Raw genomic sequence first — 132,469 nt, 5'->3', positions numbered from 1 at the left:
GTTTCAGAGAGTGTCACAGAGTGTCAGAGCTTTTCAGAGAGATTCAGAGAGTGTCAGAGAGTGTCACATAGTGTCATAGAGTTGCAGAGTGTGTCAGAGAGTGTCCGAGAGTTTCAAAAAGAGTCAGATAGTGTCAGAGAGTTTCAGAGATCTTCAGAGAATGTCTGAGAGTGTCTGAGAGTGCCAGAGATTGTCAGAGAGTTTCAGAGAGTGTCAGAGAGTGTCAGAGAGTGTCCGAGAGTTTCAGAGAGTTTCAGAGAGTGTCAGAGATTGTCAGAGAGTTTCAGAGAGTTTCAGAGAGCTTCAGAGAGTTTCAGAGGGTGTCAGAAAGTTTCAGAGAGTGTCAGAGAGTTTCAGAGAGTGTCACAGAGTGTCCGAGTGATTCAGCGAGATTCAGAGAGTGTCAGAGATTGTCAGAGAGTGTCAGACAGTTTCAGAGAGTTTCAGAGAGTGTCAGAGAGTTTCAGAGAGAGTCAGTGAGTGTCAGAGAGTTTCAGAGAGAGTCAGAGAGTGTCAGGGACTTTCAGAGAGTTTCAGAGAGTGTCACAGAGTGTCAGAGCTTTTCAGAGAGATTCAGAGAGTGTCAGAGATTGTCACATAGTGTCATAGAGTTGCAGAGTGTGTCAGAGAGTGTCCGAGAGTTTCAGAAAGAGTCAGATAGTGTCAGAGAGTTTCGGAGATCTTCAGAGAGTCTCTGAGAGTGTCTGAGAGTGCCAGAGATTGTCAGAGAGTTTCAGAGAGTGTCAGAGAGTGTCAGAAAGTTTCAGGGAGTTTCAGAGAGTGTCAGAGAGTGTCAGAGAGTTTCAGAGAGTTTCAGAGAGCTTCAGAGAGTTTCAGAGAGTGTCAGAAAGTTTCAGAGAGTGTCAGAGAGTTTCAGAAAGTGTCACAGAGTGTCAGAGTGATTCAGAGAGATTCAGAGAGTGTCAGAGATTGTCAGAGAGTGTCAGACAGTTTCAGAGAGTTTCAGAGAGTTTCAGAGAGTTTCAGAGAGATTCAGTGAGTGTCAGAGAGTGTTAAAGAGTGTCACAGAGTTTCAGAGAGCGTCAGAGAGTGTCAGAGAGTTTCAGAGAGTGTCAGAGAGTTCCAGAGAGTTTCTGAGAGTTTCTGAGTGTGTCGGAGTGTGTCTGAGAGAGTCAGAGAGTATCTGAGAGTGTCACAGAGTGTCAGAGAGTGTCAGAGAGTTTCAGAGAGTTTCACAGAGTGTCAGAGCTTTTCAGAGAGGTTCAGAGAGTGTCAGAGAGTGTCACAGAGTGTCATAGAGTTCCAGAGTGTGTCAGAGAGTGTCCGAGAGTTTCAGAAAGAGTCAGATAGTGTAAGAGTCTTTCAGATAGTGTCAGAGAGTTTCAGAAAGTGTCAGAGAGTGTCAGAGTCTTTCAGAGATTGTCACAGAGTTTCAGAGAGTGTCAGAGATTTTCAGAGAGTGCCAGAGATCTTCAGAGAGTGTCAGAGAGTGCCAGAAAGTTTCAGAGAGTGTCACAGAGTGTCGGAGAGTTTCAGAGAGATTCAGAGAGTGCCCGAAAGATTCAGAAAGTGTCAGATAGTGTCAGAGATTTTCAGAAAGTGTCACAGAGTGTCAGAGAGTGTCTGAGAGTGTCAGAGAGTGTCAGAGAGTTTCAGAGAGTGTCACAGAGTGTCAGAGAGTTTCAGAGAATTTCAGAGAGTGTCAGAGAGTCTCAGAAAGTGTCACAGAGTGTCAGAGAGTGTCTGAGAGTGTCAGAGAGTTTCAGAGAGTTTCAGAGAGTGTCAGAGAGTGTCAGAGAGTTTCAGAGAGTGTCAGAGAGTTTCAGAGAGTCTCAGATAGTGTCAGAGAGTGTCAGAGAGTGTCTGAGAGTGTCTGAGAGTTTCAGAGAGTTTCAGAGAGTGTCAGAGAGTTTCAGAGAGCTTCCGAGTGTTTCTGAGAGTGTCAGAGAGTTACAAAGAGTTTCAGAGAGTTTCAGAGAGTGTCAGAAAGTTTCAGAGAGTGTCCGAGAGTTTCAGAGAGTTTCAGAGGGTGTCACAGAGTGTCAGAGAGTTTCAGAAAGCTTCAGAGAGTGTCAGGGAGTGTCAGAGAGTGTCAGAGAGTTTCAGAGAGTTTCAGAGAGTTTCAGAGAGAGTCAGACAGTGTCTGAGAGTGTCAAAGAGTGTCAAAGAGTTTCAGAGAGTGTCAGAGAGTGTCAGAGAGTGTCAGAGGGTTTCAGAGAGTGTCAGAGAGTTTCAGAGAATTTCTGAGAGTGTCAGAGAGTGCCTGAGAGTTTCTGACAGTTTCTGAGTGTGCCGGAGAGTGTCAGAGAGTGTCAGAGTGTTTCAGAGAGTGTCACAGAGTTTCAGAGTGGGTCAGAGATTTTCAGAGAGTTTCAGAGGTCTTCAGAGAGTGTCAGTGAGTGCCACAGAGTGTCAGTGAGTGTCAGAGAGTTTCAGAGAGTGTCAGAGATTTTCAGAGAGTTTCAGAGATCTTCAGAGAGTGTCAGAGAGTGCCAGAAAGTTTCAGAGAGTGTCACAGAGTGTCGGAGAGTTTCAGAGAGATTCAGAGAGTGTCCGAGAGATTCAGAAAGTGTCAGATAGTGTCAGAGAGTTTCAGAAAGTGTCAGAGAGTGTCAGAGAGTGTCTGAGAGTGTCAGAGATTGTCAGAGAGTTTCAGAGAGTGTCAGAGAGTGTCAGAGAGTTTCAGAGAGTTTCAGAGAGTTTCAGAGAGTGTCAGAGAGCGTCAGAGAGTTTCAGAGAGAGTCAGTGAGTGTCAGAGAGTGTCAAAGTGTGTCACAGAATTTCAGAGAGTGTCAGAGAGCGTCAGATGATGTCAGAGAGTTTCAGAGAGTGTCAGAGTGTTTCAGAGACTTTCTGAGAGTGTCAGAGAGTTCCAGAGAGTTTCTGAGAGTTTCTGAGTGTGTCGGAGTGTGTCTGAGAGAGTCAGAGAGTATCTGAGAGTGTCACAGAGTGTCAGAGAGTGTCAGAGATTTTCAGAGAGTTTCAGAGATGTTCAGAGAGTGTCAGAGAGTGTCAGAAAGTTTCAGAGATAGTCAGAGAGTGTCAGGGACTTTCAGAGAGTTTCAGAGAGTGTCACAGAGTGTCAGAGCTTTTCAGAGAGATTCAGAGAGTGTCAGAGAGTGTCACATAGTGTCATAGAGTTGCAGAGCGTGTCAGAGAGTGTCCGAGAGTTTCAGTAAGAGTCAGATAGTGTCAGAGAGTTTCAGAGATCTTCAGAGAGTGTCTGAGAGTGTCTGAGAGTGCCAGAGATTGTCAGAGAGTTTCAGAGAGTGTCAGAGAGTGTCAGAGAGTTTCAGAGAGTGTCAGAGAGTTTCAGAGAGTTTCAGAGAGTGTCAGAGAGTTTCAGAGAGCTTCAGAGAGTTTCAGAGAGTGTCAGAAAGTTTCAGAGAGTGTCAGAGAGTTTCAGAGAGTGTCACAGAGTGTCAGAGTGATTCAGAGAGATTCAGAGAGTGTCAGAGATTGTCAGAGAGTGTCAGACAGTTTCAGAGAGTTTCAGAGAGTGTCAGAGAGTTTCAGAGAGAGTCAGTGAGTGTCAGAGAGTGTCAAAGAGTGTCACACAGTGTCAGAGCTTTTCAGAGAAATTCAGAGAGTGTCAGAGAGTGTCACAGTGGGTCATAGAGTTGCAGAGTGTGTCAGAGAGTGTCCGAGAGTTTCAGAAAGAGTCAGATAGTGTCAGAGAGATTCAGAAAGTGTCAGAGAGTGTCAGAGAGTGTCTGAGAATGTCAGAGAGTGTCAGAGTCTTTCAGAGAGTGTCACAGAGTGTCAGTGAGTGTCAGAGAGTTTCAGAGAGTGTCAGAGATTTTCAGAGAGTGTCAGAGAGTGCCAGAAGATTTCAGAGAGTGTCACAGAGTGTCGGAGAGTTTCAGAGAGATTCAGAGAGTGTCCGAGAGATTCAGAAAGTGTCAGATAGTGTCAGAGAGTTTCAGAAAGTGTCATAGAGTGTCAGAGAGTGTCTGAGAGTGCCAGAGATTGTCAGAGAGTTTCAGAGAGTGTCAGAGAGTGTCAGAGAGTTTCAGAGAGTGTCAGAGAGTGTCAGAGAGCTTCAGACAGTGTCAGGGCGTGTCAGAGAGTGTCAGAGAGTTTCAGATAGAGTCAGACAGTGTCTGAGATTGTCAAAGAGTGTCAAAGAGTTTCAGAGAGTGTCAGAGAGTGTCAGAGAGTTTCAGAGAGTGTCAGGGAGTGTCAGAGAGTTTCAGAGAGTTTCAGAGAGTGTCAAAGAGTTTCAGAGAGTTTCTGAGAGTGTCAGAGAGTGCCAGAGAGTTTCTGAGATTTTCTGAGTGTGTCGAAGTGTGTCTGCGGGAGTCAGAGAGTATCTGAGAGTGTCACAGAGTGTCAGAGATTTTCAGAGAGTTTCAGAGATGTTCAGAGAATGTCAGAGAGTGTCAGAAAGTTTCAGAGAGTGTCAGAGAGTGTCAGAGAGTGTCAGGGAGTTTCAGAGAGTTACAGAGTGTCACAGAGTGTCAGAGCTTTTCAGAGAGATTCAGAGAGTGTCAGAGAGTGTCAGAGAGTGTCACAGTGTGACACAGAGTTGCAGAGTGTGTCAGAGAGTGTCCGAGAGTTTCAGAAAGTGTCAGATACTGTCAGAGAGTTTCAGAAAGTGTCAGAGAGTGTCAGAGAGTGTCTGAGAATGTCAGAGAGTGTCAGAGTGTTTCAGAGAGTTTCAGAGAGTTTCAGAGAGTGTCAGAGATTTTCAAAGAGTTTCAGAGATCTTCAGAGAGTGTCAGAGAGTGCGAGAAAGTTTCAGAGAGTGTGACAGAGTGTCGGAGAGTTTCAGAGAGATTCAGAGAGTGTCCGAGAGGTTCAGAAAGTGTCAGATAGTTTCAGAGATCTTCAGAGAGTGTCTGAGAGTGTCTGAGAGTGCCAGAGATTGTCAGAGAGTTTCAGAGAGTGTCAGAGAGTGTCAGAGAGTTTCAGAGAGTTTCAGAGAGTGTCAGAGAGTGTCAGAGAGTTTCAGAGAGTTTCAGAGAGCTTCAGAGAGTTTCAGAGAGTGTCGGAAAGATTCAGAGAGTGTCAGAGAGTTTCAGAGAGTGTCACAGAGTGTCAGAGTGATTCAGAGAGATTCAGAGAGTGTCAGAGATTGCCAGAGATTGTCAGACAGTTTCAGAGAGATTCAGAGAGTGTCCGAGAGGTTCAGAAAGTGTCAGATAGTGTCAGAGAGTTTCAGAAAGTGTCATAGAGTGTCAGAGAGTGTCTGAGAGTGCCAGAGATTGTCAGAGAGTTTCAGAGAGTGTCAGAGAGTGTCAGAGAGTTTCAGAGAGTGTCAGAGAGTGTCAGAGAGCTTCAGACAGTGTCAGGGCGTGTCAGAGAGTGTCAGAGAGTTTCAGATAGAGTCAGACAGTGTCTGAGATTGTCAAAGAGTGTCAAAGAGTTTCAGAGAGTGTCAGAGAGTGTCAGAGAGTTTCAGAGAGTGTCAGGGAGTGTCAGAGAGTTTCAGAGAGTTTCAGAGAGTGTCAAAGAGTTTCAGAGAGTTTCTGAGAGTGTCAGAGAGTGCCAGAGAGTTTCTGAGATTTTCTGAGTGTGTCGAAGTGTGTCTGCGGGAGTCAGAGAGTATCTGAGAGTGTCACAGAGTGTCAGAGTTTTTCAGAGAGTTTCAGAGATGTTCAGAGAATGTCAGAGAGTGTCAGAAAGTTTCAGAGAGTGTCAGAGAGTGTCAGAGAGTGTCAGGGAGTTTCAGAGAGTTACAGAGTGTCACAGAGTGTCAGAGCTTTTCAGACAGATTCAGAGAGTGTCAGAGAGTGTCAGAGAGTGTCACAGTGTGACACAGAGTTGCAGAGTGTGTCAGAGAGTGTCCGAGAGTTTCAGAAAGTGTCAGATACTGTCAGAGAGTTTCAGAAAGTGTCAGAGAGTGTCAGAGAGTGTCTGAGAATGTCAGAGAGTGTCAGAGTGTTTCAGAGAGTTTCAGAGAGTTTCAGAGAGTGTCAGAGATTTTCAAAGAGTTTCAGAGATCTTCAGAGAGTGTCAGAGAGTGCGAGAAAGTTTCAGAGAGTGTGACAGAGTGTCGGAGAGTTTCAGAGAGATTCAGAGAGTGTCCGAGAGGTTCAGAAAGTGTCAGATAGATTCAGAGATCTTCAGAGAGTGTCTGAGAGTGTCTGAGAGTGCCAGAGATTGTCAGAGAGTTTCAGAGAGTGTCAGAGAGTGTCAGAGAGTTTCAGAGAGTTTCAGAGAGTGTCAGAGAGTGTCAGAGAGTTTCAGAGAGTTTCAGAGAGCTTCAGAGAGTTTCAGAGAGTGTCGGAAAGTTTCAGAGAGTGTCAGAGAGTTTCAGAGAGTGTCACAGAGTGTCAGAGTGATTCAGAGAGATTCAGAGAGTGTCAGAGATTGCCAGAGATTGTCAGACAGTTTCAGAGAGATTCAGAGAGTGTCCGAGAGGTTCAGAAAGTGTCAGATAGTTTCAGAGATCTTCAGAGAGTGTCTGAGAGTGCCAGAGATTGTCAGAGAGTTTCAGAGAGTGTCAGAGAGTGTCAGAGAGTTTCAGAGAGTTTCAGAGAGTGTCAGAGAGTGTCAGAGAGTTTCAGAGAGTTTCAGAGAGCTTCAGAGAGTTTCAGAGAGTGTCGGAAAGTTTCAGAGAGTGTCAGAGAGTTTCAGAGAGTGTCACAGAGTGTCAGAGTGATTCAGAGAGATTCAGAGAGTGTCAGAGATTGCCAGAGATTGTCAGACAGTTTCAGAGAGTTTCAGAGAATGTCAGAGAGTTTCAGAGAGAGTCAGTGAGTGTCAGAGAGTGTCAAAGTGTGTCAGAGAGTTTCAGAGAGTGTCAGAGAGTTTCAGAGAGTGTCAGAGCGTTTCAGAGACTTTCTGAGAGTGTCAGAGAGTTCCAGAGGGTTTCTGAGAGTTTCTGAGTGTTTCCGAGTGTGTCTGAGAGATTCAGAGAGTATCTGAGAGTGTCACAGAGTGTCAGAGAGTGTCAGAGATTTTCAGAGAGTTTCAGAGATGTTCAGAGAGTGTCAGAGAGTGTCAGAAAGTTTCAGAGAGTGTCAGAGAGTGTCAGGGAGTTTCAGAGAGTTTCAGAAAGTGTCACAGAGTGTCAGAGCTTTTCAGAGAGATTCAGAGAGTGTCAGAGAGTGTCACAGAGTGTCATAGAGTTGCAGAGTGTGTCAAAGAGTGTCCGAGAGTTTCAGAATTAGTCAGATAGTGTCAGAGAGTTTCAGAAAGTGTCAGAGAGTGTCAGAGAGTGTCTGAGAGTGTAAGAGAGTGTCAGAGTCTTTCAGAGAGTGTCACAGAGTTTCAGAGAGTGTCAGAGATTTTCAGAGAGTGCCAGAGATCTTCAGAGAGTGTCAGAGAGTGCCAGAAAGTTTCAGAGAGTGTCACAGAGTGTCGGAGAGTTTCAGAGAGATTCAGAGAGTGTCCGAGAGATTCAGAAAGTGTCACATAGAGTCAGAGAGTTTCAGAAAGTGTCACAGAGTGTCAGAGAGTGTCTGAGAGTGTCAGAGAGTGTCAGAGAGTTTCAGAGAGTGTCAGAGAGTTTCAGAGAATTTCAGAGAGTGTCAGAGAGTTTCAGAGGGTCTCAGATAGTGTCAGAGAGTGTCAGAGAGTGTCTGAGTGTGTCTGAGAGTTTCAGAGAGTGTCAGAGAGTTTCAGTGAGCTTCTGAGAGTTTCTGAGAGTGTCAGAGAGTTACAAAGAGTTTCAGAGAGTTTCAGAGAGTGTCAGAAAGATTCAGAGATTGTCAGAGAGTTTCAGAGGGTGTCACAGAGTGTCAGAGAGTTTCAGAAAGCTTCAGAGAGTGTCAGGGAGTGTCAGAGAGTGTCAGAGAGTTTCAGAGAGAATCCGACAGTGTCTGAGAGTGTCAAAGAGTGTCAAAGAGTTTCAGAGAGTGTCAGAGAGTGTCAGAGAGTGTCAGAGGGTTTCAGAGAGTGTCAGAGAGTTTCAGAGAATTTCTGAGAGTGTCAGAGAGTGCCTGAGAGTTTCTGACAGTTTCTGAGTGTGCCGGAGAGTGTCAGAGATTTTCAGAGAGTGTCACAGAGTTTCAGAGAGTGTCAGAGTTTTTCAGAGAGTTTCGGAGATCTTCAGAGAGTGTCAGTGAGTGCCACAGAGTGTCAGTGAGTGTCAGAGAGTTTCAGAGAGTGTCAGAGAGTGTCTGAGAGTGTAAGAGAGTGTCACAGAGTGTCGGAGAGTTTCAGAGAGATTCAGAGAGTGTCCGAGAGATTCAGAAAGTGTCAGATAGTGTCAGAGAGTTTCAGAAAGTGTCAGAGAGTGTCAGAGAGTGTCAGAGAGTTTCTGAGAGTGTCACAGAGTGTCGGAGAGTTTCAGAGAGATTCAGAGAGTGTCCGAGAGATTCAGAAAGTGTCACATAGAGTCAGAGAGTTTCAGAAAGTGTCACAGAGTGTCAGAGAGTGTCTGAGAGTGTCAGAGAGTGTCAGAGAGTTTCAGAGAGTGTCAGAGAGTTTCAGAGAATTTCAGAGAGTGTCAGAGAGTTTCAGAGAGTGTCAGAGAGTTTCAGTGAGCTTCTGAGAGTTTCTGAGAGTGTCAGAGAGTTACAAAGAGTTTCAGAGAGTTTCAGAGAGTGTCAGAAAGATTCAGAGATTGTCAGAGAGTTTCAGAGGGTGTCACAGAGTGTCAGAGAGTTTCAGAGAGTTTCAGAGAGTGTCAGAGAGTGTCAGAGAGTTTCAGCGAGTTTCAGAGAGCTTCAGAGAGTTTCAGAGAGTGTCGGAAAGTTTCAGAGAGTGTCAGAGAGTTTCAGAGAGTGTCACAGAGTGTCAGAGTGATTCAGAGAGATTCAGAGAGTGTCAGAGATTGCCAGAGATTGTCAGACAGTTTCAGAGAGTTTCAGAGAATGTCAGAGAGTTTCAGAGAGAGTCAGTGAGTGTCAGAGAGTGTCAAAGTGTGTCACAGAGTTTCAGAGAGTGTCAGAGAGTTTCAGAGAGTGTCAGAGCGTTTCAGAGACTTTCTGAGAGTGTCAGAGAGTTCCAGAGGGTTTCTGAGAGTTTCTGAGTGTTTCCGAGTGTGTCTGAGAGATTCAGAGAGTATCTGAGAGTGTCACAGAGTGTCAGAGAGTGTCAGAGAGTGTCAGAGATTTTCAGAGAGTTTCAGAGATGTTCAGAGAGTGTCAGAGAGTGTCAGAAAGTTTCAGAGAGTGTCAGAGAGTGTCAGGGAGTTTCAGAGAGTTTCAGAAAGTGTCACAGAGTGTCAGAGCTTTTCAGAGAGATTCAGAGAGTGTCAGAGAGTGTCACAGAGTGTCATAGAGTTGCAGAGTGTGTCAGAGAGTGTCCGAGAGTTTCAGAATTAGTCAGATAGTGTCAGAGAGTTTCAGAAAGTGTCAGAGAGTGTCAGAGAGTGTCTGAGAGTGTAAGAGAGTGTCAGAGTCTTTCAGAGAGTGTCACAGAGTTTCAGAGAGTGTCAGAGATTTTCAGAGAGTGCCAGAGATCTTCAGAGAGTGTCAGAGAGTGCCAGAAAGTTTCAGAGAGTGTCACAGAGTGTCGGAGAGTTTCAGAGAGATTCAGAGAGTGTCCGAGAGATTCAGAAAGTGTCACATAGAGTCAGAGAGTTTCAGAAAGTGTCACAGAGTGTCAGAGAGTGTCTGAGAGTGTCAGAGAGTGTCAGAGAGTTTCAGAGAGTGTCAGAGAGTTTCAGAGAATTTCAGAGAGTGTCAGAGAGTTTCAGAGGGTCTCAGATAGTGTCAGAGAGTGTCAGAGAGTGTCTGAGTGTGTCTGAGAGTTTCAGAGAGTGTCAGAGAGTTTCAGTGAGCTTCTGAGAGTTTCTGAGAGTGTCAGAGAGTTACAAAGAGTTTCAGAGAGTTTCAGAGAGTGTCAGAAAGATTCAGAGATTGTCAGAGAGTTTCAGAGGGTGTCACAGAGTGTCAGAGAGTTTCAGAAAGCTTCAGAGAGTGTCAGGGAGTGTCAGAGAGTGTCAGAGAGTTTCAGAGAGAATCCGACAGTGTCTGAGAGTGTCAAAGAGTGTCAAAGAGTTTCAGAGAGTGTCAGAGAGTGTCAGAGAGTGTCAGAGGGTTTCAGAGAGTGTCAGAGAGTTTCAGAGAATTTCTGAGAGTGTCAGAGAGTGCCTGAGAGTTTCTGACAGTTTCTGAGTGTGCCGGAGAGTGTCAGAGATTTTCAGAGAGTGTCACAGAGTTTCAGAGAGTGTCAGAGTTTTTCAGAGAGTTTCGGAGATCTTCAGAGAGTGTCAGTGAGTGCCACAGAGTGTCAGTGAGTGTCAGAGAGTTTCAGAGAGTGTCAGAGAGTGTCTGAGAGTGTAAGAGAGTGTCACAGAGTGTCGGAGAGTTTCAGAGAGATTCAGAGAGTGTCCGAGAGATTCAGAAAGTGTCAGATAGTGTCAGAGAGTTTCAGAAAGTGTCAGAGAGTGTCAGAGAGTGTCAGAGAGTTTCTGAGAGTGTCACAGAGTGTCGGAGAGTTTCAGAGAGATTCAGAGAGTGTCCGAGAGATTCAGAAAGTGTCACATAGAGTCAGAGAGTTTCAGAAAGTGTCACAGAGTGTCAGAGAGTGTCTGAGAGTGTCAGAGAGTGTCAGAGAGTTTCAGAGAGTGTCAGAGAGTTTCAGAGAATTTCAGAGAGTGTCAGAGAGTTTCAGAGAGTGTCAGAGAGTTTCAGTGAGCTTCTGAGAGTTTCTGAGAGTGTCAGAGAGTTACAAAGAGTTTCAGAGAGTTTCAGAGAGTGTCAGAAAGATTCAGAGATTGTCAGAGAGTTTCAGAGGGTGTCACAGAGTGTCAGAGAGTTTCAGAGAGTTTCAGAGAGTGTCAGAGAGTGTCAGAGAGTTTCAGCGAGTTTCAGAGAGCTTCAGAGAGTTTCAGAGAGTGTCGGAAAGTTTCAGAGAGTGTCAGAGAGTTTCAGAGAGTGTCACAGAGTGTCAGAGTGATTCAGAGAGATTCAGAGAGTGTCAGAGATTGCCAGAGATTGTCAGACAGTTTCAGAGAGTTTCAGAGAATGTCAGAGAGTTTCAGAGAGAGTCAGTGAGTGTCAGAGAGTGTCAAAGTGTGTCACAGAGTTTCAGAGAGTGTCAGAGAGTTTCAGAGAGTGTCAGCGCGTTTCAGAGACTTTCTGAGAGTGTCAGAGAGTTCCAGAGGGTTTCTGAGAGTTTCTGAGTGTTTCCGAGTGTGTCTGAGAGATTCAGAGAGTATCTGAGAGTGTCACAGAGTGTCAGAGAGTGTCAGAGAGTGTCAGAGATTTTCAGAGAGTTTCAGAGATGTTCAGAGAGTGTCAGAGAGTGTCAGAAAGTTTCAGAGAGTGTCAGAGAGTGTCAGGGAGTTTCAGAGAGTTTCAGAAAGTGTCACAGAGTGTCAGAGCTTTTCAGAGAGATTCAGAGAGTGTCAGAGAGTGTCACAGAGTGTCATAGAGTTGCAGAGTGTGTCAGAGAGTGTCCGAGAGTTTCAGAATTAGTCAGATAGTGTCAGAGAGTTTCAGAAAGTGTCAGAGAGTGTCAGAGAGTGTCTGAGAGTGTAAGAGAGTGTCAGAGTCTTTCAGAGAGTGTCACAGAGTTTCAGAGAGTGTCAGAGATTTTCAGAGAGTGCCAGAGATCTTCAGAGAGTGTCAGAGAGTGCCAGAAAGTTTCAGAGAGTGTCACAGAGTGTCGGAGAGTTTCAGAGAGATTCAGAGAGTGTCCGAGAGATTCAGAAAGTGTCACATAGAGTCAGAGAGTTTCAGAAAGTGTCACAGAGTGTCAGAGAGTGTCTGAGAGTGTCAGAGAGTGTCAGAGAGTTTCAGAGAGTGTCAGAGAGTTTCAGAGAATTTCAGAGAGTGTCAGAGAGTTTCAGAGGGTCTCAGATAGTGTCAGAGAGTGTCAGAGAGTGTCTGAGTGTGTCTGAGAGTTTCAGAGAGTGTCAGAGAGTTTCAGTGAGCTTCTGAGAGTTTCTGAGAGTGTCAGAGAGTTACAAAGAGTTTCAGAGAGTTTCAGAGAGTGTCAGAAAGATTCAGAGATTGTCAGAGAGTTTCAGAGGGTGTCACAGAGTGTCAGAGAGTTTCAGAAAGCTTCAGAGAGTGTCAGGGAGTGTCAGAGAGTGTCAGAGAGTTTCAGAGAGAATCCGACAGTGTCTGAGAGTGTCAAAGAGTGTCAAAGAGTTTCAGAGAGTGTCAGAGAGTGTCAGAGAGTGTCAGAGGGTTTCAGAGAGTGTCAGAGAGTTTCAGAGAATTTCTGAGAGTGTCAGAGAGTGCCTGAGAGTTTCTGACAGTTTCTGAGTGTGCCGGAGAGTGTCAGAGATTTTCAGAGAGTGTCACAGAGTTTCAGAGAGTGTCAGAGATTTTCAGAGAGTGTCAGAGAGTGTCTGAGAGTGTAAGAGAGTGTCACAGAGTGTCGGAGAGTTTCAGAGAGATTCAGAGAGTGTCCGAGAGATTCAGAAAGTGTCAGATAGTGTCGGAGAGTTTCAGAAAGTGTCAGAGAGTGTCAGAGAGTGTCAGAGAGTTTCTGAGAGTGTCACAGAGTGTCGGAGAGTTTCAGAGAGATTCAGAGAGTGTCCGAGAGATTCAGAAAGTGTCACATAGAGTCAGAGAGTTTCAGAAAGTGTCACAGAGTGTCAGAGAGTGTCTGAGAGTGTCAGAGAGTGTCAGAGAGTTTCAGAGAGTGTCAGAGAGTTTCAGAGAATTTCAGAGAGTGTCAGAGAGTTTCAGAGAGTGTCAGAGAGTTTCAGTGAGCTTCTGAGAGTTTCTGAGAGTGTCAGAGAGTTACAAAGAGTTTCAGAGAGTTTCAGAGAGTGTCAGAAAGATTCAGAGATTGTCAGAGAGTTTCAGAGGGTGTCACAGAGTGTCAGAGAGTTTCAGAAAGCTTCAGAGAGTGTCAGAGAGTGTCAGGGAGTTTCAGAGAGTTTCAGAAAGTGTCACAGAGTGTCAGAGCTTTTCAGAGAGATTCAGAGAGTGTCAGAGAGTGTCACAGAGTGTCATAGAGTTGCAGAGTGTGTCAGAGAGTGTCCGAGAGTTTCAGAATTAGTCAGATAGTGTCAGAGAGTTTCAGAAAGTGTCAGAGAGTGTCAGAGAGTGTCTGAGAGTGTAAGAGAGTGTCAGAGTCTTTCAGAGAGTGTCACAGAGTTTCAGAGAGTGTCAGAGATTTTCAGAGAGTGCCAGAGATCTTCAGAGAGTGTCAGAGAGTGCCAGAAAGTTTCAGAGAGTGTCACAGAGTGTCGGAGAGTTTCAGAGAGATTCAGAGAGTGTCCGAGAGATTCAGAAAGTGTCACATAGAGTCAGAGAGTTTCAGAAAGTGTCACAGAGTGTCAGAGAGTGTCTGAGAGTGTCAGAGAGTGTCAGAGAGTTTCAGAGAGTGTCAGAGAGCTTCAGAGAATTTCAGAGAGTTTCAGAGAGTTTCAGAGGGTCTCAGATAGTGTCAGAGAGTGTCAGAGAGTGTCTGAGTGTGTCTGAGAGTTTCAGAGAGTGTCAGAGAGTTTCAGTGAGCTTCTGAGAGTTTCTGAGAGTGTCAGAGAGTTACAAAGAGTTTCAGAGAGTTTCAGAGAGTGTCAGAAAGATTCAGAGATTGTCAGAGAGTTTCAGAGGGTGTCACAGAGTGTCAGAGAGTTTCAGAAAGCTTCAGAGAGTGTCAGGGAGTGTCAGAGAGTGTCAGAGAGTTTCAGAGAGAATCCGACAGTGTCTGAGAGTGTCAAAGAGTGTCAAAGAGTTTCAGAGAGTGTCAGAGAGTGTCAGAGAGTGTCAGAGGGTTTCAGAGAGTGTCAGAGAATTTCAGAGAATTTCTGAGAGTGTCAGAGAGTGCCTGAGAGTTTCTGACAGTTTCTGAGTGTGCCGGAGAGTGTCAGAGATTTTCAGAGAGTGTCACAGAGTTTCAGAGAGTGTCAGAGATTTTCAGAGAGTTTCGGAGATCTTCAGAGAGTGTCAGTGAGTGCCACAGAGTGTCAGTGAGTGTCAGAGAGTTTCAGAGAGTGTCAGAGAGTGTCTGAGAGTGTAAGAGAGTGTCACAGAGTGTCGGAGAGTTTCAGAGAGATTCAGAGAGTGTCCGAGAGATTCAGAAAGTGTCAGATAGTGTCAGAGAGTTTCAGAAAGTGTCAGAGAGTGTCAGAGAGTGTCAGAGAGTTTCTGAGAGTGTCACAGAGTGTCGGAGAGTTTCAGAGAGATTCAGAGAGTGTCCGAGAGATTCAGAAAGTGTCACATAGAGTCAGAGAGTTTCAGAAAGTGTCACAGAGTGTCAGAGAGTGTCTGAGAGTGTCAGAGAGTGTCAGAGAGTTTCAGAGAGTGTCAGAGAGTTTCAGAGAATTTCAGAGAGTGTCAGAGAGTTTCAGAGAGTGTCAGAGAGTTTCAGTGTGCTTCTGAGAGTTTCTGAGAGTGTCAGAGAGTTACAAAGAGTTTCAGAGAGTTTCAGAGAGTGTCAGAAAGATTCAGAGATTGTCAGAGAGTTTCAGAGGGTGTCACAGAGTGTCAGAGAGTTTCAGAAAGCTTCAGAGAGTGTCAGGGAGTGTCAGAGAGTGTCAGAGAGTTTCAGAGAGAATCCGACAGTGTCTGAGAGTGTCAAAGAGTGTCAAAGAGTTTCAGAGAGTGTCAGAGAGTATCAGAGAGTGTCAGAGGGTTTCAGAGAGTGTCAGAGAGTTTCAGAGAATTTCTGAGAGTGTCAGAGAGTGCCTGAGAGTTTCTGACAGTTTCTGAGTGTGCCGGAGAGTGTCAGAGATTTTCAGAGAGTGTCACAGAGTTTCAGAGAGTGTCAGAGATTTTCAGAGAGATTCGAAGATCTTCAGAGAGTGTCAGTGAGTGCCACAGAGTGTCAGTGAGTGTCAGAGAGTTTCAGAGAGTGTCAGACAGTGTCTGAGAGTGTACGAGAGTGTCACAGAGTGTCGGAGAGTTTCAGAGAGATTCAGAGAGTGTCCGAGAGATTCAGAAAGTGTCAGATAGTGTCAGAGAGTTTCAGAAAGTGTCAGAGAGTGTCAAAGAGTGTCACACAGTGTCAGAGCTTTTCAGAGAAATTCAGAGAGTGTCAGAGAGTGTCACAGTGGGTCATAGAGTTGCAGAGTGTGTCAGAGAGTGTCCGAGAGTTTCAGAAAGAGTCAGATAGTGTCAGAGAGATTCAGAAAGTGTCAGAGAGTGTCAGAGAGTGTCTGAGAATGTCAGAGAGTGTCAGAGTCTTTCAGAGAGTGTCACAGAGTTTCAGAGAGTGTCAGAGATTTTCAGAGAGTTTCAGAGATCTTCAGAGAGTGTCAGTGAGTGCCACAGAGTGTCAGTGAGTGTCAGAGAGTTTCAGAGAGTGTCAGAGATTTTCAGAGAGTGTCAGAGAGTGCCAGAAAGTTTCAGAGAGTGTCACAGAGTGTCGGAGAGTTTCAGAGAGATTCAGAGAGTGTCCGAGAGATTCAGAAAGTGTCAGATAGTGTCAGAGAGTTTCAGAAAGTGTCATAGAGTGTCAGAGAGTGTCTGAGAGTGCCAGAGATTGTCAGAGAGTTTCAGAGAGTGTCAGAGAGTGTCAGAGAGTTTCAGAGAGTTTCAGAGAGTGTCAGAGAGTGTCAGAGAGCTTCAGACAGTGTCAGGGCGTGTCAGAGAGTGTCAGAGAGTTTCAGATAGAGTCAGACAGTGTCTGAGATTGTCAAAGTGTGTCAAAGAGTTTCAGAGAGTGTCAGAGAGTGTCAGAGAGTTTCAGAGAGTGTCAGGGAGTGTCAGAGAGTTTCAGAGAGTTTCAGAGAGTGTCAAAGAGTTTCAGAGAGTTTCTGAGAGTGTCAGAGAGTGCCAGAGAGTTTCTGAGATTTTCTGAGTGTGTCGAAGTGTGTCTGCGGGAGTCAGAGAGTATCTGAGAGTGTCACAGAGTGTCAGAGATATTCAGAGAGTTTCAGAGATGTTCAGAGAATGTCAGACAGTGTCAGAAAGTTTCAGAGAGTGTCAGAGAGTGTCAGAGAGTGTCAGGGAGTTTCAGAGAGTTACAGAGTGTCACAGAGTGTCAGAGCTTTTCAGAGAGATTCAGAGAGTGTCAGAGAGTGTCAGAGAGTGTCACAGTGTGACACAGAGTTGCAGAGTGTGTCAGAGAGTGTCCGAGAGTTTCAGAAAGTGTCAGATACTGTCAGAGAGTTTCAGAAAGTGTCAGAGAGTGTCAGAGAGTGTCTGAGAATGTCAGAGAGTGTCAGAGTGTTTCAGAGAGTTTCAGAGAGTTTCAGAGAGTGTCAGAGATTTTCAAAGAGTTTCAGAGATCTTCAGAGAGTGTCAGAGAGTGCGAGAAAGTTTCAGAGAGTGTGACAGAGTGTCGGAGAGTTTCAGAGAGATTCAGAGAGTGTCCGAGAGGTTCAGAAAGTGTCAGATAGTTTCAGAGATCTTCAGAGAGTGTCTGAGAGTGTCTGAGAGTGCCAGAGAGTTTCAGAGAGTTTCAGAGAGTGTCAGAGAGTGTCAGAGAGTTTCAGAGAGTTTCAGAGAGTGTCAGAGAGTGTCAGAGAGTTTCAGCGAGTTTCAGAGAGCTTCAGAGAGTTTCAGAGAGTGTCGGAAAGTTTCAGAGAGTGTCAGAGAGTTTCAGAGAGTGTCACAGAGTGTCAGAGTGATTCAGAGAGATTCAGAGAGTGTCAGAGATTGCCAGAGATTGTCAGACAGTTTCAGAGAGTTTCAGAGAATGTCAGAGAGTTTCAGAGAGAGTCAGTGAGTGTCAGAGAGTGTCAAAGTGTGTCACAGAGTTTCAGAGAGTGTCAGAGAGTTTCAGAGAGTGTCAGAGCGTTTCAGAGACTTTCTGAGAGTGTCAGAGAGTTCCAGAGGGTTTCTGAGAGTTTCTGAGTGTTTCCGAGTGTGTCTGAGAGATTCAGAGAGTATCTGAGAGTGTCACAGAGTGTCAGAGAGTGTCAGAGAGTGTCAGAGATTTTCAGAGAGTTTCAGAGATGTTCAGAGAGTGTCAGAGAGTGTCAGAAAGTTTCAGAGAGTGTCAGAGAGTGTCAGGGAGTTTCAGAGAGTTTCAGAAAGTGTCACAGAGTGTCAGAGCTTTTCAGAGAGATTCAGAGAGTGTCAGAGAGTGTCACAGAGTGTCATCGAGTTGCAGAGTGTGTCAGAGAGTGTCCGAGAGTTTCAGAATTAGTCAGATAGTGTCAGAGAGTTTCAGAAAGTGTCAGAGAGTGTCAGAGAGTGTCTGAGAGTGTAAGAGAGTGTCAGAGTCTTTCAGAGAGTGTCACAGAGTTTCAGAGAGTGTCAGAGATTTTCAGAGAGTGCCAGAGATCTTCAGAGAGTGTCAGAGAGTGCCAGAAAGTTTCAGAGAGTGTCACAGAGTGTCGGAGAGTTTCAGAGAGATTCAGAGAGTGTCCGAGAGATTCAGAAAGTGTCACATAGAGTCAGAGAGCTTCAGAAAGTGTCACAGAGTGTCAGAGAGTGTCTGAGAGTGTCAGAGAGTGTCAGAGAGTTTCAGAGAGTGTCAGAGAGTTTCAGAGAATTTCAGAGAGTGTCAGAGAGTTTCAGAGGGTCTCAGATAGTGTCAGAGAGTGTCAGAGAGTGTCTGAGTGTGTCTGAGAGTTTCAGAGAGTGTCAGAGAGTTTCAGTGAGCTTCTGAGAGTTTCTGAGAGTGTCAGAGAGTTACAAAGAGTTTCAGAGAGTTTCAGAGAGTGTCAGAAAGATTCAGAGATTGTCAGAGAGTTTCAGAGGGTGTCACAGAGTGTCAGAGAGTTTCAGAAAGCTTCAGAGAGTGTCAGGGAGTGTCAGAGAGTGTCAGAGAGTTTCAGAGAGAATCCGACAGTGTCTGAGAGTGTCAAAGAGTGTCAAAGAGTTTCAGAGAGTGTCAGAGAGTGTCAGAGAGTGTCAGAGGGTTTCAGAGAGTGTCAGAGAGTTTCAGAGAATTTCTGAGAGTGTCAGAGAGTGCCTGAGAGTTTCTGACAGTTTCTGAGTGTGCCGGAGAGTGTCAGAGATTTTCAGAGAGTGTCACAGAGTTTCAGAGAGTGTCAGAGATTTTCAGAGAGTTTCGGAGATCTTCAGAGAGTGTCAGTGAGTGCCACAGAGTGTCAGTGAGTGTCAGAGAGTTTCAGAGAGTGTCAGAGAGTGTCTGAGAGTGTAAGAGAGTGTCACAGAGTGTCGGAGAGTTTCAGAGAGATTCAGAGAGTGTCCGAGAGATTCAGAAAGTGTCAGATAGTGTCAGAGAGTTTCAGAAAGTGTCAGAGAGTGTCAGAGAGTGTCAGAGAGTTTCTGAGAGTGTCACAGAGTTTCGGAGAGTTTCAGAGAGATTCAGAGAGTGTCCGAGAGATTCAGAAAGTGTCACATAGAGTCAGAGAGTTTCAGAAAGTGTCACAGAGTGTCAGAGAGTGTCTGAGAGTGTCAGAGAGTGTCAGAGAGTTTCAGAGAGTGTCAGAGAGTTTCAGAGAATTTCAGAGAGTGTCAGAGAGTTTCAGAGAGTGTCAGAGAGTTTCAGTGAGCTTCTGAGAGTTTCTGAGAGTGTCAGAGAGTTACAAAGAGTTTCAGAGAGTTTCAGAGAGTGTCAGAAAGATTCAGAGATTGTCAGAGAGTTTCAGAGGGTGTCACAGAGTGTCAGAGAGTTTCAGAAAGCTTCAGAGAGTGTCAGGGAGTGTCAGAGAGTGTCAGAGAGTTTCAGAGAGAATCCGACAGTGTCTGAGAGTGTCAAAGAGTGCCAAAGAGTTTCAGAGAGTGTCAGAGAGTATCAGAGAGTGTCAGAGGGTTTCAGAGAGTGTCAGAGAGTTTCAGAGAATTTCTGAGAGTGTCAGAGAGTGCCTGAGAGTTTCTGACAGTTTCTGAGTGTGCCGGAGAGTGTCAGAGATTTTCAGAGAGTGTCACAGAGTTTCAGAGAGTGTCAGAGATTTTCAGAGAGTTTCGAAGATCTTCAGAGAGTGTCAGTGAGTGCCACAGAGTGTCAGTGAGTGTCAGAGAGTTTCAGAGAGTGTCAGACAGTGTCTGAGAGTGTAAGAGAGTGTCACAGAGTGTCGGAGAGTTTCAGAGAGATTCAGAGAGTGTCCGAGAGATTCAGAAAGTGTCAGATAGTGTCAGAGAGTTTCAGAAAGTGTCAGAGAGTGTCAGAGAGTGTCTGAGAGTGTCAGAGATTGTCAGAGAGTTTCAGAGAGTGTCAGAGAGTGTCAGAGAGTTTCAGAGAGTTTCAGAGAGTGTCAGAGAGTGTCAGAGAGTTTCAGAGAGAGTCATTGAGTGTCAGAGAGTGTCAAAGTGTGTCACAGAATTTCAGAGAGTGTCAGAGAGCGTCAGATGATGTCAGAGAGTTTCAGAGAGTGTCAGAGTGTTTCAGAGACTTTCTGAGAGTGTCAGAGAGTTCCAGAGAGTTTCTGAGAGTTTCTGAGTGTGTCGGAGTGTGTCTGAGAGAGTCAGAGAGTATCTGAGATTGTCACAGAGTGTCAGAGAGTGTCAGAGATTTTCAGAGAGTTTCAGAGATGTTCAGAGAGTGTCAGAGAGTGTCAGAAAGTTTCAGAGATAGTCAGAGAGTTTCAGGGACTTTCAGAGAGTTTCAGAGAGTGTCACAGAGTGTCAGAGCTTTTCAGAGAGATTCAGAGAGTGTCAGTGAGTGTCACATAGTGTCATAGAGTTGCAGAGTGTGTCAGTGAGTGTCCGAGAGTTTCAGAAAGAGTCAGATAGTGTCAGAGAGTTTCAGAGATCTTCAGAGAGTGTCTGAGAGTGTCTGAGAGTGCCAGAGATTGTCAGAGAGTTTCAGAGAGTTTCAGAGAGTTTCAGAGAGTTTCAGAGAGTTTCAGAGATCTTCAGAGAGTTTCAGAGAGTTTCAGAGATCTTCAGAGAGTGTCAGAGAGTGCCAGAAAGTTTCAGAGAGTGTCACAGAGTGTCGGAGAGTTTCAGAGAGATTCAGAGAGTGTCCGAGAGATTCAGAAAGTGTCAGATAGTGTCAGAGAGTTTCAGAAAGTGTCATAGAGTGTCAGAGAGTGTCTGAGAGTGCCAGAGATTGTCAGAGAGTTTCATAGAGTGTCAGAGAGTGTCAGAGAGTTTCAGAGAGTTTCAGAGAGTGTCAGAGAGTGTCAGAGAGCTTCAGACAGTGTCAGGGCGTGTCAGAGAGTGTCAGAGAGTTTCAGATAGAGTCAGACAGTGTCTGAGATTGTCAAAGAGTGTCAAAGAGTTTCAGAGAGTGTCAGAGAGTGTCAGAGAGTTTCAGAGAGTGTCAGGGAGTGTCAGAGATTTTCAGAGCGTTTCAGAGAGTGTCAAAGAGTTTCAGAGAGTTTCTGAGAGTGTCAGGGAGTGCCAGAGAGTTTCTGAGAGTTTCTGAGTGTGTCGAAGTGTGTCTGCGGGAGTCAGAGAGTATCTGAGAGTGTCACAGAGTGTCAGAGAGTGTCAGAGATTTTCAGCGAGTTTCAGAGATGTTCAGAGAATGTCAGAGAGTGTCAGAAAGTTTCAGAGAGTGTCAGAGAGTGTCAGAGAGTGTCAGGGAGTTTCAGAGAGTTACAGAGTGTCACAGAGTGTCAGAGCTTTTCAGAGAGATTCAGAGAGTGTCAGAGAGTGTCAGAGAGTGTCACAGTGTGACACAGAGTTGCAGAGTGTGTCAGAGAGTGTCCGAGAGTTTCAGAAAGTGTCAGATACTGTCAGAGAGTTTCAGAAAGTGTCAGAGAGTGTCAGAGAGTGTCTGAGAATGTCAGAGAGTGTCAGAGTGTTTCAGAGAGTTTCACAGAGTTTCAGAGAGTGTCAGAGATTTTCAAAGAGTTTCAGAGCTCTTCAGAGAGTGTCAGAGAGTGCGAGAAAGTTTCAGAGAGTGTGACAGAGTGTCGGAGAGTTTCAGAGAGATTCAGAGAGTGTCCGAGAGGTTCAGAAAGTGTCAGATAGTTTCAGAGATCTTCAGAGAGTGTCTGAGAGTGTCTGAGAGTGCCAGAGATTGTCAGAGAGTTTCAGAAAGTGTCAGAGAGTGTCAGAGAGTGTCACAGAGTGTCAGAGTGATTCAGAGAGATTCAGAGAGTGTCAGAGATTGTCAGAGAGTGTCAGAGAGTGTCAGAGAGTGTCAGAGAGTTTCAGAGAGTTTCAGAGAGTGTCAGAGAGTGTCAGAGAGTTTCAGAGAGAGTCATTGAGTGTCAGAGAGTGTCAAAGTGTGTCACAGAATTTCAGAGAGTGTCAGAGAGCGTCAGATGATGTCAGAGAGTTTCAGAGAGTGTCAGAGTGTTTCAGAGACTTTCTGAGAGTGTCAGAGAGTTCCAGAGAGGTTCTGAGAGTTTCTGAGTGTGTCGGAGTGTGTCTGAGAGAGTCAGAGAGTATCTGAGAGTGTCACAGAGTGTCAGAGAGTGTCAGAGATTTTCAGAGAGTTTCAGAGATGTTCAGAGAGTGTCAGAGAGTGTCAGAAAGTTTCAGAGATAGTCAGAGAGTGTCCGGGACTTTCAGAGAGTTTCAGAGAGTGTCACAGAGTGTCAGAGCTTTTCAGAGAGATTCAGAGAGTGTCAGTGAGTGTCACATAGTGTCATAGAGTTGCAGAGTGTGTCAGAGAGTGTCCGAGAGTTTCAGTAAGAGTCAGATAGTGTGAGAGAGTTTCAGAGATCTTCAGAGAGTGCCTGAGAGTGTCTGAGAGTGCCAGAGATTGTCAGAGAGTTTCAGAGAGTTTCAGAGAGTTTCAGAGAGTGTCAGAGAGTTTCAGAGAGTTTCAGAGAGCTTCAGAGAGTTTCAGAGAGTGTCAGAAAGTTTCAGAGAGTGTCAGAGAGTTTCAGAGAGTGTCACAGAGTGTCAGAGTGATTCAGAGAGATTCAGAGAGTGTCAGAGATTGTCAGAGAGTGTCAGACAGTTTCAGAGAGTTTCAGAGAGTGTCAGAGTGTTTCAGAGAGAGTCAGTGGGTGTCAGAGAGTGTCAAAGAGTGTCACACAGTGTCAGAGCTTTTCAGAGAGATTCAGAGAGTGTCAGAGAGTGTCACAGAGTGTCATAGAGATGCAGAGTGTGTCAGAGAGTGTCCGAGAGTTTCAGAAAGAGTCAGATAGTGTCAGAGAGATTCAGAAATTGTCAGAGAGTGTCAGAGAGTGTCTGAGTGTGTCAGAGTGTTTCAGAGAGTTTCACAGAGTTTCAGAGAGTGTCAGAGATTTTCAGAGAGTTTCAGAGATCTTCAGAGTGTGTCAGAGAGTGCGAGAAAGTTTCAGAGAGTGTCACAGAGTGTCGGAGAGTTTCAGAGAGATTCAGAGAGTGTCCGAGAGATTCAGAAAGTGTCAGATAGTGTCAGAGAGTTTCAGAGATCTTCAGAGAGTGTCTGAGAGTGTCTGAGAGTGCCAGAGATTGTCAGAGAGTTTCAGAGAGTGTCAGAGAGTGTCAGAGAGTTTCAGAGAGTTTCAGAGAGTGTCAGAGAGTGTCAGAGAGTTTCAGAGAGTTTCAGAGAGCTTCAGAGAGTTTCAGAGAGTGTCAGAAAGTTTCAGAGAGTGTCAGAGAGTTTCAGAGAGTGTCACAGAGTGTCAGAGTGATTCAGAGAGATTCAGAGAGATTCAGAGAGTGTCAGAGATTGCCAGAGATTGTCAGACAGTTTCAGAGAGTTTCAGAGTGTGTCAGAGAGTTTCAGAGAGAGTGAGTGTCAGAGAGTGTCAAAGTGTGTCACAGAGTTTCAGAGTGTGTCAGAGAGCGTCAGAGAGTTTCAGAGAGTGTCAGAGTGTTTCAGAGACTTTCTGAGAGTGTCAGAGAGTTCCAGAGGGTTTCTGAGAGTTTCTGAGTGTGTCGGAGTGTGTCTGAGAGAGTCAGAGAGTATCTGAGAGTGTCAGAGAGTGTCAGAGAGTGTCAGAGATTTTCAGAAAGTTTCAGAGATGTTCAGAGAGTGTCAGAGAGTGTCAGAGATTTTCAGAGAGTTTCAGAGATGTTCAGAGAGTGTCAGAGAGTGTCGGAAAGTTTCAGAGAGAGTCAGAGAGTGTCAGGGAGTTTCAGATAGTGTCAGAGAGTGTCACAGAGTGTCATAGTGTTGCAGAGTGTGTCAGAGAGTGTCCGAGAGTTTCAGAAAGAGTCAGATAGTGTCAGAGAGTTTCAGAAAGTGTCAGAGATTTTCAGAGAGTGCCAGAGATCTTCAGAGAGTGTCAGAGAGTGTCTGAGATTGTAAGAGAGTGTCACAGTCTTTCAGAGAGTGTCACAGAGTTTCAGAGAATGTCAGAGATTTTCAGAGAGTGCCAGAGATCTTCAGAGAGTGTCAGGGAGTGCCAGAAAGTTTCAGAGAGTGTCACAGAGTGTCGGAGAGTTTCAGAGAGATTCAGAGAGTGTCCGAGAGATTCAGAAAGTGTCAGATAGTGTCAGAGAGTTTCACAGAGTTGCAGAGTGTGTCAGAGAGTGTCCGAGAGTTTCAGAGACTTTCTGAGAGTGTCAGAGAGTTCCAGAGGGTTTCTGAGAGTTTCTGAGTGTGTCGAAGTGTGTCTGAGAGAGTCAGAGATTATCTGAGAGTGTCACAGAGTGTCAGAGAGTGTCAGAGATTTTCAGAGATTTTCAGAGATGTTCAGAGAGTGTCAGAGAGTGTCAGGGAGTTTCAGAGAGTTACAGAGTGTCACAGAGTGTCAGAGAGTTTCAGAGAGATTCAGAGAGTGTCAGAGAGTGTCAGAGAGTGTCACAGAGTGACACAGAGTTGCAGAGTGTGTCAGAGAGTGTCCGAGAGTTTCCGAAAGTGTCAGATACTGTCAGAGAGTTTCAGAAAGTGTCAGAGAGTGTCAGAGAGTGTCTGAGAATGTCAGAGAGTGTCAGAGTGTTTCAGAGAGTTTCACAGAGTTTCAGAGAGTGTCAGAGAGTTTCAGAGAGTCTCAGATAGTGTCAGAGAGTGTCTGAGAGTGTCTGAGAGATTCTGAGAGTGTCAGAGAGTTACAAAGAGTTTCAGAGAGTTTCAGAGAGTGTCAGAAAGTATCAGAGATTGTCCGCGAGTTTCAGAGAGTTTCAGAGGGTGTCACAAAGTGTCAGAGAGTTTCAGAGAGTTTCAGAGAGAGTCAGACAGTGTCTGAGAGTGTCAAAGTGTGTCAAAGAGTTTCAGAGAGTGTCAGAGAGTCTCAGAGAGTGTCAGAGGGTTTCAGAGAGTGTCAGAGAGTTTCAGGGAATTTCTGAGAGTGTCAGAGAGTGCCTGAGAGTTTCTGACAGTTTCTGAGTTTGCCGGAGAGTGTCAGAGAGTGTCAGAGTGTTTCAGAGAGTGTCACAGAGTTTCAGAGAGTGTCAGAGATATTCAAAGAGTTTCAGAGATCTTCAGAGTGTGTCAGTGAGTGCCACAGAGTTTCAGAGAGTGTCAGATAGTTTCAGAGAGTTTCAGAGATCTTCAGAGAGTGTCAGAGTGTGCCAGAAAGTTTCAGAGAGTGTCACAGAGTGTCGGAGAGTTTCAGAGAGATTCAGAGAGTGTCCGAGAGATTCGGAAAGTGTCAGATAGTGTCAGAGAGTTTCAGAAAGTGTCAGAGAGTGTCTGAGAGTGTCAGAGATTGTCAGAGAGTTTCAGAGATCTTCAGAGAGTGTCAGAGAGTGTCAGAAAGTTTCAGAGAGTGTCAGAGAGTGTCAGGGAGTTTCAGAGAGTTACAGATTGTCACAGAGTGTCGGAGAGTTTCAGAGAGATTCAGAGAGCGTCCGAGAGATTCAGAAAGTGTCAGATAGTGTCAGAGAGTTTCAGAGAATTTCAGAGAGTGTCAGAGAGTTTCAGAGAGTCTCAGATAGTGTCAGAGAGTGTCAGAGAGTGTCTGAGAGATTCTGAGAGTGTCAGAGAGTTACAAAGAGTTTCAGAGAGTTTCAGAGAGTGTCAGAAATTTCAGAGATTGTCCGAGAGTTTCAGAGAGTTTCAGAGGGTGTCACAGAGTGTCAGAGAGTTTCAGAGAGTTTCAGAGAGAGTCAGACAGTGTCTGAGAGTGTCAAAGAGTGTCAAAGAGTTTCAGAGAGTGTCAGAGAGTGTCAGAGAGTGTCAGAGGGTTTCAGAGAGTGTCAGAGAGTTTCAGAGAATTTCTGAGAGTGTCAGAGAGTGCCTGAGAGTTTCTGACAGTTTCTGAGTTTGCCGGAGAGTGTCAGAGAGTGTCAGAGTGTTTCAGAGAGTGTCACAGAGTTTCAGAGAGTGTCAGAGATATTCAGAGAGTTTCAGAGATCTTCAGAGAGTGTCAGTGAGTGCCACAGAGTGTCAGTGAGTGTCAGAGAGTTTCAGAGAGTGTCAGAGATTTTCAGAGAGTTTCAGAGATCTTCAGAGAGTGTCAAAGAGTGTCAGAAAGTTTCAGAGAGTGTCAGAGAGTGTCAGGGAGTTTCAGAGAGTTACAGATTGTCACAGAGTGTCGGAGAGTTTCAGAGAGATTCAGAGAGTGTCCGAGAGATTCAGAAAGTGTCAGATAGTGTCAGAGAGTTTCAGAGAATTTCAGAGAGTGTCAGAGAGTTTCAGAGAGTCTCAGATAGTGTCAGAGAGCGTCAGAGAGTGTCTGAGAGTGTCTGAGAGATTCTGAGAGTGTCAGTGAGTTACAAAGAGTTTCAGAGAGTTTCAGAGAGTGTCAGAAAGTTTCAGAGATTGTCCGAGAGTTTCAGAGAGTTTCAGAGGGTGTCACAGAGTGTCAGAGAGTTTCAGAGAGTTTCAGAGAGAGTCAGACAGTGTCTGAGATTGTCAAAGAGTGTCAAAGAGTTTCAGAGAGTGTCAGAGAGTGTCAGAGGGTTTCAGAGAGTGTCAGAGAGTTTCAGAGAATTTCTGAGAGTGTCAGAGAGTGCCTGAGAGTTTCTGACAGTTTCTGAGTTTGCTGGAGATTGTCAGAGAGTGTCAGAGTGTTTCAGAGAGTGTCAAAGAGTTTCAGAGAGTGTCAGAGATATTCAGAGAGTTTCAGAGATCTTCAGAGACTGTCAGTGAGTGCCACAGAGTGTCAGTGAGTGTCAGAGAGTTTCAGAGAGTTTCAGAGATCTTCAGAGAGTGTCAGAGTGTGCCAGAAAGTTTCAGAGAGTGTCACAGAGTGTCGGAGAGTTTCAGAGAGATTCAGAGAGTGTCCGAGAGATTCAGAAAGTGTCAGATAGTGTCAGAGAGTTTCAGAAAGTGTCAGAGAGTGTCAGAGAGTGTCTGAGAGTGTCAGAGATTGTCAGAGAGTTTCAGAGAGTGTCAGAGAGTTTCAGAGAGTTTCAGAGAGTTTCAGAGAGTTTCAGAGAGTGTCAGAGAGTGTCAGAGAGTGTCTGAGAATGTCAGAGAGTGTCAGAGTGTTTCAGAGAGTTTCACAGAGTTTCAGAGAGTGTCAGAGATTTTCAGAGAGTTTCAGAGATCTTCAGAGAGTGTCAGAGAGTGCCAGAAAGTTTCAGAGTGTGTCACAGAGTGTCGGAGAGTTTCAGAGAGATTCAGAGAGTGTCCGAGAGATTCAGAAAGTGTCAGATAGTTTCAGAGAGTTTCAGAGATCTTCAGAGAGTGTCTGAGAGTGTCTGAGAATGCCAGAGATTGTCAGAGAGTTTCAGAGCGTGTCAGAGAGTGTCAGAGAGTTTCAGAGAGTTTCAGAGAGTTTCAGAGAGTGTCAGAGAGTGTCAGAGAGTTTCAGAGAGTTTCAGAGAGCTTCAGAGAGTTTCAGAGAGTGTCAGAAAGTTTCAGAGAGTGTCAGAGAGTTTCAGAGAGTGTCACAGAGTGTCAGAGTGATTCAGAGAGATTCAGAGAGTGTCAGTGAGTGTCAGAGAGTGTCAAAGTGTGTCACAGAGTTTCAGAGAGTGTCAGAGTGCGTCAGATAGTGTCAGAGAGTTTCAGAGAGTGTCAGAGTGTTTCAGAGAGAGTCAGTGAGTGTCAGAGAGTGTCAAAGTGTGTCACAGAGTTTCAGAGAGTGTCAGAGTACGTCAGATAGTGTCAGAGAGTTTCAGAGAGTGTCAGAGTGTTTCAGAGACTTTCTGAGAGTGTCAGAGAGTTCCAGAGAGTTTCTGAGAGTTTCTGAGTGTGTCGGAGTGTGTCTGAGAGAGTCAGAGAATATCTGAGAGTGTCACAGAGTGTCAGAGATATTCAGAGAGTTTCAGAGATGTTCAGAGAGTGTCAGAGAGTGTCAGAAAGTTTCAGAGAGAGTCAGAGAGTGCCAGGGACTTTCAGAGAGTTTCAGAGAGTGTCACAGAGTGTCAGAGCTTTTCAGAGAGATTCAGAGAGTGTCAGAGAGTTTCACATAGTGTCATAGAGTTGCAGAGTGTGTCAGAGTCTGTCCGAGAGTTTCAGAAAGAGTCAGATAGTGTCAGAGAGTTTCAGAGATCTTCAGAGAGTGTCTGAGAGTGTCTGAGAGTGCCAGAGATTGTCAGAGAGTTTCAGAGAGTGTCAGAGTGTGTCAGAGAGTTTCAGGGAGTTTCAGAGAGTGTCAGAGAGTGTCAGAGATTTTCAGAGAGTTTCAGAGAGCTTCAGAGAGTTTCAGAGAGTGTCAGAAAGTTTCAGAGAGTGTCAGAGAGTTTCAGAGAGTGTCACAGAGTGTCAGAGAGTTCCAGAGAGTTTCTGAGAGTTTCTGAGTGTGTCGGAGTGTGTCTGAGAGAGTCAGAGAGTATCTGAAAGTGTCACAGAGTGTCAGAGAGTGTCAGATATTTTCAGAGAGTTTCAGAGATGTTCAGAGAGTGTCAGAGAGTGTCAGAGAGTGTCAGAAAGTTTCAGAGAGATTCAGAGAGTGTCAGGGAGTTTCAGAGAGTTTCCGAGAATGTCACAGAGTGTCAGAGCTTTTCAGAGAGATTCAGACAGTGTCAGAGAGTGTCACAGAGTGTCATAGAGTTGCAGAGTGTGTCAGAGAGTGTCCGAGAGTTTCAGAAAGAGTCAGATAGTGTCAGAGAGTTTCAGAAAGTGTCAGAGAGTGTCAGAGAGTGTCAGAGTCTTTCAGAGAGTGTCACAGAGTTTCGGAGAGTTTCAGAGATTTTCAGAGAGTGCCAGAGATCTTCAGAGAGTGTCAGAGAGTGCCAGAAAGTTTCAGAGAGTGTCACAGAGTGTCAGAGAGTTTCTGAGAGATTCAGAGAGTGTCCGAGAGATTCAGAAAGAGTCAGATAGTGTCAGAGAGTTTCAGAAAGTGTCACAGAGTGTCAGAGAGTGTCTGAGAGTGTCAGAGAGTGTCTGAGAGTTTCCGAGAGTGTCAGAGAGTTTCAGAGAGTTTCAGAGAATTTCAGAGAGTGTCAGAGAGTTTCAGAGAGTCTCAGATAGTGTCAGAGAGTGTCATAGAGTGTCTGAGAGTGTCTGAGAGTTTCAGAGAGTGTCAGAGAGTGTCAGAGAGTTTCAGTGAGCTTCTGAGAGTTTCTGAGAGTGTCAGAGAGTTACAAAGAGTTTCAGAGAGTTTCAGAGAGTGTCAGAAAGATTCAGAGAGTGTTCGAGAGTTTCAGAGAGTTTCAGAGGGTGTCACAGCGTGTCAGACAGTTTCAGAAAGCTTCAGAGAGTGTCAGGGAGTGTCAGAGAGTGTCAGAGAGTTTCAGAGGGTTTCAGAGAGAGTCAGACAGTGTCTGAGAGTGTCAAAGAGTGTCAAAGCGTTTCAGAGAGTGTCAGAGAGTGTCAGAGGGTTTCAGAGAGTGTCAGAGAGTTTCAGAGAATTTCTGAGAGTGTCAGAGAGTGCCTGAGAGTTTCTGACAGTTTCTGAGTGTGCCGGAGAGTGTCAGAGAGTGTCAGAGTGTTTCAGAGAGTGTCACAGAGCTTCAGAGAGTGTCAGAGATTTTCAGAGAGTTTCAGAAATCTTCAGAGAGTGTCAGTGAGTGCCACAGAGTGTCAGTGAGTGTCAGAGAGTTTCAGAGAGTGTCAGAGATTTTCAGAGTGTTTCAGAGATCTTCAGAGAGTGTCCGAGAGATTCAGACAGTGTCAGATAATGTCAGAGAGTTTCAGAAAGTGTCAGAGAGTGTCTGAGAGTGTCAGAGATTGTCAGAGAGTTTCAGAGAGTGTCAGAGAGTGTCAGACAGTTTCAGAGAGTGTCAGAGAGAGTCTGAGAGTGTCAGAGATTGTCAGAGAGTTTCAGAGGGTGTCACAAAGTGTCAGAGAGTTTCAGAGAGAGTCAGACAGTGTCTGAGAGTGTCAAAGATTGTCAAAGAGTTTCAGAGAGTGTCAGAGAGTGTCAGAGAGTGTCAGAGGGTTTCAGAGAGTGTCAGAGAGTGCCTGAGAGTTTCTGACAGTTTCTGAGTTTGCCGGAGAGTGTCAGAGAGTGTCAGAGTGTTTCAGAGAGTGTCACAGAGTTTCAGAGAGTGTCAGAGATATTCAAAGAGTTTCAGAGATCTTCAGAGTGTGTCAGTGAGTGCCACAGAGTGTCAGTGAGTGTCAGAGAGTTTCAGAGAGTGTCAGAGATTTTCAGAGAGTTTCAGAGATCTTCAGAGAGTGTCAGAGTGTGCCAGAAAGTTTCAGAGAGTGTCACAGATTGTCGGAGAGTTTCAGAGAGATTCAGAGAGTGTCCGAGAGTTTCAGAAAGTGTCAGATAGTGTCAGAGAGTTTCAGAAAGTGTCAGAGAGTGTCAGAGAGTGTCTGAGAGTGTCAGAAATTGTCAGAGAGTTTCAGAGAGTGTCAGAGAGTGTCATAGAGTTTCAGAGAGTTTCAGAGAGTGTCAGAGAGTGTCAGAGAGCTTCAGACAGTGTCAGGGAGTGTCAGAGAGTGTCAGAGAGTTTCAGATAGAGTCAGACAGTGTCTGAGAATGTCAAAGAGTGTCAAAGAGTTTCAGAGAGTGTCAGAGAGTTTCAGAGAGTGTCAGGGAGTGTCAGAGAGTGTCAGAGAGTGTCAGAGAGTTTCAGAGAGTTTCAGAGAGCTTCAGAGAGTTTCAGAGAGTGTCAGAAAGTTTCAGAGAGTGTCAGAGAGCTTCAGAGAGTGTCACAGAGTGTCAGAGAGTTCCAGAGAGTTTCTGAGAGTTTCTGAGTGTGTCGGAGTGTGTCGGAGAGAGTCAGAGAGTATCTGAGAGTGTCACAGTGTCAGAGAGTGTCAGATATTTTCAGAGAGTTTCAGAGATGTTCAGAGAGTGTCAGAGAGTGTCAGAGAGTGTCAGAAAGTTTCAGAGAGATTCAGAGAGTGTCAGGGAGTTTCAGAGTGTTTCAGAGAATGTCACAGAGTGTCAGAGCTTTTCAGAGAGATTCAGAGAGTGTCAGAGAGTGTCACAGAGTGTCATAGAGTTGCAGAGTGTGTCAGAGAGTGTCCGAGAGTTTCAGAAAGAGTCAGCTAGTGTCAGAGAGTTTCAGAAAGTGTCAGAGAGTGTCAGAGAGTGTCAGAGAGTGTCAGAGAGTGTCAGAGATTTTCAGAGCGCCAGAGATCTTCAGAGAGTGTCAGAGAGTGCCAGAAAGTTTCAGAGAGTGTCACAGGGTGTCGGAGAGTTTCTGAGAGATTCAGAGAGTGTCCGAGAGATTCAGAAAGAGTCAGATAGTGTCAGAGAGTTTCAGAAAGTGTCACAGAGTGTCAGAGAGTGTCTGAGAGTGTCAGAGAGTGTCCGAGAGTTTCCGAGAGTGTCTGAGAGTGTCAGAGAGTTTCAGAGAATTTCAGAGAGTGTCAGAGAGTTTCAGAGAGTCTCAGATAGTGTCAGAGAGTGTCAGAGAGTGTCTGAGAGTGTCTGAGAGTTTCCGAGAGTGTCAGAGAGTGTCAGAGAGTTACAAAGAGTTTCAGAGAGTTTCAGAGAGTGTCAGAAAGTTTCAGAGAGTGTCCGAGAGTTTCAGAGAGTTTCAGAGGGTGTCACAGAGTGTCAGAGAGTTTCAGAAAGCTTCAGAGAGTGTCAGGGAGTGTCAGAGAGTGTCAGAGAGTTTCAGAGGGTTTCAGAGAGAGTCAGACAGTGTCTGAGAGTGTCAAAGAGTGTCAAAGAGTTTCAGAGAGTGTCAGAGAGTGTCAGAGGGTTTCAGAGAGTGTCAGAGAGTTTCAGAGAATTTCTGAGAGTGTCAGAATGCGCCTGAGAGTTTCTGACAGTTTCTGAGTGTGCCGGAGAGTGTCAGAGAGTGTCAGAGTGTTTCAGAGAGTGTCACAGAGTTTCAGAGAGTGTCAGAGATTTTCAGAGAGTTTCAGAGATCTTCAGAGAGTGTCAGTGAGTGCCACAGAGTGTCAGTGAGTGTCAGAGAGTTTCAGAGAGTGTCAGAGATTTTCAGAGAGTTTCAGAGATCTTCAGAGAGTGTCCGAGAGATTCAGACAGTGTCAGATAGTGTCAGAGAGTTTCAGAAAGTGTCAGAGATTGTCAGAGAGTGTCTGAGAGTGTCAGAGATTGTCAGAGAGTTTCAGAGAGTGTCAGAGAGTGTCAGACAGTTTCAGAGATTGTCAGAGAGTGTCTGAGAGTGTCAGAAATTGTCAGAGAGTTTCAGAGGGTGTCACAAAGTGTCAGCGAGTTTCAGAGAGAGTCAGACAGTGTCTGAGAATGTCAAAGAGTGTCAAAGAGTTTCAGAGAGTGTCAGAGAGTGTCAGAGAGTGTCAGAGAGTTTCAGAGAGTGTCAGAGAGTTTCAGAGAATTTCTGAGAGTGTCAGAGAGTGCCTGAGAGTTTCTGACAGTTTCTGAGTTTGCCGGAGAGTGTCAGAGAGTGTCAGAGTGTTTCAGAGAGAGTCACAGAGTTTCAGAGAGTGTCAGAGATATTCAAAGAGTTTCAGAGATCTTCAGAGTGTGTCAGTGAGTGCCACAGAGTGTCAGTGAGTGTCACAGAGTTTCAGAGAGTGTCAGAGATTTTCAGAGAGTTTCAGAGATCTTCAGAGAGTGTCAGAGTGTGCCAGAAAGTTTCAGAGAGTGTCACAGATTGTCGGAGAGTTTCAGAGAGATTCAGAGAGTGTCCGAGAGATTCAGAAAGTGTCAGATAGTGTCAGAGAGTTTCAGAAAGTGTCAGAGAGTGTCAGAGAGTGTCTGAGAGTGTCAGAGATTGTCAGAGAGTTTCAGAGAGTGTCAGAGAGTGTCAGAGAGTTTCAGAGAGTTTCAGAGAGTGTCAGAGAGTGTCAGAGAGCTTCAGACAGTGTCAGGGAGTGTCAGAGAGTGTCAGAGAGTTTCAGATAGAGTCAGACAGTGTCTGAGATTGTCAAAGAGTGTCAAAGAGTTTCAGAGAGTGTCAGAGAGTTTCAGAGAGTGTCAGGGAGTGTCAGAGAGTTTCAGAGAGTGTCAAAGAGTTTCAGAGAGTTTCTGAGAACGTCAGAGAGTGCCAGAGAGTTTCTGAGAGATTCTGAGTGTGTCGAAGTGTGTCTGCGGGAGTCAGAGAGTATCTGAGAGTGTCACAGAGTGTCAAAGAGTGTCAGAGATTTTCTGAGAGTTTCAGAGATGTTCAGAGAGTGTCAGAGAGTGTCAGAAAGTTTCAGAGAGTGTCAGAGAGTGTCAGGGAGTTTCAGAGAGTTACAGATTGTCACAGAGTGTCGGAGAGTTTCAGAGAGATTCAGAGAGTGTCCGAGAGATTCAGAAAGTGTCAGATAGTGTCAGAGAGTTTCAGAGAATTTCAGAGAGTGTCAGAGAGTTTCAGAGAGTCTCAGATAGTGTCAGAGAGTGTCAGAGAGTGTCTGAGAGTGTCTGAGAGATTCTGAGAGTGTCAGAGAGTTACAAAGAGTTTCAGAGAGTTTCAGAGAGTGTCAGAAAGTTTCAGAGATTGTCCGAGAGTTTCAGAGAGTTTCAGAGGGTGTCACAGAGTGTCAGAGAGTTTCAGAGAGTTTCAGAGAGAGTCAGACAGTGTCTGAGAGTGTCAAAGAGTGTCAAAGAGTTTCAGAGAGTGTCAGAGAGTGTCAGAGCTTTTCAGAGAGTGTCAGAGAGTTTCAGAGAATTTCTGAGAGTGTCAGAGAGTGCCTGAGAGATTCTGACAGTTTCTGAGTTTGCCGGAGAGTGTCAGAGTGTGTCAGAGTGTTTCAGAGAGTGTCACAGAGTTTCAGAGAGTGTCAGAGATATTCAGAGAGTTTCAGAGATCTTCAGAGAGTGTCAGTGAGTGCCACAGAGTGTCAGTGAGTGTCAGAGAGTTTCAGAGAGTGTCAGAGATTTTCAGAGAGTTTCAGAGATCTTCAGAGAGTGTCAGAGAGTGTCAGAAAGTTTCAGAGAGTGTCAGAGAGTGTCAGGGAGTTTCAGAGAGTTACAGATTGTCACAGAGTGTCGGAGAGCTTCAGAGAGATTCAGAGAGTGTCCGAGAGATTCAGAAAGTGTCAGATAGTGTCAGAGAGTTTCAGAGAATTTCAGAGAGTGTCAGAGAGTTTCAGAGAGTCTCAGATAGTGTCAGAGAGTGTCATAGAGTGTCTGAGAGTGTCTGAGAGTTTCAGAGAGTGTCAGAGAGTTTCAGTGAGCTTCTGAGAGTTTCTGAGAGTGTCAGAGAGTTACAAAGAGTTTCAGAGAGTTTCAGAGAGTGTCAGAAAGATTCAGAGAGTGTTCGAGAGTTTCAGAGAGTTTCAGAGGGTGTCACAGCGTGTCAGACAGTTTCAGAAATCTTCAGAGAGTTTCAGGGAGTGTCAGAGAGTGTCAGAGAGTTTCAGAGGGTTTCAGAGAGAGTCAGACAGTGTCTGAGAGTGTCAAAGAGTGTCAAAGCGTTTCAGAGAGTGTCAGAGAGTGTCAGAGGGTTTCAGAGAGTGTCAGAGAGTTTCAGAGAATTTCTGAGAGTGTCAGAGAGTGCCTGAGAGTTTCTGACAGTTTCTGAGTTTGCCGGAGAGTGTCAGAGAGTGTCAGAGTGTTTCAGAGAGTGTCACAGAGTTTCAGAGAGTGTCAGAGATTTTCAGAGAGTTTCAGAAATCTTCAGAGAGTGTCAGTGAGTGCCACAGAGTGTCAGTGAGTGTCAGAGAGTTTCAGAGAGTGTCAGAGATTTTCAGAGTGTTTCAGAGATCTTCAGAGAGTGTCCGAGAGATTCAGACAGTGTCAGATAATGTCAGAGAGTTTCAGAAAGTGTCAGAGAGTGTCTGAGAGTGTCAGAGATTGTCAGAGAGTTTCAGAGAGTGTCAGAGAGAGTCTGAGAGTGTCAGAGATTGTCAGAGAGTTTCAGAGGGTGTCACAAAGTGTCAGAGAGTTTCAGAGAGAGTCAGACAGTGTCTGAGAGTGTCAAAGATTGTCAAAGAGTTTCAGAGAGTGTCAGAGAGTGTCAGAGAGTGTCAGAGGGTTTCAGAGAGTGTCAGAGAGTGCCTGAGAGTTTCTGACAGTTTCTGAGTTTGCCGGAGAGTGTCAGAGAGTGTCAGAGTGTTTCAGAGAGTGTCACAGAGTTTCAGAGAGTGTCAGAGATATTCAAAGAGTTTCAGAGATCTTCAGAGTGTGTCAGTGAGTGCCACAGAGTGTCAGTGAGTGTCAGAGAGTTTCAGAGAGTGTCAGAGATTTTCAGAGAGTTTCAGAGATCTTCAGAGAGTGTCAGAGTGTGCCAGAAAGTTTCAGAGAGTGTCACAGATTTTCGGAGAGTTTCAGAGAGATTCAGAGAGTGTCCGAGAGTTTCAGAAAGTGTCAGATAGTGTCAGAGAGTTTCAGAAAGTGTCAGAGAGTGTCAGAGAGTGTCTGAGAGTGTCAGAAATTGTCAGAGAGTTTCAGAGAGTGTCAGAGAGTGTCATAGAGTTTCAGAGAGTTTCAGAGAGTGTCAGAGAGTGTCAGAGAGCTTCAGACAGTGTCAGGGAGTGTCAGAGAGTGTCAGAGAGTTTCAGATAGAGTCAGACAGTGTCTGAGAATGTCAAAGAGTGTCAAAGAGTTTCAGAGAGTGTCAGAGAGTTTCAGAGAGTGTCAGGGAGTGTCAGAGAGTGTCAGAGAGTGTCAGAGAGTTTCAGAGAGTTTCAGAGAGCTTCAGAGAGTTTCAGAGAGTGTCAGAAAGTTTCAGAGAGTGTCAGAGAGTTTCAGAGAGTGTCACAGAGTGTCAGAGAGTTCCAGAGAGTTTCTGAGAGTTTCTGAGTGTGTCGGAGTGTGTCGGAGAGAGTCAGAGAGTATCTGAGAGTGTCACAGAGTGTCAGAGAGTGTCAGATATTTTCAGAGAGTTTCGGAGATGTTCAGAGAGTGTCAGAGAGTGTCAGAGAGTGTCAGAAAGTTTCAGAGAGATTCAGAGAGTGTCAGGGAGTTTCAGAGTGTTTCAGAGAATGTCACAGAGTGTCAGAGCTTTTCAGAGAGATTCAGAGAGTGTCAGAGAGTGTCACAGAGTGTCATAGAGTTGCAGAGTGTGTCAGAGAGTGTCCGAGAGTTTCAGAAAGAGTCAGCTAGTGTCAGAGAGTTTCAGAAAGTGTCAGAGAGTGTCAGAGAGTGTCAGAGAGTGTCAGAGAGTGTCAGAGATTTTCAGAGCGCCAGAGATCTTCAGAGAGTGTCAGAGAGTGCCAGAAAGTTTCAGAGAGTGTCACAGAGTGTCGGAGAGTTTCTGAGAGATTCAGAGAGTGTCCGAGAGATTCAGAAAGAGTCAGATAGTGTCAGAGAGTTTCAGAAAGTGTCACAGAGTGTCAGAGAGTGTCTGAGAGTGTCAGAGAGTGTCCGAGAGTTTCCGAGAGTGTCTGAGAGTGTCAGAGAGTTTCAGAGAATTTCAGAGAGTGTCAGAGAGTTTCAGAGAGTCTCAGATAGTGTCAGAGAGTGTCAGAGAGTGTCTGAGAGTGTCTGAGAGTTTCCGAGAGTGTCAGAGAGTGTCAGAGAGTTACAAAGAGTTTCAGAGAGTTTCAGAGAGTGTCAGAAAGTTTCAGAGAGTGTCCGAGAGTTTCAGAGAGTTTCAGAGGGTGTCACAGAGTGTCAGAGAGTTTCAGAAAGCTTCAGAGAGTGTCAGGGAGTGTCAGAGAGTGTCAGAGAGTTTCAGAGGGTTTCAGAGAGAGTCAGACAGTGTCTGAGAGTGTCAAAGAGTGTCAAAGAGTTTCAGAGAGTGTCAGAGAGTGTCAGAGGGTTTCAGAGAGTGTCAGAGAGTTTCAGAGAATTTCTGAGAGTGTCAGAAAGCGCCTGAGAGTTTCTGACAGTTTCTGAGTGTGCCGGAGAGTGTCAGAGAGTGTCAGAGTGTTTCAGAGAGTGTCACAGAGTTTCAGAGAGTGTCAGAGATTTTCAGAGAGTTTCAGAGATCTTCAGAGAGTGTCAGTGAGTGCCACAGAGTGTCAGTGAGTGTCAGAGAGTTTCAGAGAGTGTCAGAGATTTTCAGAGAGTTTCAGAGATCTTCAGAGAGTGTCCGAGAGATTCAGACAGTGTCAGATAGTGTCAGAGAGTTTCAGAAAGTGTCAGAGAGTGTCAGACAGTTTCAGAGATTGTCAGAGAGTGTCTGAGAGTGTCAGAGATTGTCAGAGAGTTTCAGAGAGTGTCAGAGAGTGTCAGACAGTTTCAGAGATTGTCAGAGAGTGTCTGAGAGTGTCAGAAATTGTCAGAGAGTTTCAGAGGGTGTCACAAAGTGTCAGCGAGTTTCAGAGAGAGTCAGACAGTGTCTGAGAGTGTCAAAGAGTGTCAAAGAGTTTCAGAGAGTGTCAGAGAGTGTCAGAGAGTGTCAGAGAGTTTCAGAGAGTGTCAGAGAGTTTCAGAGAATTTCTGAGAGTGTCAGAGAGTGCCTGAGAGTTTCTGACAGTTTCTGAGTTTGCCGGAGAGTGTCAGAGAGTGTCAGAGTGTTTCAGAGAGTGTCACAGAGTTTCAGAGAGTGTCAGAGATATTCAAAGAGTTTCAGAGATCTTCAGAGTGTGTCAGTGAGTGCCACAGAGTGTCAGTGAGTGTCACAGAGTTTCAGAGAGTGTCAGAGATTTTCAGAGAGTTTCAGAGATCTTCAGAGAGTGTCAGAGTGTGCCAGAAAGTTTCAGAGAGTGTCACAGATTGTCGGAGAGTTTCAGAGAGATTCAGAGAGTGTCCGAGAGATTCAGAAAGTGTCAGATAGTGTCAGAGAGTTTCAGAAAGTGTCAGAGAGTGTCAGAGAGTGTCTGAGAGTGTCAGAGATTGTCAGAGAGTTTCAGAGAGTGTCAGAGAGTGTCAGAGAGTTTCAGAGAGTTTCAGAGAGTGTCAGAGAGTGTCAGAGAGCTTCAGACAGTGTCAGGGAGTGTCAGAGAGTGTCAGAGAGTTTCAGATAGAGTCAGACAGTGTCTGAGATTGTCAAAGAGTGTCAAAGAGTTTCAGAGAGTGTCAGAGAGTTTCAGAGAGTGTCAGGGAGTGTCAGAGAGTTTCAGAGAGTGTCAAAGAGTTTCAGAGAGTTTCTGAGAACGTCAGAGAGTGCCAGATAGTTTCTGAGAGATTCTGAGTGTGTCGAAGTGTGTCTGCGGGAGTCAGAGAGTATCTGAGAGTGTCACAGAGTGTCAAAGAGTGTCAGAGATTTTCTGAGAGTTTCAGAGATGTTCAGAGAGTGTCAGAGAGTGTCAGAAAGTTTCAGAGAGTGTCAGAGAGTGTCAGGGAGTTTCAGAGAGTTACAGATTGTCACAGAGTGTCGGAGAGTTTCAGAGAGATTCAGAGAGTGTCCGAGAGATTCAGAAAGTGTCAGATAGTGTCAGAGAGTTTCAGAGAATTTCAGAGAGTGTCAGAGAGTTTCAGAGAGTCTCAGATAGTGTCAGAGAGTGTCAGAGAGTGTCTGAGAGTGTCTGAGAGATTCTGAGAGTGTCAGAGAGTTACAAAGAGTTTCAGAGAGTTTCAGAGAGTGTCAGAAAGTTTCAGAGATTGTCCGAGAGTTTCAGAGAGTTTCAGAGGGTGTCACAGAGTGTCAGAGAGTTTCAGAGAGTTTCAGAGAGAGTCAGACAGTGTCTGAGAGTGTCAAAGAGTGTCAAAGAGTTTCAGAGAGTGTCAGAGAGTGTCAGAGGGTTTCAGAGAGTGTCAGAGAGTTTCAGAGAATTTCTGAGAGTGTCAGAGAGTGCCTGAGAGTTTCTGACAGTTTCTGAGTTTGCCGGAGAGTGTCAGAGAGTGTCAGAGTGTTTCAGAGAGTGTCACAGAGTTTCAGAGAGTGTCAGAGATATTCAGAGAGTTTCAGAGATCTTCAGAGAGTGTCAGTGAGTGCCACAGAGTGTCAGTGAGTGTCAGAGAGTTTCAGAGAGTGTCAGAGATTTTCAGAGAGTTTCAGAGATCTTCAGAGAGTGTCAGAGAGTGTCAGAAAGTTTCAGAGAGTGTCAGAGAGTGTCAGGGAGTTTCAGAGAGTTACAGATTGTCACAGAGTGTCGGAGAGCTTCAGAGAGATTCAGAGAGTGTCCGAGAGATTCAGAAAGTGTCAGATAGTGTCAGAGAGTTTCAGAGAATTTCAGAGAGTGTCAGAGAGTTTCAGAGAGTCTCAGATAGTGTCAGAGAGTGTCAGAGAGTGTCTGAGAGTGTCTGAGAGATTCTGAGAGTGTCAGTGAGTTACAAAGAGTGTCAAAGAGTTTCAGAGAGTGTCAGAAAGTTTCAGAGACTGTCCGAGAGTTTCAGACAGTTTCAGAGGGTGTCACAGAGTGTCAGAGAGTTTCAGAGAGTTTCAGAGAGTTTCAGAGAGAGTCAGACAGTGTCTGAGAGTGTCAAAGAGTGTCAAAGTGTTTCATAGAGTGTCAGAGAGTGTCAGAGGGTTTCAGAGAGTGTCAGAGCGTTTAAGAGAATTTCTGAGAGTGTCAGAGAGTGCCTGAGCGTTTCTGACAGTTTCTGAGTTTGCCGGAGAGTGTCAGAGAGTGTCAGAGTGTTTCAGAGAGTGTCAAAGAGTTTCAGAGAGTGTCAGAGATATTCAGAGAGTTTCAGAGATCTTCAGAGAGTGTCAGTGAGTGCCACAGAGTGTCAGTGAGTGTCAGAGAGTTTCAGAGAGTGTCAGAGATTTTCAGAGAGTTTCAGAGATCTTCAGAGAGTGTCAGAGTGTGCCAGAAAGTATCAGAGAGTGTCACAGAGTGTCGGAGAGTTTCAGAGAGATTCAGAGAGTGTCCGAGAGATTCAGAAAGAGTCAGATAGTATCAGAGAGTTTCAGAAAGTGTCAGAGAGTGTCAGAGAATGTCTGAGAGTGTCCGAGATTGTCAGAGAGTTTCAGAGAGTGTCAGAGAGTGTCAGAGAGTTTCAGAGAGTTTCAGAGAGTGTCAGAGAGTGTCAGAGAGCTTCAGACAGTGTCAGGCAGTGTCAGAGAGTGTCAGAGAGTTTCAGATACAGTCAGACAGTGTCTGAGATTGTCAAAGAGTGTCAAAGAGTTTCAGAGAGTGTCAGAGAGTTTCAGAGAGTGTCAGGGAGTGTCAGAGAGTGTCAGAGAGTTTCAGAGAGAGTCAGACAGTGTCACAGAGTGTCAAAGAGTGTCAAAGAGTTTCAGAGAGTGTCAGAGAGTGTCAGAGAGTTTCAGAGAATTTCAGAGAGTGTCAAAGAGTTTCAGAGAGTTTCTGAGAATGTCAGAGAGTGCCAGAGAGTTTCTGAGAGATTCTGAGTGTGTCGAAGTGTGTCTGCGGGTGTCAGAGAGTATCTGAGAGTGTCACAGAGTGTCAGAGAGTGTCAGAGATTTTCTGAGAGTTTCAGAGATGTTCAGAGAGTGTCAGAGAGTGTCAGAAAGTTTCAGAGAGTGTCAGAGAGTGTCAGAGAGTGTCAGGGAGTTTCAGAGAGTTACAGATTGTCACAGAGTGTCAGAGAGTTTCAGAGAGATTCAGAGAGTGTCAGAGAGTGTCACAGAGTGACACAGAGTTGCAGAGTGTGACAGAGAGTGTCCGAGAGTTTCAGAAAGTTTCAGATACTGTCAGAGTGTTTCAGAAAGTGTCAGAGAGTGTCAGAGAGTGTCTGAGAATGTCAGAGAGTGTCAGAGTGTTTCAGAGAGTTTCACATAGTTTCAGAGAGTGTCAGAGATTTTCAGAGAGTTTCAGAGATCTTCAGAGAGTGTCAGAGAGTGCCAGAAAGTTTCAGAGAGTGTCACAGAGTGTCGGAGAGTTTCAGAGAGATTCAGAGAGTGTCCGAGAGATTCAGAAAGTGTCAGATAGTGTCAGAGAGTTTCAGAGATCTTCAGAGAGTGTCTGAGAGTGTCTGAGAGTGCCAGAGATTGTCAGAGAGTTTCAGAGCGTGTCAGAGAGTGTCAGAGAGTTTCAGACAGTTTCAGACAGTGTCAGAGAGTGTCAGAGAGTTTCAGAGAGTTTCAGAGAGCTTCAGAGAGTTTCAGAGAGTGTAAGAAAGTTTCAGAGAGTGTCAGAGAGTTTCAGAGAGTGTCACAGAGTGTCAGAGTGATTCAGAGAGTTTCAGAGAGTGTCAGAGAGAGTCTGAGAGTGTCAGAGATTGTCAGAGAGTTTCAGAGGGTGTCACAAAGTGTCAGAGAGTTTCAGAGAGAGTCAGACAGTGTCTGAGAGTGTCAAAGATTGTCAAAGAGTTTCAGAGAGTGTCAGAGAGTGTCAGAGAGTGTCAGAGGGTTTCAGAGAGTGTCAGAGAGTGCCTGAGAGTTTCTGACAGTTTCTGAGTTTGCCGGAGAGTGTCAGAGAGTGTCAGAGTGTTTCAGAGAGTGTCACAGAGTTTCAGAGAGTGTCAGAGATATTCAAAGAGTTTCAGAGATCTTCAGAGTGTGTCAGTGAGTGCCACAGAGTGTCAGTGAGTGTCAGAGAGTTTCAGAGAGTGTCAGAGATTTTCAGAGAGTTTCAGAGATCTTCAGAGAGTGTCAGAGTGTGCCAGAAAGTTTCAGAGAGTGTCACAGATTTTCGGAGAGTTTCAGAGAGATTCAGAGAGTGTCCGAGAGTTTCAGAAAGTGTCAGATAGTGTCAGAGAGTTTCAGAAAGTGTCAGAGAGTGTCAGAGAGTGTCTGAGAGTGTCAGAAATTGTCAGAGAGTTTCAGAGAGTGTCAGAGAGTGTCATAGAGTTTCAGAGAGTTTCAGAGAGTGTCAGAGAGTGTCAGAGAGCTTCAGACAGTGTCAGGGAGTGTCAGAGAGTGTCAGAGAGTTTCAGATAGAGTCAGACAGTGTCTGAGAATGTCAAAGAGTGTCAAAGAGTTTCAGAGAGTGTCAGAGAGTTTCAGAGAGTGTCAGGGAGTGTCAGAGAGTGTCAGAGAGTGTCAGAGAGTTTCAGAGAGTTTCAGAGAGCTTCAGAGAGTTTCAGAGAGTGTCAGAAAGTTTCAGAGAGTGTCAGAGAGTTTCAGAGAGTGTCACAGAGTGTCAGAGAGTTCCAGAGAGTTTCTGAGAGTTTCTGAGTGTGTCGGAGTGTGTCGGAGAGAGTCAGAGAGTATCTGAGAGTGTCACAGAGTGTCAGAGAGTGTCAGATATTTTCAGAGAGTTTCGGAGATGTTCAGAGAGTGTCAGAGAGTGTCAGAGAGTGTCAGAAAGTTTCAGAGAGATTCAGAGAGTGTCAGGGAGTTTCAGAGTGTTTCAGAGAATGTCACAGAGTGTCAGAGCTTTTCAGAGAGATTCAGAGAGTGTCAGAGAGTGTCACAGAGTGTCATAGAGTTGCAGAGTGTGTCAGAGAGTGTCCGAGAGTTTCAGAAAGAGTCAGCTAGTGTCAGAGAGTTTCAGAAAGTGTCAGAGAGTGTCAGAGAGTGTCAGAGAGTGTCAGAGAGTGTCAGAGATTTTCAGAGCGCCAGAGATCTTCAGAGAGTGTCAGAGAGTGCCAGAAAGTTTCAGAGAGTGTCACAGAGTGTCGGAGAGTTTCTGAGAGATTCAGAGAGTGTCCGAGAGATTCAGAAAGAGTCAGATAGTGTCAGAGAGTTTCAGAAAGTGTCACAGAGTGTCAGAGAGTGTCTGAGAGTGTCAGAGAGTGTCCGAGAGTTTCCGAGAGTGTCTGAGAGTGTCAGAGAGTTTCAGAGAATTTCAGAGAGTGTCAGAGAGTTTCAGAGAGTCTCAGATAGTGTCAGAGAGTGTCAGAGAGTGTCTGAGAGTGTCTGAGAGTTTCCGAGAGTGTCAGAGAGTGTCAGAGAGTTACAAAGAGTTTCAGAGAGTTTCAGAGAGTGTCAGAAAGTTTCAGAGAGTGTCCGAGAGTTTCAGAGAGTTTCAGAGGGTGTCACAGAGTGTCAGAGAGTTTCAGAAAGCTTCAGAGAGTGTCAGGGAGTGTCAGAGAGTGTCAGAGAGTTTCAGAGGGTTTCAGAGAGAGTCAGACAGTGTCTGAGAGTGTCAAAGAGTGTCAAAGAGTTTCAGAGAGTGTCAGAGAGTGTCAGAGGGTTTCAGAGAGTGTCAGAGAGTTTCAGAGAATTTCTGAGAGTGTCAGAAAGCGCCTGAGAGTTTCTGACAGTTTCTGAGTGTGCCGGAGAGTGTCAGAGAGTGTCAGAGTGTTTCAGAGAGTGTCACAGAGTTTCAGAGAGTGTCAGAGATTTTCAGAGAGTTTCAGAGATCTTCAGAGAGTGTCAGTGAGTGCCACAGAGTGTCAGTGAGTGTCAGAGAGTTTCAGAGAGTGTCAGAGATTTTCAGAGAGTTTCAGAGATCTTCAGAGAGTGTCCGAGAGATTCAGACAGTGTCAGATAGTGTCAGAGAGTTTCAGAAAGTGTCAGAGAGTGTCAGACAGTTTCAGAGATTGTCAGAGAGTGTCTGAGAGTGTCAGAGATTGTCAGAGAGTTTCAGAGAGTGTCAGAGAGTGTCAGACAGTTTCAGAGATTGTCAGAGAGTGTCTGAGAGTGTCAGAAATTGTCAGAGAGTTTCAGAGGGTGTCACAAAGTGTCAGCGAGTTTCAGAGAGAGTCAGACAGTGTCTGAGAGTGTCAAAGAGTGTCAAAGAGTTTCAGAGAGTGTCAGAGAGTGTCAGAGAGTGTCAGAGAGTTTCAGAGAGTGTCAGAGAGTTTCAGAGAATTTCTGAGAGTGTCAGAGAGTGCCTGAGAGTTTCTGACAGTTTCTGAGTTTGCCGGAGAGTGTCAGAGAGTGTCAGAGTGTTTCAGAGAGTGTCACAGAGTTTCAGAGAGTGTCAGAGATATTCAAAGAGTTTCAGAGATCTTCAGAGTGTGTCAGTGAGTGCCACAGAGTGTCAGTGAGTGTCACAGAGTTTCAGAGAGTGTCAGAGATTTTCAGAGAGTTTCAGAGATCTTCAGAGAGTGTCAGAGTGTGCCAGAAAGTTTCAGAGAGTGTCACAGATTGTCGGAGAGTTTCAGAGAGATTCAGAGAGTGTCCGAGAGATTCAGAAAGTGTCAGATAGTGTCAGAGAGTTTCAGAAAGTGTCAGAGAGTGTCAGAGAGTGTCTGAGAGTGTCAGAGATTGTCAGAGAGTTTCAGAGAGTGTCAGAGAGTGTCAGAGAGTTTCAGAGAGTTTCAGAGAGTGTCAGAGAGTGTCAGAGAGCTTCAGACAGTGTCAGGGAGTGTCAGAGAGTGTCAGAGAGTTTCAGATAGAGTCAGACAGTGTCTGAGATTGTCAAAGAGTGTCAAAGAGTTTCAGAGAGTGTCAGAGAGTTTCAGAGAGTGTCAGGGAGTGTCAGAGAGTTTCAGAGAGTGTCAAAGAGTTTCAGAGAGTTTCTGAGAACGTCAGAGAGTGCCAGATAGTTTCTGAGAGATTCTGAGTGTGTCGAAGTGTGTCTGCGGGAGTCAGAGAGTATCTGAGAGTGTCACAGAGTGTCAAAGAGTGTCAGAGATTTTCTGAGAGTTTCAGAGATGTTCAGAGAGTGTCAGAGAGTGTCAGAAAGTTTCAGAGAGTGTCAGAGAGTGTCAGGGAGTTTCAGAGAGTTACAGATTGTCACAGAGTGTCGGAGAGTTTCAGAGAGATTCAGAGAGTGTCCGAGAGATTCAGAAAGTGTCAGATAGTGTCAGAGAGTTTCAGAGAATTTCAGAGAGTGTCAGAGAGTTTCAGAGAGTCTCAGATAGTGTCAGAGAGTGTCAGAGAGTGTCTGAGAGTGTCTGAGAGATTCTGAGAGTGTCAGAGAGTTACAAAGAGTTTCAGAGAGTTTCAGAGAGTGTCAGAAAGTTTCAGAGATTGTCCGAGAGTTTCAGAGAGTTTCAGAGGGTGTCACAGAGTGTCAGAGAGTTTCAGAGAGTTTCAGAGAGAGTCAGACAGTGTCTGAGAGTGTCAAAGAGTGTCAAAGAGTTTCAGAGAGTGTCAGAGAGTGTCAGAGGGTTTCAGAGAGTGTCAGAGAGTTTCAGAGAATTTCTGAGAGTGTCAGAGAGTGCCTGAGAGTTTCTGACAGTTTCTGAGTTTGCCGGAGAGTGTCAGAGAGTGTCAGAGTGTTTCAGAGAGTGTCACAGAGTTTCAGAGAGTGTCAGAGATATTCAGAGAGTTTCAGAGATCTTCAGAGAGTGTCAGTGAGTGCCACAGAGTGTCAGTGAGTGTCAGAGAGTTTCAGAGAGTGTCAGAGATTTTCAGAGAGTTTCAGAGATCTTCAGAGAGTGTCAGAGAGTGTCAGAAAGTTTCAGAGAGTGTCAGAGAGTGTCAGGGAGTTTCAGAGAGTTACAGATTGTCACAGAGTGTCGGAGAGCTTCAGAGAGATTCAGAGAGTGTCCGAGAGATTCAGAAAGTGTCAGATAGTGTCAGAGAGTTTCAGAGAATTTCAGAGAGTGTCAGAGAGTTTCAGAGAGTCTCAGATAGTGTCAGAGAGTGTCAGAGAGTGTCTGAGAGTGTCTGAGAGATTCTGAGAGTGTCAGTGAGTTACAAAGAGTGTCAAAGAGTTTCAGAGAGTGTCAGAAAGTTTCAGAGATTGTCCGAGAGTTTCAGACAGTTTCAGAGGGTGTCACAGAGTGTCAGAGAGTTTCAGAGAGTTTCAGAGAGTTTCAGAGAGAGTCAGACAGTGTCTGAGAGTGTCAAAGAGTGTCAAAGTGTTTCATAGAGTGTCAGAGAGTGTCAGAGGGTTTCAGAGAGTGTCAGAGCGTTTAAGAGAATTTCTGAGAGTGTCAGAGAGTGCCTGAGCGTTTCTGACAGTTTCTGAGTTTGCCGGAGAGTGTCAGAGAGTGTCAGAGTGTTTCAGAGAGTGTCAAAGAGTTTCAGAGAGTGTCAGAGATATTCAGAGAGTTTCAGAGATCTTCAGAGAGTGTCAGTGAGTGCCACAGAGTGTCAGTGAGTGTCAGAGAGTTTCAGAGAGTGTCAGAGATTTTCAGAGAGTTTCAGAGATCTTCAGAGAGTGTCAGAGTGTGCCAGAAAGTATCAGAGAGTGTCACAGAGTGTCGGAGAGTTTCAGAGAGATTCAGAGAGTGTCCGAGAGATTCAGAAAGAGTCAGATAGTATCAGAGAGTTTCAGAAAGTGTCAGAGAGTGTCAGAGAATGTCTGAGAGTGTCCGAGATTGTCAGAGAGTTTCAGAGAGTGTCAGAGAGTGTCAGAGAGTTTCAGAGAGTTTCAGAGAGTGTCAGAGAGTGTCAGAGAGCTTCAGACAGTGTCAGGCAGTGTCAGAGAGTGTCAGAGAGTTTCAGATACAGTCAGACAGTGTCTGAGATTGTCAAAGAGTGTCAAAGAGTTTCAGAGAGTGTCAGAGAGTTTCAGAGAGTGTCAGGGAGTGTCAGAGAGTGTCAGAGAGTTTCAGAGAGAGTCAGACAGTGTCACAGAGTGTCAAAGAGTGTCAAAGAGTTTCAGAGAGTGTCAGAGAGTGTCAGAGAGTTTCAGAGAGTTTCTGAGAATGTCAGAGAGTGCCAGAGAGTTTCTGAGAGATTCTGAGTGTGTCGAAGTGTGTCTGCGGGTGTCAGAGAGTATCTGAGAGTGTCACAGAGTGTCAGAGAGTGTCAGAGATTTTCTGAGAGTTTCAGAGATGTTCAGAGAGTGTCAGAGAGTGTCAGAAAGTTTCAGAGAGTGTCAGAGAGTGTCAGAGAGTGTCAGGGAGTTTCAGAGAGTTACAGATTGTCACAGAGTGTCAGAGAGTTTCAGAGAGATTCAGAGAGTGTCAGAGAGTGTCACAGAGTGACACAGAGTTGCAGAGTGTGACAGAGAGTGTCCGAGAGTTTCAGAAAGTTTCAGATACTGTCAGAGTGTTTCAGAAAGTGTCAGAGAGTGTCAGAGAGTGTCTGAGAATGTCAGAGAGTGTCAGAGTGTTTCAGAGAGTTTCACATAGTTTCAGAGAGTGTCAGAGATTTTCAGAGAGTTTCAGAGATCTTCAGAGAGTGTCAGAGAGTGCCAGAAAGTTTCAGAGAGTGTCACAGAGTGTCGGAGAGTTTCAGAGAGATTCAGAGAGTGTCCGAGAGATTCAGAAAGTGTCAGATAGTGTCAGAGAGTTTCAGAGATCTTCAGAGAGTGTCTGAGAGTGTCTGAGAGTGCCAGAGATTGTCAGAGAGTTTCAGAGCGTGTCAGAGAGTGTCAGAGAGTTTCAGACAGTTTCAGACAGTGTCAGAGAGTGTCAGAGAGTTTCAGAGAGTTTCAGAGAGCTTCAGAGAGTTTCAGAGAGTGTAAGAAAGTTTCAGAGAGTGTCAGAGAGTTTCAGAGAGTGTCACAGAGTGTCAGAGTGATTCAGAGAGTTTCAGAGAGTGTCAGAGAGTTTCAGAGAGAGTCAGTGAGTGTCAGAGAGTCTCAAAGTGTGTCACAGAGTTTCAGAGAGTGTCAGAGTGCGTCAGATAGTGTCAGAGAGTTTCAGAGAGTGTCAGAGTGTTTCAGAGACTTTCTGAGAGTGTCAGAGAGTTCCAGAGAGTTTCTGAGAGTTTCTGAGTGTGTCGGAGTGTGTCTGAGAGAGTCAGAGAGTGTCACAGAGTGTCAGAGATATTCAGAGAGTTTCAGAGATGCTCTGAGAGTGTCAGAGAGTGTCAGAAAGTTTCAGAGAGAGTCAGAGAGTGTCAGGGACTTTCAGAGAGTTTCAGAGAGTGTCACAGAGTGTCAGAGCTTTTCAGAGAGTGTCAGAGAGTGTCAGAGAGTTTCACATAGTGTCATAGAGTTGCAGAGTGTGTCAGAGAGTGTCCGAGAGTTTCAGAAAGAGTCAGATAGTGTCAGAGAGTTTCAGAGATCTTCAGAGAGTGTCTGAGAGTGTCTGAGAGTGCCAGAGATTGTCAGAGAGTTTCAGAGAGTGTCAGAGAGTGTCAGAGAGTTTCAGGGAGTTTCAGAGAGTGTCAGAGAGTGTCAGAGAGTTTCAGAGAGTTTCAGAGAGCTTTTGAGAGTTTCAGAGAGTGTCACAGAGTGTCAGAGAGTTCCAGAGAGTTTCTGAGTGTGTCGGAGTGTGTCTGAGAGAGTCAGAGAGTATCTGAGAGTGGCACAGAGTGTCAGAGAGTGTCAGATATTTTCAGAGAGTTTCAGAGATGTTCAGAGAGTGTCAGAGAGTGTCAGAAAGTTTCAGAGAGATTCAGAGAGTGTCAGGGAGTTTCAGAGAGTTTCAGAGAATGTCACAGAGTGTCAGAGCTTTTCAGAGAGATTCAGAGAGTGTCAGAGAGTGTCACAGAGTGTCATAGAGTTGCAGAGTGTGTCAGAGAGTGTCCGAGAGTTTCAGAAAGAGTCAGATAGTGTCAGAGCGTTTCAGAAAGTGTCAGAGAGTGTCAGAGAGTGTCAGAGAGTGTCAGAGTCTTTCAGAGAGTGTCACAGAGTTTCAGAGAGTGTCAGAGATTTTCAGAGAGTGCCAGAGATCTTCAGAGAGTGTCAGAGAGTGCCAGAAAGTTTCAGAGAGTGTCACAGAATGTCGGAGAGTTTCTGAGCGATTCAGAGAGTGTCCGAGAGATTCAGAAAGTGTCAGATAGTGTCTGAGAGTGTCAGAGAGTGTCCGAGAGTTTCCGAGAGTGTCAGAGAGTGTCAGAGAGTTTCAGAGAATTTCAGAGAGTGTCAGAGAGTTTCAGAGAGTCTCAGATAGTGTCAGAGAGTGTCAGAGAGTGTCTGAGAGTGTCTGAGAGTTTCAGACAGTGTCAGAGAGTGTCAGAGAGTTTCAGTGAGCTTCTGAGAGTTTCTGAGAGTGTCAGAGAGTTACAAAGAGTTTCAGAGAGTTTCAGAGAGTGTCAGAAAGTTTCAGAGAGTGTCCGAGAGTTTCAGAGAGTTTCAGAGGGTGTCACAGAGTGTCAGAGAGTTTCAGAAAGCTTCAGAGAGTGTCAGGGAGTGTCAGAGAGTGTCAGAGAGTTTCAGAGAGTTTCAGAGAGAGTCAGACAGTGTCTGAGAGTGTCAAAGAGTGTCAAAGAGTTTCAGAGAGTGTCAGAGAGTGTCAGAGGGTTTCAGAGAGTGTCAGAGAGTTTCAGAGAATTTCTGAGAGTGTCAGAGAGTGCCTGAGAGTTTCTGACAGTTTCTGAGTGTGCCGGAGAGTGTCAGAGAGTGTCAGAGTGTTTCAGAGAGTGTCACAGAGTTTCAGAGAGTGTCAGAGATTTTCAGAGAGTTTCAGAGATCTTCAGAGAGTGTCAGTGAGTGCCACAGAGTGTCAGTGAGTGTCAGAGAGTTTCAGAGAGTGTCAGAGATTTTCAGAGAGTTTCAGAGATCTTCAGAGAGTGTCCGAGAGATTCAGACAGTGTCAGATAGTGTCAGAGAGTTTCAGAAAGTGTCAGAGAGTGTCAGAGAGTGTCTGAGAGTGTCAGAGATTGTCAGAGAGTTTCAGAGAGTGTCAGAGAGTGTCAGACAGTTTCAGAGAGTTTCAGAGAGTGTCAGAGAGTGTCAAAGTGTGTCACAGAGTTTCAGAGAGTGTCAGAGAGCGTCAGATAGTGTCAGAGAGATTCAGAGAGTGTCAGAGTGTTTCAGAGACTTTCTGAGAGTTTCAGAGAGTTCCAGAGAGTTTCTGAGAGTTTCTGAGTGTGTCGGAGTATGTCTGAGAGAGTCAGAGAGTATCTGAGAGTGTCACAGAGTGTCAGAGAGTGTCAGAGATTTTCAGAGAGTTTCAGAGATGTTCAGAGAGTGTCAGAGAGTGTCAGAAAGTTTCAGAGAGAGTCAGAGAGTGTCAGGGACTTTCAGAGAGTTTCAGAGAGTGTCACAGAGTGTCAGAGCTTTTCAGAGAGATTCAGAGAGTGTCAGCGAGTGTCACAGAGTGTCAAAGAGTTGCAGAATGTGTCAGAGAGTGTCCGAGAGTTTCAGAAAGAGTCAGATAGTGTCAGAGAGTTTCAGAGATCTTCAGAGAGTGTCTGAGAGTGTCTGAGAGTGCCAGAGATTGTCAGAGAGTTTCAGAGAGTGTCAGAGAGTTTCAGAGAGTGTCAGAGTGTCAGAGTGATTCAGAGAGATTCAGAGAGTGTCAGAGATTGTCAGAGAGTGTCAGAGAGTGTCAAAGTGTGTCACAGAGTTTCAGAGAGTGTCAGAGAGCGTCAGATAGTGTCAGAGAGTTTCAGAGAGTGTCAGAGTGTTTCAGAGACTTTCTGAGAGTGTCAGAGAGCTCCAGAGAGTTTCTGAGAGTTTCTGAGTGTGTCGGAGTGTGTCTGAGAGAGTCAGAGAGTATCTGAGAGTGTCAGAGAGTGTCAGAGATTTTCAGAGAGTTTCAGAGATGGTCAGTGAGTGTCAGAGAGTGTCAGAAAGTTTCAGAGAGAGTCAGAGAGTGTCAGGGACTTTCAGAGAGTTTCAGAGAGAGTCACAGAGTGTCAGAGCTTTTCAGAGAGATTCAGAGAGTGTCAGAGAGTGTCACATAGTGTCAAAGAGTTGCAGAGTGTGTCAGAGAGTGTCCGAGAGATTCAGAAAGAGTCAGATAGTGTCAGAGAGTTTCAGAGATCTTCAGAGAGTGTCAGAGATTGTCAGAGAGTGTCAGACAGTTTCAGAGAGTTTCAGAGAGTGTCAGAGAGTTTCAGAGAGTCAGTGAGTGTCAGAGAGTGTCAAAGAGTGTCACAGAGTTTCAGAGAGTGTCAGAGAGCGTCAGAGAGTGTCAGAGAGTTTCAGAGAGAGTCAGAGAGTTTCAGAGACTTTCTGAGAGTGTCAGAGAGTTCCAGAGAGTTTCTGAGAGTTTCTGAGTGTGTCGGAGTGTGTCTGAGAGAGTCTGAGAGTATCTGAGAGTGTCAGAGAGTGTCATAGAGTGTCAGAGATTTTCAGAGAGTTTCAGAGAGAGTCAGAGGGTGTCAGGGAGTTTCAGAGAGTGTCACAGAGTGTCAGAGCTTTTCAGAGAGATTCAGAGAGTGTCAGAGAGTGTCACAGAGTGTCATAGAGTTGCAGAGTGTGTCAGAGAGTGTCCGAGAGTTTCAGAAAGTGTCAGATCGTGTCAGAGAGTTTCAGAAAGTGTCAGAGAGTGTCAGAGAGAGTCTGAGAGTGCCAGAGATTGTCAGAGAGTTTCAGAGAGTGTCAGAGAGTGTCAGAGAGTTTCAGAGAGTTTCAGAGAGTGTCAGAGAGTGTCAGAGAGTTTCAGAGAGAGTCAGGGAGTGTCAGAGAGTGTCAGAGAGTTTCAGAGAGAGTCAGACATTGTCTGAGAGTGTCAAAGAGTGTCAAAGGGTTTCAGAGAGTGTCAGAGAGGTTCAGAGAGTGTCAAAGAGTTTCAGAGAGTTTCAGAGATGTTCAGAGTGTGTCAGAGAGTGTCAGAAAGTTTCAGAGAGTGTCAGAGAGTGTCAGGGAGTTTCAGAGAGTTACAGAGTGTCACAGAGTGTCAGAGAGTTTCAGAGAGATTCAGAGAGTGTCAGAAAGTGTCAGAGAGTGTCACAGAGTGACACAGAGTTGCAGAGTTTGTCAGAGAGTGTCCGAGAGTTTCAGAAAGTGTCAGATAGTGTCAGAGAGTTTCAGAAAGTGTCAGAGAGTGTCAGAGAGTGTCTGAGAATGTCAGAGAGTTTCAGACGTCTTCAGAGAGTGTCAGAGAGTGCGAGAAAGTTTCAGAGAGTGTGACAGAGTGTCGGAGAGTTTCAGAGAGATTCAGAGAGTGTCCGAGAGATTCAGAGAATTTCAGAGAGTGTCAGAGAGTTTCAGAGAGTCTCAGATAGTGTCAGAGAGTGTCTGAGAGTGTCAGAGAGTGTCAGAGAGTTTCAGAGAGTGTCAGAGAGTTTCAGAGAATTTCAGAGAGTGTCAGAGAGTTTCAGAGAGTCTCAGATAGTGTCAGAGAGTGTCAGAGAGTGTCTGAGAGTGTCTGAGAGTTTCTGAGAGTGTCAGAGAGTTACAAAGAGTTTCAGAGAGTGTCAGAAAGTTTCAGAGATTGTCCGAGAGTTTCAGAGAGTTTCAGAGGGTGTCACAGAGTGTCAGAAAGTTTCAGAAAGCTTCAGAGAGTGTCAGACAGTGTCTGAGAGTGTCAAAGAGTGTCAAAGAGTGTCAGAGAGTGTCAGAGAGTGTCAGAGGGTTTCAGAGAGTGTCAGAGAGTTTCAGAGAATTTCTGAGAGTGTCAGAGAGTGCCTGAGAGTTTCTGACAGTTTCTGAGTGTGCCGGAGAGTGTCAGAGATTGTCAGAGTGTTTCGCAGAATGTCACAGAGTTTCAGAGAGTGTCAGAGATTTTCAGAGAGTTTCAGAGATCTTCAGAGAGTGTCAGTGAGTGCCACAGAGTGTCAGTGAGTGTCAGAGAGTTTCAGAGAGTGTCAGAGATTTTCAGAGAGTTTCAGAGATCTTCAGAGAGTGTCAGAGAGTGCCAGAAAGTTTCAGAGAGTGTCACAGAGTGTCGGAGAGTTTCAGAGAGATTCAGAGAGTTTCCGAGAGATTCAGAAAGTGTCAGATAGTGTCAGAGAGTTTCAGAAAGTGTCAGAGAGTGTCAGAGAGTGTCTGAGAGTGTCAGAGATTGTCAGAGAGTTTCAGAGAGTGTCAGAGAGTGTCAGAGAGTTTCAGAGAGTTTCTGAGAGTGTCAGAGAGTGTCAGAGAGCTTCAGACAGTGTCAGGGAGTGTCAGAGAGTGTCAGAGAGTTTCAGATAGAGTCAGACAGTGTCTGAGATTGTCAAAGAGTGTCAAAGAGTTTCAGAGAGTGTCAGAGAGTTTCAGAGAGTGTCACAGAGTGTCAAAGAGTGTCAAAGAGTTTCAGAGAGTGTCAGAGAGTGTCAGATAGTGTCAGAGAGTTTCAGAGAGTGTCAGAGAGTTCCAGAGAGTTTCTGAGAGTTTCTGAGTGTGTCGGAGTGTGTCTGAGAGAGTCGAGAGTATCTGAGAGTGTCACAGAGTGTCAGAGAGTGTCAGAGATTTTCAGAGAGTTTCAGAGATGTTCAGAGAGTGTCAGAGAGTGTCAGAAAGTTTCAGAGAGAGTCAGAGAGTGTCAGGGACTTTCAGAGAGTTTCAGAGAGTGTCACAGAGTGTCAGAGCTTTTCAGAGAGATTCAGAGAGTGTCAGAGAGTGTCACATAGTGTCATAGAGTTGCAGAGTGTGTCAGAGAGTGTCCGAGAGTTTCAGAAAGTGTCAGATAGTGTCAGAGAGTTTCAGAAAGTGTCAGAGAGTGTCAGAGAGTGTCTGAGAGTGTGAGAGAGTGTCAGAGTCTTTCAGAGAGTGTCACAGAGTTTCGGAGAGTGTCAGAGATTTTCAGAGAGTGCCAGAGATCTTCAGAGAGTGTCAGAGAGTGCCAGAAAGTTTCAGAGAGTGTCACAGAGTGTCGGAGAGTTTCAGAGAGATTCAGAGAGTGCCCGGGAGATTCAGAAAGTGTCAGATAGTGTCAGAGAGTTTCAGAAAGTGTCACAGAGTGTCAGAGAGTGTCTGAGAGTGTCAGAGAGTGTCAGAGAGTTTCAGAGAGTGTCAGAGAGTGTCAGAGAGTGTCAGAGAGTTTCAGAGAGTTTCAGAGAGTGTCAGAGAGTTTCAGAGAGTCTCAGATAGTGTCAGAGAGTGTCAGAGAGTGTCTGAGAGTGTCTGAGAGTTTCAGAGAGTGTCAGAGAGTGTCTGAGAGTTTCAGAGAGCTTCTGAGAGTTTCTGAGAGTGTCAGAGCGTTACAAAGAGTTTCAGAGAGTTTCAGAGAGTGTCAGAAAGTTTCAGAGAGTGTCCGAGAGTTTCAGAGAGTTTCAGAGGGTGTCACAGAGTGTCAGAGAGTTTCAGAAAGCTTCAGAGAGTGTCAGGGAGTGTCAGAGAGTGTCAGAGAGTTTCAGAGAGCTTCAGAGAGAGTCAGACAGTGTCTGAGAGTGTCAAAGAATGTCAAAGAGTTTCAGAGAGTGTCAGAGAGTGTCAGAGGGTTTCAGAGAGTGTCAGAGAGTTTCAGATAATTTCTGAGAGTGTCAGAGAGTGCCAGAGAGTTTCTGACAGTTTCTGAGTGTGCCGGAGAGTATCAGAGAGTGTCAGAGTGTTTCAGAGAGTGTCACAGAGTTTCAGAGAGTGTCAGAGATTTTCAGAGTGTTTCAGAGATCTTCAGAGAGTGTCAGTGAGCGCCACAGAGTGTCAGTGAGTGTCAGAGAGATTCAGAGAGTGTCAGAGATTTTCAGAGAGTTTCAGAGAGATTCAGAGAGTGTCCGACAGATTCAGAAAGTGTCAGATAGCGTCAGAGAGTTTCAGAATGTTTCAGAGAGTGTCAGAGAGTGTCTGCGAGTGTCAGAGATTGTCAGAGAGTTTCAGAGAGTGTCAGAGAGTGTCAGAGAGGTTCAGAGAGTTTCAGAGAGTGTCAGAGAGTGTCAGAGAGCTTCAGACAGTGTCAGGGAGTGTCAGAGAGAGTCAGAGAGTTTCAGATAGAGTCAGAAAGTGTCAGAGAGTTTCAGAGAGTGTCAGGGAGTGTCAGAGAGTGTCAGAGAGTTTCAGAGAGAGTCAGACAGTGTCTGAGAGTGTCAAAGAGTGTCAAAGAGTTTCAGAGAGTGTCAGAGAGTGTCAGAGAGTTTCAGAGAGTTTCTGATAGTGTCAGAGAGTGTCAGAGAGTGCCAGAGAGATTCTGAGAGTTTCTGAGTGTTTCGAAGTGTGTCTGCGGAAGTCAGAGAGTTTCTGAGAGTGTCAGAGAGTGTCAGAGAGTGTCAGAGATTTTCAGAGAGTTTCAGAGATGTTCAGAGAGTGTCAGAAAATTTCAGAGTGTGTCAGGGAGTTTCAGGGAGTTTCAGAGAGTTACAGAGTGTCACAGAGTGTCAGAGAGCTTCAGAGAGATTCAGAGAGTGTCAGAGAGTGCCACAGAGTGACACAGAGTTGCAGAGTGTGTCAGAGAGTGTCCGACAGTTTCAGAAAGTGTCAGATACTGTCAGAGAGTTTCAGAAAGTGTCAGACAGTGTCAGAGAGTGTCTGAGAATGTCAGAGAGTGTCACAGAGTGTCAGAGAGATTCAGAGAGTGTCAGAGATTGTCAGAGAGTGTCAGACAGTTTCAGAGAGTTTCAGAGAGTGTCAGAGAGTTTCAGAGAGAGTCAGTGAGTGTCAGAGAGTAACAAAGAGTGTCACAGAGTTTCAGAGAGTCTCAGGGAGCGTCCGAGAGCGTCAGAGAGTTTCAGAGAGTGTCAGAGAGTTTCAGAGACTTTCTGAGAGTGTCAGAGAGTTCCAGAGAGTTTCTGAGAGTTTCTGAGTGTGTCGGAGTATGTCTGAGAGACACAGAGAGTATCTGAGAGTGTCACAGAGTGTCAGAGAGTGTCAGAGATTTTCAGAGAGTTTCAGAGATGTTTTGAGAGTGTCGGAGAGTGTCAGAAAGTTTCAGAGAGAGTCAGGGAGTGTCAGGGAGTTTCAGAGAGTTTCAGAGAGTGTCACAGAGTGTCAGAGATTTTCAGAGAGATTCAGAGAGTGTCAGAGAGTGTCACAGAGTGTCACAGAGTTGCAGAGTGTGTCAGAGAGTGTCCGAGAATTTCAGAAAGAGTCAGATAGTGTCAGAGAGTTTCAGAAAGTGTCAGAGAGTGACAGAGAGTGTCTGAGAGTGTCAGGGAGTGCCAGAGATATTCAGAGAGTGTCAGAGAGTGCCAGAACGTTTCAGAGAGTGTCACAGAGTGTCGGAGAGTTTCAGAGAAATTCAGAGAGTCTCCGAGAGATTCAGAAAGTGTCAGATAGTGTCAGAGAGTTTCGGAAAGTGTCACAGAGTGTCAGAGCTTTTCAGAGAGATTCAGAGAGTGTCAGAGAATGTCACAGAGTGTCATGGAGTTGCAGAGTCTGTCAGAGAGTGTCCGAGAGTTTCAGAAAGAATCAGATAGTGTCTGACAGTTTCAGAAAGTGTCAGAGATCTTCAGAGAGTGTCAGAGAGTGCCAGAAAGTTTCAGAGAGTGTCACAGAGTGTGGGAGAGTTTCAGAGAGATTCAGAGAGTGTCCGAGAGATTCAGAAAGTGTCAGATAGTGTCAGAGAGTTTCAGAAAGTGTCACAGAGTGTCAGAGAGTGTCTGAGAGTGTCAGAGAGTGTCAGAGAGTTTCAGAGAGTGTCAGAGAGTGTCAGAGAGTGTCAGAGACTTTCAGAGAGTGTCAGAGAGTGTCAGAGAGTTTCAGACAGTTTCAGGGAGTGTCAGAGTGTGTCAGAGAGTTTCAGAGAGTCTCAGATAGTGTCAGAGAGTGTCTGAGAGTTTCAGAGAGCGTCAGAGAGTGTCAGAGAGTTTCAGAGAGCTTCTGAGAGTTTCTGAGAGTGTCAGAGAGTTACAAAGAGTTTCAGAGAGTTTCAGAGAATGTCAGAGCGTTTCAGAGTGTTTCAGATAGTTTCACAGAGTTTCAGAGAGTGTCAGAGATTTTCAGAGATCTTCAGAGAGTGTCAGAGAGTGCGAGAAAATTTCAGAGAGTGTCACAGAGTGTCGGAGAGTTTCAGAGAGATTCAGAGAGTATCCGAGAGATTCAGAAAGTGTCAGATAGTGTCAGAGAGTTTCAGAGATCTTCAGAGAGTGTCTGAGAGTGTCTGAGAGTGCCAGAGATTGTCAGAGTGTTTCAGAGAGTGTCAGAGAGTGTCAGAGAGTGTCAGAGACTTTCAGAGAGTGTCAGAGAGTGTCAGAGAGTTTCAGACAGTTTCAGAGAGTGTCTGAGAGTGTCTGAGAGTTTCAGAGAGCGTCAGAGAGTGTCAGAGAGTTTCAGAGAGCTTCTGAGAGTTTCTGAGAGTGTCAGAGAGTTACAAAGAGTTTCAGAGAGTTTCAGAGAATGTCAGACAGTTTCAGAGTGTTTCAGATAGTTTCACAGAGTTTCTGAGAGTGTCAGAGATTTTCAGAGATCTTCAGAGAGTGTCAGAGAGTGCGAGAAAATTTCAGAGAGTGTCACAGAGTGTCGGAGAGTTTCAGAGAGATTCAGAGAGTATCCGAGAGATTCAGAAAGTGTCAGATAGTGTCAGAGAGTTTCAGAGATCTTCAGAGAGTGTCCGAGAGTGTCTGAGAGTGCCAGAGATTGTCAGAGAGTTTCAGAGAGTGTCAGAGAGTGTCAGAGAGTTTCAGAGAGTGTCAGAGAGTTTCAGAGAGTCTCAGAGAGTGCCAGAGAGTCTCAGAGAGTTTCAGGGTGTTTTTGAGTGTTTCTGAGAGAGTCAGAGAGTTTCAGAGAGCTTCAGAGAGTGTCAGAAAGTTTCAGAGATGGTCAGAGAGTTTCAGAGAGTGTCACAGAGTGTCAGAATGATTCAGAGAGATGCAGAGAGTGTCAGAAATTGTCAGAGAGTGTCAGAAAGTTTCAGACAGTTTCAGAGAGTCTCAGAGAGTTTCAGAGAGAGTCAGTGAGTGTCAGAGAGTGTCAATGAGTTTCACAGAGTTTCAGAGAGTGTCAGAGAGCGTCAGAGAGTGTCAGAGAGTTTCAGAGGGTTTCAGAGAGAGTCAGACAGTGTCTGAGAGTGTCAAAGAGTGTCAAAGAGTTTCAGAGAGTGTCAGAGAGTGTCAGAGGGTTTCAGAGAGTGTCAGAGAGTTTCAGAGAATTTCTGAGAGTGTCAGAGAGTGCCTGAGAGTTTCTGACAGTTTCTGAGTGTGCCGGAGAGTGTCAGAGATTGTCAGAGTGTTTCAGAGAGTGTCACAGAGTTTCAGAGAGTGTCAGAGATTTTCAGAGAGTTTCAGAGATCTTCAGAGAGTGTCAGTGAGTGCCACAGAGTGTCAGTGAGTGTCAGAGAGATTCAGAGAGTGTCAGAGATTTTCAGAGAGTTTCAGAGATCTTCAGAGAGTGTCAGAGAGTGCCAGAAAGTTTCAGAGAGTGTCAAAGAGTGTCGGAGAGTTTCAGAGAGATCCAGAGAGTGTCCGACAGATTCAGAAAGTGTCAGATAGCGTCAGAGAGTTTCAGAATGTTTCAGAGAGTGTCAGAGAGTGTCTGAGAGTGTCAGAGATTGTCAGAGAGTTTCAGAGAGTGTCAGAGAGTGTCAGAGAGTTTCAGAGAGTTTCAGAGAGTGTCAGAGAGTGTCAGAGAGCTTCAGACAGTGTCAGGGAGTGTCAGAGAGAGTCAGAGAGTTTCAGATAGAGTCAGAAAGTGTCAGAGAGTTTCGGAGAGTGTCAGGGAGTGTCAGAGAGTGTCAAAGAGTTTCAGAGAGAGTCAGACAGTGTCTGAGAGTTTCAGAGAGTTTCTGATAGTGTCAGAGAGTGTCAGAGAGTGCCAGAGAGATTCTGAGAGTTTCTGAGTGTGTCGAAGTGTGTCTGCGGGAGTCAGAGAGTTTCTGAGAGTGTCAGAGAGTGTCAGAGAGTGTCAGAGATTTTCAGAGAGTTTCAGAGATGTTCAGAGAGTGTCAGAGAGTGTCAGAAAATTTCAGAGTGTGTCAGAGAGTGTCAGGGAGTTTCAGAGAGTTACAGAGTGTCACAGAGTGTCAGAGAGCTTCAGAGAGATTCAGAGACTGTCAGAGAGTGCCACAGAGTGACACAGAGTTGCAGAGTGTGTCAGAGAGTGTCCGACAGTTTCAGAAAGTGTCAGATACTGTCAGAGAGTTTCAGAAAGTGTCAGACAGTGTCAGAGAGTGTCTGAGAATGTCAGAGAGTGTCACAGAGTGTCAGAGTGATTCAGAGAGATTCAGAGAGTGTCAGAGATTGTCGGAGAGTGTCAGACAGTTTCAGAGAGTTTCAGAGAGTGTCAGAGAGTTTCAGAGAGAGTCAGTGAGTGTCAGAGAGTAACAAAGAGTGTCACAGAGTTTCAGAGAGTCTCAGGGAGCGTCAGAGAGCGTCAGAGAGTTTCAGAGAGTGTCAGAGAGTTTCAGAGACTTTCTGAGAGTGTCAGAGAGTTCCAGAGAGTTTCTGAGAGTTTCTGAGTGTGTCGGAGTATGTCTGAGAGACACAGAGAGTATCTGAGAGTGTCACAGAGTGTCAGAGAGCGTCAGAGATTTTCAGAGATGTTTTGAGAGTGTCGGAGAGTGTCAGAAAGTTTCAGAGAGAGTCAGGGAGTGTCAGGGAGTTTCAGAGAGTTTCGGAGAGTGTCACAGAGTGTCAGAGATTTTCAGAGAGATTCAGAGAGTGTCAGAGAGTGTCACAGAGTGTCACAGAGTTGCAGAGTGTGTCAGAGAGTGTCCGAGAATTTCAGAAAGAGTCAGATAGTGTCAGAGAGTTTCAGAAAGTGTCAGAGAGTGACAGAGAGTGTCTGAGAGTGTCAGGGAGTGCCAGAGATATTCAGAGAGTGTCAGAGAGTGCCAGAACGTTTCAGAGAGTGTCACAGAGTGTCGGAGAGTTTCAGAGAAATTCAGAGAGTCTCCGAGAGATTCCGAAAGTGTCAGATAGTGTCAGAGAGTTTCAGAAAGTGTCACAGAGTGTCAGAGCTTTTCAGAGAGATTCAGAGAGTGTCAGAGAATGTCACAGAGTGTCATGGAGTTGCAGAGTGTGTCAGAGAGTGTCCGAGAGTTTCAGAAAGAATCAGATAGTGCCTGACAGTTTCAGAAAGTGTCAGAGATCTTCAGAGAGCGTCAGAGAGTGCCAGAAAGTTTCAAAGAGTGTCACAGAGTGTGGGAGAGTTTCAGAGAGATTCAGAGAGTGTCCGAGAGATTCAGAAAGTGTCAGATAGTGTCAGAGAGTTTCAGAAAGTGTCACAGAGTGTCAGAAAGTGTCTGAGAGTGTCAGAGAGTGTCAGAGAGTTTCAGAGAGTGTCAGAGAGTGTCAGAGAGTGTCAGAGACTTTCAGAGAGTGTCAGAGAGTGTCAGAGAGTTTCAGACAGTTTCAGGGAGTGTCAGAGTGTGTCAGAGAGTTTCAGAGAGTCTCAGATAGTGTCAGAGAGTGTCTGAGAGTGTCTGAGAGTTTCAGAGAGCGTCAGAGAGTGTCAGAGAGTTTCAGAGAGCTTCTGAGAGTTTCTGAGAGTGTCAGAGAGTTACAAAGAGTTTCAGAGAGTTTCAGAGAATGTCAGAGAGTTTCAGAGTGTTTCAGATAGTTTCACAGAGTTTCAGAGAGTGTCAGAGATTTTCAGAGATCTTCAGAGAGTGTCAGAGAGTGCGAGAAAATTTCAGAGAGTGTCACAGAGTGTCGGAGAGTTTCAGAGAGATTCAGAGAGTATCCGAGAGATTCAGAAAGTGTCAGATAGTGTCAGAGAGTTTCAGAGATCTTCAGAGAGTGTCTGAGAGTGTCTGAGAGTGCCAGAGATTGTCAGAGAGTTTCAGAGAGTGTCAGAGAGTGTCAGAGAGTGTCAGAGACTTTCAGAGAGTGTCAGAGAGTGTCAGAGAGTTTCAGACAGTTTCAGAGAGTGTCTGAGAGTGTCTGAGAGTTTCAGAGAGCGTCAGAGAGTGTCAGAGAGTTTCAGAGAGCTTCTGAGAGTTTCTGAGAGTGTCAGAGAGTTACAAAGAGTTTCAGAGAGTTTCAGAGAATGTCAGACAGTTTCAGAGTGTTTCAGATAGTTTCACAGAGTTTCTGAGAGTGTCAGAGATTTTCAGAGATCTTCAGAGAGTGTCAGAGAGTGCGAGAAAATTTCAGAGAGTGTCACAGAGTGTCGGAGAGTTTCAGAGAGATTCAGAGAGTATCCGAGAGATTCAGAAAGTGTCAGATAGTGTCAGAGAGTTTCAGAGATCTTCAGAGAGTGTCTGAGAGTGTCTGAGAGTGCCAGAGATTGTCAGAGAGTTTCAGAGAGTGTAAGAGAGTGTCAGAGAGTTTCAGAGAGTGTCAGAGAGTTTCAGAGAGTCTCAGAGAGTGCCAGAGAGTCTCAGAGAGTTTCAGGGTGTTTTTGAGTGTTTCTGAGAGAGTCAGAGAGTTTCAGAGAGCTTCAGAGAGTGTCAGAAAGTTTCAGAGATGGTCAGAGAGTTTCAGAGAGTGTCACAGAGTGTCAGAATGATTCAGAGAGATGCAGAGAGTGTCAGAGATTGTCAGAGAGTGTCAGACAGTTTCAGAGAGTTTCAGAGAGTGTCAGAGAGTTTCAGAGAGAGTCAGTGAGTGTCAGAGAGTGTCAATGCGTTTCACAGAGTTTCAGAGAGTGTCAGAGAGTGTCAGAGAGTGTCAGAGAGTTTCAGAGACTTTCTGAGAGTGTCAGAGAGTTCCAGAGAGTTTTTGAGAGATTCTGAGTGTGTCGGAGTGTGTCTGAGAGAGTCAGAGAGTATCTGAGAGTGTAACAGAGTATCAGAGAGTGTCAGAGATTTTCAGAGAGTTTCAGAGATGTTCAGAGAGTGTCAGAGAGTGTCAGAGATTGTCAGAGAGTGTCAGAGAGTGTCAGAGAGTGTCAGAGAGTGTCAGAGACTTTCAGAGAGTGTCAGAGAGTGTCAGAGAGTTTCAGACAGTTTCAGGGAGTGTCATAGTGTGTCAGAGAGTTTCAGAGAGTCTCAGATAGTGTCAGAGAGTGTCTGAGAGTGTCTGAGAGTTTCAGAGCGCGTCAGAGAGTGTCAGAGAGTTTCAGAGAGCTTCTGAGAGTTTCTGAGAGTGTCAGAGAGTTCCAGAGAGTTTTTGAGAGATTCTGAGTGTGTCGGAGTGTGTCTGAGAGAGTCAGAGAGTATCTGAGAGTGTAACAGAGTATCAGAGAGTGTCAGAGATTTTCAGAGAGTTTCAGAGATGTTCAGAGAGTGTCAGAGAGTGTCAGAGATTGTCAGAGAGTGTCAGAGAGTGTCAGAGAGTGTCAGAGAGTGTCAGAGACTTTCAGAGAGTGTCAGAGAGTGTCAGAGAGTTTCAGACAGTTTCAGGGAGTGTCATAGTGTGTCAGAGAGTTTCAGAGAGTCTCAGATAGTGTCAGAGAGTGTCTGAGAGTGTCTGAGAGTTTCAGAGAGCGTCAGAGAGTGTCAGAGAGTTTCAGAGAGCTTCTGAGAGTTTCTGAGAGTGTCAGAGAGTTACAAAGAGTTTCAGAGAGTTTCAGAGAATGTCAGAGAGTTTCAGAGTGTTTCAGATAGTTTCACAGAGTTTCAGAGAGTGTCAGAGATTTTCAGAGATCTTCAGAGAGTGTCAGAGAGTGCGAGAAAATTTCAGAGAGTGTCACAGAGTGTCGGAGAGTTTCAGAGAGATTCAGAGAGTATCCGAGAGATTCAGAAAGTGTCAGATAGTGTCAGAGAGTTTCAGAGATCTTCAGAGAGTGTCTGAGAGTGTCTGAGAGTGCCAGAGATTGTCAGAGAGTTTCAGAGAGTGTCAGAGAGTGTCAGAGAGTGTCAGAGACTTTCAGAGAGTGTCAGAGAGTGTCAGAGAGTTTCAGACAGTTTCAGAGAGTGTCTGAGAGTGTCTGAGAGTTTCAGAGAGCGTCAGAGAGTGTCAGAGAGTTTCAGAGAGCTTCTGAGAGTTTCTGAGAGTGTCAGAGAGTTACAAAGAGTTTCAGAGAGTTTCAGAGAATGTCAGACAGTTTCAGAGTGTTTCAGATAGTTTCACAGAGTTTCTGAGAGTGTCAGAGATTTTCAGAGATCTTCAGAGAGTGTCAGAGAGTGCGAGAAAATTTCAGAGAGTGTCACAGAGTGTCGGAGAGTTTCAGAGAGATTCAGAGAGTATCCGAGAGATTCAGAAAGTGTCAGATAGTGTCAGAGAGTTTCAGAGATCTTCAGAGAGTGTCTGAGAGTGTCTGAGAGTGCCAGAGATTGTCAGAGAGTTTCAGAGAGTGTCAGAGAGTGTCAGAGAGTTTCAGAGAGTGTCAGAGAGTTTCAGAGAGTCTCAGAGAGTGCCAGAGAGTCTCAGAGAGTTTCAGGGTGTTTTTGAGTGTTTCTGAGAGAGTCAGAGAGTTTCAGAGAGCTTCAGAGAGTGTCAGAAAGTTTCAGAGATGGTCAGAGAGTTTCAGAGAGTGTCACAGAGTGTCAGAATGATTCAGAGAGATGCAGAGAGTGTCAGAGATTGTCCGAGAGTGTCAGACAGTTTCAGAGAGTTTCAGAGAGTGTCAGAGAGTTTCAGAGAGAGTCAGTGAGTGTCAGAGAGTGTCAATGAGTTTCACAGAGTTTCAGAGAGTGTCAGAGAGCGTCAGAGAGTGTCAGAGAGTTTCAGAGACTTTCTGAGAGTGTCAGAGAGTTCCAGAGAGTTTTTGAGAGATTCTGAGTGTGTCGGAGTGTGTCTGAGAGAGTCAGAGAGTATCTGAGAGTGTAACAGAGTATCAGAGAGTGTCAGAGATTTTCAGAGAGTTTCAGAGATGTTCAGAGATTGTCAGAGAGCTTCAGACAGTGTCAGGGAGTGTCAGAGAGTGTCAGAGAGTTTCAGATAGAGTCAGACAGTGTCAGAGAGTTTCAGAGAGTGTCAGGAAGTGTCAGAGAGTGTCAGAGAGTTTCAGAGAGAGTCAGACAGTATCTGAGAGTGTCAAAGAGTGTCAAAGAGTTTCAGAGAGTGTCAGGGAAATTCAGAGAGTTTCAGAGAGTGGCAAAGAGTTTCAGAGAGTTTCTGAGAGTGTCAGAGAGTGCCAGAGAGTTTCTGAGAGTTTCTGAGTGTGTCGAAGTGTGTCTGCGGGAGTCAGAGAGTTTCTGAGAGTGTCACAGAGTGTCAGAGAGTTTCAGAGATGTTCAGAGAGTGTCAGAGAGTGTCAGAGAGTTTCAGAGAGTTTCAGAGAGTGTCAGACAGTGTCTGAGAGTGTCAAAGAGTGTCAAAGAGTTTCAGAGGGTGTCAGAGAGTGTCAGAGAGTGTCAGAGGGTTTCAGAGAGTGTCAGAGAGTTTCAGAGAATTTCTGAGAGCGTCAGAGAGTGTCAGAGAGTTTCAGAGAGCTTCTGAGAGTTTCTGAGAGTGTCAGAGAGTTACAAAGAGTTTCAGAGAGTTTCAGAGAATGTCAGACAGTTTCAGAGTGTTTCAGATAGTTTCACAGAGTTTCTGAGAGTGTCAGAGATTTTCAGAGATCTTCAGAGAGTGTCAGAGAGTGCGAGAAAATTTCAGAGAGTGTCACAGAGTGTCGGAGAGTTTCAGAGAGATTCAGAGAGTATCCGAGAGATTCAGAAAGTGTCAGATAGTGTCAGAGAGTTTCAGAGATCTTCAGAGAGTGTCTGAGAGTGTCTGAGAGTGCCAGAGATTGTCAGAGAGTTTCAGAGAGTGTCAGAGAGTGTCAGAGAGTTTCAGAGAGTGTCAGAGAGTTTCAGAGAGTCTCAGAGAGTGCCAGAGAGTCTCAGAGAGTTTCAGGGTGTTTTTGAGTGTTTCTGAGAGAGTCAGAGAGTTTCAGAGAGCTTCAGAGAGTGTCAGAAAGTTTCAGAGATGGTCAGAGAGTTTCAGAGAGTGTCACAGAGTGTCAGAATGATTCAGAGAGATGCAGAGAGTGTCAGAGATTGTCAGAGAGTGTCAGACAGTTTCAGAGAGTTTCAGAGAGTGTCAGAGAGTTTCAGAGAGAGTCAGTGAGTGTCAGAGAGTGTCAATGAGTTTCACAGAGTTTCAGAGAGTGTCAGAGAGCGTCAGAGAGTGTCAGAGAGTTTCAGAGACTTTCTGAGAGTGTCAGAGAGTTCCAGAGAGTTTTTGAGAGATTCTGAGTGTGTCGGAGTGTGTCTGAGAGAGTCAGAGAGTATCTGAGAGTGTAACAGAGTATCAGAGAGTGTCAGAGATTTTCAGAGAGTTTCAGAGATGTTCAGAGAGTGTCAGAGAGTGTCAGAGAGCTTCAGACAGTTTCAGGGAGTGTCAGAGAGTGTCAGAGAGTTTCAGATAGAGTCAGACAGTGTCAGAGAGTTTCAGAGAGTGTCAGGAAGTGTCAGAGAGTGTCAGAGAGTTTCAGAGAGAGTCAGACAGTATCTGAGAGTGTCAAAGAGTGTCAAAGAGTTTCAGAGAGTGTCAGGGAAATTCAGAGAGTTTCAGAGAGTGGCAAAGAGTTTCAGAGAGTTTCTGAGAGTGTCAGAGAGTGCCAGAGAGTTTCTGAGAGTTTCTGAGTGTGTCGAAGTGTGTCTGCGGGAGTCAGAGAGTTTCTGAGAGTGTCACAGAGTGTCAGAGAGTGTCAGAGAGTTTCAGAGATGTTCAGAGAGTGTCAGAGAGTGTCAGAAAATTTCAGAGAGTGTCAGAGAGTGTCAGGGAGTTTCAGAGAGTTACAGAGTGTCAGAGAGTTTCAGAGAGATTCAGAGAGTGTCAGAGAGTGTCAGAGAGTGTCACAGAGTGACACAGAGTTGCAGAGTGTGTCAGAGAGAGTCAGAGAGTGTCTGAGATTGTCAGAGAGTGTCAGAGTGTATCAGAGAGTTTCACAGAGTTTCAGAGAGTGTCAGAGATTTTCAGAGAGTTTCATAGACCTTCAGAGAGTGTCAGAGAGTGCGAGAAAGTTTCAGAGAGTGTCACAGAGTGTCGGAGAGTTTCAGAGAGATTCAGAGAGTGTCCGAGAGATTCAGAAAGTGTCAGATAGTGTCTGAGAGTTTCAGAGATCTTCAGAGAGTGTCTGAGAGTGTCTGAGAGTGTCTGAGAGTGCCAGAGATTGTCAGAGAGTTTCAGAGAGTGTCAGAGAGTGTCAGAGAGTTTCAGAGAGTTTCAGAGAGTGTCAGAGAGTGTCAGAGAGTTTCAGAGAGCTTCAGAGAGTTTCAGAGAGTGTCAGAAAGTTTCAGAGTGTGTCAGATAGTTTCAGAGAGTGTCACAGAGTGTCAGAGTGATTCAGAGAGATTCAGAGAGTGTCAGAGATTGTCAGAGAGTGTCAGACAGTTTCAGAGAGTTTCAGAGAGTGTCAGAGAGTTTCAGAGAGAGTCAGTGAGTGTCAGAGAGTAACAAAGAGTGTCACAGAGTTTCAGTGAGTGTCAGGGAGCGTCAGAGAGTGTCAGAGAGTTTCAGAGAGTGTCAGAGAGTTTCAGAGACTTTCTGAAAGTGTCAGAGAGTTCCAGAGAGTTTCTGAGAGTTTCTGAGTGTGTCGGAGTGTACCTGAGAGAGTCAGAGAGTATCTGAGAGTGTCACAGAGTGTCAGAGTGTCAGAGATTTTCAGAGAGTTTCAGAGATGTTTTGAGAGTGTCAGAGAGTGTCAGAAAGTTTCAGAGAGAGTCAGGGAGTGTCAGGGAGTTTCAGAGAGTTTCAGAGAGTGTCACAGAGTGTCAGAGCTTTTCAGAGAGATTCAGAGAGTGTCAGAGAGTGTCACAGAGTGTCATAGAGTTGCAGAGTGTGTCAGAGAGTGTCCGAGAGTTTCAGAAAGAGTCAGATAGTGTCAGAGAGTTTCAGAAAGTGTCAGAGAGTGGCAGAGAATGTCTGAGAGTGTCAAGGAGTGCCAGAGATATTCAGAGAGTGTCAGAGAGTGCCAGAACGTTTCAGAGAGTGTCACAGAGTGTCGGAGAGTTTCAGAGAGATTCAGAGAGTGTCCGAGAGATTCAGAAAGTGTCAGATAGTGTCAGAGAGTTTCAGAAAGTGTCAGAGAGTGTCAGAGAGTGTCTGAGAGTGTCAGAGAGTGTCAGAGAGTTTCAGAGAGTGTCAGAGAGTGTCAGAGAGTTTCAGAGAGTGTCAGAGTGCGTCAGAGAGTGTCAGAGAGTTTCAGAGAGTGTCAGAGTGTTTCAGAGACTTCCTGAGAGTGTCAGAGAGTTCCAGAGAGTTTCTGAGAGTTTCTGAATGTGTCGGAGTGCGTCTGAGAGAGTCAGAGAGTATCTGAGAGTGTCACAGAGTGTCAGAGATTGTCAGAGATTTTCAGAGAGTTTCAGAGATGTTCAGAGAGTGTCAGAAAGTTTCAGAGAGAGTCAGAGAGTGTCAGTGAGTTTCAGAGATTATCAGAGAGTGTCACAGAGTGTCAGAGCTTTTCAGAGAGATTCAGGGAGTGTCAGAGAGTGTCACAGAGTGTCATAGAGTTGCAGAGTGTGTCAGAGAGTGTCCGAGAGTTTCAGAAAGAATCAGATAGTGTCAGAGAGTTTCAGAAAGTGTCAGAGATCTTCAGAGAGTGTCAGAGAGTGCCAGAAAGTTTCAGAGAGTGTCACAGAGTGTCGGAGAGTTTCAGAGAGATTCAGAGAGTGTCCGAGAGATGCAGAAAGTGTCAGATAGTGTCAGAGAGTTTCAGAAAGTGTCACAGAGTGTCAGAGAGTGTCAGAGAGTGTCTGAGAGTGTCAGAGAGTGTCAGAGAGTGTCAGAGAGTGTCAGAGACTTTCAGAGAGTGTCAGAGAGTGTCAGAGAGTTTCAGACAGTTTCAGAGAGTGTCAGAGAGTTTCAGAGAGTCTCAGATAGTGTCAGAGAGTGTCAGAGAGTGTCTGAGAGTGTCTAAGAGTTTCAGAGAGTGTCAGAGAGTGACAGAGAGTGTCAGATAGTGTCTGAGAGTTTCAGAGATCTTCAGAGAGTGTCTGAGAGTGTCTGAGAGTGTCTGAGAGTGTCAGAGAGTGTCAGATAGTGTCTGAGAGTTTCAGAGATCTTCAGAGAGTGTCTGAGAGTGTCTGAGAGTGCCAGAGATTGTCAGAGAGTTTCAGAGAGTGTCAGAGAGTGTCAGAGAGTTTCAGAGAGTTTCAGAGAGTGTCAGAGAGTGTCAGAGTGTTTCAGAGAGTGTCAGAAAGTTTCAGAGTGTGTCAGATAGTTTAAGAGAGTGTCACAGAGTGTCAGAGTGATTCAGAGAGATTCAGAGAGTGTCAGAGATTGTCAGAGAGTGTCAGACAGTTTCAGAGAGTTTCAGAGAGTGTCAGATAGTTTCAGAGAGATTCAGTGAGTGTCAGAGAGTAACAAAGAGTGTCACAGAGTTTCAGAGAGTGTCAGGGAGCGTCAGAGAGTGTCAGAGAGTTTCAGAGAGTGTCAGAGAGTTTCAGAGACTTTCTGAGAGTGTCAGAGAGTTCCAGAGAGTTTCTGAGAGTTTCTGAGTGTGTCGGAGTGTGTCTGAGGGAGCCAGAGAGTATCTGAGAGTGTCACAGAGTGTCAGAGAGTGTCCGAGAGTTTCAGAAAGAGTCAGATAGTGTCAGAGAGTTTCAGAAAGTGTCAGAGAGTGGCAGAGAGTGTCTGAGAGAGTCAGGGAGTGCCAGAGATATTCAGAGAGTGTCAGAGAGTGCCAGAACGTTTCAGAGAGTGTCACAGAGTGTCGGAGAGTTTCAGAGAGTGTCGGAGAGATTCAGAAAGTGTCAGATAGTGTCAGAGAGTTTCAGAAAGTGTCACAGAGTGTCAGAGAGTTTCAGAGAGTGTCAGAGTGTTTCAGAGAGTTCCTGAGAGTGTCAGAGAGTTCCAGAGAGTTTCTGAGAGTTTCTGAATGTGTCGGAGTGTGTCTGAGAGAGTCAGAGAGTATCTGAGAGTGTCACAGAGTGTCAGAGAGTGTCAGAGATTTTCAGAGAGTTGCAGAGATGTTCAGAGAGTGTCAGAGAGTGTCAGAAAGTTTCAGAGAGAGTCAGAGAGTGTCAGTGAGATTCAGAGAGTTTCAGAGAGTGTCACAGAGTGTCAGAGCTTTTCAGAGAGATTCAGAGAGTGTCAGAGAGTGTCACAGAGTGTCATAGAGTTGCAGAGTGTGTCAGAGAGTGTCCGAGAGTTTCAGAAAGAATCAGACAGTGTCAGAGAGTTTCAGAAAGTATCAGAGATCTTCAGAGAGTGTCAGAGAGTGCCAGAAAGTTTCAGAGAGTGTCACAGAGTGTCGGAGAGTTTCAGAGAGATTCAGAGAGTGTCAGAGAGTTTCAGAGAGATTCAGTGAGTGTCAGAGAGTAACAAAGAGTGTCACAGAGTTTCAGAGAGTGTCAGGGAGCGTCAGAGAGTGTCAGAGAGTTTCAGAGAGTGTCAGAGAGTTTCAGAGACTTTCTGAGAGTGTCAGAGAGTTCCAGAGAGTTTCTGAGAGTTTCTGAGTGTGTCGGAGTGTGTCTGAGGGAGCCAGAGAGTATCTGAGAGTGTCACAGAGTGTCAGAGAGTGTCCGAGAGTTTCAGAAAGAGTCAGATAGTGTCAGAGAGTTTCAGAAAGTGTCAGAGAGTGGCAGAGAGTGTCTGAGAGAGTCAGGGAGTGCCAGAGATATTCAGAGAGTGTCAGAGAGTGCCAGAACGTTTCAGAGAGTGTCACAGAGTGTCGGAGAGTTTCAGAGAGTGTCGGAGAGATTCAGAAAGTGTCAGATAGTGTCAGAGAGTTTCAGAAAGTGTCACAGAGTGTCAGAGAGTTTCAGAGAGTGTCAGAGTGTTTCAGAGAGTTCCTGAGAGTGTCAGAGAGTTCCAGAGAGTTTCTGAGAGTGTCACAGAGTGTCAGAGAGTTTCAGAGATGTTCAGAGAGTGTCAGAGAGTGTCAGAGAGTTTCAGAGAGTTTCAGAGAGTGTCAGACAGTGTCTGAGAGTGTCAAAGAGTGTCAAAGAGTTTCAGAGGGTGTCAGAGAGTGTCAGAGAGTGTCAGAGGGTTTCAGAGAGTGTCAGAGAGTTTCAGAGAATTTCTGAGAGCGTCAGAGAGTGTCAGAGAGTTTCAGAGAGCTTCTGAGAGTTTCTGAGAGTGTCAGAGAGTTACAAAGAGTTTCAGAGAGTTTCAGAGAATGTCAGACAGTTTCAGAGTGTTTCAGATAGTTTCACAGAGTTTCTGAGAGTGTCAGAGATTTTCAGAGATCTTCAGAGAGTGTCAGAGAGTGCGAGAAAATTTCAGAGAGTGTCACAGAGTGTCGGAGAGTTTCAGAGAGATTCAGAGAGTATCCGAGAGATTCAGAAAGTGTCAGATAGTGTCAGAGAGTTTCAGAGATCTTCAGAGAGTGTCTGAGAGTGTCTGAGAGTGCCAGAGATTGTCAGAGAGTTTCAGAGAGTGTCAGAGAGTGTCAGAGAGTTTCAGAGAGTGTCAGAGAGTTTCAGAGAGTCTCAGAGAGTGCCAGAGAGTCTCAGAGAGTTTCAGGGTGTTTTTGAGTGTTTCTGAGAGAGTCAGAGAGTTTCAGAGAGCTTCAGAGAGTGTCAGAAAGTTTCAGAGATGGTCAGAGAGTTTCAGAGAGTGTCACAGAGTGTCAGAATGATTCAGAGAGATGCAGAGAGTGTCAGAGATTGTCAGAGAGTGTCAGACAGTTTCAGAGAGTTTCAGAGAGTGTCAGAGAGTTTCAGAGAGAGTCAGTGAGTGTCAGAGAGTGTCAATGAGTTTCACAGAGTTTCAGAGAGTGTCAGAGAGCGTCAGAGAGTGTCAGAGAGTTTCAGAGACTTTCTGAGAGTGTCAGAGAGTTCCAGAGAGTTTTTGAGAGATTCTGAGTGTGTCGGAGTGTGTCTGAGAGAGTCAGAGAGTATCTGAGAGTGTAACAGAGTATCAGAGAGTGTCAGAGATTTTCAGAGAGTTTCAGAGATGTTCAGAGAGTGTCAGAGAGTGTCAGAGAGCTTCAGACAGTTTCAGGGAGTGTCAGAGAGTGTCAGAGAGTTTCAGATAGAGTCAGACAGTGTCAGAGAGTTTCAGAGAGTGTCAGGAAGTGTCAGAGAGTGTCAGAGAGTTTCAGAGAGAGTCAGACAGTATCTGAGAGTGTCAAAGAGTGTCAAAGAGTTTCAGAGAGTGTCAGGGAAATTCAGAGAGTTTCAGAGAGTGGCAAAGAGTTTCAGAGAGTTTCTGAGAGTGTCAGAGAGTGCCAGAGAGTTTCTGAGAGTTTCTGAGTGTGTCGAAGTGTGTCTGCGGGAGTCAGAGAGTTTCTGAGAGTGTCACAGAGTGTCAGAGAGTGTCAGAGAGTTTCAGAGATGTTCAGAGAGTGTCAGAGAGTGTCAGAAAATTTCAGAGAGTGTCAGAGAGTGTCAGGGAGTTTCAGAGAGTTACAGAGTGTCAGAGAGTTTCAGAGAGATTCAGAGAGTGTCAGAGAGTGTCAGAGAGTGTCACAGAGTGACACAGAGTTGCAGAGTGTGTCAGAGAGAGTCAGAGAGTGTCTGAGATTGTCAGAGAGTGTCAGAGTGTATCAGAGAGTTTCACAGAGTTTCAGAGAGTGTCAGAGATTTTCAGAGAGTTTCATAGACCTTCAGAGAGTGTCAGAGAGTGCGAGAAAGTTTCAGAGAGTGTCACAGAGTGTCGGAGAGTTTCAGAGAGATTCAGAGAGTGTCCGAGAGATTCAGAAAGTGTCAGATAGTGTCTGAGAGTTTCAGAGATCTTCAGAGAGTGTCTGAGAGTGTCTGAGAGTGTCTGAGAGTGCCAGAGATTGTCAGAGAGTTTCAGAGAGTGTCAGAGAGTGTCAGAGAGTTTCAGAGAGTTTCAGAGAGTGTCAGAGAGTGTCAGAGAGTTTCAGAGAGCTTCAGAGAGTTTCAGAGAGTGTCAGAAAGTTTCAGAGTGTGTCAGATAGTTTCAGAGAGTGTCACAGAGTGTCAGAGTGATTCAGAGAGATTCAGAGAGTGTCAGAGATTGTCAGAGAGTGTCAGACAGTTTCAGAGAGTTTCAGAGAGTGTCAGAGAGTTTCAGAGAGAGTCAGTGAGTGTCAGAGAGTAACAAAGAGTGTCACAGAGTTTCAGTGAGTGTCAGGGAGCGTCAGAGAGTGTCAGAGAGTTTCAGAGAGTGTCAGAGAGTTTCAGAGACTTTCTGAAAGTGTCAGAGAGTTCCAGAGAGTTTCTGAGAGTTTCTGAGTGTGTCGGAGTGTACCTGAGAGAGTCAGAGAGTATCTGAGAGTGTCACAGAGTGTCAGAGTGTCAGAGATTTTCAGAGAGTTTCAGAGATGTTTTGAGAGTGTCAGAGAGTGTCAGAAAGTTTCAGAGAGAGTCAGGGAGTGTCAGGGAGTTTCAGAGAGTTTCAGAGAGTGTCACAGAGTGTCAGAGCTTTTCAGAGAGATTCAGAGAGTGTCAGAGAGTGTCACAGAGTGTCATAGAGTTGCAGAGTGTGTCAGAGAGTGTCCGAGAGTTTCAGAAAGAGTCAGATAGTGTCAGAGAGTTTCAGAAAGTGTCAGAGAGTGGCAGAGAATGTCTGAGAGTGTCAAGGAGTGCCAGAGATATTCAGAGAGTGTCAGAGAGTGCCAGAACGTTTCAGAGAGTGTCACAGAGTGTCGGAGAGTTTCAGAGAGATTCAGAGAGTGTCCGAGAGATTCAGAAAGTGTCAGATAGTGTCAGAGAGTTTCAGAAAGTGTCAGAGAGTGTCAGAGAGTGTCTGAGAGTGTCAGAGAGTGTCAGAGAGTTTCAGAGAGTGTCAGAGAGTGTCAGAGAGTTTCAGAGAGTGTCAGAGTGCGTCAGAGAGTGTCAGAGAGTTTCAGAGAGTGTCAGAGTGTTTCAGAGACTTCCTGAGAGTGTCAGAGAGTTCCAGAGAGTTTCTGAGAGTTTCTGAATGTGTCGGAGTGCGTCTGAGAGAGTCAGAGAGTATCTGAGAGTGTCACAGAGTGTCAGAGATTGTCAGAGATTTTCAGAGAGTTTCAGAGATGTTCAGAGAGTGTCAGAAAGTTTCAGAGAGAGTCAGAGAGTGTCAGTGAGTTTCAGAGATTATCAGAGAGTGTCACAGAGTGTCAGAGCTTTTCAGAGAGATTCAGGGAGTGTCAGAGAGTGTCACAGAGTGTCATAGAGTTGCAGAGTGTGTCAGAGAGTGTCCGAGAGTTTCAGAAAGAATCAGATAGTGTCAGAGAGTTTCAGAAAGTGTCAGAGATCTTCAGAGAGTGTCAGAGAGTGCCAGAAAGTTTCAGAGAGTGTCACAGAGTGTCGGAGAGTTTCAGAGAGATTCAGAGAGTGTCCGAGAGATGCAGAAAGTGTCAGATAGTGTCAGAGAGTTTCAGAAAGTGTCACAGAGTGTCAGAGAGTGTCAGAGAGTGTCTGAGAGTGTCAGAGAGTGTCAGAGAGTGTCAGAGAGTGTCAGAGACTTTCAGAGAGTGTCAGAGAGTGTCAGAGAGTTTCAGACAGTTTCAGAGAGTGTCAGAGAGTTTCAGAGAGTCTCAGATAGTGTCAGAGAGTGTCAGAGAGTGTCTGAGAGTGTCTAAGAGTTTCAGAGAGTGTCAGAGAGTGACAGAGAGTGTCAGATAGTGTCTGAGAGGTTCAGAGATCTTCAGAGAGTGTCTGAGAGTGTCTGAGAGTGTCTGAGAGTGTCAGAGAGTGTCAGATAGTGTCTGAGAGTTTCAGAGATCTTCAGAGAGTGTCTGAGAGTGTCTGAGAGTGCCAGAGATTGTCAGAGAGTTTCAGAGAGTGTCAGAGAGTGTCAGAGAGTTTCAGAGAGTTTCAGAGAGTGTCAGAGAGTGTCAGAGTGTTTCAGAGAGTGTCAGAAAGTTTCAGAGTGTGTCAGATAGTTTAAGAGAGTGTCACAGAGTGTCAGAGTGATTCAGAGAGATTCAGAGAGTGTCAGAGATTGTCAGAGAGTGTCAGACAGTTTCAGAGAGTTTCAGAGAGTGTCAGATAGTTTCAGAGAGATTCAGTGAGTGTCAGAGAGTAACAAAGAGTGTCACAGAGTTTCAGAGAGTGTCAGGGAGCGTCAGAGAGTGTCAGAGAGTTTCAGAGAGTGTCAGAGAGTTTCAGAGACTTTCTGAGAGTGTCAGAGAGTTCCAGAGAGTTTCTGAGAGTTTCTGAGTGTGTCGGAGTGTGTCTGAGGGAGCCAGAGAGTATCTGAGAGTGTCACAGAGTGTCAGAGAGTGTCCGAGAGTTTCAGAAAGAGTCAGATAGTGTCAGAGAGTTTCAGAAAGTGTCAGAGAGTGGCAGAGAGTGTCTGAGAGAGTCAGGGAGTGCCAGAGATATTCAGAGAGTGTCAGAGAGTGCCAGAACGTTTCAGAGAGTGTCACAGAGTGTCGGAGAGTTTCAGAGAGTGTCGGAGAGATTCAGAAAGTGTCAGATAGTGTCAGAGAGTTTCAGAAAGTGTCACAGAGTGTCAGAGAGTTTCAGAGAGTGTCAGAGTGTTTCAGAGAGTTCCTGAGAGTGTCAGAGAGTTCCAGAGAGTTTCTGAGAGTTTCTGAATGTGTCGGAGTGTGTCTGAGAGAGTCAGAGAGTATCTGAGAGTGTCACAGAGTGTCAGAGAGTGTCAGAGATTTTCAGAGAGTTGCAGAGATGTTCAGAGAGTGTCAGAGAGTGTCAGAAAGTTTCAGAGAGAGTCAGAGAGTGTCAGTGAGATTCAGAGAGTTTCAGAGAGTGTCACAGAGTGTCAGAGCTTTTCAGAGAGATTCAGAGAGTGTCAGAGAGTGTCACAGAGTGTCATAGAGTTGCAGAGTGTGTCAGAGAGTGTCCGAGAGTTTCAGAAAGAATCAGACAGTGTCAGAGAGTTTCAGAAAGTATCAGAGATCTTCAGAGAGTGTCAGAGAGTGCCAGAAAGTTTCAGAGAGTGTCACAGAGTGTCGGAGAGTTTCAGAGAGATTCAGAGAGTGTCAGAGAGTTTCAGAGAGATTCAGTGAGTGTCAGAGAGTAACAAAGAGTGTCACAGAGTTTCAGAGAGTGTCAGGGAGCGTCAGAGAGTGTCAGAGAGTTTCAGAGAGTGTCAGAGAGTTTCAGAGACTTTCTGAGAGTGTCAGAGAGTTCCAGAGAGTTTCTGAGAGTTTCTGAGTGTGTCGGAGTGTGTCTGAGGGAGCCAGAGAGTATCTGAGAGTGTCACAGAGTGTCAGAGAGTGTCCGAGAGTTTCAGAAAGAGTCAGATAGTGTCAGAGAGTTTCAGAAAGTGTCAGAGAGTGGCAGAGAGTGTCTGAGAGAGTCAGGGAGTGCCAGAGATATTCAGAGAGTGTCAGAGAGTGCCAGAACGTTTCAGAGAGTGTCACAGAGTGTCGGAGAGTTTCAGAGAGTGTCGGAGAGATTCAGAAAGTGTCAGATAGTGTCAGAGAGTTTCAGAAAGTGTCACAGAGTGTCAGAGAGTTTCAGAGAGTGTCAGAGTGTTTCAGAGAGTTCCTGAGAGTGTCAGAGAGTTCCAGAGAGTTTCTGAGAGTTTCTGAATGTGTCGGAGTGTGTCTGAGAGAGTCAGAGAGTATCTGAGAGTGTCACAGAGTGTCAGAGAGTGTCAGAGATTTTCAGAGAGTTGCAGAGATGTTCAGAGAGTGTCAGAGTGTGTCAGAAAGTTTCAGAGAGAGTCAGAGAGTGTCAGTGAGATTCAGAGAGTTTCAGAGAGTGTCACAGAGTGTCAGAGCTTTTCAGAGAGATTCAGAGAGTGTCAGAGAGTGTCACAGAGTGTCATAGAGTTGCAGAGTGTGTCAGAGAGTGTCCGAGAGTTTCAGAAAGAATCAGACAGTGTCAGAGAGTTTCAGAAAGTATCAGAGATCTTCAGAGAGTGTCAGAGAGTGCCAGAAAGTTTCAGAGAGTGTCACAGAGTGTCGGAGAGTTTCAGAGAGATTCAGAGAGTGTCCGAGAGATGCAGAAAGTGTCAGATAGTGTCAGAGAGTTTCAGAAAGTGTCACAGAGTGTCAGAGAGTGTCAGAGAGTGTCTGAGAGTGTCAGAGAGTGTCAGAGAGTTTCAGAGAGTGTCAGAGAGTGTCAGAGAGTGTCAGAGACTTTCAGTGAGTGTCAGAGAGTGTCAGAGAGTTTCAGACAGTTTCAGAGAGTGTCAGAGAGTTTCAGAGGGTCTCAGATAGTGTCAGAGAGTGTCTGAGAGTGTCTGAGAGTTTCAGAGAGTGTCAGAGAGTGTCAGAGAGTTTCAGAGAGCTTCTGAGAGTTCCAGAGAGTTACAAAGAGTTTCAGAGAGTTTCAGAGAATGTCAGAGAGCTTCAGAGTGTTTCAGAGAGTTTCACAGAGTTTCAGAGAGTGTCAGAGATTTTCAGAGATCTTCAGAGAGTGTCAGAGAGCGCGAGAAAGTTTCAGATAGTGTCACAGAGTGTCGGAGAGTTTCAGAGAGATTCAGAGAGTGTCCGAGAGATTCAGAAAGTGTCAGATAGGGTCAGAGAGTTTCAGAGATATTCAGAGAGTGTCTGAGAGTGTCAGAGAGTGCCAGAGATTGTCAGAGAGTTTCAGAGAGTGTCAGAGAGTTTCAGAGAGTTTCAGAGAGTGTCAGAGAGTTTCAGAGTGTCTCAGAGAGTGCCAGAGAGTCTCAGAGAGTTTCAGGGTGTTTCTGAGTGTTTCTGAGAGAGTCAGAGAGTTTCAGAGAGTTTCAGAGAGCTTCAGAGAGTTTCAGAGAGTGTCAGAAAGTTTCAGAGATTGTCAGAGAGTTTCAGAGAGTGTCACAGAGTGTCAGAGTGATTCCGAGAGATACAGAGAGTGTCAGAGATTGACAGAGAGTGTCAGACAGTTTCAGAGAGTTTCAGAGAGTGTCAGAGAGTTACAGAGAGAGTCAGTGAGTGTCAGAGAGTGTCAAAGAGTTTCACAGAGTTTCAGAGAGTGTCAGAGAGCGTCAGAGAGTGTCAGAGAGTTTCAGAGAGTTTCAGAGAGTTTCAGAGACTTTCTGAGAGTGTCAGAGAGTTCCAGAGAGTTTCTGAGTGTGTCGGAGTGTGTCTGAGAGAGTCAGAGAGTATCTGAGAGTGTCACAGAGTGTCAGAGAGTGTCAGAGATTTTCAGAGAGTTTCAGAGATGTTCAGAGAGTGTCAGAGAGAGTCAGAAAGTTTCAGAGAGTGTCAGAGAGTTTCAGGGAGTTTCAGAGAGTTTCTGAGAGTGTCACAGAGTGTCAGAGCTTTTCAGAGAGATTCAGAGAGTGTCAGAGAGTGTCACAGAGTGTCATAGAGTTGCAGAGTGTGTCAGAGAGTGTCCGAGAGTTTCAGAAAGAGTCAGATAGTGTCAGAGTCTTTCAGAGAGTGTCACAGAGTTTCAGAGAGTGTCAGAGATTTTCAGAGAGTGCCAGAGATCTTCAGAGAGTGTCAGAGAGTGCCAGAAAGTTTCAGAGAGTGTCACAGAGTGTCGGAGAGTTTCAGAGAGATTCAGAGAGTGTCCGAGAGATTCGGAAAGTGTCAAATAGTGTCAGAGAATTTCAGAAAGTGTCACAGAGTGTCAGAGAGTGTCTGAGAGTGTCAGAGAGCGTCAGAGAATTTCAGAGAGTGTCAGAGAGTGTCAGAGAGTTTCAGAGAGTGTCAGAGAGTGTCAGAGAGCGTCAGAGAGTTTCAGAGAGTCTGAGATAGTGTCAGAGAGTGGCAGAGAGTTTCTGAGAGTGTCAGAGAGTTTCAGAGAGCTTCTGAGAGTTTCTGAGAGTGTCGGAGTGTTACAAAGAGTTTCAGAGAGTTTCAGAGAATGTCAGAAAGTTTCAGAGAGTGTCCGAGAGTTTCAGAGAGTTTCAGAGGCTGTCACAGAGTGTCAGAGAGTTTCAGAAAGCTTCAGAGAGTGTCAGGGAGTGTCAGAGAGTGTCAGAGAGTTTCAGAGAGTTTCAGAGAGAGTCAGACAGTGTCTGAGAGTGTCAAAGAGTGTCAAAGAGTTTCAGAGAGTGTCAGAGAGTGTCAGAGAGTGTCAGAGGGTTTCAGAGAGTGTCAGAGAGTTTCAAAGACTTTCTGAGAGTTTCAGAGAGTCCCTGAGAGTGTGAGAGTGTTTCAGAGAGTGTCACAGAGTTTCAGAGAGTGTCAGAGATTTTCAGAGAGTTTCAGAGATCTTCAGAGAGTGTCAGTGAGTGCCACAGAGTGTCAGTGAGTGTCAGAGCGTTTCAGAGATTGTCAGACAGTGTCAGATAGTGTCAGTGATTGTCAGAGAGTATCAGAGAGTGTCTGCGAGATTCAGAGAGAGTCATCGAGTGTCAGAGAGTGTCAGAGAGTTTCAGAGATTGGCACAGAGTGTCAGAGAGTTTCAGAGAGTTTCTGAGATTTTCTGAGATTGTCAGAGAGTTTCAGAGAGTTTCAGAGAGTGTCAGAGAGTTTCAGAGAATTTCTGAGAGTGTCAGAGAGTGCCTGAGAGTTTCTGACAGTTTCTGAGTTTGCCGGAGAGTGTCAGAGAGTGTCAGAGTGTTTCAGAGAGTGTCAAAGAGTTTCAGAGAGTGTCAGAGATATTCAGAGAGTTTCAGAGATCTTCAGAGAGTGTCAGTGAGTGCCACAGAGTGTCAGTGAGTGTCAGAGAGTTTCAGAGAGTGTCAGAGATTTTCAGAGAGTTTCAGAGATCTTCAGAGAGTGTCAGAGTGTGCCAGAAAGTTTCAGAGAGTGTCACAGAGTGTCGGAGAGTTTCAGAGAGATTCAGAGAGTGTCCGAGAGATTCAGAAAGTGTCAGATAGTATCAGAGAGTTTCAGAAAGTGTCAGAGAGTGTCAGAGAATGTCTGAGAGTGTCAGAGATTGTCAGAGAGTTTCAGAGAGTGTCAGAGAGTGTCAGAGAGTTTCAGAGAGTTTCAGAGAGTGTCAGAGAGTGTCAGAGAGCTTCAGACAGTGTCAGGCAGTGTCAGAGAGTGTCAGAGAGTTTCAGATACAGTCAGACAGTGTCTGAGATTGTCAAAGAGTGTCAAAGAGTTTCAGAGAGTGTCAGAGAGTTTCAGAGAGTGTCAGGGAGTGTCAGAGAGTGTCAGAGAGTTTCAGAGAGAGTCAGACAGTGTCACAGAGTATCAAAGAGTGTCAAAGAGTTTCAGAGAGTGTCAGAGAGTGTCAGAGAGTTTCAGAGAGTGTCAAAGAGTTTCAGAGAGTTTCTGAGAATGTCAGAGAGTGCCAGAGAGTTTCTGAGAGATTCTGAGTGTGTCGAAGTGTGTCTGCGGGAGTCAGAGAGTATCTGAGAGTGTCACAGAGTGTCAGAGAATGTCAGAGATTTTCTGAGAGTTTCAGAGATGTTCAGAGAGTGTCAGAGAGTGTCAGAAAGTTTCAGAGAGTGTCAGAGAGTGTCAGGGAGTTTCAGAGAGTTACTGATTGTCACAGAGTGTCAGAGAGTTTCAGAGAGATTCAGAGAGTGTCAGAGAGTGTCACAGAGTGACACAGAGTTGCAGAGTGTGTCAGAGAGTGTCCGAGAGTTTCAGAAAGTGTCAGATACTGTCAGAGAGTTTCAGAAAGTGTCAGAGAGTGTCAGAGAGTGTCTGAGAATGTCAGAGAGTGTCAGAGTGTTTCAGAGAGTTTCACAGAGTTTCAGAGAGTGTCAGAGATTTTCAGAGAGTTTCGGAGATCTTCAGAGAGTGTCAGAGAGTGCCAGAAAGTTTCAGAGAGTGTCACAGAGTGTCGGAGAGTTTCAGAGAGATTCAGAGAGTGTCCGAGAGATTCAGAAAGTGTCAGATAGTGTCAGAGAGTTTCAGAGATCTTCAGAGAGTGTCTCAGAGTGTCTGAGAGAGCCAGAGATTGTCAGAGAGTTTCAGAGCGTGTCGGAGAGTGTCAGAGAGTTTCAGAGAGTTTCAGAGAGTGTCAGAGAGTGTCAGAGAGTTTCAGAGAGTTTCAGAGAGCTTCAGAGAGTTTCAGAGAGTGTCAGAAAGTTTCAGAGAGTGTCAGAGAGTTTCAGAGAGTGTCACAGAGTGTCAGAGTGATTCAGAGAGATTCAGAGAGTGTCAGAGATTGTCAGAGAGTTTCAGACAGTTTCAGAGAGTTTCAGAGAGTGTCAGAGAGTTTCAGAGAGAGTCAGAGAGTGTCAGAGATTTTCAGAGAGATTCAGAGAGTGTCCGAGAGATTCAGAAAGTGTCAGATAGTATCAGAGAGTTTCAGAAAGTGTCAGAGAGTGTCAGAGAATGTCTGAGAGTGTCAGAGATTGTCAGAGAGTTTCAGAGAGTGTCAGAGAGTGTCAGAGAGTTTCAGAGAGTTTCAGAGAGTGTCAGAGAGTGTCAGAGAGCTTCAGACAGTGTCAGGCAGTGTCAGAGAGTGTCAGAGAGTTTCAGATACAGTCAGACAGTGTCTGAGATTGTCAAAGAGTGTCAAAGAGTTTCAGAGAGTGTCAGAGAGTTTCAGAGAGTGTCAGGGAGTGTCAGAGAGTGTCAGAGAGTTTCAGAGAGAGTCAGACAGTGTCACAGAGTATCAAAGAGTGTCAAAGAGTTTCAGAGAGTGTCAGAGAGTGTCAGAGAGTTTCAGAGAGTTTCAGAGAGTGTCAAAGAGTTTCAGAGAGTTTCTGAGAATGTCAGAGAGTGCCAGAGAGTTTCTGAGAGATTCTGAGTGTGTCGAAGTGTGTCTGCGGGAGTCAGAGAGTATCTGAGAGTGTCACAGAGTGTCAGAGAATGTCAGAGATTTTCTGAGAGTTTCAGAGATGTTCAGAGAGTGTCAGAGAGTGTCAGAAAGTTTCAGAGAGTGTCAGAGAGTCTCAGGGAGTTTCAGAGAGTTACTGATTGTCACAGAGTGTCAGAGAGTTTCAGAGAGATTCAGAGAGTGTCAGAGAGTGTCACAGAGTGAAACAGAGTTGCAGAGTGTGTCAGAGAGTGTCCGAGAGTTTCAGAAAGTGTCAGATACTGTCAGAGAGTTTCAGAAAGTGTCAGAGAGTGTCAGAGAGTGTCTGAGAATGTCAGAGAGTGTCAGAGTGTTTCAGAGAGTTTCACAGAGTTTCAGAGAGTGTCAGAGATTTTCAGAGAGTTTCAGAGATCTTCAGAGAGTGTCAGAGAGTGCCAGAAAGTTTCAGAGAGTGTCACAGAGTGTCGGAGAGTTTCAGAGAGATTCAGAGAGTGTCCGAGAGATTCAGAAAGTGTCAGATAGTGTCAGAGAGTTTCAGAGATCTTCAGAGAGTGTCTCAGAGTGTCTGAGAGAGCCAGAGATTGTCAGAGAGTTTCAGAGCGTGTCAGAGAGTGTCAGAGAGTTTCAGAGAGTTTCAGAGAGTGTCAGAGAGTGTCAGAGAGTTTCAGAGCGTTTCAGAGAGCTTCAGAGAGTTTCAGAGAGTGTCAGAAAGTTTCAGAGAGTGTCAGAGAGTTTCAGAGAGTGTCACAGAGTGTCAGAGTGATTCAGAGAGATTCAGAGAGTGTCAGAGATTGTCAGAGAGTTTCAGACAGTTTCAGAGAGTTTCAGAGAGTGTCAGAGAGTTTCAGAGAGAGTCAGAGAGTGTCAGAGATTTTCAGAGAGTTTCAGAGAGTGTCAGAGAGTGTCAGAGAGCTTCAGACAGTGTCAGGCAGTGTCAGAGAGTGTCAGAGAGTTTCAGATACAGTCAGACAGTGTCTGAGATTGTCAAAGAGTGTCAAAGAGTTTCAGAGAGTGTCAGAGAGTTTCAGAGAGTGTCAGGGAGTGTCAGAGAGTGTCAGAGAGTTTCAGAGAGAGTCAGACAGTGTCACAGAGTGTCAAAGAGTGTCAAAGAGTTTCAGAGAGTGTCAGAGAGTGTCAGAGAGTTTCAGAGAGTTTCAGAGAGTGTCAAAGAGTTTCAGAGAGTTTCTGAGAATGTCAGAGAGTGCCAGAGAGTTTCTGAGAGATTCTGAGTGTGTCGAAGTGTGTCTGCGGGAGTCAGAGAGTATCTGAGAGTGTCACAGAGTGTCAGAGAGTGTCAGAGATTTTCTGAGAGTTTCAGAGATGTTCAGAGAGTGTCAGAGAGTGTCAGAAAGTTTCAGAGAGTGTCAGAGAGTGTCAGGGAGTTTCAGAGAGTTACAGATTGTCACAGAGTGTCAGAGAGTTTCTGAGAGATTCAGAGAGTGTCAGAGAGTGTCACAGAGTGACACAGAGTTGCAGAGTGTGTCAGAGATTGTCCGAGAGTTTCAGAAAGTGTCAGATACTGTCAGAGAGTTTCAGAAAGTGTCAGAGAGTGTCAGAGAGTGTCTGAGAATGTCAGAGAGTGTCAGAGTGTTTCAGAGAGTTTCACAGAGTTTCAGAGAGTGTCAGAGATTTTCAGAGAGTTTCAGAGATCTTCAGAGAGTGTCAGAGAGTGCCAGAAAGTTTCAGAGAGTGTCACAGAGTTTCGGAGAGTTTCAGAGAGATTCAGAAAGTGTCAGATAGTGTCAGAGAGTTTCAGAGATCTTCAGAGAGTGTCTGAGAGTGTCTGAGAGTGCCAGAGATTCTCAGAGAGTTTCAGAGCGTGTCAGAGAGTGTCAGAGAGTTTCAGAGAGTTTCAGAGAGTGTCAGAGAGTGTCAGAGAGTTTCAGAGAGTTTCAGAGAGCTTCAGAGAGTTTCAGAGAGTGTCAGAAAGTTTCAGAGAGTGTCAGAGAGTTTCAGAGAGTGTCACAGAGTGTCAGAGTGATTCAGAGAGAGTCAGAGAGTGTCAGAGATTGTCAGAGAGTTTCAGACAGTTTCAGTGAGTGTCAGAGAGTGTCAGAGAGTTTCAGAGAGTTTCAGAGAGTGTCAAAGAGTTTCAGAGAGTTTCTGAGAATGTCAGAGAGTGCCAGAGAGTTTCTGAGAGATTCTGAGTGTGTCGAAGTGTGTCTGCGGGAGTCAGAGAGTATCTGAGAGTGTCACAGATTGTCAGAGAGTGTCAGAGATTTTCTGAGAGTTTCAGAGATGTTCAGAGAGTGTCAGAGAGTGACAGAAAGTTTCAGAGAGTGTCAGAGAGTGTCAGAGAGTGTCAGGGAGTTTCAGAGAGTTACAGATTGTCACAGAGTGTCAGAGAGTTTCAGAGAGATTCAGAGAGTGTTAGAGAGTGTCACAGAGTGACACAGAGTTGCAGAGTGTGTCAGAGATTGTCCGAGAGTTTCAGAAAGTGTCAGATACTGTCAGAGAGTTTCAGAAAGTGCAGAGAGTGTCAGAGAGTGTCTGAGAATGTCAGAGAGTGTCAGAGTGTTTCAGAGAGTTTCACAGAGTTTCAGAGAGTGTCAGAGATTTTCAGAGAGTTTCAGAGATCTTCAGAGAGTGTCAGAGAGTGCCAGAAAGTTTCAGAGAGTGTCACAGAGTTTCGGAGAGTTTCAGAGAGATTCAGAAAGTGTCAGATAGTGTCAGAGAGTTTCAGAGATCTTCAGAGAGTGTCTGAGAGTGTCTGAGAGTGCCAGAGATTCTCAGAGAGTTTCCGAGCGTGTCAGAGAGTGTCAGAGAGTTTCAGAGAGTTTCAGAGAGTGTCAGAGAGTGTCAGAGAGTTTCAGAGAGTTTCAGAGAGCTTCAGAGAGTTTCAGAGAGTGTCAGTAAGTTTCAGAGAGTGTCAGAGAGTTTCAGAGAGTGTCACAGAGTGTCAGAGTGATTCAGAGAGATTCAGAGAGTGTCAGAGATTGTCAGAGAGTTTCAGACAGTTTCAGAGAGTTTCAGAGAGTGTCAGAGAGTTTCAGAGAGAGTCAGTGAGTGTCAGAGAGTGTCAAAGTATGTCACAGAGTTTCAGAGAGTGTCAGAGTGCGTCAGATAGTGTCAGAGAGTTTCAGAGAGTGTCAGAGTGTTTCAGAGACTTTCTGAGAGTGTCAGAGAGTTCCAGAGAGTTTCTGAGAGTTTCTGAGTGTGTCGGAGTGTGTCTGAGAGAGTCAGAGAGTATCTGAGAGTGTCACAGAGTGTCAGAGATATTCAGAGAGTTTCAGAGATGTTCTGAGAGTGTCAGAGAGTGTCAGAAAGTTTCAGAGAGAGTCAGAGAGTTTCAGGGACTTTCAGACAGTTTCAGAGAGTGTCACAGAGTGTCAGAGCTTTTCAGAGAGTGTCAGAGAGTGTCACAGAGTTTCACATAGTGTCATAGAGTTGCAGAGTGTGTCAGAGAGTGTCCGAGAGTTTCAGAAAGATTCAGATAGTGTCAGAGAGTTTCAGAGATCTTCAGAGAGTGTCTGAGAGTGTCTGAGAGTGCCAGAGATTGTCAGAGAGTTTCAGAGAGTGTCAGAGAGTTTCAGGGAGTTTCAGAGAGTGTCAGAGAGTGTCAGAGAGTTTCAGAGAGTTTCAGAGAGCTTCAGAGAGTTTCAGAGAGTGTCAGAAAGTTTCAGAGAGTGTCAGAGAGTTTCAGAGAGTGTCACAGAGTGTCAGAGAGTTCCAGAGAGTTTCTGAGTGTGTCGGAGTGTGTCTGAGAGAGTCAGAGAGTATCTGAGAGTGTCACAGAGTGTCAGAGAGTGTCAGATATTTTCAGAGAGTTTCAGAGATGTTCAGACAGTGTCAGAGAGTGTCAGAAAGTTTCAGAGAGCTTCAGAGAGTGTCAGGGAGTTTCAGAGAGTTTCAGAGAATGTCACAGAGTGTCAGAGCTTTTCAGAGAGATTCAGAGAGTGTCAGAGAGTGTCACAGAGTGTCATAGAGTTGCAGAGTGTGTCAGAGAGTGTCCGAGAGATTCAGAAAGAGTCAGATAGTGTCAGAGAGTTTCAGAAAGTGTCAGAGAGTGTCAGAGAGTGTCAGAGAGTGTCAGAGTCTTTCAGAGAGTGTCACAGAGTTTCAGAGACTGTCAGAGATTTTCAGAGAGTGCCAGAGATCTTCAGAGAGTGTCAGAGAGTGCCAGAAAGTTTCAGAGAGTGTCACAGAGTGTCGGAGAGTTTCTGAGAGATTCAGAGAGTGTCCGAGAGATTCAGAAAGTGTCAGATAGTGTCAGAGAGTTTCAGAAAGTGTCACAGAGCGTCAGATAGTGTCAGAGAGATTCAGAGAGTGTCAGAGTGTTTCAGAGACTTTCTGAGAGTGTCAGAGAGTTCCAGAGAGTTTCTGAGAGTTTCTGAGTGTGTCGGAGTGTGTCTGAGAGAGTCAGAGAGTATCTGAGAGTGTCACAGAGTGTCAGAGATATTCAGAGAGTTTCAGAGATGTTCTGAGAGTGTCAGAGAGTGTCAGAAAGTTTCAGAGAGAGTCAGAGAGTTTCAGGGACTTTCAGACAGTTTCAGAGAGTGTCACAGAGTGTCAGAGCTTTTCAGAGAGATTCAGAGAGTGTCAGAGAGTTTCACATAGTGTCATAGAGTTGCAGAGTGTGTCAGAGAGTGTCCGGGAGTTTCAGAAAGAGTCAGATAGTGTCAGAGAGTTTCAGAGATCTTCAGAGAGTGTCTGAGAGTGTCTGAGAGTGCCAGAGATTGTCAGAGAGTTTCAGAGAGTGTCAGAGAGTTTCAGGGAGTTTCAGAGAGTGTCAGAGAGTCTCAGAGAGTGTCAGAGAGTTTCAGAGAGTTTCAGAGAGCTTCAGAGAGTTTCAGAGAGTGTCAGAAAGTTTCAGAGAGTGTCAGAGAGTTTCAGAGAGTGTCACAGAGTGTCAGAGAGTTCCAGAGAGTTTCTGAGTGTGTCGGAGTGTGTCTGAGAGAGTCAGAGAGTATCTGAGAGTGTCACAGAGTGTCAGAGAGTGTCAGATATTTTCAGAGAGTTTCAGAGATGTTCAGAGAGTGTCAGAGAGTGACAGAAAGTTTCAGAGAGATTCAGAGAGTGTCAGGGAGTTTCAGAGAGTTTCAGAGAATGTCACAGAGTGTCAGAGCTTTTCAGAGAGTGTCAGAGAGTGTCACAGAGTGTCATAGAGTTGCAGAGTGTGTCAGAGAGTGTCAGAGAGTTTCAGAAAGAGTCAGATAGTGTCAGAGAGTTTCAGAAAGTGTCAGAGAGTGTCAGAGAGTGTCAGAGAGTGTCAGAGAGTGTCAGAGTCTTTCAGAGAGTGTCACAGAGTTTCAGAGAGTGTCAGAGATTTTCAGAGAGTGCCAGAGATCTTCAGAGAGTGTCAGAGAGTGCCAGAAAGTTTCAGAGAGAGTCACAGAGTGTCGGAGAGTTTCTGAGAGATTCAGAGAATGTCCGAGAGATTCAGAAAGTGTCAGATAGTGTCAGAGAGTTTCAGAAAGTGTCACAGAGTGTCAGAGGGTGTCTGACAGTGTCAGAGAGTGTCCGAGAGTTTCCGAGAGTGTCAGAGAGTGTCAGAGAGTTTCAGAGAATTTCAGAGAGTGTCAGAGAGTTTCAGAGAGTCTCAGATAGTGTCAGAGAGTGTCAGAGAGTGTCTGAGAGTGTCTGAGAGTTTCAGAGAGTGTCAGAGAGTGTCAGAGAGTTTCAGTGAGCTCCTGAGAATTTCTGAGAGTGTCAGAGAGTTACAAAGAGTTTCAGAGAGTTTCAGAGAGTGTCAGAAAGTTTCAGAGAGTGTCCGAGAGTTTCAGAGAGTTTCAGAGGGTGTCACAGAGTGTCAGAGAGTTCCAGAGAGTTTCTGAGTGTGTCGGAGTGTGTCTGAGAGAGTCAGAGAGTATCTGAGAGTGTCACAGAGTGTCAGAGAGTGTCAGATATTTTCAGAGAGTTTCAGAGATGTTCAGAGAGTGTCAGAGAGTGACAGAAAGTTTCAGAGAGATTCAGAGAGTGTCAGGGAGTTTAAGAGAGTTTCAGAGAATGTCACAGAGTGTCAGAGCTTTTCAGAGAGTGTCAGAGAGTGTCACAGAGTGTCATAGAGTTGCAGAGTGTGTCAGAGAGTGTCAGAGAGTTTCAGAAAGACTCAGATAGTGTCAGAGAGTTTCAGAAAGTGTCAGAGAGTGTCAGAGAGTGTCAGAGAGTGTCAGAGAGTGTCAGAGTCTTTCAGAGAGTGTCACAGAGTTTCAGAGAGTGTCAGAGATTTTCAGAGAGTGCCAGAGATCTTCAGAGAGTGTCAGAGAGTGCCAGAAAGTTTCAGAGAGTGTCACAGTGTGTCGGAGAGTTTCTGAGAGATTCAGAGAATGTCCGAGAGATTCAGAAAGTGTCAGATAGTGTCAGAGAGTTTCAGAAAGTGTCACAGAGTGTCAGAGAGTGTCAGAGAGTGTCAGAGAGTTTCAGTGAGCTCCTGAGAATTTCTGAGAGTGTCAGAGAGTTACAAAGAGTTTCAGAGAGTTTCAGAGAGTGTCAGAAAGTTTCAGAGAGTGTCCGAGAGTTTCAGAGAGTTTCAGAGGGTGTCACAGAGTGTCAGAGAGTTTCAGAAAGCTTCAGAGAGTGTCAGGGAGTGTCAGAGAGTGTCAGAGAGTTTCAGAGGGTTTCAGAGAGAGTCAGAGAGTGTCTGAGAGTGTCAAAGAGTGTCAAAGAGTTTCAGAGAGTGTCAGAGAGTGTCAGAGGGTTTCAGAGAGTGTCAGAGAGTTTCAGAGAATTTCTGAGAGTATCAGAGAGTGCCTGAGAGTTTCTGACAGTTTCTGAGTGTGCCGGAGAGTGTCAGAGAGTGTCAGAGTGTTTCAGAGAGTGTCACAGAGTTTCAGAGAGTGTCAGAGATTTTCAGAGAGTTTCAGAGATCTTCAGAGAGTGTCAGTGAGTGCCACAGAGTGTCAGTGAGTGTCAGAGAGTTTCAGAGAGTGTCAGAGATTTTCAGAGAGTTTCAGAGATCTTCAGAGAGTGTACGAGAGATTCAGACAGTGTCAGATAGTGTCAGAGAGTTTCAGAAAGTGTCAGAGAGTGTCAGAGAGTGTCTGAGAGTGTCAGAGATTGTCAGAGAGTTTCAGAGAGTGTCAGAGAGTGTCAGACAGTTTCAGAGAGTTTCAGAGAGTGTCAGAGAGTGTCAAAGTGTGTCACAGAGTTTCAGAGAGTGTCAGAGAGCGTCAGATAGTGTCAGAGAGATTCAGAGAGTGTCAGAGTGTTTCAGAGACTTTCTGAGAGTGTCAGAGAGTTCCAGAGAGTTTCTGAGAGTTTCTGAGTGTGTCGGAGTATGTCTGAGAGAGTCAGAGAGTATCTGAGAGTGTCACAGAGTGTCAGAGAGTGTCAGAGATTTTCAGAGAGTTTCAGAGATGTTCAGAGAGTTTCAGAGAGTGTCAGAGAGTGTCAGACAGTTTCAGAGAGTTTCAGAGAGTGTCAGAGAGTGTCAAAGTGTGTCACAGAGTTTCAGAGAGTGTCACAGAGCGTCAGATAGTGTCAGAGAGTGTCAAAGTGTGTCACAGAGTTTCAGAGAGTGTTAGAGAGCGTCAGATAGTGTCAGAGAGTGTCAGAGAGTGTCAGAGTGTTTCAGAGAATTTCTGAGAGTGTCAGAGAGTTCCAGAGAGTTTCTGAGAGTTTCTGAGAGTGTCGGAGTGTGTCTGAGAGAGTCAGAGAGTATCTGAGAGTGTCAGGGAGTGTCGGAGAGTTTCTGAGAGATTCAGAGAATGTCCGAGAGATTCAGAAAGTGTCAGATAGTGTCAGAGAGTTTCAGAAAGTGTCACAGAGTGTCAGAGGGTGTCTGACAGTGTCAGAGAGTGTCCGAGAGTTTCCGAGAGTGTCAGAGAGTGTCAGAGAGTTTCAGAGAATTTCAGAGAGTGTCAGAGAGTTTCAGAGAGTCTCAGATAGTGTCAGAGAGTGTCAGAGAGTGTCTGAGAGTGTCTGAGAGTTTCAGAGAGTGTCAGAGAGTGTCAGAGAGTTTCAGTGAGCTCCTGAGAATTTCTGAGAGTGTCAGAGAGTTACAAAGAGTTTCAGAGAGTTTCAGAGAGTGTCAGAAAGTTTCAGAGAGTGTCCGAGAGTTTCAGAGAGTTTCAGAGGGTGTCACAGAGTGTCAGAGAGTTCCAGAGAGTTTCTGAGTGTGTCGGAGTGTGTCTGAGAGAGTCAGAGAGTATCTGAGAGTGTCACAGAGTGTCAGAGAGTGTCAGATATTTTCAGAGAGTTTCAGAGATGTTCAGAGAGTGTCAGAGAGTGACAGAAAGTTTCAGAGAGATTCAGAGAGTGTCAGGGAGTTTCAGAGAGTTTCAGAGAATGTCACAGAGTGTCAGAGCTTTTCAGAGAGTGTCAGAGAGTGTCACAGAGTGTCATAGAGTTGCAGAGTGTGTCAGAGAGTGTCAGAGAGTTTCAGAAAGAGTCAGATAGTGTCAGAGAGTTTCAGAAAGTGTCAGAGAGTGTCAGAGAGTGTCAGAGAGTGTCAGAGAGTGTCAGAGTCTTTCAGAGAGTGTCACAGAGTTTCAGAGAGTGTCAGAGATTTTCAGAGAGTGCCAGAGATCTTCAGAGAGTGTCAGAGAGTGCCAGAAAGTTTCAGAGAGTGTCACAGTGTGTCGGAGAGTTTCTGAGAGATTCAGAGAATGTCCGAGAGATTCAGAAAGTGTCAGATAGTGTCAGAGAGTTTCAGAAAGTGTCACAGAGTGTCAGAGAGTGTCAGAGAGTGTCAGAGAGTTTCAGTGAGCTCCTGAGAATTTCTGAGAGTGTCAGAGAGTTACAAAGAGTTTCAGAGAGTTTCAGAGAGTGTCAGAAAGTTTCAGAGAGTGTCCGAGAGTTTCAGAGAGTTTCAGAGGGTGTCACAGAGTGTCAGAGAGTTTCAGAAAGCTTCAGAGAGTGTCAGGGAGTGTCAGAGAGTGTCAGAGAGTTTCAGAGGGTTTCAGAGAGAGTCAGAGAGTGTCTGAGAGTGTCAAAGATTGTCAAAGAGTTTCAGAGAGTGTCAGAGAGTGTCAGAGGGTTTCAGAGAGTGTCAGAGAGTTTCAGAGAATTTCTGAGAGTATCAGAGAGTGCCTGAGAGTTTCTGACAGTTTCTGAGTGTGCCGGAGAGTGTCAGAGAGTGTCAGAGTGTTTCAGAGAGTGTCACAGAGTTTCAGAGAGTGTCAGAGATTTTCAGAGAGTTTCAGAGATCTTCAGAGAGTGTCAGTGAGTGCCACAGAGTGTCAGTGAGTGTCAGAGAGTTTCAGAGAGTGTCAGAGATTTTCAGAGAGTTTCAGAGATCTTCAGAGAGTGTCCGAGAGATTCAGACAGTGTCAGATAGTGTCAGAGAGTTTCAGAAAGTGTCAGAGAGTGTCAGAGAGTGTCTGAGAGTGTCAGAGATTGTCAGAGAGTTTCAGAGAGTGTCAGAGAGTGTCAGACAGTTTCAGAGAGTTTCAGAGAGTGTCAGAGAGTGTCAGATAGTGTCAGAGAGATTCAGAGAGTGTCAGAGTGTTTCAGAGACTTTCTGAGAGTGTCAGAGAGTTCCAGAGAGTTTCTGAGAGTTTCTGAGTGTGTCGGAGTATGTCTGAGAGAGTCAGAGAGTATCTGAGAGTGTCACAGAGTGTCAGAGAGTGTCAGAGATTTTCAGAGAATTTCAGAGATGTTCAGAGAGTGTCAGATAGTGTCAGAAAGTTTCAGAGTGAGTCAGAGAGAGTCAGGGACTTTCAGAGAGTTTCAGAGAGTGTCACAGAGTGTCAGAGCTTTTCAGAGAGATTCAGAGAGTGTCAGAGAGTGTCACAGAGTGTCAAAGAGTTGCAGAATGTGTCAGAGAGTGTCCGAGAGTTTCAGAAAGAGTCAGATAGTGTCAGAGAGTTTCAGATATCTTCAGAGAGTGTCTGAGAGTGTCTGAGAGTGCCAGAGATTGTCAGAGAGTTTCAGAGAGTGTCAGAGAGTTTCAGAGAGTGTCAGAGTGTCAGAGTGATTCAGAGAGATTCAGAGAGTGTCAGAGATTGTCAGAGAGTGTCAGAGAGTGTCAAAGTGTGTCACAGAGTTTCAGAGAGTGTCAGAGAGCGTCAGATAGTGTCAGAGAGTTTCAGAGAGTGTCAGAGTGTTTCAGAGACTTTCTGAGAGTGTCAGAGAGTTCCAGAGAGTTTCTGAGAGTTTCTGAGTGTGTTGGAGTGTGTCTGAGAGAGTCATAGAGTATCTGAGAGTGTCAGAGAGTGTCAGAGATTTTCAGAGAGTTTCAGAGATGGTCAGTGAGTGTCAGAGAGTGTCAGAAAGTTTCAGAGAGAGTCAGAGAGTGTCAGGGACTTTCAGAGAGTTTCAGAGAGTGTCACAGAGTGTCAGAGCTTTTCAGAGAGATTCAGAGAGTGTCAGAGAGTGTCACATAGTGTCAAAGAGTTGCAGAGTGTGTCAGAGAGTGTCCGAGAGTTTCAGAAAGAATCAGATAGTGTCAGAGAGTTTCAGAGATCTTCAGAGAGTGTCAGAGATTGTCAGAGAGTGTCAGACAGTTTCAGAGAGTTTCAGAGAGTGTCAGAGAGTTTCAGAGAGTCAGTGAGCGTCAGGGAGTGTCAGAGAGTTTCAGAGAGAGTCAGAGAGTTTCAGAGACTTTCTGAGAGTGTCAGAGAGTTCCAGAGAGTTTCTGAGAGTTTCTGAGAGTGTCGGAGTGTGTCTGAGAGAGTCTGAGAGTATCTGAGAGTGTCAGAGAGTGTCATAGAGTGTCAGAGATTTTCAGAGAGTTTCAGAGAGATTCAGAGAGTGTCAGAGAGTGTCACAGAGTGTCATAGAGTTGCAGAGGGTGTCAGGGAGTTTCAGAGAGTGTCACAGAGTGTCAGAGCTTTTCAGAGAGATTCAGAGAGTGTCAGAGAGTGTCACAGAGTGTCATAGAGTTGCAGAGTGTGTCAGAGAGTGTCCGAGAGTTTCAGAAAGTGTCAGATCGTGTCAGAGAGTTTCAGAAAGTGTCAGAGAGTGTCAGAGAGTGACTGAGAGTGCCAGAGATTGTCAGAGAGTTTCAGAGAGTGTCAGAGAGTGTCAGAGAGTTTCAGAGAGTTTCAGAGAGTGTCAGAGAGTGTCAGAGATTTTCAGAGAGTGTCAGGGAGTGTCAGAGAGTGTCAGAGAGTTTCAGAGAGAGTCAGACATTGTCTGAGAGTGTCAAAGAGTGTCAAAGGGTTTCAGAGAGTGTCAGAGAGTGTCAGAGAGGTTCACAGAGTGTCAAAGAGTTTCAGAGAGTTTCTGAGAGTGTCAGAGAGTGCCAGAGAGTTTCTGAGAGTTTCTGAGTGTGTCGAAGTGTGTCTGCGGGAGTCAGAGAGTATCTGAGAGTGTCACAGAGTGTCAGAGTGAGTCAGAGATTTTCAGAGAGTTTCAGAGATGTTCAGAGAGTGTCAGAGAGTGTCAGAAAGTTTCAGAGAGTGTCAGAGAGTGTCAGGGAGTTTCAGAGAGTTACAGAGTGTCACAGAGTGTCAGAGAGTTTCAGAGAGATTCAGAGAGTGTCAGAAAGTGTCAGAGAGTGTCACAGAGTGACAAAGAGTTGCAGAGTGTGTCAGAGAGTGTCCGAGAGTTTCAGAAAGTGTCAGATAGTGTCAGAGAGTTTCAGAAAGTGTCAGAGAGTGTCAGAGAGTGTCTGAGAATGTCAGAGAGTTTCAGAGATCTTCAGAGAGTGTCAGAGAGTGCGAGAAAGTTTCAGAGAGTGTGACAGAGTGTCGGAGAGTTTCAGAGAGATTCAGAGAGTGTCCGAGAGATTCAGAGAATTTCAGAGAGTGTCAGAGAGTTTCAGAGAGTCTCAGATAGTGTCAGAGAGTGTCTGAGAGTGTCAGAGAGTGTCAGAGAGTTTCAGAGAGTGTCAGAGAGTTTCAGAGAATTTCAGATAGTGTCAGAGAGTTTCAGAGAGTCTCAGATAGTGTCAGAGAGTGTCAGAGAGTGTCTGAGAGTGTCTGAGAGTTTCAGAGAGTGTCAGAGAGTTTCAGTGAGCTTCTGAGTGTTTCTGAGAGTGTCAGAGAGTTACAAAGAGTTTCAGAGAGTGTCAGAAAGTTTCAGAGATTGTCCGAGAGTTTCAGAGAGTTTCAGAGGGCGTCACAGAGTGTCAGAGAGTTTCAGAAAGCTTCAGAGAGTGTCAGACAGTGTCTGAGAGTGTCAAAGAGTGTCAAAGAGTGTCAGAGAGTGTCAGAGAGTGTCAGAGAGTGTCAGAGGGTTTCAGAGAGTGTCAGCGAGTTTCAGAGAATTTCTGAGAGTGTCAGAGAGTGCCTGAGAGTTTCTGACAGTTTCTGAGTTTGCCGGAGAGTGTCAGAGATTGTCAGAGTGTTTCGCAGAATGTCACAGAGTTTCAGAGAGTGTCAGAGATTTTCAGAGAGTTTCAGAGATCTTCAGAGAGTGTCAGTGAGTGCCACAGAGTGTCAGTGAGTGTCAGAGAGTTTCAGAGAGTGTCAGAGATTTTCAGAGAGTTTCAGAGATCTTCAGAGAGTGTCAGAGAGTGCCAGAAAGTTTCAGAGAGTGTCACAGAGTGTCGGAGAGTTTCAGAGAGATTCAGAGAGTGTCCGAGAGATTCAGAAAGTGTCAGACAGTGTCAGAGAGTTTCAGAAAGTGTCAGAGAGTGTCAGAGAGTGTCTGAGAGTGTCAGAGAGTGTCAGAGTGTTTCAGAGACTTTCTGAGAGTGTCAGAGAGTTCCAGAGAGTTTCTGAGAGTTTCTGAGTGTGTTGGAGTGTGTCTGAGAGAGTCAGAGAGTATCTGAGAGTGTCAGAGAGTGTCAGAGATTTTCAGAGAGTTTCAGAGATGGTCAGTGAGTGTCAGAGAGTGTCAGAAAGTTTCAGAGAGAGTCAGAGAGTGTCAGGGACTTTCAGAGAGTTTCAGAGAGTGTCACAGAGTGTCAGAGCTTTTCAGAGAGATTCAGAGAGTGTCAGAGAGTGTCACATAGTGTCAAAGAGTTGCAGAGTGTGTCAGAGAGTGTCCGAGAGTTTCAGAAAGAATCAGATAGTGTCAGAGAGTTTCAGAGATCTTCAGAGAGTGTCAGAGATTGTCAGAGAGTGTCAGACAGTTTCAGAGAGTTTCAGAGAGTGTCAGAGAGTTTCAGAGAGTCAGTGAGTGTCAGAGAGTGTCAAAGAGTGTCACAGAGTTTCAGAGAGTGTCAGAGAGCGTCAGGGAGTGTCAGAGAGTTTCAGAGAGAGTCAGAGAGTTTCAGAGACTTTCTGAGAGTGTCAGAGAGTTCCAGAGAGTTTCTGAGAGTTTCTGAGTGTGTCGGAGTGTGTCTGAGAGAGTCTGAGAGTATCTGAGAGTGTCAGAGAGTGTCATAGAGTGTCAGAGATTTTCAGAGAGTTTCAGAGAGATTCAGAGAGTGTCAGAGAGTGTCACAGAGTGTCATAGAGTTGCAGAGGGTGTCAGGGAGTTTCAGAGAGTGTCACAGAGTGTCAGAGCTTTTCAGAGAGATTCAGAGAGTGTCAGAGAGTGTCACAGAGTGTCATAGAGTTGCAGAGTGTGTCAGAGAGTGTCCGAGAGTTTCAGAAAGTGTCAGATCGTGTCAGAGAGTTTCAGAAAGTGTCAGAGAGTGTCAGAGAGTGTCTGAGAGTGCCAGAGATTGTCAGAGAGTTTCAGAGAGTGTCAGAGAGTGTCAGAGAGTTTCAGAGAGTTTCAGAGAGTGTCAGGGAGTGTCAGAGAGTGTCAGAGAGTTTCAGAGAGAGTCAGACATTGTCTGAGAGTGTCAATGAGTGTCAAAGGGTTTCAGAGAGTGTCAGAGAGTGTCAGAGAGGTTCAGAGAGTGTCAAAGAGTTTCAGAGAGTTTCTGAGAGTGTCAGAGAGTGCCAGAGAGTTTCTGAGAGTTTCTGAGTGTGTCGAAGTGTGTCTGCGGGAGTCAGAGAGTATCTGAGAGTGTCACAGAGTGTCAGAGTGAGTCAGAGATTTTCAGAGAGTTTCAGAGATGTTCAGAGAGTGTCAGAGAGTGTCAGAAAGTTTCAGAGAGTGTCAGAGAGTGTCAGGGAGTTTCAGAGAGTTACAGAGTGTCACAGAGTGTCAGAGAGTTTCAGAGAGATTCAGAGAGTGTCAGAAAGTGTCAGAGAGTGTCACAGAGTGACAAAGAGTTGCAGAGTGTGTCAGAGAGTGTCCGAGAGTTTCAGAAAGTGTCAGATAGTGTCAGAGAGTTTCAGAAAGTGTCAGAGAGTGTCAGAGAGTGTCTGAGAATGTCAGAGAGTTTCAGAGATCTTCAGAGAGTGTCAGAGAGTGCGAGAAAGTTTCAGAGAGTGTGACAGAGTGTCGGAGAGTTTCAGAGAGATTCAGAGAGTGTCCGAGAGATTCAGAGAATTTCAGAGAGTGTCAGAGAGTTTCAGAGAGTCTCAGATAGTGTCAGAGAGTGTCTGAGAGTGTCAGAGAGTGTCAGAGAGTTTCAGAGAGTGTCAGAGAGTTTCAGAGAATTTCAGATAGTGTCAGAGAGTTTCAGAGAGTCTCAGATAGTGTCAGAGAGTGTCAGAGAGTGTCTGAGAGTGTCTGAGAGTTTCAGAGAGTGTCAGAGAGTTTCAGTGAGCTTCTGAGTGTTTCTGAGAGTGTCAGAGAGTTACAAAGAGTTTCAGAGAGTGTCAGAAAGTTTCAGAGATTGTCCGAGAGTTTCAGAGAGTTTCAGAGGGTGTCACAGAGTGTCAGAGAGTTTCAGAAAGCTTCAGAGAGTGTCAGACAGTGTCTGAGAGTGTCAAAGAGTGTCAAAGAGTGTCAGAGAGTGTCAGAGAGTGTCAGAGAGTGTCAGAGGGTTTCAGAGAGTGTCAGCGAGTTTCAGAGAATTTCTGAGAGTGTCAGAGAGTGCCTGAGAGTTCCTGACAGTTTCTGAGTGTGCCGGAGAGTGTCAGAGATTGTCAGAGTGTTTCGCAGAATGTCACAGAGTTTCAGAGAGTGTCAGAGATTTTCAGAGAGTTTCAGAGATCTTCAGAGAGTGTCAGTGAGTGCCACAGAGTGTCAGTGAGTGTCAGAGAGTTTCAGAGAGTGTCAGAGATTTTCAGAGAGTTTCAGAGATCTTCAGAGAGTGTCAGAGAGTGCCAGAAAGTTTCAGAGAGTGTCACAGAGTGTCGGAGAGTTTCAGAGAGATTCAGAGAGTGTCCGAGAGATTCAGAAAGTGTCAGACAGTGTCAGAGAGTTTCAGAAAGTGTCAGAGAGTGTCAGAGAGTGTCTGAGAGTGTCAGAGATTGTCAGAGAGTTTCAGAGAGTGTCAGAGAGTGTCAGAGAGTGTCATAGAGTTTCAGAGAGTTTCAGAGAGTGTCAGAGAGTGTCAGAGAGCTTCAGACAGTGTCAGGGAGTGTCAGAGAGTGTCAGAGAGTTTCAGATAGAGTCAGACAGTGTCTGAGATTGTCAAAGAGTTTCAGAGAGATTCAGAGAGTGTCAGAAAGTGTCAGAGAGTGTCACAGAGTGACAAAGAGTTGCAGAGTGTGTCAGAGAGTGTCCGAGAGTTTCAGAAAGTGTCAGATACTGTCAGAGAGTTTCAGAAAGTGTCAGAGAGTGTCAGAGAGTGTCTGAGAATGTCAGAGAGTTTCAGAGATCTTCAGAGAGTGTCAGAGAGTGCGAGAAAGTTTCAGAGAGTGTGACAGAGTGTCGGAGAGTTTCAGAGAGATTCAGAGAGTGTCCGAGAGATTCAGAGAATTTCAGAGAGTGTCAGAGAGTTTCAGAGAGTCTCAGATAGTGTCAGAGAGTGTCTGAGAGTGTCAGAGAGTGTCAGAGAGTTTCAGAGAGTGTCAGAGAGTTTCAGAGAATTTCAGATAGTGTCAGAGAGTTTCAGAGAGTCTCAGATAGTGTCAGAGAGTGTCAGAGAGTGTCTGAGAGTGTCTGAGAGTTTCAGAGAGTGTCAGAGAGTTTCAGTGAGCTTCTGAGTGTTTCTGAGAGTGTCAGAGAGTTACAAAGAGTTTCAGAGAGTGTCAGAAAGTTTCAGAGATTGTCCGAGAGTTTCAGAGAGTTTCAGAGGGTGTCACAGACTGTCAGAGAGTTTCAGAAAGCTTCAGAGAGTGTCAGACAGTGTCTGAGAGTGTCAAAGAGTGTCAAAGAGTGTCAGAGAGTGTCAGAGAGTGTCAGAGAGTGTCAGAGGGTTTCAGAGAGTGTCAGCGAGTTTCAGAGAATTTCTGAGAGTGTCAGAGAGTGCCTGAGAGTTTCTGACAGTTTCTGAGTGTGCCGGAGAGTGTCAGAGATTGTCAGAGTGTTTCGCAGAATGTCACAGAGTTTCAGAGAGTGTCAGAGATTTTCAGAGAGTTTCAGAGATCTTCAGAGAGTGTCAGTGAGTGCCACAGAGTGTCAGTGAGTGTCAGAGAGTTTCAGAGAGTGTCAGAGATTTTCAGAGAGTTTCAGAGATCTTCAGAGAGTGTCAGAGAGTGCCAGAAAGTTTCAGAGAGTGTTACAGAGTGTCGGAGAGTTTCAGAGAGATTCAGAGAGTGTCCGAGAGATTCAGAAAGTGTCAGACAGTGTCAGAGAGTTTCAGAAAGTGTCAGAGAGTGTCAGAGAGTGTCTGAGAGTGTCAGAGATTGTCAGAGAGTTTCAGAGAGTGTCAGAGAGTCTCAGAGAGTGTCATAGAGTTTCAGAGAGTTTCAGAGAGTGTCAGAGAGCTTCAGACAGTGTCAGGGAGTGTCAGAGAGTGTCAGAGAGTTTCAGATAGAGTCAGACAGTGTCTGAGATTGTCAAAGAGTGTCAAAGAGTTTCAGAGAGTGTCAGAGAGTTTCAGAGATTGTCAGGGAGTGTCAGAGAGTGTCAGAGAGTTTCAGAAAGAGTCAGACAGTGTCACAGAGTGTCAAAGAGTGTCAAAGAGTTTCAGAGAGTGTCAGAGAGTGTCAGATAGTGTCAGAGAGTTTCAGAGTGTGTCAGAGAGTTCCAGAGCGTTTCTGAGAGTTTCTGAGTGTGTCGCAGTGTGTCTGAGAGAGTCGAGAGTATCTGAGAGTGTCACAGAGTGTCAGAGAGTGTCAGAGATTTTCAGAGAGTTTCAGAGATGTTCAGAGAGTGTCAGAGAGTGTCAGAAAGTTTCAGAGAGAGTCAGAGAGTGTCAGGGACTTTTAGAGAGTTTCAGAGAGTGTCACAGAGTGTCAGAGCTTTTCCGAGAGATTCAGAGAGTGTCAGAGAGTGTCACATAGTGTCATAGAGTTGCAGAGTGTGTCAGAGAGTGTCCGAGAGTTTCAGAAAGAATCAGATAGTGTCAGAGAGTTTCAGAAAGTGTCAGAGATCTTCAGAGAGTGTCAGAGAGAGCCAGAAAGTTTCAGAGAGTGTCACAGAGTGTCGGAGAGTTTCAGAGAGATTCAGAGAGTGTCCGAGAGATGCAGAAAGTGTCAGATAGTGTCAGAGAGTTTCAGAAAGTGTCACAGAGTGTCCGAGAGTGTCAGAGAGTGTCTGAGAGTGTCAGAGAGTGTCAGAGAGTTTCAGAGAGTGTCTGAGAGTGTCTAAGAGTTTCAGAGAGTGTCAGAGAGTGTCAGAGAGTGTCAGAGAGTTTCAGAGATCTTCAGAGAGTGTCCGAGAGTGTCTGAGAGTGTCTGAGAGTGTCAGAGAGTGTCAGATAGTGTCTGAGAGTTTCAGAGATCTTCAGAGAGTGTCTGAGAGTGTCTGAGAGTGCCAGAGATTGTCAGAGAGTTTCAGAGAGTGTCAGAGAGTTTCAGAGACTTTCTGAGAGTGTCAGAGAGTTCCAGAGAGTTTCTGAGAGTTTCTGAGTGTGTCGGAGTGTATCTGAGAGAGTCAGAGAGTATCTGAGAGTGTCACAGAGTGTCAGAGTGTCAGAGATTTTCAGAGAGTTTCAGAGATGTTTTGAGAGTGTCAGAGAGTGTCAGAAAGTTTCAGAGAGAGTCAGGGAGTGTCAGGGAGTTTCAGAGAGTTTCAGAGAGTGTCACAGAGTGTCAGAGCTTTTCAGAGAGATTCAGAGAGTGTCAGAGAGTGTCACAGAGTGTCATAGAGTTGCAGAGTGTGTCAGAGAGTGTCCGAGAGTTTCAGAAAGTGTCAGATCGTGTCAGAGAGTTTCAGAAAGTGTCAGAGAGTGTCAGAGAGTGTCTGAGAGTGCCAGAGATTGTCAGAGAGTTTCAGAGAGTGTCAGAGAGTGTCAGAGAGTTTCAGAGAGTTTCAGAGAGTGTCAGAGAGTGTCAGAGAGTTTCAGAGAGTGTCAGGGAGTGTCAGAGAGTGTCAGAGAGTTTCAGAGAGAGTCAGACATTGTCTGAGAGTGTCAAAGAGTGTCAAAGGGTTTCAGAGAGTGTCAGAGAGTGTCAGAGAGGTTCAGAGAGTGTCAAAGAGTTTCAGAGAGTTTCTGAGAGTGTCAGAGAGTGCCAGAGTGTTTCTGAGAGTTTCTGAGTGTGTCGAAGTGTGTCTGCGGGAGTCAGAGAGTATCTGAGAGTGTCACAGAGTGTCAGAGTGAGTCAGAGATTTTCAGAGAGTTTCAGAGATGTTCAGAGAGTGTCAGAGAGTGTCAGAAAGTTTCAGAGAGTGTCAGAGAGTGTCAGGGAGTTTCAGAGAGTTACAGAGTGTCACAGAGTGTCAGAGAGTTTCAGAGAGATTCAGAGAGTGTCAGAAAGTGTCAGAGAGTGTCACAGAGTGACAAAGAGTTGCAGAGTGTGTCAGAGAGTGTCCGAGAGTTTCAGAAAGTGTCAGATAGTGTCAGAGAGTTTCAGAAAGTGTCAGAGAGTGTCAGAGAGTGTCTGAGAATGTCAGAGAGTTTCAGAGATCTTCAGAGAGTGTCAGAGAGTGCGAGAAAGTTTCAGAGAGTGTGACAGAGTGTCGGAGAGTTTCAGAGAGATTCAGAGAGTGTCCGAGAAATTCAGAGAATTTCAGAGAGTGTCAGAGAGTTTCAGAGAGTCTCAGATAGTGTCAGAGAGTGTCTGAGAGTGTCAGAGAGTTTCAGAGAGTGTCAGAGAGTTTCAGAGAATTTCAGATAGTGTCAGAGAGTTTCAGAGAGTCTCAGATAGTGTCAGAGAGTGTCTGAGAGTGTCTGAGAGTTTCAGAGAGTGTCAGAGAGTTTCAGTGAGCTTCTGAGAGTTTCTGAGAGTGTCAGAGAGTTACAAAGAGTTTCAGAGAGTGTCAGAAAGTTTCAGAGATTGTCCGAGAGTTTCAGAGAGTTTCAGAGGGTGTCACAGAGTGTCAAAGAGTTTCAGAAAGCTTCAGAGAGTGTCAGACAGTGTCTGAGAGTGTCAAAGAGTGTCAAAGAGTGTCAGAGAGTGTCAGAGAGTGTCAGAGAGTGTCAGAGGGTTTCAGAGAGTGTCAGAGAGTTTCAGAGAATTTCTGAGAGTGTCAGAGAGTGCCTGAGAGTTTCTGACAGTTTCTGAGTGTGCCGGAGAGTGTCAGAGATTGTCAGAGTGTTTCGCAGAATGTCACAGAGTTTCAGAGAGTGTCAGAGATTTTCAGAGAGTTTCAGAGATCTTCAGAGAGTGTCAGTGAGTGCCACAGAGTGTCAGGGAGTGTCAGAGAGTTTCAGAGAGTGTCAGAGATTTTCAGAGAGTTTCAGAGATCTTCAGAGAGTGTCAGAGAGTGCCAGAAAGTTTCAGAGAGTGTCACAGAGTGTCGGAGAGTTTCAGAGAGATTCAGAGAGTGTCCGAGAGATTCAGAAAGTGTCAGATAGTGTCAGAGAGTTTCAGAAAGAGTCAGAGAGTGTCAGAGAGTGTCTGAGAGTGTCAGAGATTGTCAGAGAGTTTCAGAGAGTGTCAGAGAGTGTCATAGAGTTTCAGAGAGTTTCAGAGAGTGTCAGAGAGTGTCAGAGAGCTTCAGACAGTGTCAGGGAGTGTCAGAGAGTGTCAGAGAGTGTCAGATAGAGTCAGACATTGTCTGAGATTGTCAAAGAGTGTCAAAGAGTTTCAGAGAGTGTCAGAGAGTTTCAGAGAGTGTCAGGGAGTGTCAGAGAGTGTCAGAGAGTTTCAGAAAGAGTCAGACAGTGTCACAGAGTGTCAAAGAGTGTCAAAGAGTTTCAGAGAGTGTCAGAGAGTGTCATATAGTGTCAGAGAGTTTCAGAGTGTGTCAGAGAGTTCCAGAGCGTTTCTGAGAGTTTCTGAGTGTGTCGGAGTGTGTCTGAGAGAGTCGAGAGTATCTGAGAGTGTCACAGAGTGTCAGAGAGTGTCAGAGATTTTCAGAGAGTTTCAGAGATGTTCAGAGAGTGTCAGAAAGTTTCAGAGAGAGTCAGAGAGTGTCAGGGACTTTTAGAGAGTTTCAGAGAGTGTCACAGAGTGTCAGAGCTTTTCCGAGAGATTCAGAGAGTGTCAGAGAGTGTCACATAGTGTCATAGAGTTGCAGAGTGTGTCAGAGAGTGTCCGAGAGTTTCAGAAAGAATCAGATAGTGTCAGAGAGTTTCAGAAAGTGTCAGAGATCTTCAGAGAGTGTCAGAGAGTGCCAGAAAGTTTCAGAGAGTGTCACAGAGTGTCGGAGAGTTTCAGAGAGATTCAGAGAGTGTCCGAGAGATGCAGAAAGTGTCAGATAGTGTCAGAGAGTTTCAGAAAGTGTCACAGAGTGTCAGAGAGTGTCAGAGAGTGTCTGAGAGTGTCAGAGAGTGTCAGAGAGTTTCAGAGAGTGTCAGAGAGTGTCAGAGAGTGTCAGAGACTTTCAGAGAGTGTCAGAGAGTGTCAGAGAGTTTCAGACAGTTTCAGAGAGTGTCAGAGAGTGTCAGAGAGTTTCAGAGAGTCTCAGATAGTGTCAGAGAGTGTCAGAGAGTGTCTGAGAGTGTCTAAGAGTTTCAGAGAGTGTCAGAGAGTGTCAGAGAGTGTCAGAGAGTTTCAGAGATCTTCAGAGAGTGTCCGAGAGTGTCTGAGAGTGTCTGAGAGTGTCAGAGAGTGTCAGATAGTGTCTGAGAGTTTCAGAGATCTTCAGAGAGTGTCTGAGAGTGTCTGAGAGTGCCAGAGATTGTCAGAGAGTTTCAGAGAGTGTCAGAGAGTTTCAGAGACTTTCTGAGAGTGTCAGAGAGTTCCAGAGAGTTTCTGAGTGTGTCGGAGTGTATCTGAGAGAGTCAGAGAGTATCTGAGAGTGTCACAGAGTGTCAGAGTGTCAGAGATTTTCAGAGAGTTTCAGAGATGTTTTGAGAGTGTCAGAGAGTGTCAGAAAGTTTCAGAGAGAGTCAGGGAGTGTCAGGGAGTTTCAGAGAGTTTCAGAGAGTGTCACAGAGTGTCAGAGCTTTTCAGAGAGATTCAGAGAGTGTCAGAGAGTGTCACAAAGTGTCATAGAGTTGCAGAGTGTGTCAGAGAGTGTCCGAGAGTTTCAGAAAGAGTCAGATAGTGTCAGAGAGTTTCAGAAATTGTCAAAGAGTGGCAGGGAGTGTCAGAGAGTGTCAGAGATTTTCAGAGAGTTTCAGAGATCTTCAGAGAGTATCAGAGAGTGCCAGAAAGTTTCAGAGAGTGTCACAGAGTGTTGGAGAGTTTCAGAGAGATTCAGAGAGTGTCCGAGAGATTCAGAAAGTGTCAGGTAGTGTCAGAGAGTTTCAGAGATCTTCAGAGAGTGTCTGAGAGTGTCTGAGAGTGCCAGAGATTGTCAGAGAGTTTCAGAGCGTGTCAGAGAGTGTCAGAGAGTTTCAGAGAGTTTCAGAGAGTGTCAGAGAGTGTCAGAGAGTTTCAGAGAGTTTCAGAGAGCTTCAGAGAGTTTCAGAGAGTGTCAGAAAGTTTCAGAGAGTGTCAGAGAGTTTCAGAGAGTGTCACAGAGTGTCAGAGTGATTCAGAGAGTTTCAGAGAGTGTCAGAGATTGTCAGAGAGTTTCAGACAGTTTCAGAGAGTTTCAGAGAGTGTCAGAGAGTTTCTGAGAGAGTCAGTGAGTGTCAGAGAGTGTCAAAGTGTGTCACAGAGTTTCAGAGAGTGTCAGAGTGCGTCTGATAGTGTCAGAGAGTTTCAGAGAGTGTCAGAGTGTTTCAGAGACTTTCTGAGAGTGTCAGAGAGTTCCAGAGAGTTTCTGAGAGTTTCTGAGTGTGTCGGAGTGTGTCTGAGAGAGTCAGAGAGTATCTGAGAGAGTCACAGAGTGTCAGAGATATTCAGAGAGTTTCAGAGATGTTCTGAGAGTGTCAGAGAGTGTCAGAAAGTTTCAGAGAGAGTCAGAGAGTGTCAGGGACTTTCAGACAGTTTCAGAGAGTGTCACAGAGTGTCAGAGCTTTTCAGAGAGATTCAGAGAGTGTCAGAGAGTTTCACGTAGTGTCATAGAGTTGCAGAGTGTGTCAGAGAGTGTCCGAGAGTTTCAGAAAGAGTCAGATAGTGTCAGAGAGTTTCAGAGATCTTCAGGGAGTGTCTGAGAGTGTCTGAGAGTGCCAGAGATTGTCAGAGAGTTTCAGAGAGTGTCAGAGAGTGTCAGAGAGTTTCAGGGAGTTTCAGAGAGTGTCAGAGAGTGTCAGAGAGTTTCAGAGAGTTTCAGAGAGCTTCAGAGAGTTTCAGAGAGTGTCAGAAAGTTTCAGAGAGTGTCAGAGAGTTTCAGAGAGTGTCACAGAGTGTCAGAGAGTTCCAGAGAGTTTCTGAGTGTGTCGGAGTGTATCTGAGAGAGTCAGAGAGTATCTGAGAGTGTCACAGAGTGTCAGAGAGTGTCAGATATTTTCAGAGAGTTTCAGAGATGTTCAGAGAGTGTCAGAGAGTGTCAGAAAGTTTCAGAGAGATTCAGAGAGTGTCAGGGAGTTTCAGAGAGTTTCAGAGAACGTCACAGAGTGTCAGAGCTTTTCAGAGAGATTCAGAGAGTGTCAGAGAGTGTCACAGAGTGTCATAGAGTTGCAGAGTGTGTCAGAGAGTGTCCGAGAGTTTCAGAAAGAGTCAGATAGTGTCAGAGAGTTTCAGAAAGTGTCAGAGAGTGTCAGAGAGTGTCAGAGAGTGTCAGAGTCTTTCAGAGAGTGTCACAGAGTTTCAGAGAGTGTCAGGGATTTTCAGAGAGTGCCAGAGATCTTCAGAGAGTGTCAGAGAGTGCCAGAAAGTTTCAGAGAGTGTCACAGAGTATCGGAGAGTTTCTGAGAGATTCAGAGAGTGTCCGAGAGATTCAGAAAGTGTCAGATAGTGTCAGAGAGTTTCAGAAAGTGTCACAGAGTGTCAGAGAGTGTCTGAGAGTGTCAGAGAGTGTCCGAGAGTTTCCGAGAGTGTCAGAGAGTGTCAGAGAGTTTCAGAGAATTTCAGAGAGTGTCAGAGAGTTTCAGAGAGTCTCAGATAGTGTCAGAGAGTGTCAGAGAGTGTCTGAGAGTGTCTGAGAGTTTCAGAGAGTGTCAGAGAGTGTCAGAGAGTTTCAGTGAGCTTCTGAGAGTTTCTGAGAGTGTCAGAGAGTTACAAAGAGTTTCAGAGAGTTTCAGAGAGTGTCAGAAAGTTTCAGAGAGTGTCCGAGAGTTTCAGAGAGTTTCAGAGGGTGTCACAGAGTGTCAGAGAGTTTCAGAAAGCTTCAGAGAGTGTCAGGGAGTGTCGGAGAGTGTCAGAGAGTTTCAGAGGGTTTCAGAGAGAGTCAGACAGTGTCTGAGATTGTCAAAGAGTGTCAAAGAGTTTCAGAGAGTGTCAGAGAGTGTCAGAGGGTTTCAGAGAGTGTCAGAGAGTTTCAGAGAATTTCTGAGAGTGTCAGAGAGTGCCTGAGAGTTTCTGACAGTTTCTGAGTGTGCCGGAGAGTGTCAGAGAGTGTCAGAGTGTTTCAGAGAGTGTCACAGAGTTTCAGAGAGTGTCAGAGATTTTCAGAGAGTTTCAGAGATCTTCAGAGAGTGTCAGTGAGTGCCACAGAGTGTCAGTGAGTGTCAGAGAGTTTCAGAGAGTGTCAGAGATTTTCAGAGAGTTTCAGAGATCTTCAGAGAGTGTCCGAGAGATTCAGACAGTGTCAGATAGTGTCAGAGAGTTTCAGAAAGTGTCAGAGAGTGTCAGAGAGTGTCTGAGAGTGTCAGAGATTGTCAGAGAGTTTCAGAGAGTGTCAGAGAGTGTCAGACAGTTTCAGAGAGTTTCAGAGAGTGTCAGAGAGTGTCAAAGTGTGTCACAGAGTTTCAGAGAGTGTCAGAGAGCGTCAGATAGTGTCAGAGAGATTCAGAGAGTGTCAGAGTGTTTTAGAGACTTTCTGAGAGTGTCAGAGAGTTCCAGAGAGTTTCTGAGAGTTTCTGAGTGTGTCGGAGTATGTCTGAGAGAGTCAGAGAGTATCTGAGAGTGTCACAGAGTGTCAGAGAGTGTCAGAGATTTTCAGAGAGTTTCAGAGATGTTCAGAGAGTGTCAGAGAGTGTCAGAAAGTTTCAGAGAGAGTCAGAGAGTGTCGGGGACTTTCAGAGAGTTTCAGAGAGTGTCACAGAGTGTCAGAGCTTTTCAGAGAGATTCAGAGAGTGTCACAGAGTGTCAAAGAGTTGCAGAATGTGTCAGAGAGTGTCCGAGAGTTTCAGAAAGAGTCAGATAGTGTCAGAGAGTTTCAGAGATCTTCAGAGAGTGTCTGAGAGTGTCTGAGAGTGCCAGAGATTGTCAGAGAGTTTCAGAGAGTGTCAGAGAGTTTCAGAGAGTGTCAGAGTGTCAGAGTGATTCAGAGAGATTCAGAGAGTGTCAGAGATTGTCAGAGAGTGTCAGAGAGTGTCAAAGTGTGTCACAGAGTTTCAGAGAGTGTCAGAGAGCGTCAGATAGTGTCAGAGAGTTTCAGAGAGTGTCAGAGTGTTTCAGAGACTTTCTGAGAGTGTCAGAGAGTTCCAGAGAGTTTCTGAGAGTTTCTGAGTGTGTCGGAGTGTGTCTGAGAGAGTCAGAGAGTATCTGAGAGTGTCAGAGAGTGTCAGAGATTTTCAGAGAGTTTCAGAGATGGTCAGTGAGTGTCAGAGAGTGTCAGAAAGTTTCAGAGAGAGTCAGAGAGTGTCAGGGACTTTCAGAGAGTTTCAGAGAGTGTCACAGAGTGTCAGAGCTTTTCAGAGAGATTCAGAGAGTGTCAGAGAGTGTCACATAGTGTCAAAGAGTTGCAGAGTGTGTCAGTGTCCGAGAGTTTCAGAAAGAATCAGATAGTGTCAGAGAGTTTCAGAGATCTTCAGAGAGTGTCAGAGATTGTCATAGAGTGTCAGACAGTTTCAGAGAGTTTCAGAGAGTGTCAGAGAGTTTCAGAGAGTCAGTGAGTGTCAGAGAGTGTCAAAGAGTGTCACAGAGTTTCAGAGAGTGTCAGAGAGCGTCAGGGAGTGTCAGAGAGTTTCAGAGAGAGTCAGAGAGTTTCAGAGACTTTCTGAGAGTGTCAGAGAGTTCCAGAGAGTTTCTGAGAGTTTCTGAGTGTGTCGGAGTGTGTCTGAGAGAGTCTGAGAGTATCTGAGAGTGTCAGAGAGTGTCATAGAGTGTCAGAGATTTTCAGAGAGTTTCAGAGAGAGTCAGAGGGTGTCAGGGAGTTTCAGAGAGTGTCACAGAGTGTCAGAGCTTTTCAGAGAGATTCAGAGAGTGTCAGAGAGTGTCACAGAGTGTCATAGAGTTGCAGAGTGTGTCAGAGAGTGTCCGAGAGTTTCAGAAAGTGTCAGATCGTGTCAGAGAGTTTCAGAAAGTGTCAGAGAGTGTCAGAGAGTGTCTGAGAGTGCCAGAGATTGTCAGAGAGTTTCAGAGAGTGTCAGAGAGTGTCAGAGAGTTTCAGAGAGTTTCAGAGAGTGTCAGAGAGTGTCAGAGAGTTTCAGAGAGTGTCAGGGAGTGTCAGAGAGTGTCAGAGAGTTTCAGAGAGAGTCAGACATTGTCTGAGAGTGTCAAAGAGTGTCAAAGGGTTTCAGAGAGTGTCAGAGAGTGTCAGAGAGGTTCAGAGAGTGTCAAAGAGTTTCAGAGAGTTTCTGAGAGTGTCAGAGAGTGCCAGAGAGTTTCTGAGAGTTTCTGAGTGTGTCGAAGTGTGTCTGCGGGAGTCAGAGAGTATCTGAGAGTGTCACAGAGTGTCAGAGTGAGTCAGAGATTTTCAGAGAGTTTCAGAGATGTTCAGAGAGTGTCAGAGAGTGTCAGAAAGTTTCAGAGAGTGTCAGAGAGTGTCAGGGAGTTTCAGAGAGTTACAGAGTGTCACAGAGTGTCAGAGAGTTTCAGACAGATTCAGAGAGTGTCAGAAAGTGTCAGAGAGTGTCACAGAGTGACAAAGAATTGCAGAGTGTGTCAGAGAGTGTCCGAGAGTTTCAGAAAGTGTCAGATAGTGTCAGAGAGTTTAAGAAAGTGTCAGAGAGTGTCAGAGAGTGTCTGAGAATGTCAGAGAGTTTCAGACGTCTTCAGAGAGTGTCAGAGAGTGCGAGAAAGTTTCAGAGAGTGTGACAGAGTGTCGGAGAGTTTCAGAGAGATTCAGAGAGTGTCCGAGAGATTCAGAGAATTTCAGAGAGTGTCAGAGAGTTTCAGAGAGTCTCAGATAGTGTCAGAGAGTGTCTGAGAGTGTCAGAGAATGTCAGAGAGTTTCAGAGAGTGTCAGAGAGTTTCAGAGAATTTCAGATAGTGTCAGAGAGTTTCAGAGAGTCTCAGATAGTGTCAGAGAGTGTCAGAGAGTGTCTGAGAGTGTCTGAGAGTTTCAGAGAGTGTCAGAGAGTTTCAGTGAGCTTCTGAGAGTTTCTGAGAGTGTCAGAGAGTTACAAAGAGTTTCAGAGAGTGTCAGAAAGTTTCAGAGATTGTCCGAGAGTTTCAGAGAGTTTCAGAGGGTGTCACAGAGTGTCAGAGAGTTTCAGAAAGCTTCAGAGAGTGTCAGACAGTGTCTGAGAGTGTCAAAGAGTGTCAAAGAGTGTCAGAGAGTGTCAGACAGTGTCAGGGAGTGTCAGAGGGTTTCAGAGAGTGTCAGAGAGTTTCAGAGAATTTCTGAGAGTGTCAGAGAGTGCCTGAGAGTTTCTGACAGTTTCTGAGTGTGCCGGAGAGTGTCAGAGATTGTCAGAGTGTTTCGCAGAATGTCACAGAGTTTCAGAGAGTGTCAGAGATTTTCAGAGAGTTTCAGAGATCTTCAGAGAGTGTCAGTGAGTGCCACAGAGTGTCAGTGAGTGTCAGAGAGTTTCAGAGACTGTCAGAGATTTTCAGAGAGTTTCAGAGATCTTCAGAGAGTGTCAGAGAGTGCCAGAAAGTTTCAGAGAGTGTCACAGAGTGTCGGAGAGTTTCAGAGAGATTCAGAGAGTGTCCGAGAGATTCAGAAAGTGTCAGATAGTGTCAGAGAGTTTCAGAAAGTGTCAGAGAGTGTCAGAGAGTGTCTGAGAGTGTCAGAGATTGTCAGAGAGTTTCAGAGAGTGTCAGAGAGTGTCAGAGAGTGTCATAGAGTTTCAGAGAGTTTCAGAGAGTGTCAGAGAGTGTCAGAGAGCTTCAGACAGTGTCAGGGAGTGTCAGAGAGTGTCAGAGAGTTTCAGATAGAGTCAGACAGTGTCAGAGATTGTCAAAGAGTGTCAAAGAGTTTCAGAGAGTGTCAGAGAGTTTCAGAGAGTGTCAGGGCGTGTCAGAGAGTGTCAGAGAGTTTCAGAAAGAGTCAGACAGTGTCACAGAGTGTCAAAGAGTGTCAAAGAGTTTCAGAGAGTGTCAGAGAGTGTCAGTTAGTGTCAGAGAGTTTCAGAGTGTGTCAGAGAGTTCCAGAGAGTTTCTGAGAGTTTCTGAGTGTGTCGGAGTGTGTCTGAGAGAGTCGAGAGTATCTGAGAGTGTCACAGAGTGTCAGAGAGTGTCAGAGATTTTCAGAGAGTTTCAGAGATGTTCAGAGAGTGTCAAAGAGTGTCAGAAAGTTTCAGAGAGAGTCAGAGAGTGTCAGGGACTTTCAGAGAGTTTCAGAGAGTGTCACAGAGTGTCAGAGCTTTTCCGAGAGATTCAGAGAGTGTCAGAGAGTGTCACATAGTGTCATAGAGTTGCAGAGTGTGTCAGAGAGTGTCCGAGAGTTTCAGAAAGAATCAGATAGTGTCAGAGAGTTTCAGAAAGTGTCAGAGATCTTCAGAGAGTGTCAGAGAGTGCCAGAAAGTTTCAGAGAGTGTCACAGAGTGTCGGAGAGTTTCAGAGAGATTCAGAGAGTGTCCGAGAGATGCAGAAAGTGTCAGATAGTGTCAGAGAGTTTCAGAAAGTGTCACAGAGTGTCAGAGAGTGTCGGAGAGTGTCAGAGAGTGTCAGAGAGTGTCAGAGACTTTCAGAGAGTGTCAGAGAGTTTCAGACAGTTTCAGAGAGTGTCAGAGAGTGTCAGAGAGTTTCAGAGAGTCTCAGATAGTGTCAGAGAGTGTCAGAGAGTGTCTGAGAGTGTCTAAGAGTTTCAGAGAGTGTCAGAGAGTGTCAGAGAGTGTCAGAGAGTGTCAGAGAGTTTCAGAGATCTTCAGAGAGTTTCCGAGAGTGTCTGAGAGTGTCTGAGAGTGTCAGAGAGTGTTAGATAGTGTCTGAGAGTTTCAGAGATCTTCAGAGAGTGTCTGAGAGTGTCTGAGAGTGCCAGAGATTGTCAGAGAGTTTCAGAGAGTGTCAGAGAGTTTCAGAGACTTTCTGAGAGTGTCAGAGAGTTCCAGAGAGTTTCTGAGAGTTTCTGAGTGTGTCGGAGTGTATCTGAGAGAGTCAGAGAGTATCTGAGAGTGTCACAGAGTGTTAGAGTGTCAGAGATTTTCAGAGAGTTTCAGAGATGTTTTGAGAGTGTCAGAGAGTGTCAGAAAGTTTCAGAGAGAGTCAGGGAGTGTCAGGGAGTTTCAGAGAGTTTCAGAGAGTGTCACAGAGTGTCAGAGCTTTTCACAGAGATTCAGAGAGTTTCAGAAAGTGTCACAGAGTGTCAGAGAGTGTCAGAGAGTGTCAGAGAGTGTCAGAGAGTGTCCGAGAGTTTCAGAAAGAGTCAGATAGTGTCAGAGAGTTTCAGAAATTGTCAGAGAGTGGCAGGGAGTGTCAGAGAGTGTCAGAGATTTTCAGAGAGTTTCAGAGATCTTCAGAGAGTATCAGAGAATGCCAGAAAGTTTCAGAGAGTGTCACAGAGTGTCGGAGAGTTTCAGAGAGATTCAGAGAGTGTCCGAGAGATTCAGAAAGTGTCAGATAGTGTCAGAGAGTTTCAGAGATCTTCAGAGAGTGTCTGAGAGTGTCTGAGAGTGCCAGAGATTGTCAGAGAGTTTCAGAGCGTGTCAGAGAGTGTCAGAGAGTTTCAGAGAGTTTCAGAGAGTGTCAGAGAGTGTCAGAGAGTTTCAGAGAGTTTCAGAGAGCTTCAGAGAGTTTCAGAGATTGTCAGAAAGTTTCAGAGAGTGTCAGAGAGTTTCAGAGAGTGTGACAGAGTGTCAGAGTGATTCAGAGAGTTTCAGAGAGTGTCAGAGATTGTCAGAGAGTTTCAGACAGTTTCAGAGAGTTTCAGAGAGTGTCAGAGAGTTTCTGAGAGAGTCAGTGAGTGTCAGAGAGTGTCAAAGTGTGTCACAGAGTTTCAGAGAGTGTCAGAGTGCGTCAGATAGTGTCAGAGAGTTTCAGAGAGTGTCAGAGTGTTTCAGAGACTTTCTGAGAGTGTCAGAGAGTTCCAGAGAGTTTCTGAGAGTTTCTGAGTGTGTCGGAGTGTATCTGAGAGAGTCAGAGAGTATCTGAGAGTGTCACAGAGTGTCAGAGATATTCAGAGAGTTTCAGAGATGTTCTGAGAGTGTCAGAGAGTGTCAGAAAGTTTCAGAGAGAGTCAGAGAGTGTCAGGGACTTTCAGACAGTTTCAGAGAGTGTCACAGAGTGTCAGAGCTTTTCAGAGAGATTCAGAGAGTGTCAGAGAGTTTCACATAGTGTCATAGAGTTGCAGAGTGTGTCAGAGAGTGTCCGAGAGTTTCAGAACGAGTCAGATAGTGTCAGAGAGTTTCAGAGATCTTCAGGGAGTGTCTGAGAGTGTCTGAGAGTGCCAGAGATTGTCAGAGAGTTTCAGAGAGTGTCAGAGAGTGTCAGAGAGTTTCAGGGAGTTTCAGAGAGTGTCAGAGAGTGTCAGAGAGTTTCAGAGAGTTTCAGAGAGCTTCAGAGAGTTTCAGAGAATGTCAGAAAGTTTCAGAGAGTGTCAGAGAGTTTCAGAGAGTGTCACAGAGTGTCAGAGAGTTCCAGAGAGTTTCTGAGTGTGTCGGAGTGTGTCTGAGAGAGTCAGAGAGTATCTGAGAGTGTCACAGAGTGTCAGAGAGTGTCAGATATTTTCAGAGAGTTTCAGAGATGTTCAGAGAGTGTCAGAGAGTGTCAGAAAGTTTCAGAGAGATTCAGAGAGTGTCAGGGAGTTTCAGAGAGTTTCAGAGAACGTCACAGAGTGTCAGAGCTTTTCAGAGAGATTCAGAGAGTGTCCGAGAGTGTCACAGAGTGTCATAGAGTTGCAGAGTGTGTCAGAGAGTGTCCGAGAGTTTCAGAAAGAGTCAGATAGTGTCAGAGAGTTTCAGAAAGTGTCAGAGAGTGTCAGAGAGTGTCAGAGAGTGTCAGAGTCTTTCAGAGAGTGTCAAAGAGTTTCAGAGAGTGTCAGAGATTTTCAGAGAGTGCCAGAGACCTTCAGAGAGTGTCAGAGAGTGCCAGAAAGTTTCAGAGAGTGTCACAGAGTGACGGAGAGTTTCTGAGAGATTCAGAGAGTGTCCGAGAGATTCAGAAAGTGTCAGATAGTGTCAGAGAGTTTCAGAAAGTGTCACAGAGTGTCAGAGAGTGTCTGAGAGTGTCAGAGAGTGTTCGAGAGTTTCCGAGAGTGTCAGAGAGTGTCAGAGAGTTTCAGAGAATTTCAGAGAGTGTCAGAGAGTTTCAGAGAGTCTCAGATAGTGTCAGAGAGTGTCAGAGAGTGTCTGAGAGTGTCTGAGAGTTTCAGAGAGTGTCAGAGAGTGTCAGAGAGTTTCAGTGAGCTTCTGAGAGTTTCTGAGAGTGTCAGAGAGTTACAAAGAGTTTCAGAGAGTTTCAGAGAGTGTCAGAAAGTTTCAGAGAGTGTCCGAGAGTTTCAGAGAGTTTCAGAGGGTGTCACAGAGTGTCAGAGAGTTTCAGAAAGCTTCAGAGAGTGTCAGGGAGTGTCGGAGAGTGTCAGAGAGTTTCAGAGGGTTTCAGAGAGAGTCAGACAGTGTCTGAGAGTGTCAAAGTGTGTCAAAGAGTTTCAGAGAGTGTCAGAGAGTGTCAGAGGGTTTCAGAGAGTGTCAGAGAGTTTCAGAGAATTTCTGAGAGTGTCAGAGAGTGCCTGAGAGTTTCTGACAGTTTCTGAGTGTGCCGGAGAGTGTCAGAGAGTGTCAGAGTGTTTCAGAGAGTGTCACAGAGCTTCAGAGAGTGTCAGAGATTTTCAGAGAGTTTCAGAGATCTTCAGAGAGTGTCAGTGAGTGCGACAGAGTGTCAGTGAGTGTCAGAGAGTTTCAGAGAGTGTCAGAGATTTTCAGAGAGTTTCAGAGATCTTCAGAGAGTGTCCGAGAGATTCAGACAGTGTCAGATAGTGTCAGAGAGTTTCAGAAAGTGTCAGAGAGTGTCAGAGAGTGTCTGAGAGTGTCAGAGATTGTCAGAGAGTTTCAGAGAATGTCAGAGAGTGTCAGACAGTTTCAGAGAGTTTCAGAGAGTGTCAGAGAGTGTCAAAGTGTGTCACAGAGTTTCAGAGAGTGTCAGAGAGCGTCAGATAGTGTCAGAGAGATTCAGAGAGTGTCAGAGTGTTTCAGAGACTTTCTGAGAGTGTCAGAGAGTTCCAGAGAGTTTCTGAGAGTTTCTGAGTGTGTCGGAGTATGTCTGAGAGAGTCAGAGAGTATCTGAGAGTGTCACAGAGTGTCAGAGAGTGTCAGAGATTTTCAGAGAGTTTCAGAGATGTTCAGAGAGTGTCAGAGAGTGTCAGAAAGTTTCAGAGAGAGTCAGAGAGTGTCGGGGACTTTCAGAGAGTTTCAGAGAGTGTCACAGAGTGTCAGAGCTTTTCAGAGAGATTCAGAGAGTGTCAGAGAGTGTCACAGAGTGTCAAAGAGTTGCAGAATGTGTCAGAGAGTGTCCGAGAGTTTCAGAAAGAGTCAGATAGTGTCAGAGAGTTTCAGAGATCTTCAGAGAGTGTCTGAGAGTGTCTGAGAGTGCCAGAGATTGTCAGAGAGTTTCAGAGAGTGTCACAGAGTTTCAGAGAGTGTCAGAGATTTTCAGAGAGTTTCAGAGATCTTCAGAGAGTGTCAGTGAGTGCCACAGAGTGTCAGTGAGTGTCAGAGAGTTTCAGAGAGTGTCAGAGATTTTCAGAGAGTTTCAGAGATCTTCAGAGAGTGTCCGAGAGATTCAGACAGTGTCAGATAGTGTCAGAGAGTTTCAGAAAGTGTCAGAGAGTGTCAGAGAGTGTCTGAGAGTGTCAGAGATTGTCAGAGAGTTTCAGAGAGTGTCAGAGAGTGTCAGACAGTTTCAGAGAGTTTCAGAGAGTGTCAGAGAGTGTCAAAGTGTGTCACAGAGTTTCAGAGAGTGTCAGAGAGCGTCAGATAGTGTCAGAGAGATTCAGAGAGTGTCAGAGTGTTTCAGAGACTTTCTGAGAGTGTCAGAGAGTTCCAGAGAGTTTCTGAGAGTTTCTGAGTGTGTCGGAGTATGTCTGAGAGAGTCAGAGACTATCTGAGAGTGTCACAGAGTGTCAGAGAGTGTCAGAGATTTTCAGAGAGTTTCAGAGATGTTCAGAGAGTGTCAGAGAGTGTCAGAAAGTTTCAGAGAGAGTCAGAGAGTGTCGGGGACTTTCAGAGAGTTTCAGAGAGTGTCACAGAGTGTCAGAGCTTTTCAGAGAGATTCAGAAAGTGTCAGAGAGTGTCACAGAGTGTCAAAGAGTTGCAGAATGTGTCAGAGAGTGTCCGAGAGTTTCAGAAAGAGTCAGATAGTGTCAGAGAGTTTCAGAGATCTTCAGAGAGTGTCTGAGAGTGCCAGAGATTGTCAGAGAGTTTCAGAGAGTGTCAGAGAGTTTCAGAGAGTGTCAGAGTGTCAGAGTGATTCAGAGAGATTCAGAGAGTGTCAGAGATTGTCAGAGAGTGTCCGAGAGTGTCAAAGTGTGTCACAGAGTTTCAGAGAGTGTCAGAGAGCGTCAGATAGTGTCAGAGAGTTTCAGAGAGTGTCAGAGTGTTTCAGAGACTTTCTGAGAGTGTCAGAGAGTTCCAGAGAGGTTCTGAGAGTTTCTGAGTGTGTCGGAGTGTGTCTGAGAGAGTCAGAGAGTATCTGAGAGTGTCAGAGAGTGTCAGAGATTTTCAGAGAGTTTCAGAGATGGTCAGTGAGTGTCAGAGAGTGTCAGAAAGTTTCAGAGAGAGTCAGAGAGTGTCAGGGACTTTCAGAGAGTTTCAGAGAGTGTCACAGAGTGTCAGAGCTTTTCAGAGAGATTCAGAGAGTGTCAGAGAGTGTCACATAGTGTCAAAGAGTTGCAGAGTGTGTCAGAGAGTGTCCGAGAGTTTCAGAAAGAATCAGATAGTGTCAGAGAGTTTCAGAGATCTTCAGAGAGTGTCAGAGATTGTCAGAGAGTGTCAGACAGTTTCAGAGAGTTTCAGAGAGTGTCAGAGAGTTTCAGAGAGTCAGTGAGTGTCAGAGAGTGTCAAAGAGTGTCACAGAGTTTCAGAGAGTGTCAGAGAGCGTCAGGGAGTGTCAGAGAGTTTCAGAGAGAGTCAGAGAGTTTCAGAGACTTTCTGAGAGTGTCAGAGAGTTCCTGAGAGTTTCTGAGAGTTTCTGAGTGTGTCGGAGTGTGTCTGAGAGAGTCTGAGAGTATCTGAGAGTGTCAGAGAGTGTCATAGAGTGTCAGAGATTTTCAGAGAGTTTCAGAGAGAGTCAGAGGGTGTCAGGGAGTTTCAGAGAGTGTCACAGAGTGTCAGAGCTTTTCAGAGAGATTCAGAGAGTGTCAGAGAGTGTCACAGAGTGTCATAGAGTTGCAGAGTGTGTCAGAGAGTGTCCGAGAGTTTCAGAAAGTGTCAGATCGTGTCAGAGAGTTTCAGAAAGTGTCAGAGAGTGTCAGAGAGTGTCTGAGAGTGCCAGAGATTGTCAGAGAGTTTCAGAGAGTGTCAGAGAGTGTCAGAGAGTTTCAGAGAGTTTCAGAGAGTGTCAGAGAGTGTCAGAGAGTTTCAGAGAGTGTCAGGGAGTGTCAGAGAGTGTCAGGGAGTTTCAGAGAGAGTCAGACATTGTCTGAGAGTGTCAAAGAGTGTCAAAGGGTTTCAGAGAGTGTCAGGGAGTGTCAGAGAGGTTCAGAGAGTGTCAAAGAGTTTCAGAGAGTTTCTGAGAGTGTCAGAGAGTGCCAGAGAGTTTCTGAGAGTTTCTGAGTGTGTCGAAGTGTGTCTGCGGGAGTCAGAGAGTATCTGAGAGTGTCACAGAGTGTCAGAGTGAGTCAGAGATTTTCAGAGAGTTTCAGAGAGGTTCAGAGAGAGTCAGAGAGTGTCAGAAAGTTTCAGAGAGTGTCAGAGAGTGTCAGAGAGTTTCAGACAGATTCAGAGCGTGTCAGAAAGTGTCAGAGAGTGTCACAGAGTGACAAAGAGTTGCAGAGTGTGTCAGAGAGTGTCCGAGAGTTTCAGAAAGTGTCAGATAGTGTCAGAGAGTTTCAGAAAGTGTCAGAGAGTGTCAGAGAGTGTCTGAGAATGTCAGAGAGTTTCAGAGATCTTCAGAGAGTGTCAGAGAGTGCGAGAAAGTTTCAGAGAGTGTGACAGAGTGTCGGAGAGTTTCAGAGAGATTCAGAGAGTGTCCGAGAGATTCAGAGAATTTCAGAGAGTGTCAGAGAGTTTCAGAGAGTCTCAGATAGTGTCAGAGAGTGTCTGAGAGTGTCAGAGAGTGTCAGAGAGTTTCAGAGAGTTTCAGAGAGTTTCAGAGAATTTCAGATAGTGTCAGAGAGTTTCAGAGAGTCTCAGATAGTGTCAGAGAGTGTCAGAGAGTGTCTCAGAGTGTCAGAGAGTGTCAGAGAGTTTCAGAGAGTGTCAGGGAGTGTCAGAGAGTGTCAGAGAGTTTCAGAGAGAGTCAGACATTGTCTGAGAGTGTCAAAGAGTGTCAAAGGGTTTCAGAGAGTGTCAAAGAGTTTCAGAGAGTTTCTGAGAGTGTCAGAGAGTGCCAGAGAGTTTCTGAGAGTTTCTGAGTGTGTCGAAGTGTGTCTGCGGGAGTCAGAGAGTATCTGAGAGTGTCACAGAGTGTCAGAGTGAGTCAGAGATTTTCAGAGAGTTTCAGAGATGTTCAGAGAGTGTCAGAGAGTGTCAGAAAGTTTCAGAGAGTGTCAGAGAGTGTCAGAGAGTTTCAGACAGATTCAGAGAGTGTCAGAAAGTGTCAGAGAGTGTCACAGAGTGACAAAGAGTTGCAGAGGGTGTCAGAGAGTGTCCGAGAGTTTCAGAAAGTGTCAGATAGTGTCAGAGAGTTTCAGAAAGTGTCAGAGAGTGTCAGAGAGTGTCTGAGAATGTCAGAGAGTTTCAGAGATCTTCAGAGAGTGTCAGAGAGTGCGAGAAAGTTTCAGAGAGTGTGACAGAGTGTCGGAGAGTTTCAGAGAGATTCAGAGAGTGTCCGAGAGATTCAGAGAATTTCAGAGAGTGTCAGAGAGTTTCAGAGAGTCTCAGATAGTGTCAGAGAGTGTCTGAGAGTGTCAGAGAGTGTCAGAGAGTTTCAGAGAGTGTCAGAGAGTTTCAGAGAATTTCAGATAGTGTCAGAGAGTTTCAGAGAGTCTCAGATAGTGTCAGAGAGTGTCAGAGAGTGTCTGAGAGTGTCTGAGAGTTTCAGAGAGTGTCAGAGAGTTTCAGTGAGCTTCTGAGAGTTTCTGAGAGTGTCAGAGAGTTACAAAGAGTTTCAGAGAGTGTCAGAAAGTTTCAGAGATTGTCCGAGAGTTTCAGAGAGTTTCAGAGGGTGTCACAGAGTGTCAGAGAGTTTCAGAAAGCTTCAGAGAGTGTCAGGCAGTGTCTGAGAGTTTCAGAGATCTTCAGAGAGTGTCTGAGAGTGTCTGAGAGTGCCAGAGATTGTCAGAGTGTTTCAGAGACTTCCTGAGAGTGTCAGAGAGTTCCAGAGAGTTTCTGAGAGTTTCTGAATGTGTCGGAGTGCGTCTGAGAGAGTCAGAGAGTATCTGAGAGTGTCACAGAGTGTCAGAGAGTGTCAGAGATTTTCAGAGCGTTTCAGAGATGTTCAGAGAGTGTCAGAGAGTGTCAGAAAGTTTCAGAGAGAGTCAGAGAGTGTCAGTGAGTTTCAGAGAGTTTCAGAGAGTGTCACAGAGTGTCAGAGCTTTTCAGAGAGATTCAGAGAGTGTCAGAGAGTGTCACAGAGTGTCATAGAGTTGCAGAGTGTGTCAGAGAGTGTCCGAGAGTTTCAGAAAGAATCAGATAGTGTCAGAGAGTTTCAGAAAGTGTCAGAGATCTTCAGAGAGTGTCAGAGAGTGCCAGAAAGTTTCAGAGAGTGTCACAGAGTGTCGGAGAGTTTCAGAGAGATTCAGAGAGTGTCCGAGAGATGCAGAAAGTGTCAGATAGTGTCAGAGAGTTTCAGAAAGTGTCACAGAGTGTCTGAGAGTGTCTGAGAGTGTCAGAGAGTGTCAGAGAGTGTCAGAGAGTGTCAGAGAGTGTCAGAGACTTTCAGTGAGTGTCAGAGAGTGTCAGAGAGTTTCAGACAGTTTCAGAGAGTGTCAGAGTGTGTCAGAGAGTTTCAGAGAGTCTCAGATAGTGTCAGAGAGTGTCAGAGAGTGTCTGAGAGTGTCTGAGAGTTTCAGAGAGTGTCAGAGAGTGTCAGAGAGTTTCAGAGAGCTTCTGAGAGTTTCTGAGAGTTTCGGAGAGTTACAAAGAGTTTCAGAGAGTTTCAGAGAATGTCCGAGAGCTTCAGAGTGTTTCAGAGAGTTTCACAGATTTTCAGAGAGTGTCAGAGATTTTCAGAGATCTTCAGAGAGTGTCAGAGAGTGCGATAAAGTTTCAGATAGTGTCACAGAGTGTCGGAGAGTTTCAGAGAGATTCAGAGAGTGTCCGAGAGATTCAGAAAGTGTCAGATAGTGTCAGAGAGTTTCAGAGATCTTCAGAGAGTGTCTGAGAGTGTCAGAGAGTGCCAGAGATTGTCAGAGAGTTTCAGAGAGTGTCAGAGAGTTTCAGAGAGTTTCAGAGAGTGTCAGAGAGTTTCAGAGAGTCTCAGAGAGTGCCAGAGAGTCTCAGAGAGTTTCAGGGTGTTTCTGAGTGTTTCTGAGAGAGTCAGAGAGTTTCAGAGAGTTTCAGAGAGCTTCAGAGAGTTTCAGAGAGTGTCAGAAAGTTTCAGAGATTGTCAGAGAGTTTCAGAGAGTGTCACAGAGTGTCAGAGTGATTCCGAGAGATACAGAGAGTGTCGGAGATTGACAGAGAGTGTCAGACAGTTTCAGAGAGTTTCAGAGAGTGTCAGAGAGTTACAGAGAGAGTCAGTGAGTGTCAGAGAGTGTCAAAGAGTTTCACAGAGTTTCAGAGAGTGTCAGAGAGCGTCAGAGAGTGTCAGAGAGTTTCAGAGAGTTTCAGAGAGTTTCAGAGACTTTCTGAGAGTGTCAGAGAATTCCAGAGAGTTTCAGAGTGTGTCGGAGTGTGTCTGGGAGAGTCAGAGAGTATCTGAGAGTGTCACAGAGTGTCAGAGAGTGTCAGAGATTTTCAGAGAGTTTCAGAGATGTTCAGAGAGTGTCAGAGAGAGTCAGAAAGTTTCAGAGAGTGTCAGAGAGTTTCAGGGAGTTTCAGAGAGTTTCTGAGAGTGTCACAGAGTGTCAGAGCTTTTCAGAGAGATTCAGAGAGTGTCAGAGAGTGTCACAGAGTGTCATAGAGTTGCAGAGTGTGTCAGAGAGTGTCCGAGAGTTTCAGAAAGAGTCAGATAGTGTCAGAGTCTTTCAGAGAGTGTCACAGAGTTTCAGAGAGTGTCAGAGATTTTCAGAGAGTGCCAGAGATCTTCAGAGAGTGTCAGAGAGTGCCAGAAAGTTTCAGAGAGTGTCACAGAGTGTCGGAGAGTTTCAGAGAGATTCAGAGAGTGCCCAAGAGATTCAGAAAGTGTCAAATAGTGTCAGAGAATTTCAGAAAGTGTCACAGAGTGTCAGAGAGTGTCTGAGAGTGTCAGAGAGTGTCAGAGAATTTCAGAGAGTGTCAGAGAGTGTCAGAGAGTTTCAGAGAGTGTCAGAGAGTGTCAGAGAGCGTCAGAGAGTTTCAGAGAGTCTGAGATAGTGTCAGAGAGTGGCAGAGAGTTTCTAAGAGTGTCAGAGAGTTTCATTGAGCTTCTGTGAGTTTCTGAGAGCGTCGGAGTGTTACAAAGAGTTTCAGAGAGTTTCAGAGAATGTCAGAAAGTTTCAGAGAGTGTCCGAGAGTTTCAGAGAGTTTCAGAGGCTGTCACAGAGTGTCAGAGAGTTTCAGAAAGCTTCAGAGAGTGTCAGGGAGTGTCAGAGAGTGTCAGAGAGTTTCAGAGAGTTTCAGAGAGAGTCAGACAGTGTCTGAGAGTGTCAAAGAGTGTCAAAGAGTTTCAGAGAGTGTCAGAGAGTGTCAGAGAGTGTCAGAGGGTTTCAGAGAGTGTCAGAGAGTTTCAAAGACTTTCTGAGAGTTTCAGAGAGTGCCTGAGAGTGTCAGAGTGTTTCAGAGAGTGTCACAGAGTTTCAGAGAGTGTCAGAGATTTTCAGAGAGTTTCAGAGATCTTCAGAGAGTGTCAGTGAGTGCCACAGAGTGTCAGTGAGTGTCAGAGCGTTTCAGAGATTGTCAGACAGTGTCAGATAGTGTCAGTGATTGTCAGAGAGTATCAGAGAGTGTCTGCGAGATTCAGAGAGAGTCATCGAGTGTCAGAGAGTGTCAGAGAGTTTCAGAGATTGGCACAGAGTGTCAGAGAGTTTCAGAGAGTTTCTGAGATTTTCTGAGATTGTCAGAGAGTTTCAGAGAGTGTCAGAGAGTTTCAGAGACATTCTGATAGTGTCAGAGAGTGCCTGAGAGTTTCTGACAGTTTCTGAGTGTGTCGGACAGACTCAGAGAATGTCAGAGATTTTCAGAGAGTGTCACAGAGTGTCAGAGAATGTCAGAGATTTTCAGAGAGTTTCAGAGATCTTCAGAGAGTGTCAGAGAGAGTTAGAAAGTTTCAGAGAGTGTCACAGAGGGTCAGAGAGTTTCAGAGAGATTCAGAGAGTGTCAGGGAGTGTCAGAGAGTGTCAGACAGTATCTGAGAGTGCAGAGAGTGTCGAAGAGTTTCAGAGGGTGTCAGAGAGTGTCAGAGAGTATGACAGAGCGTCAGAGTGAGTCAGAGAGTGTCAGAGATATTCAGAGACTGTCAAAAAGTTTCAGAAAGTGCCAGATAGTGGCAGAGAGTTTCCGAAAGTGTCAGAGAGTGTCAGAGAGTGTCTGAGAGTGTCTGAGAGTCTCAGAGAGTTTCAGAGAGTTTCAGAGAGTTTCAGAGAGTGTCAGAGAGTGCCAGAGAGTGTCAGAGAGTGTCAGAGAGTGTTTGAGAGATTCAGAGAGTGTCAGAAAGTTTCAGAGAGCTTCTGAGAGTTTCTGAGAGTCTCAGAGTGTTTCAGAGAGTTTCAGAGAGTGTCAGAAAGTTTCAGACAGTTTCAGAGCGTGCTAGAGAGTTTTGGAGAGTGTGAGGGAGTGTCAGAGAGTGTCAGAGAGTTTCAGATAGAGTCAGACAGTGTCTGAGATTGTCAAATAGTGTCAAAGAGTTTCAGAGCGTGTCAGAGAATTTCAGAGACTTTCTGATAGTGTCAGAGAGTGCCTGAGAGTTTCTGTCAGTTTCTGAGTGTGTCGGAGAGACTCAGAGATTGTCAGAGAGTTTCAGAGAGTGTCACAGAGTGTCAGAGATCTTCAGAGATTTTCAGAGAGTTTCAGAGAGTGTCAGAGAGTGTCGAAGAGTTTCAGAGAGTGTCAGAGAGCATCACAGAGCGTCAGAGAGAGTCAGAGAGTGTCAGAGATATTCAGAGAGTGTCAGAAAGTTTCAGAAAGTGCCAGATAGTGTCAGAGAGTTTCCGAAAGTGTCAGAGAGTGTCAGAGATTGTCTGAGAGTGTCAGAGAGTTTCAGAAAGTGTCACAGAGTGTCAGAGAGTGTCTGAGAGTTTCAGAGAGCTTCTGAGAGTTTTTGAGAGTATCAGAGAGTTTCAGAGAGTTTCAGAGAGTGTCAGAGAATGTCAGAAAGTTTCAGAGAGTGTCCGAGAGTTTCAGAGAGTTTCAGAGGCTGTCACAGAGTGTCAGAGAGTTTCAGAAAGCTTCAGAGAGTGTCAGGGAGTGTCAGAGAGTGTCAGAGAGTTTCAGAGAGTTTCAGAGAGAGTCAGACAGTGTCTGAGAGTGTCAAAGAGTGTCAAAGAGTTTCAGAGAGTGTCAGAGAGTGTCAGAGGGTTTCAGAGAGTGTCAGAGAGTTTCAAAGACTTTCTGAGAGTTTCAGAGAGTGCCTGAGAGTGTCAGAGTGTTTCAGAGAGTGTCACAGAGTTTCAGAGAGTGTCAGAGATTTTCAGAGAGTTTCAGAGATCTTCAGAGAGTGTCAGTGAGTGCCACAGAGTGTCAGTGAGTGTCAGAGCGTTTCAGAGATTGTCAGACAGTGTCAGATAGTGTCAGTGATTGTCAGAGAGTATCAGAGAGTGTCTGCGAGATTCAGAGAGAGTCATCGAGTGTCAGAGAGTGTCAGAGAGTTTCAGAGATTGGCACAGAGTGTCAGAGAGTTTCAGAGAGTTTCTGAGATTTTCTGAGATTGTCAGAGAGTTTCAGAGAGTTTCAGAGAGTGTCAGAGAGTTTCAGAGACATTCTGATAGTGTCAGAGAGTGCCTGAGAGTTTCTGACAGTTTCTGAGTGTGTCGGAGAGACTCAGAGAATGTCAGAGATTTTCAGAGAGTGTCACAGAGTGTCAGAGAGTGTCAGAGATTTTCAGAGAGTTTCAGAGATCTTCATAGAGTGTCAGAGAGAGTTAGAAAGTTTCAGAGAGTGTCACAGAGGGTCAGAGAGTTTCAGAGAGATTCAGAGAGTGTCAGGGAGTGTCAGAGAGTGTCAGACAGTATCTGAGAGTGCAGAGAGTGTCGAAGAGTTTCAGAGGGTGTCAGAGAGTGTCAGAGAGTATGACAGAGCGTCAGAGAGAGTCAGAGAGTGTCAGAGATATTCAGAGAGTGTCAAAAAGTTTCAGAAAGTGCCAGATAGTGGCAGAGAGTTTCCGAAAGTGTCAGAGAGTGTCAGAGAGTGTCTGAGAGTGTCAGAGAGTCTCAGAGTGTTTCAGAGAGTTTCAGAGAGTTTCAGAGAGTGTCAGAGAGTGCCAGAGAGTGTCAGAGAGTGCCAGAGAGTGTTTGAGAGATTCAGAGAGTGTCAGAAAGTTTCAGAGAGCTTCTGAGAGTTTCTGAGAGTCTCAGAGTGTTTCAGAGAGTTTCAGAGAGTGTCAGAAAGTTTCAGACAGTTTCAGAGCGTGCTAGAGAGTTTTGGAGAGTGTGAGGGAGTGTCAGAGAGTGTCAGAGAGTTTCAGATAGAGTCAGACAGTGTCTGAGATTGTCAAATAGTGTCAAAGAGTTTCAGAGCGTGTCAGAGAGTTTCAGAGACTTTCTGATAGTGTCAGAGAGTGCCTGAGAGTTTCTGTCAGTTTCTGAGTGTGTCGGAGAGACTCAGAGATTGTCAGAGAGTTTCAGAGAGTGTCACAGAGTGTCAGAGATCTTCAGAGATTTTCAGAGAGTTTCAGAGAGTGTCAGAGAGTGTCGAAGAGTTTCAGAGAGTGTCAGAGAGCATCACAGAGCGTCAGAGAGAGTCAGAGAGTGTCAGAGATATTCAGAGTGTCAGAAAGTTTCAGAAAGTGCCAGATAGTGTCAGAGAGTTTCCGAAAGTGTCAGAGAGTGTCAGAGATTGTCTGAGAGTGTCAGAGAGTTTCAGAAAGTGTCACAGAGTGTCAGAGAGTGTCTGAGAGTTTCAGAGAGCTTCTGAGAGTTTTTGAGAGTATCAGAGAGTTTCAGAGAGTTTCAGAGAGTGTCAGAAAGTTTCAGACAGTGCCAGAGAGTTTCAGAGAGTGTCAGAGAGTGTCAGAGAGTGCCACAGAGTGTCTGAGAGATTCAGAGAGTGTCAGAGAGTTTCAGAGAGCTTCTGAGAGTTTTTGAGAGTATCAGAGAGTGTTAGAGAGTTTTGGAGAGTTTCAGAGAGTTTCAGAGAGAGTCAGAAAGTTTCAGAGATTTTCAGAGAGTGTCAGAGAATTTCAGAGAGTGTCAGAGAGTGTCAGAGAATTTCAAAGAGTATCCGAGAGTTTCAGAGACTTTCTGAGAGTGTCAGAGAGTGCCTGAGAGTTTCTGACAATTTCTGAGTGTTTCGGAGAGTGTCAGAGAATGTCCGAGTGTTTCAGAGAGTGTCACTGAGTTTCAGAGAGCTTCAGAGAGAGATCTCAGAGAGTGTCAGGGAGTGTCAGAGCGTGTCAGGGAGCTTCAGAGTGAGTCAGAGAGTTTCAGAGAGTGTCAGACAGTATCTGAGAGTGTCAGAGAGTGTCGAAGAGTTTCAGAGAATGTCAGAGAGTGTCAGAGAGTGTCAGAGAATTTCTGAGAGTGTCAGAGAGTGCCGGAGAGTTTCTGACAGTTTCTGAGTGTACCGGAGAGTGTCAGAGAGTGTCAGAGTGTCAGTGAGTGTCAGAGAGTTTCAGAGAGTGTCAGAGATTTTCAGAGAGTTTCAGAGGTCTTCAGAGAGTGTCAGAGAGTGCCGGAAAGTTTCAGAGAGTGTCACAGAGTGTCGGAGAGTTTCAGAGAGATTCAGAGAGTGTCCGAGAGATTCAGAAAGTGTCAGATAGTGTCAGAGAGTTTCAGAAAGTGTCAGAGAGTGTCAGAGAGTGTCTGAGAGTGCCAGAGATTGTCAGAGAGTTTCAGAGAGTGTCAGAGAGTTTCAGAGAGTTTCAGAGAGTGTCAGAGAGTGTCAGAGAGCTTCAGACAGTGTCAGGGAGTGTCAGAGAGTGTCAGAGAGTTTCAGAGAGTGTCAGGGAGTGTCAGAGGGCGTCAGAGAGTTTCAGAGAGAGCCAGACAGTGTCTGAGAGTGTCAAAGAGTGTCAAAGGGTTTCAGAGAGTGTCAGAGAGTGTCAGAGAGTGTCAGAGAGTTTCAGAGAGTGTCAAAGAGTTTCAGAGAGTTTCTGAGGGTGTCAGAGAGTGCCAGAGAGTTTCTGAGAGTTTCTGAGTGTGTCGAAGTGTGTCTGCGGGAGTCAGAGAGTATCTGAGAGTGTCACAGAGTGTCAGAGAGTGTCAGAGAGTGTCAGAGAGTGTCAGGGAGCTTCAGAGAGTTACAGAGTGTCACAGAGTGTCACAGAGAGTCAGAGAGTTTCAGAGAGATTCAGAGAGTGTCAGAAAGTGTCAGAGAGTGTCACAGAGTGACACAGAGTTGCAGAGTGTGTCAGAGAGTGTCCGAGAGTTTCAGAAAGTGTCAGATAGTGTCAGGGAGTTTCAGAAAGTGTCAGAGAGTGTCAGAGAGTGTCTGAGAATGTCAGAGAGTTTCAGAGATCTTCAGAGAGTGTCAGAGAGGGCGAGAAAGTTTCAGAGAGTGTGACAGAGTGTCGGAGAGTTTCAGAGAGATTCAGAGAGTGTCCGAGAGATTCAGAAAGTGTCAGATAGTGTCAGTGAGTTTCAGAGATCTTCAGAGGGTGTCTGAGAGTGTCTGAGAGTGCCAGAGATTGTCAGAGAGTTTCAGAGAGTGTCAGAGTGTTTCAGAGACTTTCTGAGAGTGTCAGAGAGTTCCAGAGAGTTTCTGAGTGTGTCGGAGTGTGTCTGAGAGAGTCAGAGAGTATCTGAGAGTGTCACAGAGTGTCAGAGAGTGTCAGAGATTTTCAGAGAGTTTCAGAGATGTTCAGAGAGTGTCAGAGAGTGTCAGAAAGTTTCAGAGAGTGTCAGAGAGTGTCACAGAGTGACACAGAGTTGCAGAGTGTTTCAGAGAGTGTCCGAGAGTTTCAGAAAGTGTCAGATAGTGTCAGAGAGTTTCAGAAAGTGTCAGAGAGTGTCAGAGAGTGTCAGAGAGTGTCAGAGAGTTTCAGAGAGATTCAGAGAGTGTCAGAGAGTGTCAGAGAGTTTCAGAGAGTTTCAGAGAGCTTCAGAGAGTTTCAGAGAGTGTCAGAAAGTTTCAGAGAGTGTCAGAGAGTTTCAGAGAGTGTCACAGAGTGTCAGAGTGATTCAGAGAGATTCAGAGAGTGTCAGAGATTGCCAGAGATGGTCAGACAGTTTCAGAGAGTTTCAGAGAATGTCAGAGAGTTTCAGAGAGAGTCAGTGAGTGTCAGAGAGTGTCAAAGTGTGTCACAGAGTTTCAGAGAGTGTCAGAGAGCGTCAGAGAGTGTGAGAGAGTTTCAGAGAGTGTCAGAGTGTTTCAGAGACTTTCTGAGAGTGTCAGAGAGTTCCAGAGGGTTTCTGAGAGCTTCTGAGTGTGTCGGAGTGTGTCTGAGAGAGTCAGAGAGTATCTGAGAGTGTCACAGAGTGTCAGAGAGTGTCAGAGATTTTCAGAGATTTTCAGAGATGTTCAGAGAGTGTCAGAGAGTGTCAGAAAGTTTCAGAGAGAGTCAGAGAGTGTCAGGGAGTTTCAGAGAGTTTCAGAGAGTGTCACAGAGTGTCAGAGCTTTTCAGAGAGATTCAGAGAGTGTCAGAGAGTGTCAAAGTGTGTCATAGAGTTGCAGAGTGTGTCAGAGAGTGTCCGAGAGTTTCAGAAAGAGTCAGATAGTGTCAGAGAGATTCAGAAAGTGTCAGAGAGTGTCAGAGAGTGTCTGAGAGTGTAAGAGAGTGTCAGAATCTTTCAGAGAGTGTCACAGAGTTTCAGAGAGTGTCAGAGATTTTCAGAGAGTGCCAGAGATCTTCAGAGAGTGTCAGAGAGTGCCAGAAAGTTTCAGAGTGTCACAGAGTGTCGGAGAGTTTCAGAGAGATTCAGAGAGTGTCCGAGAGATTCAGAAAGTATCAGATAGTGTCAGAGAGTTTCAGAAAGTGTCACAGAGTGTCAGAGAGTGTCTGAGAGTGTCAGAGAGTTTCAGAGATCTTCAGAGAGTGTCAGTGAGTGCCACAGAGTGTCAGTGAGTGTCAGAGCGTTTCAGATATTGTCAGACAGTGTCAGATAGTGTCAGTGATTGTCAGAGAGTATCAGAGAGTGTCTGCGAGATTCAGAGAGAGTCATCAAGTGTCAGAGAGTGTCAGAGAGTTTCAGAGATTGGCACAGAGTGTCAGAGAGTTTCAGAGCGTTTCAGAGAGTTTCTGAGATTTTCTGAGATTTTCAGAGAGTTTCAGAGAGTTTCAGAGAGTGTCAGAGAGTTTCAGAGACATTCTGATAGTGTCAGAGAGTGCCTGAGATTTTCTGACAGTTTCTGAGTGTGTCGCAGAGACTCAGAGAATGTCAGAGATTTTCATAGAGTGTCACAGAGTGTCAGAGAGTGTCAGAGATTTTCAGAGAGTTTCAGAGATCTTCAGAGAGTGTCAGAGAGAGTTAGAAAGTTTCAGAGAGTGTCACAGAGGGTCAGAGAGTTTCAGAGAGATTCAGAGAGTGTCAGGGAGTGTCAGAGAGTGTCAGACAGTATCTGAGAGTGCAGAGAGTGTCGAAGAGTTTCAGAGGGTGTCAGAGAGTGTCAGAGAGTATCACAGAGCGTCAGAGAGAGTCAGAGAGTGTCAGAGATATTCAGAGAATGTCAAAAAGTTTCAGAAAGTGCCAGATAGAGGCAGAGAGTTTCCGAAAGTGTCAGAGAGTGTCAGAGAGTGTCTGAGAGTGTCAGAGAGTGTCAGAGAGATTCAGAAAGTGTCCGAGAGTGTCTGAGAGTCTCAGAGAGTTTCACAGAGTTTCAGAGAGTTTCAGAGAGTGTCAGAGAGTGCCAGAGAGTGTCAGAGAGTGCCAGAGAGTGTTTGAGAGATTCAGAGAGTGTCAGAGAGTTTCAGAGAGCTTCTGAGAGTTTCTGAGAGTCTCAGAGTGTTTCAGAGAGTTTCAGAGAATGTCAAAAAGTTTCAGAAAGTGCCAGATAGTGGCAGAGAGTTTCCGAAAGTGTCAGAGAGTGTCAGAGAGTTTCAGATAGAGTCAGACAGTGTCTGAGATTGTCAAATAGTGTCAAAGAGTTTCAGAGCGTGTCAGAGAGTTTCAGAGACTTTCTGATAGTGTCTGATAGTGCCTGAGAGTTTCTGTCAGTTTCTGAGTGTGTCGGAGAGACTCAGAGATTGTCAGAGAGTTTCAGAGAGTGTCACAGAGTGTCAGAGATCTTCAGAGATTTTCAGAGAGTTTCAGAGAGTGTCAGAGAGTGTCGAAGAGTTTCAGAGAGTGTCAGAGAGCATCACAGAGCGTCAGAGAGAGTCAGAGAGTGTCAGAGATATTCAGAGAGTGTCAGAAAGTTTCAGAAAGTGCCAGATAGTGTCAGAGAGTTTCCGAAAGTGTCAGAGAGTGTCAGAGATTGTCTGAGAGTGTCAGAGAGTTTCAGAAAGTGTCACAGAGTGTCAGAGAGTGTCTGAGAGTTTCAGAGAGCTTCTGAGAGTTTTTGAGAGTATCAGAGAGTTTCAGAGAGTTTCAGAGAGTGTCAGAAAGTTTCAGACAGTGCCAGAGAGTTTCAGAGAGTGTCAGAGAGTGTCAGAGAGTGCCAGAGAGTGTCTGAGAGATTCAGAGACTGTCAGAGAGTTTCAGAGAGCTTCTGAGAGTTTTTGAGAGTATCAGAGAGTGTTAGAGAGTTTTGGAGAGTTTCAGAGAGTGTCAGAGAGTGTCAGAGAGTTTCAGAGAGTTTCAGAGAGTGTCAGAAAGTTTCAGAGATTTTCAGAGAGTGTCAGAGAATTTCAGAGAGTGTCAGAGAGTGTCAGAGAGTTTCAAAGAGTATCCGAGAGTTTCAGAGACTTTCTGAGAGTGTCAGAGAGTGCCTGAGAGTTTCTGACAATTTCTGAGTGTTTCGGAGAGTGTCAGAGAATGTCCGAGTGTTTCAGAGAGTATCCGAGAGTTTCAGAGAGCTTCAGAGAGAGATCTCAGAGAGTGTCAGGGAATGTCAGAGCGTGTCAGGGAGCGTCAGAGTGAGTCAGAGTGTTTCAGAGAGTGTCAGACAGTATCTGAGAGTGTCAGAGAGTGTCGAAGAGTTTCAGAGAATGTCAGAGAATGTCAGAGAGTGTCAGAGAGTTTCAGAGAGTGTCAGAGAGTGTCAGAGAGTGTCAGAGAGTTTCAGAGAATTTCTGAGAGTGTCAGAGAGTGCCGGAGAGTTTCTGAGAGTTTCTGAGTGTACCGGAGAGTGTCAGAGAGTGTCAGAGTGTCAGTGAGTGTCAGAGAGTTTCAGAGAGTGTCAGAGATTTTCAGAGAGTTTCAGAGATCTTCAGAGAAGCTCAGAGAGTGCCGGAAAGTTTCAGAGAGTGTCACAGAGTGTCGGAGAGTTTCAGAGAGATTCAGAGAGTGTCCGAGAGATTCAGAAAGTGTCAGATAGTGTCAGAGAGTTTCAGAAAGTGTCAGAGAGAGTCAGTGAGTGTCTGAGAGTGCCAGAGATTGTCAGAGAGTTTCAGAGAGTGTCAGAGAGTTTCAGAGAGTTTCAGAGAGTGTCAGAGAGTGTCAGAGAGCTTCAGACAGTGTCAGGGAGTGTCAGAGAGTGTCAGAGAGTTTCAGAGAGTTTCAGAGAGTGTCAGAGAGTGTCAGAGAGTTTCAGAGAGTGTCAGGGAGTGTCAGAGGGTGTCAGAGAGTTTCAGAGAGAGCCAGACAGTGTCTGAGAGTGTCAAAGAGTGTCAAAGGGTTTCAGAGAGTGTCAGAGAGTGTCAGAGAGTGTCAGAGAGTTTCAGAGAGTGTCAAAGAGTTTCAGAGAGTTTCTGAGGGTGTCAGAGAGTGCCAGAGAGTTTCTGAGAGTTTCTCAGTGTGTCGAAGTGTGTCTGCGGGAGTCAGAGAGTATCTGAGAGTGTCACAGAGTGTCAGAGAGTGTCAGAGATTTTCAGAGAGTTTCAGAGATGTTCAGAGAGTGTCAGAGAGTGTCAGAAAGTTTCAGAGAGTGTCAGAGAGTGTCAGGGAGCTTCAGAGAGTTACAGAGTGTCACAGAGTGTCAGAGAGTTTCAGAGAGATTCAGAGAGTGTCAGAAAGTGTCAGAGAGTGTCACAGAGTGACACAGAGTTGCAGAGTGTGTCAGAGAGTGTCCGAGAGTTTCAGAAAGTGTCAGATAGTGTCAGAGAGTTTCAGAAAGTGTCAGAGAGTGTCAGAGAGTGTCTGAGAATGTCAGAGAGTTTCAGAGATCTTCAGAGAGTGTCAGAGAGGGCGAGAAAGTTTCAGAGAGTGTGACAGAGTGTCGGAGAGTTTCAGAGAGATTCAGAGAGTGTCCGAGAGATTCAGAAAGTGTCAGATAGTGTCAGAGAGTTTCAGAGATCTTCAGAGGGTGTCTGAGAGTGTCTGAGAGTGCCAGAGATTGTCAGAGAGTTTCAGAGAGTGTCAGAGTGTTTCAGAGACTTTCTGAGAGTGTCAGAGAGTTCCAGAGAGTTTCTGAGAGTTTCTGAGTGTGTCGGAGTGTGTCTGAGAGAGTCAGAGAGTATCTGAGAGTGTCACAGAGTGTCAGAGAGTGTCAGAGATTTTCAGAGAGTTTCAGAGATGTTCAGAGAGTGTCAGAGAGTGTCAGAAAGTTTCAGAGAGTGTCAAAGAGTGTCAGGGAGCTTCAGAGAGTGACAGAGTGTCACAGAGTGTCAGAGAGTTTCAGAGAGATTCAGAGAGTGTCAGAAAGTGTCAGAGAGTGTCACAGAGTGACACAGAGTTGCAGAGTGTGTCAGAGAGTGTCCGAGAGTTTCAGAAAGTGTCAGATAGTGTCAGAGAGTTTCAGAAAGTGTCAGAGAGTGTCAGAGAGTGTCTGAGAATGTCAGAGAGTTTCAGAGATCTTCAGAGAGTGTCAGAGAGTGCGAGAAAGTTTCAGAGAGTGTGACAGAGTGTCGGAGAGTTTCAGAGAGATTCAGAGAGTGTCCGAGAGATTCAGAGAGTGTCTGAGAGTCTCAGAGAGTTTCACAAAATTTCAGAGAGTTTCAGAGAGTTTCAGAGAGTGTCAGAGAGTGCCAGAGAGTGTCAGAGAGTGCCAGAGAGTGTTTGAGAGATTCAGAGAGTGTCAGAGAGTTTCAGAGAGCTTCTGAGAGTTTCTGAGAGTCTCAGAGTGTTTCAGAGAGTTTCAGAGAGTGTCAGAAAGTTTCAGATAGTTTCAGAGCGTGCTAGAGAGTTTTGGAGAGTGTGAGGGAGTGTCAGAGAGTGTCAGAGAGTTTCAGATAGAGTCAGACAGTGTCTGAGATTGTCAAATAGTGTCAAAGAGTTTCAGAGCGTGTCAGAGAGTTTCAGAGACTTTCTGATAGTGTCAGAGAGTGCCTGAGAGTTTCTGTCAGTTTCTGAGTGTGTCGGAGAGACTCAGAGATTGTCAGAGAGTTTCAGAGAGTGTCACAGAGTGTCAGAGATCTTCAGAGATTTTCAGAGAGTTTCAGAGAGTGTCAGAGAGTGTCGAAGAGTTTCAGAGAGTGTCAGAGAGCATCACAGAGCGTCAGAGAGAGTCAGAGAGTGTCAGAGATATTCAGAGAGTGTCAGAAAGTTTCAGAAAGTGCCAGATAGTGTCAGAGAGTTTCCGAAAGTGTCAGAGAGTGTCAGAGATTGTCTGAGAGTGTCAGAGAGTTTCAGAAAGTGTCACAGAGTGTCAGAGAGTGTCTGAGAGTTTCAGAGAGCTTCTGAGAGTTTTTGAGAGTATCAGAGAGTTTCAGAGAGTTTCAGAGAGTGTCAGAAAGTTTCAGACAGTGCCAGAGAGTTTCAGAGAGTGTCAGAGAGTGTCAGAGAGTGCCAGAGAGTGTCTGAGAGATTCAGAGAGTGTCAGAGAGTTTCAGAGAGCTTCTGAGAGTTTTTGAGAGTATCAGAGAGTGTTAGAGAGTTTTGGAGAGTTTCAGAGAGTGTCAGAGAGTGTCAGAGAGTTTCAAAGAGTATCCGAGAGTTTCAGAGACTTTCTGAGAGTGTCAGAGAGTGCCTGAGAGTTTCTGACAATTTCTGAGTGTTTCGGAGAGTGTCAGAGAATGTCCGAGTGTTACAGAGAGTATCCGAGAGTTTCAGAGAGCTTCAGAGAGAGATCTCAGAGAGTGTCAGGGAGTGTCAGAGCGTGTCAGGGAGCGTCGGAGTGAGTCAGAGAGTTTCAGAGAGTGTCAGACAGTATCTGAGAGTGTCAGAGAGTGTCGAAGAGTTTCAGAGAATGTCAGAGAGTGTCAGAGAGTGTCAGAGAGTTTCAGAGAGTGTCAGAGAGTGTCAGAGAGTTTCAGAGAATTTCTGAGAGTGTCAGAGAGTGCCGGAGAGTTTCTGAGAGTTTCTGAGTGTACCGGAGAGTGTCAGAGAGTGTCAGAGTGTCAGTGAGTGTCAGAGAGTTTCAGAGAGTGTCAGAGATTTTCAGAGAGTTTCAGAGATATTCAGAGAAGCTCAGAGAGTGCCGGAAAGTTTCAGAGAGTGTCACAGAGTGTCGGAGAGTTTCAGAGAGATTCAGAGAGTGTCCGAGAGATTCAGAAAGTGTCAGATAGTGTCAGAGAGTTTCAGAAAGTGTCAGAGAGTGTCAGAGAGTGTCTGAGAGTGCCAAAGATTGTCAGAGAGTTTCAGAGAGTGTCAGAGAGTTTCAGAGAGTTTCAGAGAGTGTCAGAGAGTGTCAGAGAGCTTCAGACAGTGTCAGGGAGTGTCAGAGAGTGTCAGAGAGTTTCAGAGAGTTTCAGAGAGTGTCAGAGAGTGTCAGAGAGTGTCAGAGAGTTTCAGAGAGTGTCGGGGAGTGTCAGAGGGTGTCAGAGAGTTTAAGAGAGAGCCAGACAGTGTCTGAGAGTGTCAAAGAGTGTCAAAGGGTTTCAGAGAGTGTCAGAGAGTGTCAGAGAGTTTCAGAGAGTGTCAAAGAGTTTCAGAGAGTTTCTGAGGGTGTCAGAGAGTGCCAGAGAGTTTCTGAGAGTTTCTGAGTGTGTCGAAGTGTGTCTGCGGGAGTCAGAGAGTATCTGAGAGTGTCACAGAGTGTCAGAGATTTTCAGAGAGTTTCAGAGATGTTCAGAGAGTGTCAGAGAGAGTCAGAAAGTTTCAGAGAGTGTCAAAGAGTGTCAGGGAGCTTCAGAGAGTTACAGAGTGTCACAGAGTGTCAGAGAGTTTCAGAGAGATTCAGAGAGTGTCAGAAAGTGTCAGAGAGTGTCACAGAGTGACACAGAGTTGCAGAGTGTGTCAGAGAGTGTCCGAGAGTTTCAGAAAGTGTCAGATAGTGTCAGAGAGTTTCAGAAAGTGTCAGAGAGTGTCAGAGAGTGTCTGAGAATGTCAGAGAGTTTCAGAGATCTTCAGAGAGTGTCAGAGAGTGCGAGAAAGTTTCAGAGAGTGTGACAGAGTGTCGGAGAGTTTCAGAGAGATTCAGAGAGTGTCCGAGAGATTCAGAGAGTGTCTGAGAGTCTCAGAGAGTTTCACAGAGTTTCAGAGAGTTTCAGAGAGTTTCAGAGAGTGTCAGAGAGTGCCAGAGAGTGTCAGAGAGTGCCAGAGAGTGTTTGAGAGATTCAGAGAGTGTCAGAGAGTTTCAGAGAGCTTCTGAGAGTTTCTGAGAGTCTCAGAGTGTTTCAGAGAGTTTCAGAGAGTGTCAGAAAGTTTCAGATAGTTTCAGAGCGTGCTAGAGAGTTTTGGAGAGTGTGAGGGAGTGTCAGAGAGTGTCAGAGAGTTTCAGATAGAGTCAGACAGTGTCTGAGATTGTCAAATAGTGTCAAAGAGTTTCAGAGCGTGTCAGAGAGTTTCAGAGACTTTCTGATAGTGTCAGAGAGTGCCTGAGAGTTTCTGTCAGTTTCTGAGTGTGTCGGAGAGACTCAGAGATTGTCAGAGAGTTTCAGAGAGTGTCACAGAGTGTCAGAGATCTTCAGAGATTTTCAGAGAGTTTCAGAGAGTGTCAGAGAGTGTCGAAGAGTTTCAGAGAGTGTCAGAGAGCATCACAGAGCGTCAGAGAGAGTCAGAGAGTGTCAGAGATATTCAGAGAGTGTCAGAAAGTTTCAGAAAGTGCCAGATAGTGTCAGAGAGTTTCCGAAAGTGTCAGAGAGTGTCAGAGATTGTCTGAGAGTGTCAGAGAGTTTCAGAAAGTGTCACAGAGTGTCAGAGAGTGTCTGAGAGTTTCAGAGAGCTTCTGAGAGTTTTTGAGAGTATCAGAGAGTTTCAGAGAGTTTCAGAGAGTGTCAGAAAGTTTCAGACAGTGCCAGAGAGTTTCAGAGAGTGTCAGAGAGTGTCAGAGAGTGCCAGAGAGTGTCTGAGAGATTCAGAGAGTGTCAGAGAGTTTCAGAGAGCTTCTGAGAGTTTTTGAGAGTATCAGAGAGTGTTAGAGAGTTTTGGAGAGTTTCAGAGAGTGTCAGAGAGTGTCAGAGAGTTTCAAAGAGTATCCGAGAGTTTCAGAGACTTTCTGAGAGTGTCAGAGAGTGCCTGAGAGTTTCTGACAATTTCTGAGTGTTTCGGAGAGTGTCAGAGAATGTCCGAGTGTTACAGAGAGTATCCGAGAGTTTCAGAGAGCTTCAGAGAGAGATCTCAGAGAGTGACAGTGAGTGTCAGAGCGTGTCAGGGAGCGTCGGAGTGAGTCAGAGAGTTTCAGAGAGTGTCAGACAGTATCTGAGAGTGTCAGAGAGTGTCGAAGAGTTTCAGAGAATGTCAGAGAGTGTCAGAGAGTTTCAGAGAGTGTCAGAGAGTGTCAGAGAGTTTCAGAGAATTTCTGAGAGTGTCAGAGAGTGCCGGAGAGTTTCTGAGAGTTTCTGAGTGTACCGGAGAGTGTCAGAGAGTGTCAGAGTGTCAGTGAGTGTCAGAGAGTTTCAGAGAGTGTCAGAGATTTTCAGAGAGTTTCAGAGATATTCAGAGAAGCTCAGAGAGTGCCGGAAAGTTTCAGAGAGTGTCACAGAGTGTCGGAGAGTTTCAGAGAGATTCAGAGAGTGTCCGAGAGATTCAGAGAATTTCAGAGAGTGTCAGAGAGTTTCAGAAAGTGTCAGAGAGTGTCAGAGAGTGTCTGAGAATGTCAGAGAGTTTCAGAGATCTTCAGAGAGTGTCAGAGAGTGCGAGAAAGTTTCAGAGAGTGTGACAGAGTGTCGGAGAGTTTCAGAGAGTTTCAGAAAGTGTCAGAGAGAGTCAGTGAGTGTCTGAGAGTGCCAGAGATTGTCAGAGAGTTTCAGAGAGTGTCAGAGAGTTTCAGAGAGTTTCAGAGAGTGTCAGAGAGTGTCAGAGAGCTTCAGACAGTGTCAGGGAGTGTCAGAGAGTGTCAGAGAGTTTCAGAGAGTTTCAGAGAGTGTCAGAGAGTGTCAGAGAGTTTCAGAGAGTGTCAGGGAGTGTCAGAGGGTGTCAGAGAGTTTCAGAGAGAGCCAGACAGTGTCTGAGAGTGTCAAAGAGTGTCAAAGGGTTTCAGAGAGTGTCAGAGAGTGTCAGAGAGTGTCAGAGAGTTTCAGAGAGTGTCAAAGAGTTTCAGAGAGTTTCTGAGGGTGTCAGAGAGTGCCAGAGAGTTTCTGAGAGTTTCTGAGTGTGTCGAAGTGTGTCTGCGGGAGTCAGAGAGTATCTGAGAGTGTCACAGAGTGTCAGAGAGTGTCAGAGATTTTCAGAGAGTTTCAGAGATGTTCAGAGAGTGTCAGAGAGTGTCAGAAAGTTTCAGAGAGTGTCAGAGAGTGTCAGGGAGCTTCAGAGAGTTACAGAGTGTCACAGAGTGTCAGAGAGTTTCAGAGAGATTCAGAGAGTGTCAGAAAGTGTCAGAGAGTGTCACAGAGTGACACAGAGTTGCAGAGTGTGTCAGAGAGTGTCCGAGAGTTTCAGAAAGTGTCAGATAGTGTCAGAGAGTTTCAGAAAGTGTCAGAGAGTGTCAGAGAGTGTCTGAGAATGTCAGAGAGTTTCAGAGATCTTCAGAGAGTGTCAGAGAGTGCGAGAAAGTTTCAGAGAGTGTGACAGAGTGTCGGAGAGTTTCAGAGAGATTCAGAGAGTGTCCGAGAGATTCAGAAAGTGTCAGATAGTGTCAGAGAGTTTCAGAGATCTTCAGAGGGTGTCTGAGAGTGTCTGAGAGTGCCAGAGATTGTCAGAGAGTTTCAGAGAGTGTCAGAGTGTTTCAGAGACTTTCTGAGAGTGTCAGAGAGTTCCAGAGAGTTTCTGAGAGTTTCTGAGTGTGTCGGAGTGTGTCTGAGAGAGTCAGAGAGTATCTGAGAGTGTCACAGAGTGTCAGAGAGTGTCAGAGATTTTCAGAGAGTTTCAGAGATGTTCAGAGAGTGTCAGAGAGTGTCAGAAAGTTTCAGAGAGTGTCAAAGAGTGTCAGGGAGCTTCAGAGAGTGACAGAGTGTCACAGAGTGTCAGAGAGTTTCAGAGAGATTCAGAGAGTGTCAGAAAGTGTCAGAGAGTGTCACAGAGTGACACAGAGTTGCAGAGTGTGTCAGAGAGTGTCCGAGAGTTTCAGAAAGTGTCAGATAGTGTCAGAGAGTTTCAGAAAGTGTCAGAGAGTGTCAGAGAGTGTCTGAGAATGTCAGAGAGTTTCAGAGATCTTCAGAGAGTGTCAGAGAGTGCGAGAAAGTTTCAGAGAGTGTGACAGAGTGTCGGAGAGTTTCAGAGAGATTCAGAGAGTGTCCGAGAGATTCAGAGAGTGTCTGAGAGTCTCAGAGAGTTTCACAAAATTTCAGAGAGTTTCAGAGAGTTTCAGAGAGTGTCAGAGAGTGCCAGAGAGTGTCAGAGAGTGCCAGAGAGTGTTTGAGAGATTCAGAGAGTGTCAGAGAGTTTCAGAGAGCTTCTGAGAGTTTCTGAGAGTCTCAGAGTGTTTCAGAGAGTTTCAGAGAGTGTCAGAAAGTTTCAGATAGTTTCAGAGCGTGCTAGAGAGTTTTGGAGAGTGTGAGGGAGTGTCAGAGAGTGTCAGAGAGTTTCAGATAGAGTCAGACAGTGTCTGAGATTGTCAAATAGTGTCAAAGAGTTTCAGAGCGTGTCAGAGAGTTTCAGAGACTTTCTGATAGTGTCAGAGAGTGCCTGAGAGTTTCTGTCAGTTTCTGAGTGTGTCGGAGAGACTCAGAGATTGTCAGAGAGTTTCAGAGAGTGTCACAGAGTGTCAGAGATCTTCAGAGATTTTCAGAGAGTTTCAGAGAGTGTCAGAGAGTGTCGAAGAGTTTCAGAGAGTGTCAGAGAGCATCACAGAGCGTCAGAGAGAGTCAGAGAGTGTCAGAGATATTCAGAGAGTGTCAGAAAGTTTCAGAAAGTGCCAGATAGTGTCAGAGAGTTTCCGAAAGTGTCAGAGAGTGTCAGAGATTGTCTGAGAGTGTCAGAGAGTTTCAGAAAGTGTCACAGAGTGTCAGAGAGTGTCTGAGAGTTTCAGAGAGCTTCTGAGAGTTTTTGAGAGTATCAGAGAGTTTCAGAGAGTTTCAGAGAGTGTCAGAAAGTTTCAGACAGTGCCAGAGAGTTTCAGAGAGTGTCAGAGAGTGTCAGAGAGTGCCAGAGAGTGTCTGAGAGATTCAGAGAGTGTCAGAGAGTTTCAGAGAGCTTCTGAGAGTTTTTGAGAGTATCAGAGA

This window comes from Heterodontus francisci, chromosome 9 (genome assembly GCF_036365525.1).
Source record: "Heterodontus francisci isolate sHetFra1 chromosome 9, sHetFra1.hap1, whole genome shotgun sequence".
Classification (NCBI taxonomy): Eukaryota; Metazoa; Chordata; class Chondrichthyes; order Heterodontiformes; family Heterodontidae; genus Heterodontus; species Heterodontus francisci.
This window is presented reverse-complemented; position numbering follows the sequence as displayed.